Genomic DNA, 144,179 nt, shown 5'->3' with positions numbered 1-144,179 from the left:
CATTCCTCTTTACTTTTCCTCCATATGTTGTCTTTCTGTTCGCCTCTTTTTTTCCATTTCTGCTTACTTCTGGTTATGTAAAATGTAATATTTGAGGATTTTATTTTGTGTAATTTCACTACTTTGTATGATTTATGTAGTATATATTTTGTTTCGACATGAGGATTAATACAAAGAGAGTATGAATAATTAAGTTGTTAATTAAATGACGTATTATTACTTCATACCTTTTCCTACGCGCTTTTTCTTTCTTTCTGCCTGCGTATTATTCGTATCCTCTCTCTCTCTCTCTTTTTGCGCCTTGGCCAATTTTTATTGGGATAGGATGCGCACATTTTGATGTATAACAATTTTCAAATTCAAATAAAATTATTTCCTGACAAAGCCCTAAGTGCGAAAACTTGTAAGATATATTTTTTGTTTATGGAGTATCATTATTTATTGTGTTTTGCGTATTTACTGGAGCTCTGAGCAGAACTCATTACTTTATTATACGTTACACACATACATATATTTTTCTTTATTTAGGTTTTATCTCCACATTAACTGCATATGAAAAGAATTTACAAAGTAAGGCATTATACAAGGTAACAAAAATATACATATATTCGATCGATGCAACAGTAAAAAAAAAAATGATTTAATAGCAAGTCATTAAATACAAATGATGCCATCAATAATCTGCAGTAATGAGGAGGAAACCTTGGAAGCATTATGCTTGTGATTAAGGTTCCCTTTACATAATACGTTTGTTACATAATATTAAAAAAAAGAACAAAAACGGGTGTGTGGTGCAGCCAACCAACAAGTGTTGATAATACCGATGGTCTCCATGATGATGACCTTAAGCATATGACAAGGGATAACTCAAAAATGTTTCGATAAGTTGTGTAAAACGTGCCAATAAATGGCCACCACTGTAACAATGATATTTAATGGGAATTATTAAAAAAAGATTTAAGTTGAAAGATGACTTTTCATGCACACCTAGAAATTTGCTTTATAAGTTTTCTAAATTGTAATGGCTGTAGAAAACAATATATCTGAGAGAAAGAAGATATTTTAAGGACTAATATGACGACCCATCGTCAACACATAAGAAATAAACAATATCAAATACGGTCGCTTTTTACAAATACCATTACGAATTGCTACGAAATCAGTACGAACGATTTTCGGACGATTTCGTAAAGCTACGGTCACAAATGTTCGTACGAACGATGCGTTCGTACGAATCTCCCTGTTCCTACGAATGTAAGAGTTCGTACGTTTTTCGTAAGAACGCCTTGAGTTCTTCTTACGTCAGACTTACGTCAATCTTACGAGCTTTTGTTCTCGCAAGGTGGTCGTACGTGTAGCCCACGGCATTCACAAGTCATTCGTAAGAAGATCTTACGATTTTCCAAAATTATGACAAAAGTTAGGCACACGACCTTTTCCGATTTCCAATACGCTGGCCGTGCGTCGTAGAACGCGGTGCATGCGTGGACCATTCGTCCAGCGCGCTAGCAACACGCTGTGCATTCGTGGAAGTTGTTATCATGTGCGCTCTGTGTACGGTCTGTATGCGCTCAGCGCGCTAGCAACACGCTATGCATTTGGTGTCAGCTAGCTGTAGCTACGACAAAAGTTGGGCGCACGACAACGCACTGGCCAAAATTGCAAATTTCCAATGCGCTGGCCGTGCGTTCCCCATGCGTCCCCTCTGTGTGACCGGGCCTTCACAAATACCATTACGGGCTGCTACCAACACCGTACGAACGATTTTCAGACCATTTCGTAAGATCTTCTTAAGAAGGCCGTACGAAACCAGAGTTCGTAGACCATTCGTAAGATCGCAGATTGGTCGATGGTATTGTCCAAGATTTTTTTAAACATCGTACGAAACCCTCTCTCCATAAGGTGGCCGTACGAACGCCATAATTACATCGTAAGAACCACGCAAGCTCTTCGTACATTTTGTAGGGTCGAGGGACAATTCTAGAAGCTTCAAATTATTACGATGACTGTAAGAATGCCTCAAGTTGTCCGTAGAGGGCTCTTACGGCGTTCGTAAGAACGCCTTACGAGCGGAGATTCTTATGGTCTACGTACGAACGACTTATGGCGTTCGTAAGGCATTCGTAAGGTGCTCGTAGAGGTCAGTGGTGTACGTACACAATTAATGCAAATTTTGAGTTTTAGCGGTAATAAAGCTAAGCGGGCAAAGTTCAAATCCTCACACTGTTCATAGTGTTCGTCGAGGGTGGATCTCCTGTCGAAGAAATATGGGACCAAAAGAGAAATCTGTTTGAGGGAAGAGAGGGAAGGAAAACAAGCGTAAGGAAAGAGATGAGGAGGAAGGAGAAAGAGAAGGAGAGCAGCAAAAACAATTGTCAAGAAATGATGGCCATCGGAAGCGACCGGGAGGAGGCGGTGGAAGATGACGACGACGGGGTGGAGGATCCAGGTTTTCTGAGGGGGGGCCCAAATTTGAAATTATGCGAGCAAATTATTGTTACGTAACGGTGACCAGCAGTTTTTTCAAAGTGGGTGGGGGAGGCTAAGTATTTTACGATCAGGTAAAGCGTAGCTTACATTGGCGTATGGTCTAGGGGCGCAGGGGCGAAGCTCCGGCGGGGTCAAGGGGCAAAGCCCCCGGAAGCTCAGGGGGTATTGGCATTTAATAACGGTCAGATGAGCATATTTTGAAGCCTTATTTGTGACACTGGAAGGACACTAATTGGCGTGGGGTCCATGGGCGTAGCCCCAATAAGCTCAGGGATTTTAGGCATTAAAAAAACGTCAAATGAGCATCTAGGGGCCCACCTTAGAGCCCTAGGTGGGGTCTAGGGGACGGATCTCCCGGAAGCTCAGGGGTATGAGGCAATGCATTATGGTCAGATATGCATCTAGGGGTCGGCCTTAGGGCCATTGGTTCGGTTCAGGGGGCAGAGCCCCCGGAAGCACAGGGGCTTCAGGCGTTTGATTACCGTCAGATGAGCACATTTTGATACCATATTTGTGACACTGGCAGGGCACTAATTTGCTTGGGGTCCAGGGGGCAGAGCCCCCAGAAGCTCAGGGGTTTTAGGCATTTTATTTCGGTCAGATAAGCATTCAGGGGCCTTAGGGCCTTAGTTAGGGTCCAGGGAGCAGACACCGGTAGTTCAGGGGTTTTAGGAATATAATTACGGTCAGATGAGCATATTTTAATACCTTATTTGTGACACTGGCTGGTCACTATTTGGCGTGGGATCCAGGGGCGGAGCCCCCAGAGGCTCAGGGGTTTTATGCATTAAATTACCGTCAAATAAGCTTCCAGGATCCTGCCTTAGGGCGCTAGGTGGAATCCAGGGGTCTACGCCCCTGGAAGGCCAGGGTTTTTTGGCGTTTAATCACGGTCAAATGAGCATATTTTGATACCTCATTATTTTGTGATACTGACAGGTCACTATTCTTTCTTTCTTTCGATTTCCCTTTAATATACTTTTTCAAAAAAAGTGTGTGTGTGTGGGGGGGGGGGGCTCACGGCCCCCGATCCCGCTGTTCCGCGGGCCCTGACACGTAGGCCTCTTCATACGCATATTTCTTGCCTGACTGTAAATTTAGGAATGTAAATCACCGGTATCGAATTTTATTCCTCCCCCCCCCCCCCCCCCCAGATCTACACCTTAATTGTTGGCGGGAAAAATCGCAACGGATCTCCCCTACCTTTTTCTTTCTCTTTTTTGTTCTTTCCCTTTCTGCCCTCTTTCCATTTCCCTTCCCTTCCTTCTCTCTCTTTTAGGTTAGCTGGCGGGGAGGAGGTAAAGGTCTTTCGCCCCCCCCCCCCGATCCACACGTTGTTGGCGGGATTAATCGCTACTGATCTCCCCTTCTTTTCACCCCAGTTTTCTTTACTTTCTCTTTTTTGTTCCCTTTTAGCTCTCCTCTTTCCTTTCCCTTCCTTCTCTCTCTTTTTTTTGGCGTGGGTGGCGGGGCAAAAAGACAAGGCCTCCCCCGATTCACAACTTTTTGGCGGGAAAATTGCAATTTAAACCCCCTTCGTTTCTTTTATTGATCTTATTTCCTTCCCTTTATATCTTCTTTTCCTTTTTTCTTTCCCTTTCTTCCTTTTGTTTTTTTGATGGGGGGGGAGGCAAGGCCCTTTCGTCCCCTTGTTTTCTTCTTTTCTTCTTCCTTTTCTTTCTTTCCCTTTCCCTTCCTCTCTCTGTCTCGTTCGTAAGAACGCCATACGAACGGAGATTCGTACGGCCTTGGTACGAACGCCTCATGGAGTTCGTACGAAGTTCGTAAGGTGCTCGTAAGGTGTACGTACACAATTTATGCAGCCCTTTTTTCGCAACCCGACAAAATATACAAACAAATCCTAAGTAGTTATTACGAAAGACTTGAGAATGCCGTCAGATACACGTACGCCATCTTGCGAACATAACAACTCGTAAAGTGGCCCTTTAGTCTGAAGTAAAGCTACGGTCACAAATGTTCGTACGAACGATTCGTTTGTACGAATCTCCCTGTTCCTACGAATTTCAGAGTTCGTAGAGATTCGCAGATGGGGCATATATGTTTACGTCCTTCTTACGGAGCTCGTACGAACGCCGTATAATTTGCAAGAACAACTCAAGACCTTCTTGAGAAACGAAGTGATTTTCGGTTATACAATGGCCCCAGAGTTCGTACGTTTTCGTAAGAACGCCTTGTGTTCTTCTTACTTCAGACGTACGCCAATCTTACAAGTTTTTGTTCTCGTAAGGTGGTCGTACGTTTAACTCACGGCATTCAAAAGTCATTCGTAAGAAGAGCTTAAGAATTTTTTTTTCTATTTGGTCGGGTTGCAAAAAAAGCGCTGCCGTATACTGTCGAAAATTCTATGACTGTTCAAAGTTTGATATTACACGATGACAGTATTGCCAAGAAGACTACAGCTGCAACTGCAACTCCATAAAGTGTTTCTTGAACTTGCTGTTAGCATATCTGTTACTTCCTTTATAATAAAAGCAGTCATGTTAACCGAAGAAGTCAACAAGTTTTTGCTCTGTGGTGGCATCAAAGTCATAGGACTACTTATCCTTTCTCAGTTTCCCCGTTACCTCATCTTCATCGCCGTCAAACTGCCGTCTTGATGGTTCTCCCTCCTCCTCGTCGTCGTCATCTTCCACCGCCTTCTCCCGGTCGCTTCCGATATGGCCATCATTTCTTGATATCAGGCGCGCCGAAAGCAGTTTGGGATTGGGGTGGCACAAAATCCAGGGGGCTCACCTTCCAGGGGCAGTGGCGTAATGAGCAAAATCGTTTGGAGGAGGGGGGGGCAGAAGGAAAATTTGCATCACCACCACTCCTAGGCTTACATGTTACATGCAGGCCCCACGGAACATTTTTCAAAGTGGAGTATTAACGATCAGGTTAGAGTGTAGCGAGCGTAGCGTAAATTGGCGTCGGGTCCGGGGGCTTTGCACCGGCGGGGGTCAAGGGACTAAGCCCCCGGAAGGTCATGGTTTTTAGGCATTAAATTGCGGTCAGATAAGCAAATTTAGATACCTTATTTGTGTCACTGGCAGGTCACTAATTGTCGGGGATTCCACGGAGCAGAGCCCACGAAAGCTCAGGGGTTATAGGTATTCAATTACGGTCAGATGAGCATCCAGGGGGCCCACCTTAGGGCCCTTGGTGGGGTCCAGGGTGCAGAGCCCCTGGAAGCTCAAAGGATTTTGGTATTCAATTTCGGTCAGATGAGCATCCAGGGGGTTGTCTTAGGGCCCTTGGTGGGGTCCAAGGGGCAGAGCCCCTGGAAGCTCAAAGGTTTTCGGCATCTAATTACGGTCAGATGAGCATATTTTGATATCTCATTTGTGACATTGGTAGGTCACACATTTTGTTCTCTCTCTTTCTTTCCTTTCCTCTTTTTTTTTAAGTGAGGGGGGGGGCTCGAGCCCCGAGCCCCGCCGTTCTGCAGGCCCTAACATAAAGGCTTCTAAATAAGCACATTTTTATGCCCAGCTGTTAATTTCGGAATTAGTAATTTTCAAACAAACGCATAAAAAGATATGATTCACCAAAAAATTGAGAAAAAATACCGGAAAATCATGTCATTTCAGCAACGTTTGTAAATCACTGGTATCGAATTAGAAATACCCCCCCCCCCCCCCCCCGCCCATTAGTACGCCAGTGTTCAGGGGCTCATGTCTTCTCACCACTATAGTATTTACAAAAAAAAACTTTCCCATCCTCTTACAATATTTCCACAATATGCGCAAATCGCATATATTATAAAAACATCCATTGATCAAATGTAGGAGCAAGCGGAATGTATACGAAATTTAATCCCTATTAACTTTACTTTTCTTTGAATGGAATATAATTTAATTTAATTTAATTAAATTAAGTTTGGTTAAAAAATACAAACCATCTATACTCGTTTACTGCTTTTTTTTATAGGGGTGGGGGGCGAATGCCCTCCCCCTGCCCCTCTCCCCCCACCCCCCCCCCCCCCCCACACACACACTTCCGGCTTCTGCTTGATATTGCTGTTGCCGCTCTCCTCCTCTTTCTCCTTCCTCCTCATCTCTTTCCTCTAACAGATTTCCCCTTTGGTCCCAAATTTCTTCGACAGGAGATGCACCCTCGACGAACACTATGAACAGAGTGAGGCTTTATAACCGTTAAAACTCAAAATGTGCATAAATTGTGTACGTACACCTTACGAGCACCTTACGAACTTCTTACGAACGCCAGGAGTCATTCGTACGAAGACCACAAGAATCTCCGCTCGGAAGGCGTAAGAGCCCTCTATGAACAACTTGAGGCGTTCTTACGGTCATCGTAATAATTTGAAGCTTCTTAAATTGTCCCTCGACCCTACGAAATGTACGAAGATCTTGCGCGGTTCTTACGATGTAATTACGGCGTTCGTACTGCCGCCTTACGAAGAGAGGGTTTCGTACGATGTTAAAAAAAATCTTGGACAAGACCATCGACCAATCTGCGTTCTTACGAACGGTCTACGAACAGTCTACGAGCGCTTGTTTCGTACGGCCGCCTTAAGAAGATCTTACGAAATGGTCTGAAAATCGTTCGTACGGCGTTCGTAGCAGCCCGTAAGGGTATTTGTGACCAAGGCATAATACTCAAGGCATTCTTACTAAAGCCTCGGTCACAAATACCATTACAAACTGCTACGAACGCCGTACGAACGATTTTCAGACCATTTCGTAAGATCTTCTTAAGAAGGCACTACAAAAGTAGCGTTCGTACACCGTTTGTAGACCTCTCGTAAGTTCGCAGTTGGGTCGATGGTCCAAGATTTGTTCTCAACGTCGTACGAATCCATCTGCTTGTAAGGCGGCCGTACAAACGACGTTATAACATCGTAAGAACCACGCAAGATTTTTGTACATTTCGTAGGGTTGAGAGACAATTCTAGAAGCCTCAAATTCCTACGATGATCATAAGAACACCTTCAGTTGTTAATAGAGGGCTCTTACGGCGTTCGTAAGGTACTTGTAAGGTGTATGTACACAATATATGCAGCGCTTTTTTGCAACCCGACAAAATATACAAAAAAATCATAAGATCTTCTTACGAATGACTTGAGAATGCCCTTCAGTTACACATACGACCATGTTGCGAGAACAAAAGATTGTAAGATGGCCGTAAGTCTGACGTAAAAAGAACTCAACGCATTCTTACAGAAAATAACGAAATATTAAACCGGAACAAGGACGTGAAAAACTATGGCCATATACGAAAAGGCCTTGCCTCCCAGGCTGTGAGGAGAGGGTCATGGGCTGTCTCGACCTCCTTAATTCTTGTTAATGTTCGTTTGTTGTTTAGGTACCTTTTTCTATTTTCGGAATTACGAACCCTATTTAATTTTCAAAATTATGAACCCTTTTTGATATTCGGAGTTAATAAAACCCTTTTTAATATTCGGAAATACGAACCTTCGGAATTATGAACCCTTTTAAATGTTCAATTATCCCATTATCATTTTCCGAATTATGACCCCTTTTTCATTTTCGGAATTATGAACCTTTTTCATTTTCGGAAATACGAACCTTCAGAATCATGAACCTTTTTCATTTTCGGAATTATGAACCCTTTTTTCATTTTCTGAATTATGAACCCAATATCATTTTCAGTATCATGAACCCTTTTAATTTTCGGAATTATGAAACCTTTTTAATTTTCTGAATTATGACCTTTTTTTCATTTTCGGAAATATGAACCCTAATTCATTTTCGGAATCATGAATCCTTAGTGGGGGTGTCGCCCCCCGCCCCCCTCCCTCCTTTAGCGACGCACCTGTCTACACTCAAAAAGCCTGAACATGAACATTCTTTCAAGTCATTATTTATTATGATTCAGAATTAGTTACTTCCATATTACTTAAAGAAATGTTAATGCGTCGTACAAACGACGTTATAACATCGTAAGAACCACGCAAGATTTTTGTACATTTCGTAGGGTTGAGAGAAAAGAAGCCTCAAATTCCTATGATGATCATAAGAACACCTTCAGTTGTTAATAGAGGGCTCTTACGGCGTTCTTAAGGTACTTGTAAGGTGTATGTACACAATATATGCAGCGCTTTTTTGCAACCCGACAAAATATACAAAAAAATCATAAGATCTTCTTACGAATGACTTGAGAATGCCCTTCAGTTACACATACGACCATGTTGCGAGAACAAAAGATTGTAAGATGGCCGTAAGTCTGACGTAAAAAGAACTCAACGCATTCTTACAGAAAATAACGAAATATTAAACCGGAACAAGGACGTGAAAAACTATGGCCATATACGAAAAGGCCTTGCCTCCCAGGCTGTGAGGAGAGGGTCATGGGCTGTCTCGACCTCCTTAATTCTTGTTAATGTTCGTTTGTTGTTTAGGTACCTTTTTCTATTTTCGGAATTACGAACCCTATTTAATTTTCAAAATTATGAACCCTTTTTGATATTCGGAGTTAATAAAACCCTTTTTAATATTCGGAAATACGAACCTTCGGAATTATGAACCCTTTTAAATGTTCAATTATCCCATTATCATTTTCCGAATTATGACCCCTTTTTCATTTTCGGAATTATGAACCTTTTTCATTTTCGGAAATACGAACCTTCAGAATCATGAACCTTTTTAATTTTCGGAATTATGAACCCTTTTTTCATTTTCTGAATTATGAACCCAATATCATTTTCAGTATCATGAACCCTTTTAATTTTCGGAATTATGAAACCTTTTTAATTTTCTGAATTATGACCTTTTTTTCATTTTCGGAAATATGAACCCTAATTCATTTTCGGAATCATGAATCCTTAGTGGGGGGTGTCGCCCCCCGCCCCCCTCCCTCCTTTAGCGACGCACCTGTCTACACTCAAAAAGCCTGAACATGAACATTCTTTCAAGTCATTATTTATTATGATTCAGAATTAGTTACTTCCATATTACTTAAAGAAATGTTAATGCGTTGTAAAAATGCATTGTGTTTTCTTAATTTTGCATGGAATGTGAATAAAAACAACCAATTAATCCACGACATTTCTATTGAAGTATGTGTGTATTGGGTTTTTACAGACGTGTATCAATCAGATATGATTATTCACGTCTGGGGACCGACCTTTTAACGTCACCATCCGAATGACGTGACTAAGTTTCGAACCTGCGTCCTCGGCTGAATCAGTTTGTAACTTCCACTTTTAGCTGGATTACATACAGGCGCACGCCACAACGCCTAGTTGGAGAACAATCATTCTTATCCTTTTGACTGAAAATGTGATTGTGAATGAATTCGATATGTTGTTTTTTGTTTAATAAACCATCTAATTCAACTTCATTTGTACCAATCTGGCTCTTACAAACACTGTAGACTAGGGCCCACAAGGAGAAAAGTATTAATACTGATAAGGCTACCCTTCGTGACCGAGACATATTATTATCATCATCATTTTATTGTACATTTACTGTTTTTGAAAATCATACCATATAAAGAGGCCAAAGTTAATATTCAACATTATGTATGACAAAACGCGTTGTAAAAAAAGTCAAATCATTCAAAGGCGGGGAATTTCCATCATGTTTTTGTCACTCTATTCACAGGTGGGCGTTGGGAATTTTTTTTTATGCACAGAAAAAGTCACTCAGAATTGCAAGGTGACGTGTACTTTATGGCGCGCACGTTATTTTTTTTAAAGGGGCACGGGCTGATTACCCTCCCCCTAATCCATCTCTGCTTATTATTGATAATCGTATGGCGGGATAACGATCAGGTCTAGCCGAAAAACAAAGGGGTAGATTTTACTCGTGTGAATTATTGCGATTAAAATGTGTTCGCTTCTATTGCTATAGCCTCGCAAAACTACCTCAATTGTAATATTCAAGTGGCTGTGTAGATCTTGCAACCCGTCTCCTAGTAAAATATATGGGGATAATGGCGCCCGTGGCTATATAAGAGTAGGGTTCCCCACTCCCCCCCCCCCCCCCCACCACCACCACCACCACCGTCCCCACTGTCCAAGCTTGTCGACTGTAAAAGAGTAAAAAGCGACCTGCGGCAGATTTTTTAAATAAAAACTTTAACCCTTAGCCCCGTAGGAATTGATAAGTGTTTCTCAATTTACTGCTTCCTCGAATGGAGCTCAAATTGATGAAAGATTGCAAAACTATATTCGAGTAAATAAGCATGGTTGAAGATCCTTTCAAATGTGAACCCTTGCTAATACGTGTACCATTATTACCTTTTTCTTAGCAGTTGGGCGCAATAAAGGCTGATGAAGCTTCTGTAACAAGGAGCAAAGCAACGAGAATATCATTTTTTGGAGCGTTCAAAAACTCAATTTATAAGCTATATTTCCGATATTGCTGTCAACATCGCGAGATCCTGAAGAACAAATGCGAGCGAGCAAAGAGACTAAGCTTTGGATTTGTTTCCTCATTTTAAACTCTCAACTCTTTTTTTAATAATTCTGTACCATGCGTAGTGAAGGAGCAAATAATCCTAATATCTTCTATTTCTCTCCTGTATGTTCTCTCTTTTGCGTTGTTTTTGTATTGTTTTTTATTTCGCCCACTTCAAGTAAAGTCCGGGGCTCGTTCCCCCTACCATTCCCCGTGTATACATCGCCGCCCTCCCACCTGAGTAATGTACAATTGTGTGAAAAAGAGGGATGACTGCAATACTCCAGCTCAGCTTCTCATTCAGGAATTCCAATCTGTATGTTACATCTTTTGTTGTGTAACCCGCCCTTGGGAAACCCACATAATAGGCCCGTTCACACATAACAATTAGTGCCATTTGATCGCGATTCAAAGATTTTTTTTTTGAGACCGTGCACACATTTCAATTTAGTGCGAATTGGATCGCGATGCAAAGATTTTGGGGGAACATTCACACACAGGGAGAATTCTCGCACGACAGCAAAAACGTCGAATTGCACATCCGCGAATCTCGACGACGTATGCATGCTTGGAATCCTGGGATTAAATAAATCGATTTTTGATTCTCAATACCATTCGGACACACAGCGCCCGGAAACTATCGCGCTTATTCTGAAAAATAGCAGTAACTACTGCGAATTGGATCGCGATGCGAATCGCGAAGAATTGTTCGGTCCACACACGTAAAAAGAACCGATTTTTGGATCGCGATGCAAAAGTCGATTTTTTTTAAATATTTTTTTAAATATTTTTTAAAAATAAATCTCTCCTTTTCTGTAGGTGTGAACTACCCTGTTGTCTGTTTTTCGCGTGCGTATTGGCATGCGGGGTAAGCACGTTTGTTTGGAGATAAAAGACATTATTAACTCAAGATAAAATGTACACCCCATTGCCTATGTTAGTGAATCATGAAAGCTGCCTTATTCGGCCGAAAACATGACAACAATAGTCGTAATAAAGGATATGGAATTTGAAATGATTTTATAAGCTCACTTGGTGATAAGTGACATGAAAAGAAGTTTAAAAAAAGATTATATCGATAAACAGTTTTGTATACGAAATATGGCGTCGTCTGTACTTTGTGTGCGTTATTCTTTACATTTACACTGCGTACATGTTGTACAATTACATCTTTATGTTTCAACATTTCAATGAAATATGACAAATGAGATTTTCCGTTTTTAATGCGTTACCTTTGTATTCCTATTAAACAATGTTTCGTGAGAGATTAATATTTGATAAAATCTTCGAGATATCTGACATTTGTTTGAAAACTACCTCCCTCAATTTGTGAAAAGTAACGAGACGTGAGCTGGAGACTGAGAGTACGACAAAAGGAAATCATGCAATCGTCTTCAAATAAAAAAGGGTAATTGTAAGAATCACCCCCTTACAATATTTTACGGGCTACATACAAATTCTACGTGATATTGCGTAACAAATAGTTGGTGATAAGATCCACTAACCTTACCGGATTTGGCTCGACTTTTCTGCAGTCGCCATCTGAATTCAGGCAAGTAAATTTATGCATGGCTTAAAGTTGCCTTTTAACATCGGTCTTTTAGCTATTAAGTAGATGCATTATTTCTGCATTAAAGCAGCCAATTAAATATCACAATGAAATTATAATTGTTTCTCATTATATACGAAGAGGTTTATGGCATTTTCCTAACTTTCAAATAATCAACTCGTCATCACATTAAAATGATGAGTAATTCGTTTTCAGATTATAGATTTTTCATCCCAAGTTGTATTTTTTGTACATGTATAACCGATTTATGTTATATAGTGTTGAGCTATACGTTCACAACAAATGACAGCATGTGTGTGCGCAAGCATTATGTATTGTATGTCGTGTAACTGCAAACTTGTTTTTCTGTCTCGTGTGCCTTCGGTCAACGGGGCTGTTCCCCCCCCCCCCCCCATGGCTACGCCACCGCCCTCCCCACACCTAAATCCCCCAGTGTTTAGTATTTCAAAACTGTATGACAAAGAGGGATCACAGCAAGTCAAAACACGAAATCGGGGGATTTTCCTAAGACTATTATGAATGACGATTATTTTGAATAGCGCCACGTATTGCTATGACATCACTTAACAAATCCCCTCAGAATCTTGCGTAATATTGTGACGTGCCACTGGAAATCACCCTTCTCTCACGCACAAACACACCCACACACACGTATTTATTATCTGCCTCCAATCTCCAATCTCCATTCTCCGTTTCGTCGATCATAAGCTCCGCATCCTATCTCCATGCACGCTCTCCATCGTAAGCTCCACATCCGATCGCATCATCTCAATGCACGTTCTCCATCGTACATCTACCTGAAGTGAGAACTATTATTATCTGAAAAGGTATGTATTTTTAGAACAGAGAATATTTAAATATATTATATTCAAATTGTTTTCAAATATCTTCTCGTTTACCATTATTATTTATTATTACACCATTATTACTTAAAAATGTTGGCATCGCTTTTTGTCAAAATACTGGTGTTTTAAGTGGAGAAGTGACAGTGATCCGATATTAATTTTGCTCCGGGCCTTGTTTCGTCCAAAGTGTATTCGAATTAGCGGCGCATCTGTAGGCTTAGCCCATCTCATAGTCAATTTCGTCATTGGTCATTCATTTCTGTTAAACTTTGTCCACTCAATTTCATCAATTCGCATCCAATTTCGTCAAAGTCATTTCAAGTTCTTCGTCTTCGTCTGTCATGATCACATTTATGTCTTATTCATTATATCTCCAATGTTTTCTAAATGTTTTAAAATAATATATCTCTGTGGATCATAGTTTAATCTAGCTTTATGTCCCAAAAGCAGTCTTATCATGCCATTTTTCGTCGTAACTCTCTGTTAGCTCGTGTTTACCCCAATGGAGGAGAAGTATGTGGTTAAACATTTTCAACATATGAATTTATAATTATGTTATCATTCCAGAATTATAGATTAATCTGTTTTTTCCTTTTGCCTTTTTTCTTCAAAATTCATATGTATTTATTACATAAGTTTATAATCATCGTAATTTGAAGGATCCACATTCTACAAAACCTGCTCCTCAGTAGATTCGTCCATTCCACAATTTTTACTTCAAAAAAGAGGACTATGATCATCATCATAGTATACAAATATACACTGTCTTGAGAGGTGCTGGATAAAACTAAGCGCAAGAGGTGACTCCAATAGTACTATTTGCTGAGGGGCGCAGCCCTGAAGCAAATGGTACTTTTGGAGTTCCCGAGGCCCATAGTTTTAACCAGTACGTCGAATAGAAGGCATGGTATATTTGTTTCATATCCTGCATTAAAAATTTATTTTATAAAAAAGAAGAAAAAAAAACATTTTTGGGAAGAAAACAAAAAATTAGAACAATAAAAATGTCAATTTTTATCAAAAAGATTTAAAATATTTTGTTTTTTTGTAAATTAAGATTTTAAGAAAGAAAAAAAATTCAATTAAAAAAAAAAATCACACTTTTTTTCAACTCCCAAATAGTACTCTCATATAGTAATTTCTAAAAATATTTAAAAAAATTATACATTACATTTGTATTCAGCCAAATCATTTCTCTACGATAGCTATCAAAAGTACATGATGAGCTTTTTTAATTCAAATAATGATTCTCAAATTTTGATTAGATTAATTTACATTGATTTCTGTGATTGATTTCTTGTCGTAATTTTTTATATTGATTTTATGTTGGAATGAAAATAAAACTGAAACACTGTCTAAAATGCTGTTAAATTTAATCACCTGTAGGGCTGTAAATTGTTAGTAATTGGCATCTAATTCAAACTAACGTACAAGATATAAGGAATTGTTTTATTGAGATTGACGGCTTTCCTGTCATTGCAAAACAATCTTTAATTTTGTTGGGAGTCACTTTCGACTTCCATTTAAATTAATTAAAGTATTAATACTGGATTACTGTATAAGCTAATGAAATTTATTTCTGAAAGCTCTATGATTATATTTAATAATTCTTAAATTGTATCACATTTGTCATATTGTAATATTTTATGGGGGCATTGTGGTATAACAAGAATCTATTCCTTATTTTTGCTTTAAAAGAGAGCAATTCGCATGATTACTTACGTTTGCATGACGACATAAATCCCGGATCAGTTGTCGTCGGAGCCCCTCTAAAGTGTTGGGAGCCCAAAATTCGCAAAAACATTTGGTGACAAGATATCACTTAAATTGTATCATGATGTTAAAAAGGATGTCATTTAAGACACACTTCTGCAAAGTTCTTCAAAAAAAAAATATGTTTGAAGACAAATATTGAGAAAAGAATACTTAATTTGGGTTTTCTGTAGACACAAAACCTAAATGTTGTATTCTTTCATCGATATTCTACTTCAAACACATTTGTTTTGAAAATCCTTGCAGAGATGTGTCTTAAATGGCATCCTCTTTCACAGTATCATACAATTCAAGGGATATTTTGCCAATCCAATTTGGTACGTGGTACTTGGTTGTTGTTCTTCCAAAAGATGTGGCTCCCAACTCTTAAGAGGGGCTTTAAGGTGATAGTCCACTGCCTGGAGTGACTCCTTGTTTTTTTCTTTCTTGTTTTTTCAATAGTTTTTTTATCTATTTAAAATATGTTTTTTTAAATCATTTAAACGAGGCTACAATAGCCATAATAGCCCAGTGTTAAAAGTTTATGAAAAGTTCACGAAAAGTTCACTTGTTCCCACTTCACTTGTTGCGTGCGTGATCAGCTGATTAAATAGCACACCCTCAAAGCTGAAACGGAGACAGTACATGCCTTTCATTAGGGACTTTTAGATTTGCGTGGACTGATACGTGTGACGTCCATTCAAGGCAGTGCCATAAAAGGTCGACGACCGTAGCAATCAACATTGTCTCCGTGCGAATCTAAAAGTCCCCATTCTTACCATCGCAAATGACGAATGTATTTTAGGGGGTCGTACGATCTGTGTGGATTGTGTTTACGGGAGGAGGACAAAGATGATTGAAGGATAAAAATATACAACAACGAACAGTATGTAGACTATCAAGATGGATGATTCTGGAATTCCCCATACCTCAGCAGAGCTTCTCATTTGGGGAATTCCAAGCTGTATGTTACATATCATGACAAGATTTCTCCCGCTGTTGGGGAAAACCCACACAATGTTTTTTTTTATTCGCGTGTGTCTGCAGAGGTTTATTGCTTTTGTTTGGAGATGAACTAAAAGTATATATTTTAAAGCCCCACTGCACTACTTATAGCAACTTGCGCCCTCTATATAGCAAACAATGCCTAATCGGTGACCATGGTCCCTTTCTAATGTCAATTGAGAGCTGATTTGATGATAAAACCACCTGTCAGTGTCTATGCAGGGAGGTATAATTCCTCCTGGCCAAACTAGTGCTGAGGGGCTTAAGAATTTAAAAATTTGGGGAACATTTGCTATTTCAGTGAACCATAAATGCTGCCATATTTGGACGAAAATTCACAAAAATATTCGTGACAAAGGAATGTGGAATTCGCAATGTTTTCATCAGCTCTCGAATTGCCACGTGACGTAACTACAGGCTGCACGGGGGGGGGGGGAGAACCGCCCCCCCCCCCTCCCCCTCCATTACCCTCTCCTCGTACGGCGAAAAAAAAATCTAAGAGGGGGGATCGAGGGAAGGAGGGAAACCATGAAAGGATATGATTAAATGTCCTTTAACACCCTGGCCCATTGATGACCTTGTTATCGGACCAGCCACTATCGCCCCCCCCCCCCCCGCCCCGCCTCGCCACCACGATGTAATCGATAATTTGCGTAATGTAACAACATTAAATGCCTTCGTCTTTGTGAAGTACCCCAATACAATTATTTCGTTCAACTGTAATGAAATATTGTATTTCAAAAGGCAGAATGCAAATTGCATATAGGCTATTACATGTTGTTAGGTGGACCAAGCCATAATTTTTTTCCTGGTAACTACTAATGTATGCAGCTTGCATTCTCACTATTGAAATACAATTATTCGTAACATATTATTGAAATACTGCCTATCGAGGAACTTTGGATATGCATTAGATTTGGTTACATTGCGAAAATAGTCTATTCCTTGCTGCTGAATTTGCCATTTTGTTAATGTAGTCAATTTTAATGCACAAATCTTTTTCAAATGCTTTATTACAAATTATTTTATTCACATGTGTGTGGAATAGGGTTTTTACATGTACAGACGTGTATCAATCAGTTATTTACGTCTGGGGACCGACCTTTAATGTCACCATCCGAAAGACGTGACTCAGTTTCGAACCGGTGTCGCCTGAGCCAGTTTGTAGGCGAAGAAAAAGAGCGGACCAAGTACACGTGCCGCTAGACCAACTCACATCATCATTTCATTAACCTGTTACGAATAACTATATTTCAATAGTCATGAAGCGAATTACATACATAAATTGTTGCTAGGTAGGACAAACATTATGGCTTGTTTTACCTAACAACGTGTTATGTATTCAATTCGCAATCTGACTTCTGAAATCAGAAGCGGATCTAGAGGGAGGGTTGGGGGGGTTGCAACCCCCCCCCAAAAAAAAAAAAAAAAAAAATCCGGGGACCATTTTTTTAAATCTTATCTTTTTGTTTAAACTTGTAATTTTATTTTATTCTATTTCTATGTATTTATTTCATTTATTATTATTATTATTATTATTATTATTATTATTATTATTATTATTTCTTTTTGGGGGGAGGGTGGGGGGTTGGGCGAACAAATGTCACAGAGTCCCTTGCCCCCCCCCCCCCCCCTATCAGCTTTTTTGAGGACACGGGCCACCGCCGAAGTGACAAGCTAGGCCAGCGTTGCCGATTCTCATCCCCAAAATCCCCACATTAAAAAAAAAAAAAATGGGGGGATTGTTGAAGTCTTTGGGGATGAAAAATAAATATTTGGGAATGAAAATAATATTGAGTTTTATGAAAAACGAATTTGGGGATTTTCTGTCAAAATTTGGCAACTTTGGGGATATTTTAAGTGTCGTTTGGGTGGGGATTTTGTGAAGATTTAACATGGTAACGCACGCTGAGCTGGGCTGCTCATTTCCTGGATTACTTGTTCAAGTTGCTCACTTTTTTATCAGTCTGGTCTGAGTGTAGTGACAAGCAATATGGAAGCAAACAGGGCAAAGAAGTTGCGGCAATCCAGTCTCGCATCTTTTTTTACTGGAAGGTATGTTTGAATCATGCAAAAAAGTTGGCATACAGGGTAAATTACCATACATGGGGGTGTAATACGGACGTGTTCATGCACTGCTTTTTATGGTCTCCATTGTGTTAATAGATGCCAGGAAAACATCACTTACGGGGTTCAAATAAACACCCAAAAAAAAATCGGCTCGCCGCTTCACGGCTCGTGGACGATGCTCCGCATCGTCATTATTGGTCAACCCCCCCCCCCCCCCTTAGCAAAAAGCTAGATCCGCCCCTGGAAATACAATTGTTCGTGACAGGTGAATAAAATAAAATTCATAACTAGGCACTTAACAAAGATTTGTGCATTCAATTCGATTGCATTAAGAAAATGCTTTATTACTGGGCCAATGATTATCCCTATCAGTGAAATGGTGAAACATACATGATTTGTGTCCTCGCGTTTTTTAAAGGTAAAGATCAGTATTGGAAACGCCCCAATTTCAAAAAATGAAATGGAAGCTCTCATCACCAATCATGTGAAAGAATATGTTTTGACTAATACATGATGATAAAAAATTTGCCGGGAAACCGCCTACTAATTAATATATTTGGTAAATTTGTTTCTCTCATGGTCTGTGAGAGATATAGGGTAGTCCCATATACATCTTTCTGTGTATAGTGCTTGTAACTTTACGAAGAATGGGCCAAATTTCTTATCATTTTGATGATTCCAGAACCTTGCAGATGCTAGATGCTAGATGATCAACCTTTTCTGATCGATTCCACAACGTTTCTTTCACAATGCAATCGCATGACCATAACTGGTCTTTACCTTTAACTGTTTAGGCAAAATACATGTACTGGTTTCAAAAATCGCGGCCTAAATATATCAATTTTTGAATGGAATCAAGTGGCACAATCCTGGCCTGAAACGGAAAAGAATCTAACCGATTCAATTACTGCATTCCCTAAAACTATGGTTGGCATTTAATGCCACGAAGATCGATCAAAATGACTTTTTTTTAATTGTATTTAATTGTTAACGGTTTTGACCAATCAGCGAGTAAAAGACAGGTCAACTTCATTTTTCATTAAACCACGCGCCCGAAGCAGGTACTTTCGTAAAATGAAAGATGATTTTACACAAATCATCGATTGGTCCGGTTGCATAACTTGATTGCAAGCTAGAGGTCTTCTCAAAACTTTTTTTTAATTGAATATTTATATTTCTAACTTCCCAAATTTTCGTCGCGGTTAGATTGCTTCCCGATTGATGCTTTTTTTGACAAAATATTGATGATTCCACATCATTTTTATTTTCACAGGTTATCAAGAACGAACCAAAGAAGCCTGACACTCAACAAACATGAAGATCATCGTTGCCATAGTCTTTACTCTCTCAACCGTTAGTGCGACAGGCCGGTCAGGGCGCGTTTGGCCCGATCCAACCGAGTTTAGTCTAGTAGACGCCCTGCAATACACTTGCACCGACCTACTACCTGGATTGGAATATTTGAACTATTTCAGTGATCACTTTGGCGATTTCAAGATTGGACTGCAACCCATATGTACCGTCTTCCAAAAGCCTGGCGGTCCTTCCGAATTTGACGCTACGAAGTTCTGCAATTTCGTCGTCGACTTTTTCGGGCTCGATGACCTAGACCTGGTGAATTCTCCTGGTGTTGGTCCTCAAAGTAAGCTAGACATGCTAGCCTACTTTTTCGACAGAATCTTGGTCAATACCACCAGAAACCTATCTGGAAAGGACCTCAAAAACCTCACAACCATCTGTCCCTACGCCCATCGGTTCTTTCCATCTCCTTTCCAGGAACTTCTTGAAGAATTCTTGACCGAGTATTACACTGAGCTAATAGGCGCCCTTATCCCCGAGATCGAATCCATTTGCCAGGACTGGAAAGGTTACTTTGCTAGGTTGGGCGTGCCAGACGACTCTCCTTACCAGCAGTTGATTGGTGGTCTCGTAGATATCGTCCCGGAGCTTATGGGGTTTCGAAGTTATGAGAACATGTGTAACAAGTTGAATCCATGGTTCGGCCGAGGTAAATGAATCTCAATTAACTTTAAGTCAAAAATCTATGCAATTCTTTTCATATTTACATTTCATGTCCCAGTCTTTCTTTTTTGAATAAATAGAGCAATGTTTACATGGGAATGACTTGTTGACACCTGGCCACCCATTAAAAGATTAAGCAGTGGACTAAGTCAAGCCAGCCTTAACTTAAGCTGATTTTTAGAGTATAGGCTTTTTTGTTTTAACGTTATCTGTGTTTTTGTATCCTTATACTCCATAGATTATGCTGGTCGGAGATTGTACGCCAATACGTTCGTCACCTTGATGAAGGAAGTATTAAAGTGCACAGGCGATTCATGTGCTTAGGCCTCCGTCTATTATCCGTGAACTAAACTGGAAACCACCGCCAAAAAAAGACACTGTTTTTCTGCATGTAAATTAATGTCAATTACGCGCAACAAAGGTCGATCTCGAGCGTAGTCACTGGGCTATGTGGTTGTGAAATAAGAAACAGAAATCTGTCGCGCATTACATGTGAACTGAACATCATCTATAACAAAAAATATATATACAGTGCGTCCCAGAAAAAACGAAACCGAGATTTATCGATGTTTTATCATAACTTGATCACATTTATAATTAATAAATGACACATATTTGGAAAGCCGAGATCCTCCTCTTTCATCTGATGCAACTCACATAATGCATACTTGACGCATGAGTGATTCAAATGAATTTGAAGAGAGGAAACCAAAAAGTGATTTGGCGGACGGTATCTTAATTTTAAAGAGAAAATCACAATTCTATAAAGTTGAGTTTCTGCCCTTTTATATGACACCTTAATCACGAAAAATGAGCAAGGAAAAACAAAGTTCTGTATGTTTAAAATAGTGCTTGCATTTCCATAATTTTATCAAACGAATTCGTTTTCACTAGCTGCCTGCCTTAGCAACAAACGGAATTCACAACAGACTTAACTCCGCTTCGTTGACAATCGGCCGTAGACGAAAGACTTGATGCATGGCTGATTGTCAACGAAACGGAGTCAAGTCTTTTGTCAATTCTGCTTTTTGCTACGGCAGGCAGCCAGTGAAAACGAATTTGTTTGCTAAAATTATGAAAATGTAAGGGCTACTTTAAACAAACAGAACTTTGTCAATCCTTGCTCATTTGTCCTGATTGAGGTGTCATATGAAAGGGCAGAAACCCAACTTACTAGAAATGTGATTTTCTCTTTGCAATTCAGATACCGCCCGTCAAATGACTTTTCGGTTTCCTCTCTTCAAATTGATTTTAATCACTCATGCGTGAAATATGCATTATAGAGGAGGATCTAAGCTTTCCAAATATGTGTCATTTATTAATTATAAATGTAATTAAGTTATGATAAAACATCGATACATCTCGGTTTCGTTTTTTCTGGGACGCACTGTATATAAAAATTTAAGGCGGCTTTGCTGCGGCGTATCTGAACGAGGCCTTAGATTACCTCTACAAACGCTTTTATTAGAGAGAAGGCTAAGTCCTGGTGGAGGTTAAATAAATATTTGTGAGCTTTCTCTTTCCTTTTTATGCTAGTGTAGAAGAGTAACTTTTTTTAAAAGATGGCCCCTGAAAAGGATGGCTCGACAAACTATGCATGCTATTCAATATGGCAAGAAATGTCTAGAGTGTTTGGAGTGTTTAGACTAAAGTTGCATGCAACATGTTTGTGTACTTAATCCTAACATGTTTGTGTCTTATGTATACTACTCTCAATAGGACTAATTCAAATTTCTTTTTTCTTGATTCTGCCTAAACCACGTATAACGTACAGCAGAATAAATCAATATCATGTGCTACATGATCAACCTTTTCAAACAATTGCTTACAGACACTTTCTGTCACAATGCAATCACATGACCAGAATTGAACTTTATCATCTTAAAGTAAAATAAGCAGTTGAAGACAATACTGATATACTATATTTTCACCGAGATATGCCCACTGCATAAGAGGCGCCATTTTGGCCGACGCATGATGTGGGTGCTTTTTACACAGTTTTAAAAATTAAAAAAAGTATATTTAATTACTGACGTAAGGGCTATTTGTTTTCCTCGTCACAGTTTTGATTAACGCAGGTTCGGACACTTTCAAACGTCGCCTCTTGTGTAGCGGGCGTTGGATTATCCTACGAACATGTTATCAAAAGAGTTACGTCAGCGTTTTTCAACTTTTTCATAGTCGCGGCACCCTTTACATAAATAGTGAATAAACAGTTTCTCGTCACCCCATTCCCAAATTCATCACAGAAGATTCATTTAGCATCACGCTGGAAATCGTAAGTGCCATATACACGTATGGGCACACTCTTCTTTTCTAATTGCGAGTAAGCGAAGCGAGCCAACACAACATGCTCGGTCACCTCACGAATATGAGGATATTCGGTGAATTCGTTGCCCAGAATCAGCTTGTTTCTATATATTCCTAGCGAGTGAAGCAAACGAGTGTGTTGTTATATATTTTCGATATTTAATAATATATATAAGATATATTCAGACACCTCCCTGTCACATACCTATTCTGACATCTCGTTGCCAAAAATGTAAAGATATTCAGGCATTACTGCCTGAAATAATCAAGTTTCTAAATGTTGAGAGCGAGTGAAGCAAGCCAGGAGAAAGTAACACTTAATTATTTTTCAAATATTATTTTATAATGAAGATGGATAGCCATTCATATTATTTTGCTTTACGAGTTTGACGTCAATTTAGTAACTGATTTGGAAAAAAATGAATCTTTAATAAATTTCTCTCGCGGCAAGATTCAAGATTTATTTATTTCTTTCCACTTGCATAAAAAAAACATTTCATTCAGTAACAGTAGTAACAAGTTCATCGTAAACTAGCATAAATACATTAACAATGAAACAGTTATAAAGACTTTAACAAATGTGGAAAAAGAGGTGGTCTGTTAAAAAAGCACAGCTTGTTAAAACACAGATCACCTTTACAGAAACAATATTTTTTTTTTAAAGAAGTAGGTTATATTACAGGGGGAGGGGGACTAATACTAATCTAGTTACCTATACAGACTATAAATAAATATCAGATCTACCACTAATTTACAAAATATGGTAGACTAAAAAAGAAAACAGAATAAAGATAATGGAAAAGTAAAGAAATAGGGAAAGGAGGATAATGTACAACACGGGGGGGGGACAAAGCTATTCCAGTTACCTATATTGAATACTAATAAAAATCAGATCTATTCACTGTAGGTGTACAGTAGATGAAATTTCAGCTTACGTTTGAAGACAGAAGAGCTTACAGACTGCCTAATAGAACAGTCTAAAGAGTTCCAATACTTTGGTCCAGTATGTGCAAGTGTATTAATCCTAAGCTGAGTTCTAGCTGATGATACATGGTATAAGGCAGCCTGCCTAGTAGAGTATTTGTGTATTTGGTTATTCTTTACAAAAATAGTTGCTATTGACATGGGAGCTTCACCCTTCTCCAACTGATACATAAGATATCCCAGATATAGAAAATATATATCTTTTACCTTCAGCATTTTATTTTCGTAAAATAGCTTGTCAGTGTGAGCACGCCAATCAGCTGCCGAAATAATTCTCACTGCTCTCTTTTGAATGAGCAGAATTTTATTTAAGTAGGATTTGGCTGAGGTACCCCAGGCTAGCACACCATAATTTAAGTATGGCAAAATTAAGGAACAGTACAACATGCTAAGTACTTTTCTTGGGAATACAAACTTCAAGAGATGTCTGTCACGCCAGTTGAAAAACGCTGAGTATTCCTATTTCTATGGTTAGAGTAATGTATTAAAATGTAAGTAATTAAGTAGTTAAATCTTGTACTAGATATCCACGAACCTGCGCGATTGTGGATGTGTGTATGTGTGGGCGTATGTGCGTGCGTTATTTCTAAAGTGGGAGCAGCTCAGTGTTAATTAAGATTTTTTCCTCTCCATCGTGAGCTTGTTAGAGTGTAACTATATTTCGCAGCCTGTTTAACTTAGTTATTTAGTATATTTCTTGAGTTGAGAATATTTGCAGATATCCACTGAGTGATTAGTTTGTGTGTGTGTTGTGTGGGTGTGTTTGTGTGAGGGAGGGTGGCATGGAGAAGCAAGACTTTCTTCCTTGTACCAATAACATAACCTACAGATTTGTTTAAGTTGTTTTATATAGAGTAAATAACATGTACAATTGATTTGAAAATAATGTTTATGTACTTCAAGTTCACTTTGTTGCTCAGTTATAATATAGTGCAAAAGATGATTTATTAATATTGAAAAGGTTTATTTTGTGTTCAATTGTATGTTGTTCTTTTTGGTATTACATTTGGAGAAATAATACAAAATAACCCCCCCCCCCCCCAAAAAAAAAAAAAAAAAAAAAAAAAATATGAATGTATAAGTTCATGTTACCTTATGCCATGCTGTTAGTATGTGACTCGTAAAAGCTCGAAGTTAAAAATCAATACTGAATTAAAGAAACAATTAAAGTCTCTCTGTAAATATATAAACACGCTTGTAGTCTTGTCTGCAGACACAGAACCTTGTCATTATGACATTGGTAAAGCGTAGCAGAGGGTCTGAAGTTGTACATAATGTAGATCAACTCCATTGGTCATATATCTACTCCTGAAACCGACAATGTTAGTCAAGGCTCAAGACTTCACGGAATTGTGTTGTTTCATCAAATTAGTCCTAGTAAAATTGATGGATTCCTATTTTCTCGTCCAGATCTTGGGTTCCATATTATTTAATATTTAATAGCTTTCCTGTACCTGAAAATGCAGGGTATTGCAATATCGATACATATTATCTTAGATACTTTATTTTCATTTGATTTCGTTGTTTCATGCACTTTAGAGGCTCTAAACGAGGTGAAATTGTTTACTTGGTAATTTATGTATATCATTTTTTTAGAAAACATCAGATCCTTGACTTCAAATTTCAGCACAAAATTATCAAATTAATTCAAAATAAGACAAGCCATACAATAAAGGGAAGGGTGAGAATTTAGGAATTTAATTCTTTTTGGCTTTATATATGCATCCATGATTATCATTTATTTGTCAAATTGAATCATTTTTTATCGTCGAACATGAATCTTTAAAATGTTTATTGCTTAATTTTTTGTTCTGTTTCAATTAAAACGCTAATCCTAAAATAAACTCTTGGTTTAATTCTAATAGTTGTTTGCCGATTGTATTTGTTTCCTTCACATATTCTATTAAGCCACTAAAACTGAATTTGGTGAGAGTAAATAATTAACTATGCCCCCGAGACCAACAAGGGTCCAGACTGTTTCGTGAACCTTCTTTCAACTTATTCTGATGATCCACGAGACCGGTGGCTCACGGAATCTAAAACCAGTAAGGCTGACATAATATCTGACTGCTTTTCTTACGTGTTTCTAAGCCCCTTTTTATCATTTTGTTGTTGTTGTAATATCACCTCCTGGAGAAACTATAGAATAAGCCATAACTAATTAGAAATGTACAAGAACGATCATCTGGGCCCCGTCCTATAAACGGTTGCGATAACCGCATCTTATTTGCGATTGATATCAATCGCAACTATATACAGGAGAGATAAGAGACTGCAAACTTGCGATTGATCAGAAGACTTGCGATTGATTCTAATCAATCGCAACTCTTCATAAAGACGGGGCCCAGATGTCCGTTCTGTTCTTTATCATGTACATTTGTTTCTTTTCTATGTCTTTCCTTTTTTAATATCTAAGTTTTTCATTTTCTCATCTTCTTTTTGCTCTCTCTGTTTATTTTCCTCGCTTTTCTCTTGCCACTCTTTTCATGAATGTTTTTATGTCTTCAATATTTCATCTTTCAGTATGCATTTCTTTGCTCTTTCGGCCGATGGGCAATCTAGCCACTTTCAATTATGATTCACTAGACCGAATGCCAACGAGAAAGACATCCCCCCCCCCCCCCCCATTCAGTATTACTTCATTTTCTCGTGGGTTGTTGATATCCTAGGATGTCAGTCTCGCGGACCGATCGGTTTTGTAGACATTTCGGAACCTTTATTTTTTTCTATTTATGTCTTTCTTTAATTCTTCGGTCCTGTGGGCTGTCCATCCCATAATTGGCAGTTACGTGGAACGGTGAATATGAATACGTGGGCAACTACAAGATATTTATATCTATATAAACAGATGAATATCAAACAAGAGTCCTAAACTGAATTGTTGCCAAATACATACAATTCGTCCTTGTTTTCACGAAGTGACGGTAGTGAGGAAAATCGTAACGCAAAGTGAATGCAATTTTTTTTCACTACTGTCACTTCGTGAAAACAGCGACGAATTATTGTCTTTACTCTGATCCAATGTTTTGTTGAGTTTTAAACTGGATATAATCATTGGGTAAGCCATCACACAAAGAGAGGGAGGGAGAGAGAGGGGGTGAGAGAGAGAGAGAGAGATAAAGCGAATCTTGAATGGCACATTAAGTTGTTTTTCAGTCTCATTAGCGCCTTTGATCAGTGGCGGTCTACAAAATATAGGCCTTTATCGTGATGTACCTAATTTATGCATATTTGAAATGAATTGAATTGAATTTATGTTCTTCTCCAACAAATCAAATTGCATTTCAGAAACACAAAATAATAAATGATGGCATCAAAACAAAATGTAAACTGATAACACAGAACCTAAAATTATTCATAAAGAAATACGCAGAAGAGGACGGGCTATTAGGTGATTGCTTGATAGCGTGATAGCCCGGGGGTTGCCCACTATTCATAAGGACCGCTATTCATAAATTCAGAAAAGAGTCATTATTCATAAGGGTCATTATGAATAGCGCCCCTTCTTCGTGATTATGAATCGCAACCCCCATGTTGCATTATGAATAGCGGTCCTTAATTACCCTAAATGTGATTTTTGAATTTTCCAAATCGTTTTTCCATGAAAATAAGACATGAAAAATGTTTTTTTGATATAAATCTTTCAACACTTAAATGTCTGGAATGGTAAATAGAGCCAATTCTTTTCTTTAGGACAATTTACATTCACCGAAAATGTAATTAAATTGTAGTAATATAAATGGGAGAATTAAGGAAACGATCAGATCAGTTTTTCCCAATTTGTATCATCTATTTTCAACAACAAAATTCAAATTTATTTATTAATAATGGTCTGTCACTCAAACTTTCAGATTATCTTTAATTGTACATCTAGCATTGAATTCACTCATCTGAACAATGCTACCAAGTCCCTTTAAAGGGCGAGTCCATCCCACACATAACTTTCTTAAAATAGAAGCAGAAAAATCAGACAAACCAATCGAGAAAAAAAGTTTGAGCGAAATCGGATAACTAATAAGAAAGTTATGAATTTTTATTGACATGAAAATCTTTGAAAATCACAAAACAAATTGGCGATTCACTTATGAGTTTGTGACGTCATTGCCTTACTATCCACTATTCTGTCAGTTTATCTGTCTTCAAAGGTAAACTGAAGTTATACTTGTTGAATAATTACTTAGTTGATTCTTAATCTATGCTCCAAATTGTGATGCTGCTGTGATTTATATTTGAACTTAATCCATTCCTCAATTTACTACTGTATAGCAACTGCCGACTTACCTTTTCCTTATTCTTTCCTTTTCTCTCATGTATTAGCTTTCAGCTTACAGTGAAAGTATGTCCCCCCCCCCCCTCTCTCTAACTCTGTCCCTATCCCGCCCCCTCTCTCCATTTCTATATCCCATGTTATTATCATTGTATCGCCCCCTCTTGTACAGTCTCTTCTCCCCATCCTTTTTTTATTACTCAGTTAAACCATATTTATAATCATAGGGTTATAGTTATAGGTATTACAAAGTTTTGGAAAAATTTTGAAAATTGGATGGATAGTAATTTTTTAAAGTTCCCGGTAAATTTCAAATATTTCAAATAGCGCCTAAGGCCATTACATAGTAGCTGCGACCATGAAAATCTCAGAATATGCAATTCTGATATATAGTTTCCAAACGGTAGAAGCAAATCGGTCGATTGTAGTCAAGAAATATTGTTTCAAAGCTAAAGTAATATCAGTCTTGAGAGGGCGCTATACAACATAAAGAGTTTATTATTTACAATTTCATCACTTTAAACTAGATTTCAACCACAACAACGATCATTGAATATTGTAAGATCGCATATGCTTTCAATATTTTCATTTCAACCAAATTCATGAACATATGCTTGCCGTAGGTCCCAAATTAAGGGACATTTATTTGCTTTAAGCGCCTTCAAGTTGACGAACATTTCTTGTATTAATCTGTTATACACTATGTATAATCAGGCGGGGGGGGGTTGTCTATATGACAGGGGCGGCGATTTCTTTTCATGACCGGGGGGGCGAAACGCGAGGGACGAGGGAGTAGTGGCGTAATGAGCAAAACGTTTTTATTTGGGGGGGGCAGAACAAAAATTCCGCACCACCCCCACTCTTACATGTTACATGCAGGCCCCGCAGTGTGGGTGCTAAAGTAAGCAAGTGGAGCGTAAATTGGCGTGGGGTCCAGGGGCAAAGCCCCGGCGGTGTTAAGGAGCGTAGCCTAATGAAGATCAGGGGTTTTAGGCATTTAATAACGGTCAGATGAGCATCCAGGGGGCGGATTCCCCGGAAGCTCAGGGGTTTTAGGCATTTAATTACGGTCGGATGAGCATGTTTTGATACCTTATTTGTGACACTGGCATTGTGACTAATTGGAGTGGGGTAAAGAGGGCGTAGCCCGTAGAATCTAAGTGGTTTTAGGCAGTGAATTACGATCAGATGAGCATCTAGGGGGTGCCTTAGGGCCCAGGTGGGGTCCAGGGGGAGGCGCCCCGGAAGCTCGGGGTTTTCTTAGGCATTTAATAAAAGTCAGATGAGCAACCAGGGGCCTGCCTCAGGGCCTTTGGGGCCTGCCTCAGGTCCAGAGGGCAGAGCCCTCGGAAGCTCAGGGAAAAAACCATGCCATTTCAGCAACAGTTGTAAATCACTGGTATCGAATTAAAAACAATTCACGTTTGAATTTTAATAGGGGGCAACTGCCCTCCAAGCCCCCCCCCCCCCCCCACCCACCCCCTCCCACTATACGCTTGTGCGAGGGAGCATAGTGAACGAGAGGGTGCATGTGACGGAAGTGACTACCCCCTCACAGGTTTGTGAAGTTTTGTTGAATTAAAAAATGACGTTCCTTCGCAAAACTATAGTATAAAAACAACCAATATACTTTTTTCACACTTCACTTCTCTACAATATTTACGTGAACACTTTAAAGGATGTTATGCTCTCGAGCATTCGTGGCTTATCCTGTTCAAGCTGACTTATTGCTGATCTGTTATCATTGTATATTGTTGTATGTTGGAAGCTTGTCGAATAAAAATCAATCAATCAATGCGAGGGAGCATAGCTCCCGAGCGAGAAGATTTTTGCATTTTTATTTGTCTAAACGTTGCACTCTTAGGCCCTCCAGAGCCTAAGGGTTTGTTGCTGTCTTTAGTCAGTATTTGCTATACTGGGGGGGGGGGGCGATCTAAACAAAATTGAGGGGGGACGTGTCCCCCCCCCCCCCTGATCGCCACCCCTGCTATATGATATTGTTTAGAGGGACCTGACCTCTACGAGCTATGCTTTCTTAAGGTCTCCTCGTCTTTCTTTCTTTTTTATTCACTTCAATTCAATTTCAATTCATATTTATTTCATTTCCAACAGAAAGGTAAACAAAGATATTACATTTTTTTTTCATACATAATTCATTTTTTCTGGTAATCATACAAATACACCTTGCACATAATCAAATTATTACCAAAGAAATTCTTAATTTCTGAGGAAACTTGAATACATTAGCCTATATGAACTTGTTCCTTATAAGTTTTCCTTTTTATATACTCTACATGTTATAAAATTGTTAAATTGTATTACATTCATGTTGGAAAAAAGACAAATAAACTTTAACTTGAGCTAATTATTGTTTTCTTCATATTAATAATATAAATTTCCAATTTCACCCCTAATAATCTTATTTCCTCACACCAGCATCCAAGTTATATTGATAGTAATATATGTTTTTGTTTGGATACTTTTTTGTTCAGTTAAATCATGAAAAATGTAAAATTTGATTTTACTATATATACAAAAATCAGCGATTAAGAATATACAATATATTGAAAATAGTATCAATTCTTAAAAAGTTTATTAAAGATTTTATGAAATGTCATGCACGCAATATGATACAAATCATATAACCTGGGCAAAGGCATGGGGAAATCAAGTTTTGGGGGATAAAAAGGGAAATTAATGTGGGATAAAAATATATTAAGCAATTAACAAATAGTGAGGCAATGACACCATAAGCTGATATCCAAATTGGCAATTTGTGTAGTGATTTTCTAAGCTCAATATTTTTTCATACCTTAAAAGAAATTCATAACTTATAGTTATCCGATTTTACTCAAATATTTTGTTGTCTGTTTCTCTTGTTTTTCTGCATCTATTAAAATCATTTTTTGTTTTGGAATGGACTTAGCCTTTAATACAGTCAGGCTCACAACCTAATTCTCGTCATTGGTTTAGATAACGTTTAAGGATAGGCTAACTAGAGATATAGACAGGCTCCTGGCCTAGAGATATGATAAATTGATATGTATAAATTATTTATGATTCTATTTTAGTTCAGTTCTTTTTGCCTGGCGAATAGCTAGCTGGCCTGTTTACTGTAAATTAACAAGTGCTTTGTCCACACACCATTCCAACAATTCATGACACTCCTTGTAGTTAATCGCCTCACCTACCATCACAGTATAGCTACTGAGTGAGATGACAAAGGGATAACCCAACCAAGTACCAAGTACCAAGTACAAGTACATTGGGTTATAATCTGACGTCACTTCCGTTTAATGACCTAGGCCCGATATAGCGTGACCCAGCAGGGAGCCAGCTAGCCAAAGAATCAAGGTACCGTATTGTCATTTTTTTCAACCTTGAATATTATAATTTCGACCTTTACCTTTGATGATATATTTATTGTTACGTTAGGAAGATAACGACTCCTCAATTTAACGATAATTTATATTATAACTGATCTAATATTGAAATTCCTAAAAATGACCCATGGCCAGTTTGGAATGTTCGGTCCCACCTACACAATTTGACGTCATGTGAATGGCCGTCTCACATTAACGTAAGATTTTATATCCTACACCGACAATTTCTGTCTCTTTTGTTCGTTAGCCTCTTATTTAATTGGGTATGGTCGGCTCCTCTCCAACCCTACCCTACAAATAAGAGAATAACGAATGAAAGAGACAGAAATTTTTGGTCTAACATAGGTCTAGTATAGAGTAAAGGAGCCCGTAATCGGCCAGCTCCCGTTTTCGGCCGATTGGTTGGATACAAGGTAAAATCACTCTAAAATACATCGCATAATAGCATAACACATATCCCACACATACCATACCATGCCAGTGTCACTGAAGAACCACATTTGCAATGGAAAATATATCCTAAAATATCACATTTTAGCGATGTAATCGCCGGTCCCGCTACCCAAATCTGAAAAATCGAGTAGAGTAAAGTACCCGGTAATCGGTCAGCTCCGGTTTTCGGCCAATTGGTTTGATACATGGTAAAATCACTTTAAAATACATCGCATAATAGCATAACACATATCCCACACATACCATACCATGCCAGTGTCACTGAAGAACCACATTTGCAATGAAAAATATATCCTAAAATATCACATTTTAGCGATGTAATCGGCGGTCCCGCTACCCAAATCTGAAAAATCGAGTTTCTTACGCGTGTCTGTAAGAAATATGGGTACCATAAAATGAGCTTTATTTCAAGTATTTTTCAGATTTAAAGCCCGATTTTGTGCTAGTCGCAAGCTCAAAAGTATGTCATCGCATGTATTAAATCAATGCAGCCGCACACCGCGACGCACACACGATATCTCTATCTAATTCAGATTCCAACTTCCGATCACCGCTGTGCCCGTCTTCGGCCAGGCGAGCACCAGGGAGCTCCGGCGTGGGATACCTGCTCCGCCCGCTTGTGCTGTACATCAGCGCGGAAACGCACGGCGCGCGCGAGCGCTTCCTATTGACTTTGTACATGCGGCCGTAAACTGAAACGCTCGGCCGATAACGGGCTCCAAAACAGTGAAAATTGAAATGGATATTGTCATGGCAATTCGTGATTTTTTTCTGGGATTCTTTTTTTGTGTAAATAATAATAATATTTGCTTCATGATTTGAACAAGAAATGATAATAAATAGGAAGTAAAGAGTCCTAAAAATAGGATTTTGTCTTAAGTGGCCGAAAACGGGCTACTTTACTCTAGATCTAGATAGGGAGGCCAATGCCCAAATCTAACTTTTTAATTACTAATTTGTTTATACTAAAACTAAGATTAAAAGAAAGCATTTACTTTCACTAAGAAAATCCACCCATCTGCCGACTCCAGAAGTTCCATCAAATAGGAGATATCCAGCTAGTTCCTATGAGGTTCCTTCTACGCCTTTCCGTACGTAAGAGCCTTGAAACAATTATATTTCATGTCGCAAAGTTACGTTCATAATTAGACAGGCCCGAGGGACAAAGTTCATGATGAAGTTTAAAACTTCGCGCGAAAGTGCAATCACTCAACAGCGGCTAGCCTTGAATCGGTCGCACACGTACACACCTTCTTCTTCTTAGTTGATCCCACCACCGACACAGGCAAGCCCCGATGCAGGCTGAAGTCCAGCCATCAATGTGCGAACGATTACATCTTGTACTACTACGAGCCGAAGACGATGGTTCAAAAATGAAGAATAGAAATATATATAATTCATTGATATTTACCTTAGATGTGCATTCCAATAATTTGATTTCCTCATGAGTATTCCTTATTATCAACGATCGAGAAGTTACGAGGTCCAATTAACATCCATCTTGCAGCGAACACAATCATAGCGCACATCCATGCATGCAACGTACCGTACGTACGTGTACTAATATTTCTCTCACTCTCTCTCTCTCTCTCTCTCCCTTTCGCTATACGTAACATACACACTCACTAACCATGTATCATACAACACACACCTTCAAATCATGGCTTTCATTTCAATTCTCAATTGGAGTATAGACTGCTCACGTAGACTTTTTTTTTTACTGAAATATCTTTTTTAACACTTTTCATACATTACTGCACGACACTCGTATCTAGTGCTGTGAGAATAAGGTACTAGGGTCTATAAATAAGACTACGCTTTGCGCACGATCTGACCGGAGCTCAGATTATGTCGCAATACCCTTTATTTTTGGCGCGAACAATGACGTCACTGTTCACTGTTTTCCTTCTCATTTTGAGATGGATGTAGCTATAGGGCTCAAACCAACGCACGATTGACAGAAACATCGTACTCTATCTACTTTCGAATGTTCAGTTTGTAAAAATCTGTATTTAAAAAGATATAATCTTTTTTCTTTATATTTTCTAGTTGTTAGAAGTGGCAATTGTGAACATCTGAAATGTTGATCTCTATCAAAAGTTCTTTACTCAAAACGGATCCCATATTTTTAGGGTCTACCTTCTGCCAATGAGAAGGTTTTTAGTGAGCAAACCTCTACGCCCTCTAGGATTTTCTTAGTCGGTGGTGCGAGTGCGTCAAGGTCGTCTGCAACCACAATTATTGGATTAAAAAACGTCAAAATCTGCAAGATTGTCAACAAATGGTGAAAGACTGTTACAGATCCGTGAGTATAGGTATGTTGTGAAATGTATAATTGTATTTTCTTTTCTTATTTTCTTCAATTTGTATTTTTACATCATTTTTTTCCCTTTGCTAATTTTTTGAAGTGGGCGACGAGCGCACAAATCGTAAGTGTAGAAGCCTTACGCCCGGGCATTGGCCTCCCTAATCTAGATCTAGGTAACAGTGTTGTGTTTTGCTCGAATTGTTGTTTTCTTTTGTTTGGGGAATGGGGACGGGTTTCTTTGTTGTTGTTGTGTTTTTTTTGGGGGGGGGGGTGGAACAGAAGGTAAGCTCATTAATGTACATGTATATTAAGAATCAGGCAACGATTTTTTAAAACTAAAGTAGATTCTAAATAACAACAAAACCAAAAAAGGTAATCCAAAATGGGAAAAAAATGATGTTTTTAAGTCTTTAGAATAGATAGGGTGTTTGAAAGATTTTTCAATTTTCCCTTTTGGAGCATTTACCACTATGGTTAGATAATTGAAAAATTCATTTACTCAGAATAATACAATTCAAATTTCAAGAAAGACTCACTGATGTTTCTATGAAAAGATACAGCCGCGCCCCCCCCCCCCCCCCAAAAACAAAAAACAAACAAACAAAAACAAAAACAAAATCTAGGCAACATTCATACAATTTTTGTCAGAATTATAGAATAGACGAAAAAGACGTACACGCAGAGTTATTTTGTTTTGCTAAACAGCTGCATTGCGCGATGCAAGCGTAGGCGTGTTGCTAAGCTGCAGCGCTACTTGTGTGCAATCGGCAAGCTCTACCTCCATTGTCTTCAATGTCATGTTCATCCGCATGCGGTTCCATTCGCCGAATACACAAACACACACCCGACCTGAATTCATGCATACAAAGACATGTCCGAATGCACACACGCAGTACTATGTGTACGAATGCTTGCGACACAGGTAGCAGACACAAGAATCGCTTCGCACAGTTAACGTGAAATACATTTGCATGTGCAGATTTTACGCGCCGTCACTATGAATTTGGGCTTAGCAGAGTCACGCCTCCCTATTTAGCTGATTCAACAAATGAGGAGAAGGGTATTTTCAAACTTTAATGGCATGTGATCCCTTGGGGCTAGCGAAAAAATAAGTGCATGGATATATTCCTTACAGCTGGCCCAACATTTTGGAGCCACGATGGAAACAATGTTTAAATTGCGGTTTTGATCAAGATATTTTTAGAGTTCCGAGATAACGCCCTTTTTGGCATATGGAGGAGAACCTGCTCTTTCATATGACACCTCATTTGTTGTGTATAGCCTTCAAAATCACAAAGCAGGCAGCTAGATATATAGGTTCACTGTTCGTACACTCTGAGTTCATAAAAACATGAACTGGACACAAATTTGATTGTTTGTTTTTGTTTTTTTTTTTTTTTTTTTTGTTTTTTTTAATTTCTTTTTTTTCCTTTTTTTTAAACTCTGGTTGTTTAACTTTGTTAGGTCAGGAATATTCCCGAAATATAGAAGGGTAGAGATTTTTTGGACACTTACGGCAAAATCCAGCATTTTGGCTCCTTTCTTTTAGTATTATTTTCACTTCTTATTGAAATCATGAAAGTTAATGTTTCAACAACAACAAAATCCAGAAAATACACCCCAACTATTTGTATTTTATATAATGTATGTTCTCGCCTTATTTCTATATATGTAGTTGGCTGTCAAAACCTGGGCACACTGTACTATGCATCACCTTTCCAGGCAAGGCCGGTGTCACTGCTGTTACTGTTAGAGAAAGATGGCTTTGCAAGACCAAGAAATTGTTCTTGAAATTAAGCAGGAGCCTTCGTGGCAAAGTGGTAAGTACAGAGTAGACTACAATCATACAATGGATAAATTGCCATTTGGTCGAATACCAGTTTATTCAAAGTTCTTTTCAAACCCCAATTCATTCAATTCATTTCCCCTGTTGTATTTATACGAAATTCTAAGTGTAGATCTTTATCTTCGTACACTATCTAGCAAATTGATTTATGGTCATTTTATTGGTCAATATGCAAATTTTAATGGATGAATCATTTATCGGTCAGTATTCAATATTTACATGATTAACAATAATCTTCATGAAAGAATAATTGTATAATGTATTCTTTGAGTGTGTGCATGTATGTGTCTCTTAGAATTAATCAAGGGATAACAAGTTTACTTAATCCTGTTTAGAATCACAAAATGCACACATACAACTTCGGGGTAAATGGACTACACACTCATAAGGCATGAGAATTTGGTCCAAAGTTTTAATTCATTACTTTATGTAGAATATGTTGAGGCCTGAGGGCATTTCAAGAGCAGCTCGTTTTACATATACATGTATGTATATATTTTTAAAGTGCCCTGTAATACAGAAATGGCACTCATGGCACTATGATAGATGTTTGACCTATGGAAATAAGTATAAAAAAGGCTACATGTACATGTACATGTACAGTACATTGAAATTTTGATATAATAAATAAGTACATTTGCATATCTACAGTAACTGCTTTGTGTAAAAATTGAAGATGTTTTTATTGTTCTGGAAATGTTTCTCGACTTATTTCTGATGCTACATGGAAATGGTGCGAAACGTCTACAAGTTTAATCCTGTTCATGTGTCATGTGTCACAACTAATATCTCTTATAAATAATAATGATATTCCGCTTTTATATAGCGCTTAATATATGTACGATGTCTCTAAGCGTTAATATATAATATACTATAACCTCGATCATTGGATTCAATACTTGCCCGCACATACTGTGTTTACAATCTCCACTCCCTGGGGAGCATTCCAGCCAGGCGTTACTTGACGCTCAAAAACTGTTTGACCAACAATGACGGTCGCATCCTACCGGGTAGAGAGTAGCAAGTGCAGGTTAATATCTTGCCAAAGGATATTAGTGCCATGTCGGGATTTGAACCCTCGACCTTTGCGTCTCCAGTCAGACGCCTTAAACAACTCGGCCACAACACTCCTTCTAAAGTGCTTTACCGACCAAATACTTACTGTATAATAAATACCCTAGTCCATGGATTCATTTACTATTCTGCACATTAAATTTCACATCACCCACTTCCTGTCCAGCTTTCCAGTTAGTCACTTTTTTACGGGTACAACCACACGCACGCTAATGCAATCCAGTGAAAAAAAGACATGGGGGCTCGGGGCAAAATAGCCCCCAAAATCAGAAAAGAGCCCCCATAAATTTGCATAGAGTTCAATGCAAAACAAAATTTAGAATGTTAAATTCATGCAGGCAAGCTTGAAAAGTAGCCCCCGAAAAATAAATATTATTTTTTTCCCTGATGCAATCGCATTGACCTACTCGTCCTGCCAGGCACCCATTTAACACATGGGTGGAGAGGAGCAATGTAGATATTAAAAATACCTTGCTCAAGACCATGAATGCCGTGCCGGTGTTTGAACCCATGACCTTTGCATGCCCAGTCAAGTGATTGAACCACTCGACTATAACTCCTCTACTACAATGTTCTTCCACTTTATATATGGTCTAAAGAATTAGAGAGCTAACAATTTATTTTTACCTTTACAAGAACTCTTATTTCTCCTGGAGATAAATATATGAATGATAATTAATTTAAATCATTTACAACTCTCTCTCTCTCTCTTTCTTTCACTCTTCTTTCTTTCTTTCTTGCTCTCTCTCTCTCTCTCTCTGTCTCTCCCGCTCTCTTTCTTTCTCACTTTCTCTCTCTATCTCCCCCTCTCTCTCTCTCTCTCTCTCTCTCTCTCTCTTGATTCCATCAGAGTACGGTTCCAATCAAGAAGGGTATGAGATGGGTTTCAAGGAAGGAGAGGAAAGGTCCTCCAGGTCACCTGATTCCCAAGGTGAGTGATCAGTTCATCACCTGACATGTCACATGACAGTGATGTTTACTAACAGGAGCTCGAGGTTGGACAGGGGAGGGGGGTAGAAGTTCAGTTTGTCTGCAGATCCTTGTATTCCTAATATTCTTTTTTCCCAGATTTGAGATTCTCATCTGCATTTCTTGAGGGAATAAGCCAACTTCCAATTAAAGAAAATGTATCTGCGAGGCCAACAAACAGAGGACAAGAGTGATTCGTAGTCAGAGTAGAGTTGCAGTGTTAAGTGTTTAGAGACCTTTCTGATGATATGCACATAAACAGATTTGTAAATCATTGGCAATATTCTTTGGGTTTGTTTATTCTACTTCTCCTCCTCTTCCTTCTCCATCCCCTCCTTCTTCTCCTCCTTCTTCTCCTTCTCCTTTTCCTTCTTCTCCTTCTTCTACTTCTTATTTTTTTTCCTTCTTTTTGGCCTGCTTAGAACAACCCAATGTTTGGTACAAGAAAATTATGAATTCTTTCATTTTATTTCATTTCAGTACATCTTTATTTCACTAACATATAATTTTAAAAACTCATCAATATAACATAGATATTAATCTGATGATGTAAGAAGAACAAACTTGCATACAACAATAAATTAAAACATATGTAGATATTGATGGGTGGATAATATTGATAAAAAATATTTAAAAATTGTTTGTGAGGCATACCTAAAAGGGCCTAGAGGCCTATGGGCAAGGTAGCCCATGTAAGAATAGATACTATTTTTTTTTCTTCAAAGAACACAATTAAGGTTGGAGCGTTAACATAAAGAAAAAAGAGAGGAGAGTTGATAAAGTGAACTGAGAGGGGAAGTGCATTAAATAAGTACAGGAGAAAGGGGAGAGAAAGAATCTATCTCTAGATGAAACATTGACTTACAACAGTGACTTTCAGACCCTTTCACAATACTATTGCACAACTTTTACTCATCTTGACCCTTTACAGGCACAGAAAACATCGAGATGGAAGAGCTCGACAATGAATCAGCGACCGTGGAAGATCTCGGAGAAGAGTGGTGTGAGGACGAGACTGGTAACCTGTGTGATCCCCTGTGTCACATGAGCTCTGATGTCCTGGGGTCACCTGAGTCGTCGGACGGAGGAGATGCAGGGAGCTATAGCTCAAAGAGAAGTAAGCAAATACCTTCAATATCAGACACATTATTAGAGATTTATATACACGTATATATACAGTCAAACCTGCTTTAGTGACCACCTGTCTACAAAGACCACATTTTTGTGTTTCCCTTGGGCAGTTGCTATAGACAGGTTTGACTGTATTAGTACATAGTACACTTGAAACTGGAAGTTTGTATGAGTTGGTTTTAATATTGAAGAAAAAAAAACATGGGTAACTTTTAAATTGGAAGCATCTTATTAAAGCGCCAGTCCTGTTGTGATTTTTTTTTGTGAACCACAAAGATCTGGCAATCGCAGATAAAAATCTGTTTATATGCTGTTGTGTTTGTTTTGTTTTGTTTTCAAACTTTAAAACTGTCCATACACTGTCTTGATGCATTGAGGTGCCGTAACAGCTTTAAAATGTTTGAACTTATTATTACCGTAGAATGATTTATTCTCACATCCTATTGTAATTGTGTATTCAAGCTTAGTCCTTCCTCTTCGCGATTTTTTTTTTTTTTACCCTTTCTGCTTTATGGAAAGATTGCTTCTTATGATTGATTAATCAAGTCACATGTATTTACATAGTTCTGCTGTGTTCTAGTTTATGTCAATATCGGCTGCAGTCATTCTGTGTGAAGTGTATTCTACATCGGTTGTTAATCAATTCGATCGATGGACAATGTCCGGTTGATCCGTTACTCTATAAAATCAGGCAGTCCTGGTGGCTTTGAAACAAAATCATCCTTGACGTTATTAAAAGTTCTCCAAGTTTGCACTGCTTCTATTTGGTTCCCACGCTAACAAAAATTTGTCATTGGGGCTGGGGCACTTAAGCATCGACATCATTGGTTCTCATGGAGACTTTGACACCAATCAGGTGTTCACCGGATTATGGGCGATATCAATTACAGAGAGTGGACTTCACCTTCACGACCAACAGGTCTTACATCACACGCACGCCCTCCACAAACTTCAGAAGAACCGCGCCTTTAGGAAAAATTCCTCAGAAATATCTCATCCGAACAGCGTGAAAAAGCTTTGTTCGCTCATCAGTTGCTAATTCCATCAAGTTGTATGTAAACCAACTGTGACGCATTGCACTTGGGAACTCAAGGGAGTATGTCTTACGTTTCCTTGCCTGCTCTTCTTCTTCAGGGACCACGCCAAAAGGAGGAACCCAGGGAGGCCGAGCAGCTAGAGCTCTGAAGAGGACATCGAGGGGTGAGACGCTTCGTACCTCGACTCGTACTACACCTCCTAGAGGTAAACCTCCTAGAGGTAAACTTGGCAATCAAAGGAGTGAAGGTCATAATCACAATCAAGGTCACGGCCTGGACGATGAAGAGGTACTGGGGGATATGCCTCAATCTCCTGGGAAAAGAACAGAAACAGACTCCTTCGCTATGAGGAAGAAACGAAAAACCGCCCGTCTAGTTCTGACCGACGAGCAGGAAGAGGGCCTGGTGGAGTGGCTGCAGTCATCTCCGGAACTGTTCGACAAGAGCCACCGAAGGTACAAAGACATTGATTTGAAGAGTAACCTTTGGGAGCAGAAGGCAGACAAGCTTGGTGTGGAATCGGGAGAGGTGCTCCAAGTGTGGTACAAGTCGATGAGGACAAGGTTTGGCAAACTGAGGAGGATCACATCAGTGGGCAGGAAAAGGGAATTCACCTGGAGGGACCAATGGATTCTAAAGAAATTTGCCTTTATCTCTCCACACATCTATGCTTGCCCTAACAGAGGGACTCATCCGACGACTGGCTTTGTAAGTATTGACATATATTTTTCTCTACTTCTATACAAGATCTCTATAGTTGGTTTATAGAATATAATTCATCAAATTTTATCAAATTGCTATATGTATCATCAAGGTTGTAAAGAAAGGAAAAGGGATTAATCTGAACGTACATTTCTGTCACAATGATAATTGTACAGGTACTATATGGTTTGTAAGGAAGACAAATTGTTGAGTAGATATTTCCAGGTGGTATCTGTATACTTCACACACAGGATAAAGGCAAATATTATCTTTTTCTCTAGTTCTATCTCACACCATTGCTTATTGCATTTAGCTGTTACATTTCTCAAGTTATCCTATATTTGTCTTCATTTGCAGCCTATTAAGCATAAACTACAGTCAAAATCGGGTGGCCAGTGGTCCAATTCGCAACAACATTCTGGTTCAGAGGATGATGACAATGATGATGACCTTTACAAGATTCCAACCATTCCAATAAGCACTGCAGCGCCCTCACCTTCTGCAACCGCACCTACTGCAGCTTCGGCAACAAGCAAAGCTCCTGTGCAGATAGAGTCCATCCAGCCTTCCCCACTACCTGACCCCAATCCGGTGAAGCAGGTATCCCAGCCTGATGCACAGGCGGACCAGCTTCTCGCCGGCATCTCTGCAGCGATCCTGCCCGGCCAGAACGACAGCATGGCCAAGGGATATGGGACGTTCCTCTCCACCGTTGTGACGTCCCTGCACCCGTCACTCTTGACGCAGTTCTACCAGGAATCGTGGGCCATGGTGATGAGGTACCACACGCAGAGTGACGAGTTGAAGGAGAAGGAGAGACAGAGACCGCCTGTCCCTGTTACAGTCAGGCCTGCTCAACCCCTTCCACAGGTGTCCAAGTCCAACCCTCATCCAGCAGCCCAGCCTTCATCAAAGGTAAGGTTCATTGGGTCCTCCCATGAGTGTTTGTCATCTATCACACATATACAATTCAAATCAGTTCAATTTTTTTTTATTCATCCAATTCACAAGAATACATGGAGCCAAAAATTGGTAATATATACATGAGAAACTATATTGTTGTGTTTATAATCATAGAAGAACCATCAAAATAAAAGATAGACGAGATAGAAATATTCTTATATTCTAGAATTACACATTGAAAATGATGAAAAGGATAAAACATCATTTTCATAATTTTTAATGTATGTGACGAAATTCATGCAAATGCTTGTGTGCTATACCTTAACAGCTGAGCTATTTAAACCTGGGTAATAATATTGGAACTCCAAACTTTCTATAATGTTCATAAGTGTTATGGTCTCCTTCTATTCTGCTTCTTGTCAAAGCCTGTTCAGCATCTAGACAAGCCACTAACACAAGTATAGTTTTTTCCTTATCGTTAATAATTATGATATTTTTTCTCTCTTGAAATTAAATTACTTCATCGCTTGCATCGTATTCTTTATTTGCAGGTTCATTCAGGGCAGACCCGTCAGTCATCACAGGTCGTGATACACCTAGAAGAACGTTGCTAGAACCACTCAAACTTACAAAGTAAACGCTGTGGACCAGAAATGCCAATTCTAAGGATGCGTGTGTATGCTCATCCATACCGGTAGGAGACACCAGCATATCAAAGTGGGACAATTAGTTTGGAATCTACCAAGATTTGCATACTGAAACCTCTGGGTAGGGTACCAGTTCCTATACTGCTTCAAATATGTCATCCATATCGGTAGGAGACACTAGCATGTCAATTTGGGACAACTTTGGAATCTACCGAGATTTGCATACTGAAAACTTTGGAGAGGAATACCAGTTCCTATACTGCTTCAAATATGTTCATCCATATTGGTAGGAGACACTAACATGTCAATTTAGGACAATTTTGGAATCTACCAAGGTTTACAAACTAAAAACGCGGTAGGAATGCCAGTTCTAAGGATACGTGAATACGATCAGCCATTCCTGTAAGAGATTCTGGCATATGGAACTACAGCATTTCCGCGAACCAGTCAGCTGTACAAACAACATTTTGTACAGGAATGTCAGTTCCAATTATGCTTGAATATGTTCAGCCGTGTTAATATAGGAGGCGCAATGTCCCAGTGGTAGAGCGTTGGTCTCGTAACCGGGAGGTCCAAGGTTCAAAACCAAGTCAATTTGCCCGTGCCCTCTTGTAAGGCACTAATCCTCATTACCAATTTCCTCAGAGAGGACTTGAAGCTGTCGGTTCCCAGGTTGTTTACCCAGCATGTACATGATTTTTTAGCAGTCGGGTAAAACAATCATCGATCATCATTGATATTATATAAAAAATTGAACTTGTAAGTTTTGAACTTGAATAATGTACCGGTTTGTTTATCACATGCAAAGTGTTATTTGAGCTTTCCTTTAATTAATTTATGTTTGAAATCATTATCCCTTTTATTCAACTCATAGAGCTGCAATTATGTCATTTTTTGAAAATACAAATAACGAAGTATCGCAATGCTCTCATTTGCAAATCGATGTGAAATTGAATGTAAATCCTAATCAGGTAGGATTACGTCTTGCATTAGTTGGTGATACAGTCAAACCTGCTTTAGCAACCACCTGTATAGATAGACCATCTTTCTAAATAGACCACATTTTTATGTTTCCCTTGAATAGAATTTCTCTTGAAACTTAAACTAGAAGAACCTGGGAATATCATTAATGTGTTTACAAGTCTGCACACAGCGAACCTGTAGGCCTATCAAGAAATACCCCCTAGTCTCTAGGAGAGTCTTTGGGCCAGGCAAGAGTGAGATAATGACTTAACCATATTGATATTATGGAGGAATGCAAATCATTACATAAGGCCTATTGGTCATCAAACTAAAGGCTTATCCTGATATTGGGTCAACACCTGAATGGTGTCAAATTTCCCATAAGAGCCCACTCCTTTGTGTCTTTAAAGTGACTCATTAACATTGCCTCAGATTCTGAAACAAAATCCTGGATTTAGCTCATGCTGCAATCATACCGGTAATCATAAACCTTTAGGTCAGTCAGGAATCCCATGACTTTTACTAGCCGATCACCTCTCTGATTATCAAGATATTTATGATTGGAAATCGAAATTTCATTTTTCATTTTTTTAACAGTTGTTATAACACCAGTCTATTGGGGAAAATGAGTATGGATGATCATTTTGAAGTGCAATTTGATAACACTGATAACTCGTAGGGCCATGTATCTCAGATTTAACATTGTTAAACGATGCCCTTAAGGATTGTTGTGGATGACTTTTGTTATGGGCGTGTATTAAAGGTCACATAACCTTGTGCGATCTACTGAAGAGATGATCATATTAAACTTGAATATTGTTCCATAAATGTGTCCAAATATTTACATGTATGTACCATATTCTTTACATTCTGCCCACCCTTGATTTACCTTGAATCAGAAATCAAGTGAAACCTGCTCAAGTGACTGCCTGTGTAGAAAGACGACCTGTCTGTAAAGACCACATGTTCTGTTTCCCTGATGAAATGTGCTTGTTATTGTACATGTACTACAGGAACCTTTACATAAAGACCACCTGCCTATAAGGACCACTTACCTCGTCTCCCTTGGGGTGGACTTTATATACAGGTCCTACAGTATCTACAAATCCGCTCATGGTGCTTCTGGACTTGGAGAGCTCGATGATTGATGAGACAATCAGTTGGCTAAATAAGGACCTTCCTATTTTAATAGATGATGTACTCCTTGATATTCTTCATACGAACCAACGAACTGTACATATTAGCTTTTTTTTAATCCCATAGAAGGCCCACCATTCAGCTCTATGCACAAGCTCGACACTTAGGTTTCTCATGCGGTTCACACAGCCCTAATATTCACTTGTATTATTGTGTTGTTGATATTATAAGTAAACACCTGAATAGCAGTGTTGTCATGGATACCAGTTTTGTGTAAAATAAATGCTTAATTATATTTTTTCTAAAATACTCTTGTGTCTTGAACTTTGTTTATATTAAAGAGAAACAGTCGTTTTGTAACTTAGATTTGATGACAGAAACATGGGAAATTCTGTAAGGTATCAATATCCCTAAAGAATATACAGTGTGTACGATATACGTGTATGTCAAGAAGTTACAGGACAGGAACTTTCAAAAATCCTTGTAGAGTCCACTATGTTGTTGGCGCTTCAACTTTTACCGATATTGTGCATTATCCAATATGCACGCTAGGGTTCGTCTGAATAAGTTGGTTTTGGAAGAGCAATCACTGGATATGCATGTGACACCTGTTCTACACATTTTTACATAATAGCAGTGAAGGGATGTTCCTTTGTCTACCTGAGGAACTGTATATTTTGTCCTCTTTCTTTGTCCGTCATATTCATAGTGAATAGCCTGGCGAGTCGTTGAATCTGCATATATACAACTGTACACCAATGAGTATGCATGGATGGATCCAGAGGGCGTTAAAGATGTCCATGCGTGGGTATATAGTCGTTCACGAAGCAGGCAACTTGGTGATCCCTACATAACACTGAGCCAACGGGTATTACGCTCCTGTGTGTACATCCATGTGCTGCCCTATATACACCAACACATGAGCAACTTTAACATGAGATCTTTTAGAATTATTTACTTGTTGCTCGCTGCTTGACTTTTTTTAACTGTACAGTGTAGGAATAGACTGGCAGAGTGGCGTGATGCCTAGTGCACAGCCGACCGTACAGCGAGGTTGTATTGCAGATGTGTCATGGTATAGTGGTTCATTCACTGGACTCTCAATCCTTGGGTTGAGGGATCAAATCCCAGCCCCGCACTTACATTCTTTGGCAAGCAATAATTCACTTCTGCCACCCTCCACTCAAATGTAAATGGGTACCCAGTATGCCAGAGCGCTACGTACATGTAATTGACCGCCAGCTGTGACCGTGGTAATGATGTTGGAGAGCCAGGAGCGTGATTGTGTGACAGACATTTGCGTTAGATAAGAATCCGTCATTAATATTAATCTCCATGGAAATGAGAGTTGGTCTAGTGGTATGTTCACTTGGTCAGCTTTCTGTCTTTGCCTACAAACTGGCTCAGGCGACCCCGGTTTGAAACTGAGTCACGTCTTTCGGACGATGTCGTTAAAGGTCAGTCCCCAGACGTAACTTATCATATCTGAATGATACACGTCTGCAAAAAAACCAATTATACAAATACAATTATTAATTGCCTCTGTTGTCCATGCTTCATGGTACACAAGTCCGTTGAGGATCATTGTTGCAACTACTTTTTAATATGCAAAGTTTAATTGTTGTAAAGCTGTTCATCATTGGCTTCTATTATCAAAAACAAAAGTCATTCTTCCTTATTGTGCTGAAGATCATGGGGGCGTTTCACAAAACTTGTCATCAGTGACAAATTACTGTTTTTGGCACTGAAATCCTTGCTTCTGATTGGTTATCAGCAGATTTGTCACTGATTTTTGTCATTGAAAAAAGGCTTTGTGAAACGGATTCCAGGTCATCCTTGTGTTCATCTTGTTTTTTCACAGCAGTCTTCTCAGTTTGAATCGATGATCTTTAACAGATCGGTAGGAGTTTGTAAAATGTTGCAGTGAGCCAAAGTAACTCAAACTATGCAAGTGCGTACAGACTACAGAGACTTGTAACATGGCCCAATGGAAGTTAGCTATCTTACCAACTAAGCAGTATCAGTTTCTTGAAATGGAAGAGGAAGGACTTCTAAAGAATACACAATAATTTGTAATTAAGACAAAATCCTTGGAATGCGTCATAATTTGTTTGACATTTTAAAACTGTTGCAGCACCTCAGTGAATCAAGACAATTTGCAAATGTACAACAAGTGTTTAAGAGTACAATAATGAACTAGGACTATGGTAGTGATGATTATATGGAACTATTTACATTGAAACTGCATATTTTGTTACTGCAGAAGTTTTTAAAATTATATTTCTGTTCAAAGTATGCACTTTGAACTCTCATATTGTATGACACCTACCCACTTTTGCAATGAAAACACAATAAGAAGGTACATGTAAGACATTGACTTCCTTTGAAGCCATCCGTAGCACGTACTAATCTCGTGAGGAGCTCAAGGAGAGAGATGGTCCTTATTGGCATTCAGAAAAATATTCTTTGAATTTTAGTTTTTCGGCAACAGAAAGAGATGAGATGCTCACGATATTGGATCTGTGTACATATTAACTGTTAACCCCTTCGAGCTTCGTTTTTTCTTATGTGAGAGTTTTGTCCAGCCTAGAAAATTTAGCAATTGTTGTTGACGCATGTGTCATACAACAATCGCTTATCGTTACCTTCTTTAGAGAATACAAAGCGGATCGTTATTCTGAGATTACAACAGTTTGATACAAATTCAGTACACAACACACTTAATCATCACACGCTTAGCACGTGCTTTAACTCGGCTCAATCACGCGAGATTAGTCACGTGTTCCGGATGCGCAGACACGAATGCGAGTGTACATGTACATGGAGCTAACAGCGCATTTCCATCAACCACAACAGAGAGACCCGTGGCGCCCACGAGGAGCGGACGCGGAACGGCCCCGAGAGTGAGCCAGATCTCCCAGGTACTCCCCCAGAGGATCCTTAGGAAGAGGTCTCTAGGGAGAATGGATGATGGAGAGCAGGTTTACTATGACTTTGAGGAGCAGGAGGAGGAGGGAACTGATGATCTTCCTGACCCGTCCATCGCCGTCCCGCCCCCTCGCATCACGCATATCCCCAGGGTGATTGGCGGCCCTGTCGAGTTCCCTCAAACTTACCAATTGGAAACCTTCAGCCCCAACTTCAGCCCCAACTTCAGCCCCAAGGGCAGGAAAAAGCGCCGACCAAACACCGTCCCGTTCCTCTTCACACCAGAGGAGGAGAAAGAGCTCGCCGAATGGTACCGCGACAATCCTCGTTTTTACAACAAGCGGTGCAGAGACTTCCGACTCACCCACGTGAAGCGCCGTATGCTGGAGAACAAGGCCCATGAATACGTGGACTGCGAAGGGAATGAATGCTCTTGTAAGTTTCATTCTTTAATGTGTCAACACCATTTCTTTTTATACATGTAGTTCATTTGTTTTAGGTACACATGCCTTTCTCTATTTCCTAACAAATATTGATAAATTAGTGTGATTTTGTTATTAGATGATAAGTTCATCTTTATATTAATGGGTAAAGTTTGCTGAGAAATTTATCCTAGTATGTTCAAATTGTAAAGGTAATATTACAATGTAGATTTGAGCTGAGCAACAATTTCATCTGTAATGCAATGCCAGTTGAAAACATTCTTAGAATGTAGTGAATATTTTGTCAATATTTAAGGTTGTCTTTGATAAACGAAATTATAATATCTGAGAGAATTTTTTTTAAATATGAGGTGATAATATATGGCAAGTAAATAATATCATCCAAAGTAATTTGATAGACAAATATGGAAGCACTAATGTCCCTTTGCAAGGCATTTAATCTACATCTGCCTCTCTCCACTCTGGAGTAGAATGGGTACATGTATAGAAGGAATGAAATCTGTACAAGAAGCTAATGTTTCTCTGTCTTATATTTCATTGAATAATCCCTGCCGCTCAATACTTTTTCATTGTCACTGTGAGAAACTTCTGTGACAATGTACCTATAATTTATTTACAGTCCTTCAGCTTTCCACTTGGATGTCGAACATGCGCACATATTACGGGAAGCTAGGCAACCTTCCCAATACTGGGTACAGAGCGTCTGACCACAAGTTAACAGAGAGGGAGCTATGGATAAAGAGCACGTTCAGTTTCCTATCGGACCACATAGTTAGGATCAAGTGTCGTAAAGGCGTAACGGTAAGCAATTCAGTTTGATTAGTTTGTGTGATATTGAAGTTTTTAAAAAATATGCACAACTAACACTCGTCTAGTGCTTCACGTGTGTCTAGTATACATATCAAGTATTCAGACACTGATTTTGAGACAAATGGGTCTGAAATATTTTTCAGATACTTGTACCGATAAATCATGAAAATGAACAATATGGCTTGGTTTCTCCATAATGATACTGACTTCTATAGTTTCTACAGTGATGTACATGTACTAACTAAAAGACATGACAAAATGAAGGATATCTTCTCCTTTGGGGGTTTTACCCCGTCAACTTTAATCAGCTTTGTGCCTTCCTATTAGGACAGTCACTTTGAATGTGTTCTCTCTTTATGAGTGTAAATGCAATTTATTACAGTTGACAGGTATTTGATTGTTTGTTACTTAGTGCATATCCAAGATCAACAACAAATTGCAAAAAAGGTATTTGATGGCAGCATCATTTTCTTGGAATTTAATCAGATTTTAGCTCTAGTATCCTGTCAACTTGATAGGCTCATTGGGTATACCGTACTTTTAAGTTCTAGGGGGTGTTTCACAAAGACTAAGATCGACTTTAAGTTGTACTTAACTATGGCAGGCGGTTCATGCTACTGGTTGCTCTCACCCTTGGTCTCTCAATTATGATCTTTAGATAATATTTTTCCCTCAAATAATGAACCATCACCAAATGTAAATTCTGTAGATTTGTGACCACGATTTATACATCCCTTGAGAAACGAATGTCAGGAATGGTTAGAGGAACTAGTGGCATGAACGACCTGCCATAGTTAAGTCCAACTTAAAGTCGATCTTAGTCTTTGTAAAACACCCCCCTGATGATACTGGTTAAGAATTGGAGAAATACCTGTCTAATACAGGACCTGTCTAATAATTTAAACCATATTGTTTTTTTAGTTGGGAAAACATGGAAGGAGCAAAGCGGACGGCCGGACTGGTAGCCGAGCAGGCAGCCATACAAGCAGCCAAGCAGAAAGCATCACGTCAGATGCCGGCGAAGACGACTTACAGGTCATGCACCCTGAAGCGACCGTTGTTGATACCAAACCTGGCACCAGCACCGGTGGGGTCACTCCCCGGGGCAAGGTTGACAGGGCAGGGACGATGCCTGGCATCAAGACAGAGTCGTCCCCGGTGGAGAAGATGGACCCGGTAAAGAGGATGGACCTGGTAGAAAAGATGGACCCGGTAGAGAACCAGGTAGAGAAGATGGAACCGGAGGAAAAGATGGACATCAAAACAATAGAAAGGGTGAGTTTACCATAAGTCAACAGACTATGAAGCAGTTGTATGACACATACGTCAGTGACAACATACTTTTGAAATGCATTTAAAAAAAAGATGTTGTATTGCCCTTTGTGTCAGATCCAACAATCTTGATATCTATGGTCAGCTTATAATATAATTCTGACCAGACGACCCAAGTTTTGGCACCTAAAGGGCAAAACAACATTCTTTTTTGTCAGGCCTTATTGCAATTGACCGGGATCAAGGCTCTTTCCATGTGCAATGGATTACAGTATGGTTTTATTTACCCAGGATAGCTTAATCAGTAACAATACTGCTCTTCCAAGGGCCCTGCAATTATCATCAACTGGAACCCATTTAATACACCTTGGTCGAGATTCGAGACAAATGTTTTCACCTTGTTTGAGGATGTTAACTCAAAGCTAGGATCACACACTGGACCAATCGTATGAAGTAAGACCAGTGTCTCCGTACGTTTGGTGCTTATTTGGTGTGATGGCCATTTCCTCATGTAGAGGATCATTATTCTAAGTTTCATTTCTTCTTTGCATTTTTTTTAATGTTTTAGATATGCGCAAGGATCGTAGAGAAGGGCCCTGTCCAGCCCACAGCAGCTCCAGACTCTCCCCACTCCGCAGAGCTTAATGACTTCGCCCGCACCATCGTCAGCAGTATGAGGCGAATCCCAGAGGTCAGATGGAACGATGTAAAAACTGACATTATGCTGGTCGTGAGGAATTATTCCACGTCAGCTCATACTAATGCGACCCCGCCAATGCCAGCTCCCGCTACTCAGTACCCCATGGGGTATTGGCCACCTGCCCCGCCCGCTCATGCTCCCCCATACAACCCCAATGCAATTCCTGGATACAATTACCCCGCCGCTCCAGGTCATGGGTACTACAGACCACCTCCAGCCCCCTCTACCGGCCCACCGCTGTACCCTCCAGGTCCCCCTCACATGCACCCAGCAATGCAGCAAGGGCCACAGTTCATGCAGGCAGGAGTGGTAGCGGCACCCATCAGCACAGCCAGCACCACCACAACAGCCACCAGCACCGCCACAACAGCCACTAGTTCTGCCGCAAACACGTCTGGTAAGACTTTTTTTTGTTTCAAAGCTCAATTGTTAATCATGCCTTGGGTGATGGGAGAACGTACCAAAACCATTACTAGATCTCTGATCCTGACTGTTCGGAAGACAGTCCTTCCTCAAGCTTTAAATGTCATCCAATATGATAAACCCTCCTTCACCCATCTATACATGAGAGGTAATGGGATCTGAAGTGACGTCAGCCAATTTACCAATAGTCAACGTACTGGCCAAGTATACAAATCTATTATTGAAATGCAGCCTTAATTTTCAGTCATTGCTTTCATATTGTCTGATTTCTTTTCTTTTGATTTTCACCTGTTTATTTCTCTGATTTTTTTGCTATGATATCATTATTCAGTTTTTCAAACAACTTTTTTTTCTCAAGTCTATAGTTAAAGATTGGCCAAAAATTATGACTATTACATCTTTTTTTCATTCTCAATTCACAGGATCATAACGAAAATCTTTCCTGAACATCCACCAATTTTGAGGAGATATAAGGAAAACCTGAAGTGTGTATCATGAAGCCCCTAAATTGATGAGTCAGACATTTATGAACCTGAGGATAATGAGAGTATCACCATCTGCATAAAATGCCGTCAAAGATACAGTCTCAGCTCCTCATGCAAATTGTAGGTGTCAATTCTCTTGATAAAAGGGAGTATGTCGTCCGTTTCCATGTGCAGAAGACTATAATTCCATGACACCAGACTTAGTGGAAATACCATTAATGGTCGTACAAGTCTGCACACAGCGAACCTGTAAGCTAATCAAGAAATACCCCCTAGTCTCTAGGGGAGTCTTCAGGTGAGGGAAAAGTCAAAGCATTACATAAGGCCTGTAGATCATGAGACTGAAGGCTAATGATTGACAACACCTGTTATTGGGTAAGCACCCGAACGAATGGTGTCAACTCCCCTATGAGAGCCCACTCCTATGCATGTTTAAGGGAAGAAGATGTCCACATGACCAGAAAGCTGCAACTCAAATGGCAACTCAAAACGTTTATGACAACTACTGGCTGATGTAAGGTATCCTGTAAGATAAGCGTGCAATGACAAAATGTAAGTTGAACATTACTAATGTGACTTAGCATACATTGTGTGAGAAAAAAAAAATTCATGCAATATTCCAGAGGGAGAAAGAACCTTTTTTTTTAAAATCCCATATGAAATGATGGTGGTTACAATGTCCTCCACTCTTTCTCAAGGTTTACACTAATTGTACTTTGTTGAGTACCTATAGGAAGATGCTTCTGCATGTTCTGTGTTTTAGGAACAAGTGAACTGATTTAGTGTTTCTGGGGGGGTGTTTTACATAGACCCTAAGTCGAACTTAACTCTAAGTTGGACTTAATACTTATGGAAAGCCGTTAGCATCACTGAAAATATTTTGTAAAAATTATTTGAAAAGGCATAAAATGTTGATTCAAATCATTCATATTTTCTATTATCTTGGGAGATTTCATGTTCTTGATGTGGAATGTATGAAAAGTCTAAAATACTTGAATTTTGCTTTTGAATATGTTTCATTTTAAGGCTCCAATGGCTGTCCATAATTTTTAAGTCCAACTTTGTGTTAAGTTCTACTTAGGATCTTTGTGAAACACCCCCCAGTTTGTTTTGATAATATTGCCCTTAAAGGGATCTGGTAACTTTGTCTCAGATTCTGAAACAAAATCCTGGATTTAGCTCATGCTGCAATCATAATTATAAAGCTTTAGGTCAGTTAAAAACCAATGACTTTTACAAGCCGATCGCCTGTCTGATTATCAAGATATTGAAAAGGAACTTGAAGTTGTACAGTACACATGTTTTGTGTTTGTGGCATGTATATTTTGTATCAGCGACAGATGTGAAAGAAATTTTTTCTTTAAACTTTAGAAACAAACCGTGGTTAAGCAATGTATATTGTAATATGTGGACTTGAAATAGAATATGGATTTCCGATGTGGTTACCAGTTCAGAAAAAAATTGTATATTCGTCTTGAGGTAGTACAAATGTGATTCTCAAAATAATGTCCGTAGATTAGTTCTTGTTCACTTGCATGTGCATTTTTAACAAAGCATTCCAAAATAAGATGTGATACTGTAACTACAATAATTTGAATCATTGTTTTTGTTGTTTTTCTGAAGCACTTTTCTGGTATGGGTTGATTCCATTAAGTAGTGTTCCCTTTGTGATATTTTTAATTTTAACTAGGTCTTTTGGCAATTCAAGAAAACAAATTATACCAGGGTCATGAATGATCTCCTTGAATCTGATTATTGTTTTTGTAACATTAAGATATTTCTAAAATATTAGATTTCTGTTAATATTTTTGGTGAAACCGAAATTGCTTACATTTTCTTTCCACCTTAGATGAAAACTGAAAAGGCTTCTTAAAGGAGTATCTTGAATACTTTCAAACTCTTGCTTTTGTTCTGAATATTGGCAAGGAAACTTCCTCAATACAAATTTTGGACACAAATTTCAACGGATATATGATTTCCTGTTTTTAAGGCCAAGATATCGCTGTACACTTGACAGAAGGCTGCAAATGGATGCTCATGTAACAAATATTCAATTTGAGAAAAGAGCCCTCCAAATTTTGGGCTTCCTTTTCCTTTTACTTACCTTCTCAATACGTTTTAAGCCATACATCATCCAAATAGGACATTTTTGTAATGTAATCAAATTTGTATTTCAAAACGCATGCGTCTTTTTGAAGTGCCTCGTTACAAATTATTCCCTTCATATAATTGTATTTCCATGGTCAGAATGAAACTGCTTACATTACATGTTGTTAGATAGGGCAAGCCATAATGTTTGTCCTACCTTGCAACTCGCATTCCGACTATTGAAATACAATAATATATAACGGGTGAAAATTGTATATATTTGAATACATTCCAAAAATCGCTTATTGTTAACAGTAAAATCGTTCCTTGAGAAACCAAAACCTAAAGGTTTAGAAATTATACAAAACTTTGTATTCATGCCCTTTTGGAAGGCACATACTGATCTATGTCACAAATTGAACCCCAGATGAATGAATTCAAGTCATGCCTGCAATGTTAGTCCTAGTCAATTTTGGGTATGGCCCAGTATTCTACGTTTGTAATAGTTTCACTATACTACATTAATAGATAGAGAGATAGATAAGAGAGAGAGAGAGACAGACAGAGAGGGGAAAAAAAGAGAGAGAGAGAGAGAGAGAGAGAGGATGAACTTTTATAAACCACTATCATGTCCTGAATTCATGACTATTTTGTGTAGTAGAGATGCTAATAAATGCAAACTGAAGATAAAATGATATATAGTCTGTGTGTCTTGTCATATTTCACTGTGGTACATGTATTCTAAATCTCACACAAGACACTGCATAAAAAGAATGTCCCGTATACACACGGGTACGGAGTGTGCTGACACAAAGGACTGTGTTGCAACTCCCTGGATGGACAGTTAGTATTTGGGCTGTTATGAGAACCCAAATAGGGTCTGAAACTGCAACTTGCACCTGACAAAACAACAAATACATACTAAATATAATTTGAAATGAAATTTAAATTCTAAAAAGTCATTTCATTTCCAGGAAATCGACATGAATGATTTAAACTCAACATCAAGACTAAAAAAACAAATTCTTTCAAATGTTGCTGATCAACTTGTGGTCGACTCTCATAGATTTGTCAAAAACTTACAGAATTAAGGTTATCTATCATAACTACACCCAAGAAGAGCTAGTCGTATGTTGTGTTTGATATTGCAAAAGTGGGTACCTGACATAAGTAATATATACTGGTAATAAGGAGTTGACTTTTTAAGCCCCGCTGTACTACTTGTAGATACTTGCTCCCTCTGTATAGAAAACAATGTCTAAGCGGTGCCCATGTGTCCCCCATGATCCTCTTTTTCTTAAATTAATTGAGAGCTGAGTTGATGAGATAGCCACCTGTCGGTGACCTTGCTGGGTGGTGTAATCCCTCATGGCCAAACTAGTACAGACAGGCTTTAAAGGCAGGGTATTTTACCTCTGATGCACTGCATTTTTTATTGTGCCATATTTTGGTGAAGGCGTACACAGAGAGCGATTTCCGGTTCCTGTACCCAAGCATCATCACTCGCACGTCATCAGTTGCTGATGCATTGTGGGACATGGCTGTAGACGCATTGGGACATTGTTAACAGCAGATGGCAGTATACATGAATCTGAAGTGGTGTCAGTAGAATACCCTGCCTTTAATTTACAAACGGTAGAAATGAAGTGCCAAATGGGAAGTGTACTCGGCTTAAAGATTTAAAGTTCAAAACAAAGTCCAAGGCAAATGTCTCATTTAAGCCTCATTTTCATATGCCATGGTATGGTAAACTACCATTGTAAACTGCCATGGTTTTCCATGGGCTTTTTGAGCCTCTTGTGCTTCACACTTGTATGTCTTATAACACAGATGAGTACATGTATCCAGAGGACCATACTTAATTAAATGTCGCCCATATCGCCTATCGTCCCCAATTGTCCTTCATTTAGTGCGCAGAAACCAAATGGCACATGCGACCGAAATTTAAAACGTAAAGACCAGTTTTGGAAATGCCCCCCTCTCAAAAAATGAAATGGAAGGTCTGATTACCAATCGTGTGAAAGAATATGTTTTGACTAATATGTGATGATAAAAATCTTGCCGGGAAACCTCCTACTAATCGATATATTTGGAAAATTATTATATCTATCTGGACTGGATAGATATCGCGCACGTGTCGCGTAGTCCCATTTACATCTTTCTGTGTACGTACAGTACAGTGCTTGTAACTTAACCAAGACTAGGTCAAATTTCTTATTATTTTGATGATTCCAGAACCTTGCTGTACACACCAATACTTATATGCTAGATGATCAAACTTTTTTGATCCATTCCACAACGTTTCTTTTACAATGCAATCGCATGACCAGAACGGGTCTTTACCTTTAAGTAAAAGGGCAAAATATTTTTGCTATATCTATCTGTCAAAGTATATCACTGAGGTCCTAATAGTAGATCTGTAATCATCATCTTTTTGTTCTTCTTGTTATCGTAGCTTTAGGTGATGAGGGCGAGGTATCCACATCCCAGGGTGTTGAGAGGCAGAATCCAGGTGTTACCCCAGGAACCTCAGGCAAGGATGTTGATAGCAGTGGCACCGAAGAGAACTCTAGCAGAGAAGGCTCGAGCGGGCAGAGTGGGATGACTTCAGAACCGAAAGATCCTCCAATGAAACTCTATACGATGGAGTTATGTAAAGTATGCAAGAAGACGTTGTACATTGCCGATGAAGGGGATGAGGAAGGCAACCTGAGGACCCCGTTGTGCGATTCTTGCAGGATACAGGACAGTACAGGAGACGGTGATGAAGCGTTTAATTGCGACGTTTGCTCGCAACGTTTTGCCCACTTTCGGGAACTTGCAACACACATGCGGTCACACAGGACTGGTAAGTCGCACCAGTGTGATGAATGCTTGAAATGTTTCTCTGATCGCTCTGGTTTGCTTCGTCACCAGAAGATTCATTCAGGGCTGAAACCCCACCAATGCGAAATTTGCTCCAGGTGTTTCACCCTGGGTAATGCCCTCAAGGTTCACATGCGAACCCACAACAAGGACAAACCATTCAACTGTGAACACTGCGATAAAACCTTCGGACAGAGTGGACATTTGCTGTCGCACATGAAGGTCCATAGTTCTGTTACGCCTTTTGGCTGCAAGCATTGCTCTGCGTCATTCCCTAAGCTGCACCTCCTCAAAGCGCATCTCCGCAACCATGGCGACGAGAGGCCGTTCAAGTGCGATATCTGCACCAAGGCCTTCACAAGGAAATCCCACCTCAAGACGCATCTGAAGACGCACGGCACAGAGCGACCACACGAATGCGAGATCTGCTCGAAGACCTTTGCCGATCAGCGCTACCTCAATAAGCACCTGAAAGTCCACAGTGGGATCAAGCCGTATCAGTGCGAGTACTGCGACCACAGGTTCTCACAGCAGTGCTATCTGCAAACGCACCTCATGATCCACACAGGCACCAAGCCTTACGTCTGCCATCTCTGTCCCAAGAGCTTCCGGCTCCAGGAGCACCTCAAGACCCACCTCCGTGTCCACAGCGGGAGCAAGCCGTTCGAGTGCGGGGTATGCTCCAAGCGCTTCACCCGCAAGGACTCCCTTGGGATACACATGCGGATCCACACGGGGGACTACCGCTACAAATGCGAGGTCTGTTCCAAGGGATTCACCGATCCGAGCAGCTTCAGGGCTCACGTCCGGTCTCACTCCGGCATACGCCCCTACTCTTGTGAGATTTGCGGTAAGAGCTACACCCAGAACAGCTCCTTGAAGGTCCATATGCTGAGTCATACGCAGCTGCATGAGTTCATGAAAATGTCTACCGGAGCGACTTCTGCAAGGCAGCTTCCTGCCACCTTCCCCAATAGTTCAGAAGATACCCTGACAAACAGTGCAGAGGATGTTAATTGTGTTCCATTAGATTTGAGTATAAAGCGGACAAACCCACAAGAGACATTAGAGAATGAGCAAGCGGTGGGGGAAGAGCCATTAGTTGAAGAGCCAAGTATGGGGGAAGAGCCAAGGGAGGAAGAGCCATTAGTTGAAGAGCTGAGTATGGGGGAAGAGCCAAGGGGGGAAGAGTCAATGCAGGGAGGTCTATTGATGAGGGAAGAGCCATCAGAAGGAGAGCTAGAAGGGGAGGAAGAGCGATTTGGGGAACAGCCAGGGGAGTATGATTCATTAGATGAAGAGTTGTGGGTGGCGGGGAAGCCAATAAAGGAAGAGCCTTTAGAGGAGGAGCAAGAGAGGGAGGAAAATATAGGGCTGTGGGAAGAGGCATTAGTGGAAGGGCCAGAAGGGGAGGAAGAGCCATTAGTTGAAGAGCCATTAGTTGAAGAGCCATTAGAGGAAGAGCCATTAGAAGAAGAGCCAGAGGGGGAGGAAGAGCCATTAGTTGAAGAGCCAGAGGAGGAGGAATCGCCGGAGGACTCGGCAGCATGGATTCCTGTTTAGAACCAGCCTTAAACAGAAACTTAAGAGGGTGGTTGAAAATATACATGGAAAGAGCAACATTCAAGCTAGGTAATAACTTCCTTACAATTGTACAACTCACATATAAGGATATAAGGAGGATATTTAATCTGTCATTATCAAGCAAAAGTTTTACCTCGTAACATGAAACTTGCAAAGGATTTCCTGATATACAAATATGAAGATACATCATTATTAAAGGACTACCGACCAATTTGTTTACTCTTAAGTATATAAAAAGCTCTAGAACGCATTGTATATAATGGACTCTATAAATACTTTGGATAATATATACATTGTACTGGCTTTATATCAATATGATTTCAGCAAAAATCACTCCATGGAGAAGGCCCTTATTAAATTAAGATAATATTGTAACCTTTGTATCGAATGAGGACCAAGTTCTTGTTATGGACCTCAGTAAGGCCTTGGATATGCTCGATCATAAAATTCTTTGGGATGAAATAAAAATGAATGGCATCAGAGGAGTTGCTCTCAACCGGTTTCAAACTTATCTAACTTATCAACAACACTTTACTACTTTTCACAATATAAATTCTGATGTATTACCAATACAATGTGGTGTCCCTCAAGGGAGCATCCTAGGCCCCCTTTTATATTTGCTATACATCAATGAAATTTGTGAAGCCTCCTCTTTACTTAAAGAGGAAGTCCAGCATGATATTAAGTCAGGTTTTTTATAAATCTTTTATTTGCTGAAATCAGACAAGTATTATCATTCAAACTGCTTGCCCGAAACATAGTTTAACTTTCCCTTGCCACTTGAGAAGTTGTTTTGTCGAAATCTGAAAGATCACATGGAAGAATGCTCTTCACAGTATTTGTTGTTTTATTGAATTGAAAGATAATATTTTTAGTAATGATTTAGCAGAAAAATTATTGAAATTTGTGATATTACAAGTCAAAGTAGAGACATGCTTAATCATGCTTTGTAACTTATTGTGTCAGGTTTACATTCAAATTAAGTGGATTATCACAACTCTAATAGTAGGCCTAATCCGCAATGTCCTTGATAATGACAGTAATGTTGATTTGTAGTGTGAATTTGCCATTGACTATATATGTTGAGTAAACAGTTACTATCAATTGATTCATCTCAAACTCTTCTGAAGATATAATTTCTAAGAAATTATAAGTAATTCACTATACATCTCAATTTATTCAATTGCAATTACAATACTATCTTTCCTTAATTTTGATAGTTATCATAGGTTTAGAAACAAATTGTTATCAAGTAGTAACACTGAGGTGAATATGGACAAAATTTGAAGTTTCAGAATGATACAGGCTCTTTTTTTCAACTTTCATTCATGATAAACTGAAAGATGCAAAGGAAAAATCATGTAAATAAATCAAAACTTTTTTCCCAATTTGCTTTGTTTAATGTTACTACCTATGACAAATTTGGTAATTTGGTAATTGGTACATGTATATGGGTCTTGATATAAGTGGCATTGAGAAGCTCAAATTGGTTCTGTTTATGATCATGCAATTTCAAATATGTTACAGCTCATATGTTTTATATATTTGTATGGTATTTGTATTTCTTACTATTTTAACTATTTATTGATAGGTTTATATACAAACTCTTGATCACCGTTGTATTATATACATCGTGTATTGAACATTTTTTGCTTGCCATGCTCGTTTATGAGATGCAATCTTTACATGATTATTTAGGAATCTAAGATATTTTCTTATATTTCCAGTTTTAAGCTATAATCTTTATATTATTTCGTATTCGTATTTTTTTTCCTCTTTTACATATTCTTCTTTAACAACATTCTCTGTCTCTTTTTGTTTTGCATTTCCTCTGCTTTTTTTCCCTCCTTTTAACACAAACCTTGTCTATCCATTTATCTTTATTTCAGATATTGATTAGGAAATCAAGAATTTAACTTTTGTTGGTAGGAATCATGTCTCGTAAAGTATCATTTAAGTGGCCCAAATACATGTGGAGCTTAATACTTTATTGTGGGGCACGTTGTAACTATAAGTAAAAGGTGCTATAGGAAATACATTTTAAACGTATTTTTAAAAAATAATCATGTAGATTAAACAATAGTGAAGTAAAACGGATAATGTAGTTAAACCACATAAAAATGAGTAGATGCGATGGTTTAGTGGTAGAGCAGTGGTCTTATAATCGGGAGGTCCAGGGTTCAAAATGAAGTTGATGTGCTAGTGCTCTTTGGTAAGGCTTTAATCTTCATTACCAAGTCACTCAGAGAGGACTTAAAAGTGTTGGTCCCCTGGTTGCTTATTTACAAGATCACAAGACTTTTTTTTTAAATCCACGTGTCGCAATTTTAAAAGCAGTGTGTGTCACCTATTGAAGCATTTGGTCATTACAATGATACTATTTAGACTGCACATGGTTTCCATAGGCTACACAATAAGGTAATTAAATTCATTTTTGTCGATTTGTTGAAAGTCTGCGGTGGAATTTAATGTATTTTATTGCACCAATTACCAAGGTAATTAACTTCCATTTAGTTTATTTCTTAAAAGTCTGCGGTGGTGTTGAATGTATTATATTGCACCCATTACCAAAGTGTGCTGAATCCAACTTTTGAATGTTTGTATTGGCATTACAATTTTGTTTTAAAGTTGAACTTGTGGTAAATAAGAAAATGTATACAATTCAGACCAGTAAAACATTATTTTTTCTGTACTATGAAAAATTAGTAAAATAAAAGTAAAATTATGAACAGTAAAAACTCAATGAAAAGTATCAATCGAGATGTCTCGACTGATCCATTTATTTACTGTTATTTGCATATTACTGACGTTGCCAACTTGCGCTTGATCAAATACAACTGTAAAATTCACAACTTTGATAGCGAACTTCCCATTTGACAAAATCTAACACATTAGAGTTCATTTTCTCTTCCTCATTTCAATAATGTATGTACTATTTTTGTCATCATACATTAGGATGAAAGTTAGACAAAGTTAGTGATTTCTGTTAGATTAAAATGCACAACATATATGTATCTGTTGGAGATTGTGGTATGCAATAATCTTATGTCATGTAACATTAAAGATGAAATAGGATTTCACTTTACAAATTGATTATTTCTCTTGTTCTTTATTTCGTGTGATTTGTCTATGTTTTTGTCCATGTATGTACATTATCTCCACAATATATCTTACTAGGTTCTTTGTTTATTATTATCTATCTCTTTATTCCTTTATGTACTTCTATTTCTAATATGCATTTTTCGTAATGTAATCAAATGTAATGCATAGATCTGTTTAAAGTGCCATGTTACCCTATTATTTCTTTAACCCATCATGAATAATTGAATTTCAATAGTCAGAATGCGAATTGCATATATTAGCTGTTGCTAGGTAGGACAAACATCTTGGCTTGCTCTACCTAACAACACATAATATATAGTTTGCATTCTGACTATTGAAATATCATTATTCATAACGGGTGAATGAAATAATTTGTAACATGGCACTTAGCGTAACAAAGATCTGCGCATCAAATTTGATAACATCACAATAAATGCATATTGTATGAAATTGCTATCAAACAGAGCTTCATGTCAGAGTCAAGGGTATTACGTCTTACTTGTTCCAGCTCTCATCACACGATGTATATAACAAGAGGGCGAATTTTATGTTAACGTTACAGTTACAGAGGTGAAAACGAGAGAGAGAGAGAGAGAGAGAGAGAGGGGGAGGGAGAAGGAGAGTGGGGAGGGAGAAGGAGAGTGGTACGAGAGAGAGGGAGAGCCAGAAGGGCATTACCCCCATACTTTTGATAAGTTCAAAATACAGTTTGAGTATGTATTTCTAGCTCTCTTAACAGGAGGGCAAACCTTATGTTCAAGTAACGGTTGCAAAGGTGAAAGTGAGAGAGAGTGCGGTGACAAGAGAAGAGGGAACGTGAGGGAGGGAGGGACAGAAGAAGAATGAAGGTAGAGAGAAGGGTAATGCCTCTACCATAGTACAAACCAATATAATACAGGGAGAGAAGAGGGTAGAAGAATAAACATCAATAGGAAGAGCAAAAAAGCTTGGCATATTTAGCAAGTTAGGAAATAAGTCGACGGTAATTTGCTCTTTAGCTATAGTGGGGGTTAATGCATCAATTTCAAATGCTTTACACTTAATACAAAGATTTGTTTACATGAAAAAGGGGGGATATGCGGGTTTTTTTTTTTATTTATATAAATGTAAATCGTATACTGCGTTGATTAGTACAATCGCAGAAGTAGTCTAGCGCCATCTCTTGGCAGAAACTTAAACGACACAACAAAAGTAGAATAACTTCTTCTATTCTCATTTTATTACACTGTGCATAGATATTCATAAAAACCACAAGAAACAAACTTAGATATTATTAAACAACTTAATCATTCCTTCATAAGTTGGTATGCTAAATTTACATCTAAAATTATGTTGCAGGTGCATGTGGCAGATAAAGTAGAAATATCATTGTTATTTTGGTGTAAGTCCTTGCCTATGTGATGGACTGATTTACAGAGTGTTTTTTTTTTAAAGCTTTCTTGCCTTTATTCAGATTTGCATGATTATACAAAATGATCAATAGGAACATAATTGTTCTCAAAGTATAAGCAAAGTACATTGTCTCATACATAATAAACACAGACATATTTTTAAAATATTTTCCATAAGTATCCAAACTAATATAGTACACATTCAATCAAGTGTACAAATTGGGAGGGAAAAATAAATAAAAGGAAAAGGTGACGGTAATACTTCATTTTAATATTTTCGTATACAACATTATCAAAGGGGAACACTTTTTACAGCATAAGCATATATTCTGTGCAAATTAATTAGTTCAATAGAAATTAAGCAATCTGAATAAAGATTTTCTTATATAAACAAAAAAGTATAAGCGGAAGGTGCTGCTCCATAACCCATAATAAACCAATCGTTATATTTACAAAGAATGACACGGTGCATTTTTGTTAACTAGTAGATTTTTTTCATTGTATGAGGTCTTTTATCAGTGCAGGTCTGTAACTATACTTTTGTAATCAATTAAAACAAAACATTTAAAAGACTAGCAAACAACGATAAAAGATAAGTGTCAGAATCGATGTGAGCAGGAATTTTTATTTCAAAAAATATATATATAATCAGCCCCACTACCTCAAAAATACTATGTCCCTTTTGCACTGGCCAACATCAAATTCTGTAGAACTTTGAAGGAATTATGAATATATCTGTGAAATTTAAACATGAGCAGTGCCATTGTATTCAAATTATGCAAGGAAACCCGTTTACCTTCTAGACTGCACTGTCAGACACTATTGAGTGACTGACTGACATCTTTTTTCCTTTGGTAATAACATACCTAAAATGAGCTATAACAGCTACATGAGCATTTGTCTACATCAATAACCCACCACTTGTAATAGCCAAAGTTAAACTGATTGAATCTTTGTGCAGCACAAAACGTACGACCATTCGGAAAAACGTTCTAAAAATCACACTGATTGCAATCAGTTAAGTCGATTCGACATCTAATGGTCGTTTTTTCCCACTAAAAGCCATTTTCAAACCTTTTCGTTTTGAGGGAAGTTTTAAATCAGTATTGTCTTTCAAATGCCGTTGGATTTCCATTTTTTTGCAAATGGGACATAGTACATTTAACGAGTAAGACTTTCCAATCTTTGTATAATGTATTGGCAATTTGTCCTTTATTTTTGCTTTTTCATATAGTTCCGGCTTTACATATTCCTTTGCTAGTTGGAAACTTTCCATTTTTACAATTACTGGAAATCATGTATTTGATCAAAATCAAGACATGATTTAACAATTATCATCTTTCATATTTTCTCTGAAACTAAGTAACACATCAATCCGTTGCATGTTAAGAAACTGAAACATTTTTTTTTATTTGTTTTTCATCTCAATCCATATACTTGACACTTAAGCACATTTAAAGAAGATATGATAATATGTTTCTACATCTTTTCTGCAAAAGGAACATAAATGTGACTGTATTCATCCAAAATGATTCAGTTTATCATTACAAAATACGATGTTATGTAAAATTTTGAAAAAAATACTGAATTCCCTTAACTTCCAATCTAGAGTGGAAATCCTCGGGATTGAGAAACATGTTGTAATTGCCGACTTATTTAGATTTAAAGCTTTTACCCCTGGATGTTTAAAAGCAAAGGATTGTAGCAACACAAATGTTATAGTGTTGATCAACGTATAAGTGGAGTAGCGCCATCTGTAGACAGAAAGCAGTAATAACAATATTTCAATGTGTGGTTTGTTTCCCCTTTTCTAGTGAGTGACCTTTTTGGTCTTCTTCTTCCATTCTTCCTTTCCCCCTTTTTCTTATCACATCGGCGAAATAAGGGTCTGAAATAATGTAATCTTTATAATTTATAACGACACATCTTCAGTTTATGAATACCGTGATCCGTGCGATGACTGAATTGATAGTGATGATGACTGCTTTACTCTAATTGGCTAAAAGTTTCAGGTGTCGGTTCGTCTCCTCCACTTCGCTGGTTTATTATGATTTTGTTTTCGGGGATGTCGGTAGAAATCTAAACTCTGTACGAAAGACCACCGCTGACGGCTGAAACACTGAAGTGTCTGAATCACCTGAAGAAAAAATAATATTGTGCATTGGCAGAATGTATATACATTTTTTTTACCTGACATTATTATGTAAACGATTAAAGGGGTAGCCCGCCCTGATATTCCGTTGGTTTATTAGAAGAAAAACTTCTTTTTGTTTAAAGTATAGAGCAAATGGGAGGAGAGCTCGCAAGATACGTCACAGAGAAGCCAATTTGTGTTGGATTGATCAAAACTTCAAAAATTCATAACTTTCTTGTTTTTAATCGGATTTTACCCATACTTTCTATTAAAACCAACTACATATTCCCTTTAGAACATTTTTCAACCATACATGCATCCTAAATATAATTATACCTGTATGAGACAAAATAGTCTTCCGTCATCAATAACTAAGAAAATATAAGTTCATCAATGAATTCCTGTACAGAGCAAACTGGAGATGACCTCGCAAGATACGTCACAGTGTTGCCAATTTGTGTTTCACTGATCGCAACTTTACATCAAGAGCAAAACATGTTTTGGTGATTGATCCTCTTTAAGCGACACCCATGTGCTGGAACATTGACTCCAAATGGCATACAATTCAACCTGTTAGGGTATATGCTTGTTTAGAGGATAGATTGTAGAGAATGTAGAGGTGTTGTGGTCGAGTGGATACGTCGCCGGACTGTCGATCACAAGGTCCGCGGTTCGAGTCCCGCCGCCGCGCTAATGTTCTTTGGCAAGACATTGATCTACATTTGCCACACTCCACCCAGGTGAAGTAAATGGGTACCTGGTAGGAAATGATTCCTTGAAATGCTAGAGCGCCGTATGGCAGCCGCGCTAAAGCCAGGGTAATAATCGGGAGCGCCAGGAGGGTCAAATCTGACTGACATGAGCGCTATACAAGAACCCACTATTATTATTATTATTATTATTATTATGTTTAACAACAATAATAACATGTTTGTTTACCCAGGGTAGCCTTATCAGCATTATTACTGTTCTGCCTGAGGGCCCTGCAATCTATCACTACTCCGACTTTTAATTAGCCGATCTACAATGAAAATGCGCTCAAGCATTCAAGGATTTCTTCCTACCAGGTACCTATTTACTACGCCTGGGTGGAAAGTGGCAAACGTAGATTAATGTCTTGCCAAAGGATATTAGCGCCGCAGCGGGACTCGAACCGCGAACCTTGTGATTCACAGTCCAGCGACGTATCCATTAAACCACGACTTCTCTACTATGAAGTTGAAATCTCAATCAGTCGATTATAACATATTTCGTTTTCCAAACAAAAGATGGAAGCAACATTACACTTCATAATGACCATGTCATCATCATTCAAAACACATTTCGTCCCCCATTGGAATAAATTTAGGGAAATTAACACCCATTGACATACCTGCATGCCTCCCCATCATTAAAACGCAATCCATTTCACACGTAGTCAAACGACAAGTATAATCAATAATATTATATAGTGTCGGATTTAGGGGGCACCGGGGGTCACGTGCCTCCCCCCCCCCCCCCCAAAAAAAAAAAATCTCTGAATTAAGACGTGAGAACATAATTTGAGGGTCATTACTTTTTCGGTACTTAGATTACTTAATAAAAACATGATTGATAAGGTATGCCTTCAGTTCTTTCTCGTTTTAAAGGGCCACGAATCAGTTGTGCCCCCCCCCCCCCTCCCCTCCCTCTCTCTTCATAACTCCGCCTCTGTTTTGATTACAGTTGTCGTTATCATTCATTTTGCGGGACCGGGCATTTATTTCTAATTCGACCTTGTCTATTAAAAACCACAATGAGAAAGGAGGAAAAAGATCTTTATTTTCAAGCACCTTGCGCTTTGTGGAGAGATACGGCCTTTGCCCTCTGTTTTTTCCGATTTTATCGTCCATAGCATTTTTTACCATGGGAAAATATTTGTGAACAATGACATTAATACCATTTACACACACAGAAATGATGAGAAAGGATTCGAGTCCGGTCTGAAATAGATTTAGGAATTTCACGGCTGGTTAGTGATACTAAGTAAATATTTCGTACAAGTTCATTCCTCAATGGTTCAAAGCAAACACAAAATATGGAGAGAAAAATGAAAAAAGAAAGCAAAACAAATATATAAATATACATGTATACAAAATTATATCAACAACAAAGTATAAAATAACGTGAGAACAGGAAAAAGTAAGTTACAAAAAATAAGATAAACTAGTAGGAGAAATAGAGTATGGAAAACAGAAAAACTAAGAAAATAAAAAGGTAAGGCCAAGGTATGGCCAATACGTTTCTAATATTTTATTATTCTGAAATTGAAGTATAAAATTTAAAAAACTTAAGCTATTATTCGGATTTATATTTTGTCTGATTCTCACACTATAGTAGGGGTTATCAGTTTGATACATTCATTAGATATATTTAAAAAGTATTAGATGTGGTCGGTATGGGACAAAATAGCTTGAATTTGCCCAATAAAAGCGCCTCCCCAATTTTCTTTCTTAGAAATTGATGCAAGGTGTATGGAAATGATATATGTTCTGTCTGCTCCGTTCAGAATAAAGTCAGTAGCGGTTCTAAAGGGGTAGTCCCCCCCCTTCCTCCCCCCCCCCCCCCCCCCCCCCCCCCCCCCCTCCCCCCCCCCCCCCCCCCACTCCCGCCCCGCCCCTCTCGTGAAGCACATGTAGAACATTAATGCAAGAATCTCAAGGTAAATGGGTTGGAGCACTGGAATGTCCGCCCCCCCCCCTTCCGTTCAATGATGAAACCATGGACTTAACTTGCTTGGTCCTAAATCCAAGGATATAAGACCATGGGACAGAGGACTAGACAGATGAAAGACCAAGGGGGAATAGGACCTATGGGGTGTAGGATCAAAGATATAGGACCAAATGGATGAGCGACTGATGCTTTGTAGCAGTGTTAAAAAGAAATGTTAATGGAAATTGGAAAGTAGAATCAATTAATGCTATTTCAAGCCCCACTGCAATACTTATAGCTACTTGCGCCCTCTTTATAGCAAACAGTGCCTAATCGGTGACCATTGGTCCTACATTCACCTAAAATGTAATTTTTCCCGAATTTTTATCATTAATAACAGTCTGTTTTCACTCAGATTTTCAGAATATCTTTAATTGTACATCTAGCATTGAAGTCACTACCTAAGCACCATTTTCTCTCATCTGAACAATGTTACCAAGTCCCTTTAAGGCAATTTTCTGCAAGTTAGAGTGCCCTTGGTAAACAAGATTTTGTTCTAAAATAGTTTCGATTTTGATCCTATGCAAAATACGGCTAGCTTGAAAACAACCTGTAACAAAAATATATATTAAAGAAGACGAAACTATAATCATAAATTCCTCAAGCTCAATAACAAAAGATACTGGTGTGAAATCCACATGTGTTAAGGATGTAAAAAACAACAAAGAATAGAACTATCCTAAAAATAAGAACGAGAAATATTTGAATCGTCTATTGATTTTGGAATTTGGTTTTCACCTTTCCCCGATATTTGTGTTTTCCTTCGGTTTCATTTTTAATTTTCCTCTTAAAATATGTAAATCATGACCTATACTTTTCCAAGTAAACTACGTGCAGTAAACCATCTAACCAGCAAACCTAAAAGTGTATTGATTGATCGTTTGCTTGCGGTCCCCTGCCCTTTTTCCATAGATAGTTCGGATAATACTTTACATTTAGAACAATAATGTTTCATTATTATATGTGTATATGTAAATAACATTTTGACATGAAGTATTATTGTTTGTATATGTTAAATTATACCTTACGTTTAAATGTTTGTTGTTATTCAGTTACTGTATTTGGAATAATGCAGATATAAAATAAATCGATAAAATGATTTGTTGGTTGGTTGGTTGATTGATTGATTGATTGATTAATTTTGGTTTAAGTGGGTTGGTTGGCTGTTTGGTTGATGGGGTGGTTGGTTGGTTGATTGGTGAAACTTTCACCGTATCGCTTGTTCATTTTTTCTCTATTGGTTCAATTCAACTTGCGATGGGCCGGACTTGCCCTTTAATTCCTTTTGTTTATATTTAGGTTTTATTTTCACTTTAAATGCATATGAAAAGAATTTACAAAGTAAGGCATATACAAGGTATCAAAACAAAACAAGTACATAACATTCGATAGATACAACAGTACAAAAAAAAATTAATGGCAAGCCATTAAATACAAATGATGATAACAATAATCTGCAGTAATGAGGTGGAAACCATGGAAGCATTTTATGCTTGTAATTAAGGTTCTTGGACCCAATGGAAGAACAGTCTTGTATGCTTGACTGAACTGGGTGTCCTTCTTCTTTTCTTTCTTTTTTACATTGTATACTATGTTTGTTTTAATTGTCTATTTATGTTATGCTGTAAATGTTTTGTATATATATATATATATATGTAGATTTCATTGTGTTTCATTGTTTTGATTGTGAGTTCGGAGAATAAATAAATCAAATCAAATCAAATCAAATACTTAGTTGCTTGGTTTGTTGGTTGCTTGCTTGATAGGTTAGGTGATCGATAGGTTGAATTGTGGCTTAGCAGATTCTTATTTGATTGATTCGACTGGTTGCACAAAGTCGTCTTGATCTATTATTTAAAGGGAGGACTGGCTGACCTTGAACTATTGAGTATCTAATTTAATGTGCTGAATGTGCATTCTAAAGATTATGACACATCTTTTGTTCCGCGGAGTTGAATGTTAATACAATATTTAAAAAGTCATAGAAAAATTCCAGACACATCATCACAAGAATCATTCTAGTGTGAAATTAAAAAATTAAACATGAAACGGCTCATCCGAAAGCGAAAGGTATTTCGTAGGAATGCGAAGGATAATCGAAGAAAATTTTCTTCGAATGAAATAAAAAGAAAAGGAATCGTGGGATTTTTATTGGAATGCCACTAATGATAAGCAACAAAACTGTTGTTTCTTTTTAAATCTAACGAAGATTGTTCGACAAAATGTACCATGTACTGACAGCACACCTGTTGACTAATATTTCATGTTTATTTTAAAAAAAAAACTTTCCCTTGACAACTATAATAAGAAAATTTGCTAGGGGCTTGCCCGACATAGCAAAAACTAATACATACAAAGGGCATTTCCATCCATAAAAATGCTTTGCGTATGGAATTTCATTGACATACAAAACGAATCTTATGGCTTTATGCAAGATGGTTTTGTAACATGGTTGCTGATATTGGTAGCATTATGATTCAAGATGGAATCCAAGATTTTCGCCTTCACGACATTCGAGATGGCTTCCTTTTTTCCTTATCAGATGACTGGAAGAAGTAGTTTTAAGTCGTATTAGCTGCTGTTTGAGTCACTGTTCAATTTACCTGTCATGGAAACCATTGTCTGTTAAAAAACATCACCCTAATAATAATTGGCTGAATCGGAAATGTAACTGTGTTGTATAGTGCCGGACAGCTTACCCATTGAAATGAAATGAAATGACTACAATTGTTTTTCTTTTTTCTTCAAAATGTGTAACTCGGGAGAGTCTCTTCCCTTTAGAGGACCTACAGTAATAAAAATGTACTATTCATAATATATTTTGAGTAGTCCCCAAGGGACTGAGGCACTTAGGAGAAAGACAGAAATTAATTATATTTTTGTACACGACGAACGGGAAAGTTGTCCGCGACTACCAGTCTTCACAATCAACTGAATTGCCAATTTTAGATTTGTACAAACATTCACAACTCTCTTATTATTGGTGTGAATTACAGCGAAACCTGCTTTGGAGACCACCTGTATAGAAAGACCACATTTTCCGTTCCTTTGAATAGTGTTTCTCATTGAAAATATGTGTCCTAAAAAACGTGTCTTTTACATAAAGACCAACTGCCTATAAAGACTACTTTATTGTTTCAATTGAGTGGTCTTTTACAGATTTCACTGCATTTTAAACTTTCACCATTCTGTTTCTCTTCTTTTTGTTCTGCTTTTAATGAACTTAAGACAAGGGTTGGATTACTCTTTAACACTTTTTGATGGTATAAACCCTGCCGCGAAAGATGAACGATACACGTACCAGTCGGAAACCCGAGTTGCCCATACGGGCTATACGCCCACCTCTGCACTTAAACGTATTTGCCAGCCTGCACAAAGCAGACCGTGTCACGCACATCGGAAGCCGATTCCGTTTTAATGCATGTTCCGCTCGTGACTTCATCTCCCTGACGGAAGGCTGCGTCAGCGACTAGCACAGTATTTGATGCGTCATGTGAGTTATATAAATGGTGAGTGTAAAAGAAATGAACAATGCAGACATTGCCTTAAATTACCATGAGTTTTGACGTATGGTATCATGAGCTTGATAAGCGAAAATTTTAATGCAATCGTAATGACGCATGGCTGCGTCAGTGACTGGCGTTGTCGTTGACGCGCCGCGATTATGAGAGTTATATCGTACAAAAAGTGAGTGCGAATTATGAACAGTGCAAACGTTGCTTTGAATTCCTGGCATATTAACTTATTATCTTCACTAATTAAATAGCAAATTGATTAGCGCAATCGAAATAACGCCTCGTGTGCAACGGACAAAGAGGTATTCGTCCACTAATACGATGTTTCATTACGATGTTTCATTACGATGTGTCACGATCTCTGCATAGGCTGACCCGTCTACTACGCGTCATGAGTTACCAATGGAACTAAGTAATGTACATTGGATACTATGCGTCATTTCGATTGCGTCATTACTTGCGCTAATCATTTAAGTGAACGCAATTAGTTATTCTACACGTTTGATTGTACTATTCATTTCGCAAAACACTGTCGCGTTTACGTATTATCTTATTCTTGTTTTCTTTCGTTTTTAATTGAAATCTACCATTTTATAATGTTTAAGCCCCACTGCACTATACTTATAGCTAAGTGCGCCCTCTATTTAGCAAATAACGCCTAATCGGTGACCATTGGTCCCCCATGATCTTTTTCTTATGTTAATTGAGAGCTGATTGATGAGATAACCACCTGTCAGTGACATTGCATGGTGGTCTAATCCCTCCTGTAAACTAGTATGCCTACAGATGGGCTTTAAACAATAATAAGGAATGCGCTATTAATATTACCTGCTTTTAAGTGAACTAACATGTAGGTAACACTGGAAATTGTACAATGCACCGATATGAATCGGTACCTTGAAAGCTATGATCCCAATTCCAAATATAAACAAATATCTCATCTCAAATTCTCAATCATTGTTATTTCTTTAAACAAATAGAAAAGAAAGAAAGAACGAACAAAAAACGTATGACGTGATACATAAACTGAAAATGAAACCAAACTACGTGTGGAGAGATAAAAAATCTATACCAGCTTTCCTTAACTGTTCGTAAGCTCCCACCTACAACGAAAAGCTTTTGTTATTGATCTATATCTTTTTTTCTTTATCTGACTTGGAAATGTTGCCTAACCGTGCGAATTCGCTACCTAAAAAATGTGGTGACACGACATTTGCTCCTGCGACAATTGCTCCGGGCTTTATTTCGTCTAAGATGTAGGGTTAGGGTTAGGGTTTCAATAGGGTTTTATGTTAGGTTTAGGGTTAGGTTTAGGGTAGGGTATAGTGTTGAATCCAGGGTTGAAGTTAGCCATTCGATTAGTGTATGAAATTTACAGCGGAGCAATTGTCGCCGGAGCAAATGTCATGGAATCAAAAAATGTAGCAAATTTTCCTGATGTTTGATTATTTCATGATGACTTTGCTTTTTGTATTATTACATAATGATAAGAAGCTAATTTCTTTTAAGTTGTTTTTACACAAAAGTAACGGTTTGTGTTGAACATTATTTTTGTATGAGGCGCGATGGCTTGGTGGTACAGCAGTGGTCTCGTAACCGGGAGGTCCCGGGTTCAAAAACAATTCGATGCGCTAGTGCCCTTTGGTAAGGCATTCTTCCTCATTGCCAAGTCCCTCGTAGAGGACTTAAAGCAGTCGGTCCCCTGGTCGCTTACTTACAAGCATACACAGGAAGTATTAGCAGTCAGGTAAAGCAAACCAACCAATCACTGTTATACACTTCTTTCTACTCAAAAGAAATGTTCAGTTTTATTCTGAGCAAGTCCATCTTTACTTTGGAATTCCCTTGACCAATGGATGAAACAAAAACAGACAATTCCAAGAAGGAATTAACGAACGAATGAAAGAATGAACTATTGAGTGATTTTATGAATGAATGGACGAATGAATGAACAAAATATGATTGAGTGACGTTATGAATGAATGAATGAATGAAAGAGCGAATGATTGAGTGACATTTAGAATGAATGAAACAAAACCAGAAACCACCATAAATTATGATGAATGAGGGAAAGAATGAACAGATATTTGATCGACTTTAGGAACGAATGAATGAATGAAACGGGAACAGAGTAATGAGTGACTTTATGAATGAATAGATGGATGAAACGAAAACATACACTATCATTTGATGAAAGAAGGAATGAATGAATGAATAAATGAGTGGATTTTGACATTAATGAAAGCATGGATGAATGGAACGGAAACAGACTTTATCATGATTATGATGAAAGAAGGAATAAATGAATGAATAAGTGAGTTACTATTGAAATTGATGAATGAAGCGAAAACAGATACTACTATTATGATGAAAGAAGGAAAGAATAAATGAATTGAAGAGTGAGTGGCTTTTGAATGAATGAATGAATGAAGGGATGGATGAAACAAAAACAGATATTACCATTTATTAAAAGAAGGAATGAATGAATGTATAAATGAGTGAGTGAAATTTGAATCAATGAATGAAACAAAAACAGACACTGCCATTATGATAAAAGAAGGAATGAATATATGAATGGATGAGTAAGTGGCTTTTGAAAGAATGAATGAGTGGATGGATGAAACAAAAACAGACACTACCATTATGGTGAAAGAATGAATGAATGAATAAAGGTAATTTTACGAGGTATTGTGTGAATTTAGTTGGGCAGCTAGGCTACCTAAGACTAAACAAATTAGAAAACCCACAAAAGCTGTTCATATTGCGACCATTACGAAGATTTTTGTATCGGTAATTAAAATGATGTATCGACAAAGTTGATGTAAGTTACTGCTATGGTTACATTAAGTGCCCCTCCTTTTACAGACCACGCCCCTTAACTACGCCACGTCGATAACGTCAAAACATTGTATCTACAACTAAAAAGAATGTGAAGAATACGTGTATATGAATGCCGCCTTATGAATGGACGTCGTTAGAATATGCAAAAGTGTGCGTGTATGTATGTGTGTGTGTGTGGGGGTGGGGGTGTTGGACTGACTCACGTGATCAAGATTCCGAAGATTTCCGAAGAGCAAAATAATACTAAAACATTAAATTGCATGGTACAGTATTCCAATTTGGCGCTGTTCTTGTTGGGGAAAGGGGGCTCGGGTGGGCGTGGGAGGGGGGGGGGGGCTCTTCTTGTGAAGGAGAGAAACGACACATGGGTAGTATAGGCTAAAACAGTCTTAATATAGGCTTTCTAAAAGTATATACAATTTGGGTTCTCTTTCCAATATTCAATTAAACCCTCTGCCTATGTCATTTGGCTTACAATTTTCTAAATCTTAATATTTAGGGGGTTTAAAAGTAACACTTAAATTCCGTTCTTGAATAGCGCAATATCACACATGATATTAATCATCCCTACATGACAAATATGATCATAAGCGCTATAAATTACTACCCGGACCTAAGCTCCGGCAGCCATTATCATTGCATACTGCCTTTCCAGGAATAATGTATCAATGTAGAGGTGCGGTGGTCTAGTGGATAAGTCATCAGACTGTATATCACAAGGTACGGGGTTCAAATCCTAGCCCGGTACTAACGTCCTTCGGCAAGACATTAATCCGTATTTGCCACTCTCAACCAAGGTATTAAATGGGTAGGATGCGACCGTTGATGTAGTTTGCTCAGCATTGTGAGCGTCTGTAAAATGGTGCCTGGCCGGAATGCTCCACAGGGAGTGGAGAATGTGCATACATTGTGAGCGGGCAAGCCAGAATACCGGGGTGATAATATATTTGTAAAGCGCTTATATAGAGACATCGTCGATGTATTAAGCGCTATATAAACGTGTAATAAATATTAATATTTTTACTACTTTTATTATAATTATTACTACTACTATTATATCATTATTATCATTATTAATCATTACTACTATAATCCTACCTGTTACTTAGTATACGTCACCTGGGTAGAGTGTGGCAAATGTAGACTAATGTCTCACTCTTATCTAAGGAAGTTAGTGCTGTGAAAGCTTTGCATTTTTTTATACATCATCCGAGCGAGCGTAGCGAACGAGCATGACAAGCGAGTCAATTTCCATTTTGGAAGGGTGAAACTTTGTACTTCGGATCATAAAATGATGTAATGGTTGGATCGAAAGATTATCCCTTGATGTTAGGAATTTAGGCAGATGTGACGGTCTGTGATTTTGATTAATTTCCATCAGTCCAGGATATCAAAAATGAAGAGAATCAAAGGAGATTTCTTCTTGGGGGTAAGGAGCCCCGAGCTATTAGAAAAAAGGGCATTCTATCTCTCTTGGGGGACCCCTCTTTCCGAGAGTTTGCCGTCATTGATCGTCAGCTACCACCAAAATTAATATCAGGTAAAAATCTGACACAAAAAAGAACCAATAATTGACATGTTACGGGGTAATAACCATTATGCAGGGGGTCACGCGCACACGGCGTATGGGGTTATGTCTCCCAGACAGCCGGACAAAAAGATTCTTTTTTTTTTCTTTTCCAGCACGGTTTTGGCTTTCATTCGCTTCTTTTGTTTAGGGGCGCATCAAAGGGCAATATTGTTCTGGAGTTATGATAGGGGTGAGGCATTCTAGTTCATCATTGTATGAGGTCGAGGTATTGCAGGTGAATCAAAAAAAAAATCATGGGCTTCGTTCTGTTGCATGGACTAGCTAGTGAAACCCGGATTGTGTTATGAAATTAATATTTTCTAGATCATTCTTGACGTACTCATCCAAATTTATCCACAGTGTTGAGAAAAGATGTCACATACTTTTTTATTAGTGGAGGGGACATAGAAATGGACTGTCACGATAGTTACATTTTAACCCGATTGTCTTGTTTTTGTTGCATTTTTTGTTTACATTGCCCTTTACACCCCCCCCCCCCCCCCCGTGTTACCTTACTAAAAAAGAAGAAATATACCCATATTAATTGTTGTGTCATTTTGTCGCCTCTTAGATTTCTAGGCCCCAAGGGAACCTGAGGAATCTGACAATCCTATTTTTTGCCTGATTTATTTATTTATTTTCTTTTAGTAAAGCAACCCCTGAAAATTGTGATAACCCCTGACAGAAATTTTGCAGAATTGATACAGAATTATGGATCCGCCTATATTTTGTTGAATGATTTTATTTCTGCATTTTTTTTCTTCAACATAATAAAAAGTAATTTACGAACTAGGTACATATATTTCATAAACTAAAGTCAAAATACCTAAAAATACCTTTCAAATACACACTCACATATTTGAAAAATCATTTTAAGCTATAGAGCTTAAACATGATGGTGGCCTTACGGGAAAGGTGTCTAAATGGGCGACCAAACTTATAATAAAATATAATCAGAAATAAATGAATTATACCAGCCACAGAAGGAAGGAAATCATTTTTGTAAAGGTTAACTAGGACCAATGAGACAGGCACAGTTTTAACAAATTTTTTAATTCATTTATTAATTTTGTTGGAGGGAGGGGGAGGCTTTGGAGCTGGGTGGATCTTTGGGTCTTCGGGTATTCATTTTCTACATGTCTTCTTTCAGTCGCCGGCAACCCATTGCAACGCGTGTATTAAGTTTAACACGCGTTTCAATGAGATGTCTGTGAACTTCTACTTATGACGGTTTCGTGAAACAATGTCCAGGGGGGTGTTTCACAAAGCATTTTTTCAATGACAAATGATAAAAATCAGTGACAAATCTGCTGATGACCAATCAGAAGCGAGGATTTCAGTAGCTTATAACAAAAACTGTCATTTGTCACTGATGCCAAGTTTTGTGAAACGCCCTCCCCCCCCCCCCCCCCCCCCTCCCCAGGAGTATTGAAATCAGTTATGTGTGTGTGCATAGGCATACGAGGAGGGGTTTAGGGGCTGCAAATCCGTTGAAAATGTAGAAAATTCCAATATCCGGGCAACCGTCACCCACCCCCGTATACGAGGATGTACCGATCTAGCTGGTCCCCCCCCCCTCATCCCTAATAAATATTCCCTAAGCATGGTGTAAGATTTTTTTATTGGAAATTAATGTTGGCCTTGACCTTTAACATCAATTCAATTCAATGAATTTATTTTCCATTTTAAACAAATGTGAGCAAAATACAGCAATACAATCATAAGATAGGGATTCCCTTCAAAGCAAATTGATTGTGGGAAGGGTCCCGGTTTGAAATGATAGTTAACAATGAAATCGTTATTTCATTAAAAAATAATACCTCACCTATATTCTCACTAAAGTGCAAAGTCCACAATGCAAAAATGATTTATGTCATTTCAAATTTTTAACCAAAGTCTTAATATTGGGTACCCTTTCCTGCCCGAATGACCCAGAAAATAGGTATGGGTATAGGCTTCAGACGCACACCCGTCCAAACCTATACTCGGGCAGCAAAATAGACTCTATGGATCTGTTACATCTTTGTAACCTTTTAAGGCCACTTTCTATCATTAATGATCAAATAATATTTAAATGTCTGTCAATGGAATCTTGACGCACAATGCATTATCAGAGAATGTCTCGATGAAGAAGCGTTATAACTGTTGCTTAGTTCTCTCGCTTTGCTTTCTCGAAAGATTAGAGACTGGATAGGACGTACATTAGCCCCTTGTCGACATTGTGCCCTCACACCACCACGTGTGTACCTCCTATCGGCAATGAAAGATACCTGCATGAAAGCAAGAGATTGAAGAAATAATGATTCTTTTCAATATCACTCTAGTAATGGTGGAAAAAGAAGCCTTATGAAGCGAAGCTAGGTAATGAGCCGGATTATTCTGCCTCGAGAGGGAGAGAGAGGGAGAGAAAGGGGAGAGAGACGGGGGAAGAGAAAGATGGGAGAGACTGATAAAGAGAGCAAGAGAGAGAGAAGAGAGAGAGAGAGAGAGAGAGAGAGAGAGAGAAAGAGGGGGAAGAGAAAGAGAGGGAGAGAGAGAGAGAGAGAGAGAGAGAGGGGGGAAGAGAAAGAGGGGAGAGACTGATAAAGAGAGCAAGAGAGAGAGAAGAGAGAGAGAGAGAGAGAGAGAGAGGGGGGTAGGGGGTGGGAGAGCGCATGCGACAGATAGAGATAGAGAGAAATAATAAGAAATAATAAAGAGAGAGAGAGAGAGGGGGAAGAGAGAGAGAGAGAGAGAGGGAGAAGAGAAGAGAGAGTGAAGAGAGAGAGAGAGAGAGAGAGAGAGAGAGAGAGAGAGAGAGAGAGAGAACTTAAGTATATACTTAGGAGGCCAAAAGAGAAAAGGAAAAAGCAGAGGGGTGCAACAAAGCCCCTAATTATGCAGGAACCTCGCTCTAGCGGTTCTTTTGATGGGTGTACACGATACCTGTAGAGTTCTTTAGGGTGCATGCCCATGTGAATGACCTGGAAGTCTAAAGCCCTACCAAACACCCAATTTCTACTGTGTTACCATGACAAAGAATGTGTTCGAATAGGCCATTTACGTAATGTAATCAAGTTTAATGCACAAATCTTTGATTCACCTCTTATAAATAATTGTATTTTAATAGTCAGAATGTAAATTGCGTATATTACGTGCCTAGCAGTAACCAATGTATGTAATTCGCATTCTGACATTCTGACAACGTGGCACTTAACAAAGATTTGTGCATTAAATTTGATTACATTACGAAAACTGTCTATTTCTTCTGTTACTACGACAGTAATGTGTTCGAATTCGATGATAGCATTTTTTTTAAATCGAGCTGATTGCAGTCGAACCTATGAATATACTCAAGGGAGACAACGAAATGGTCTTTATAAGCAGATGACCGAGCTTTATGTACAGGTTACTTTAAAACGTTTCAATTTTATCAGGGAGCATTAAATATGGCCTTAATTAACAAATTACATCATAATCACTGATGTATTCAATTAGACCCTATCATTCTTTTAATGATCGTCTATCATTGTGATTATCAGCCTTCTCCTGCTCCTAATCCTCCTTTTCATCATCACTGATATCATGATCATGATCATCACCATCATTATCACTATCATCATCACTATCATCATCATAGGCCTCCTTATAATCATCACCATCATCATCATCATCATCACCACCACCAATATCATCACCATCATTATCATAGGCCTCCTTATAATCATCACTGCTATCATCATGATCATCACCATCAACATCATCATCATCACCATCATCATCATAGGCCTCCTTATAATCACCACTGCTATCATCATGATCATCACCATCAACATCATTATCGTCATCATCACCACCAATATCATCATCACTATCATCACCATCATCACTGCTATCATCGTCATGATCATCACCATCACCATCATTATCATAATCATCATCATTATCATGATGATCATCACCATCATTATCACTATCATCATCATCATCATGATCATCACCATCAGCATCATTATCATCATCACCATCAGCATCATTATCATCATCACCATCAACAATATCATCATTGCTATCATCATTATCATCATCATGATCATCACCATCACCATCATTATCATCACCATCATTACTATCATTATCATCATCATCAACACCAGCATGTGCATCATCCCCATAATCATTATCGCTATCACCACCATCTTCCTCGCCCTCGTCATCAACACCATCAATATCATCTTCATCTCATAATCACCATTACCAATCATCACCAACAATATCCACAGCCATACCTGCTAAACTAGAATGGAATAAAATCCAAATCACACAAAACATTTCAGGTTTACTTTTTGTTTTATTTTATTTTTCTCACTCTGAAGGTCTCACAAAATAATAATACCACCTATTAATATATCAACTCTTCACACATTAGCAACTTTGAATCCAAAACACACCTAAAATCTCAAAACGTCACAGGGGCACTGACGTATACACCTTTAAAATATGTAACAATTTTCACCTCAGTGCCCCTGTGAGATTAAACCATGTTTTGGATTGCAATACTTTTTAGATGCTAAAAAGGTATAATTTTTTTTCAATATCACCCATATGTAGTAGAATGCACTTCAAATTTACGCACTTAGCATGGGTAAGAGAAATGTTAAAACACATGGGCTAAACAAAAGAAGCATTGATTTATCAATAATCAATGGAAGAAGACAGAAAAGAAGAAGAAGAAGAAGACGCAAGTATATGCACAAAGTTTGAAAGGAAAGGAGAGTAGAAGCTTGAGAAAGTTTTAAATAAGTGATTATGGAAAATTTTGTGATTACAGTTATCTTTTCTCATCTGCGTACAAAATATTCAAGGTAATAATAATGTTAAAGCTCTATCAACTGATGTTAACATTGCAGGGAATTCTGCGTACATTTTTATAATATTCTTGATAATTTACTCCATAAACAGGGAGCTCCAAATTTAGAAAAATTGTTCAACAAATTTCAACACATTGACAAAAGTTTAAACATTAGTAATTAAACATTCTCAATTAACACTAGTTCATTGTTTTTTTTTAACGATTTAATTATTACATTATACTGGACAGGTGGTCAATTTGTTTTAACAAACGACATTTAAACATGGCTTAAATTCAACAACATTATACTAATAATAACGAGATTTGCATTTATAGTGCACAATATAATAATAATATATCATGTTTAAGTACTCAACTCCCTCCTTGATATAATCTGTTTCTTCAATATTTACTGTTTCGTTCAACAACCCCTCACAAAATTTCCAAAGTTCAGAATAAGTTGGAAAGTTTAAAAAAAATAGGGGGAGGTACAATATAAGAAAAATTTGACACACATAAGACACTGAGAAACATGAAGAGGAACAATCACAAACAAACGGATTACAAAACCAAACTCACATCATTAAAGGCGTAAATTTAACACTTTTTTTAAAGGAAAAAATGATATATTTTTTAATGATAAAGGACACGGCAAACTCGTTTACTATATTTTCAAACTCTCACTCACTTACACTCTGTCTTATAAACCTTACACTCAAATGCAATCCAACTCTTTCCATGAATTCCCACCTATTCTCAAATTCAATCACTAACTACAATTTTTTTCTTTTTTCTAGGTAAAAAAATCTGTAAAAATGGAAGAACAACCTTATGTTATACAAATCAATTAAAAATTTGAATTGAGTTACATAAATGTAAAAAAAAACCTACAAGGTTTAAACACACCAAAATGGATAATATTCTTGCAAAAAACACCACATAACTTTTTTCTTCAACTAGTACTAATATTTTTTTTTCCTTTTTATATATAAATGGTCCAGTTTTAAAAAATGGAAGGAAATTTGTGATTGTACATTTTAGTTCTGAACACTGGAAGTACTGTATGATTAAGGAGTGAGTTTCCAATAATTAGTTGTTTCTGGCACATGTGTCTGTAAAAATGACAGGAGATTCAATTAATATCTCTAGTTGAACATAATTTGGACACTCGAGCAGGTTTTTGCTACAATCACCCTCAACAACATTTATCAAACTCTCAAATCGATTTATCATGAACATAGAAGTTTTGAAGCAAACTATGCGGGCAAGCTCTTAACATTAATCAACATTTTCATAACATAATTGCAAATACAAATTGTCAATTCGGAAGCGAAGAACAAGAACATTTGAGAACATTATTTGAAATACTGTAGGAAAAAAACAAACAGTCCTACAAAATACAAATTGGTACTTTCCAATCACATGGTTACATTCTATGACATCTTATGCCTGTACACGATGAAATCCAACAAAATCCTCTGATTTTTTGTTTTTTCTGTGGAATGATCGTCAGGAATGATAAAATGGAAAAGAACTACTTTAAATGGAATCCTCACATCATCACGGAATGATTGAATTAAAAAAATAAGAGTACGCTGGAAATCACAACATTTTACAATTTCATTTTATGGTTCCTTTGGTTAGAAAATAAGTCAAGGCACTTCGTGAACGTGTCAGGAATATTCTTTGTCTCTTTAGAATTATGGCACATAAACTACATATTTTAACAACTTATTCAGTAATCTTCATCCAAAAAGCACAAATAATAGTGAAATGTATTCTTTTAGAAACAACTTTCAAATACACGCTTTCAGTAAATTGTTATATTAAAAAGGTATTCAAAAAGCGGCCCAACATCACAATCATTCATACACACACGGTCACTCGCACACGAATAAAAGAGGAAAATTGAATAAAGTCAATAAAAAACAGGTTATAATTTAAAGAGAATAAACACAATAATAAAAGAATTCAGCTTCTTTTTTTCATCAAGAAAAACAATTTAAATAACCTATCGTTGCCTTGCAAAAAATAATATATTTGTGGCATATGTTCACGTTCGCCAAAACATCATCAAGACATCTAACATGAACCAGTCATATATTGCTTTTTATCATTCGCTTCAATACTACCAAGATCTTTTAGAGCCAATATGAGGGCTATCAGAACAGTCGTGTTGCCAATTTGCAACTGAACACTGATGAGTGACAAATTTTAAAATTCAATACCCAACATGTCCGACAGTACTCGCATCCATGAGCCTGTTTATCTACCGAGTCACGAAATATCCACAGATTATTGTTATATCGAAAATTCAACTGAGTAAACAATTACGATCCAATCCATCGCGCAACAACATCACCTGTTCGATGTACTTAAAGACTACATACCATCTAATTCTACTTCAATTACAAAATAAGGCACAAATGGTGACAGCCAAATTTCAAAAATGAAATATTCACCTTCTTTCATGGATAATAATAATCCAATACATAATATTTTGGCCCGTTTGATGGAGTCTCTTGAAGGCACGAATGTTTATTGCAGATACTGTTAATACAAAAAAATGTGTATTTTTTTCTTTTCTTCAAATGTCGAAATTGTCTGAGAGTAGTTACAGAATATATTGTATTTCTCAGCTGCCTTTGTTTTATAACTACCCTCTTTCTATGAGAGGCTAACTGTGTCTTATCTCCTACAGATTTACCAAAGAAAACATGCAGTCCCGTTTAAGTTCAGCAGTACTTCCCTAAATGAAGATGCGATCCCTGTTTCCTTTGGTAGTATTTCCAGTAATGACCCGACGGAGCAATCACTGGACGCTGTTCTGCTTCGGCAGTTTAACTAAGCCTTGCAAATGAGATGCAAACTAGAGTCGGCATTAGTGGATCCCGGTCGTCTTCAACAGTTACGAAGAACTACGATGGCCAGTCTCATCTTCAGAGACACAGAGATAAGACACTGCACCCTCTACAACATTTCCTGGTACCCGTTTCCATTTTTAATCTTTTTTTTTGTTACGACTGATCGATTCTGCGACTCCTGTCCTTAGTGGAGTCGACATCCAGCATCACATCAACCATAAGCTTTGCACTTTTTGTTCTGTCCGAGTGTTGCGCATTTTCCACTCTCCGTAATTGGAAGGAACGGTCGCCTCCGACGCAACATCCACACCAACGTTTCATCGAGGATGTTACGGTATGATATATCGTTCATATTCAGCGATCTGTGTCTTGTCGACGCACCTTGGAATTCCTCTGTCAGCAGAGACCGCTTGGCATGGTGATAATTTCTACTTCGTCCACGCCGGTTGGTGTGCATGGTTTGTCACTCTCGTCCATGGATCGTGTCTTCTGGACCGTGGTGTGTCCTGCGGTCTTGGTTGGAGAGCCAGGTACAAGGTTCTTGCTCAACAAGTTTTCCATTCGATCTCTAACAAGAATGAGGTAGTCCTGTAAATGGCGAGAAGAAAAAAGGAAGAAATATCGGATTAATTATCATAAAAACCGAGAAAACTACTTGAAAACTATAGCACAACATAATGAATCAGAACATAAATGGAGAAAAAACATGACATCTACATCTTTAATCTATGATGAATTGATTATGCTGCATGCACATGTAGGTACATTAAATGTAAACCTGTTAGATGAGGGAACACTTGGCCTCCTTTTCTTCATGAATGCCATACAGGCACTTTAGACATAATGAGGTGAGTTTTCACATGAAGGTGAAAAACAAAGGAGTGCGCCTTTGAGCTTTTGAAGATCGTGCAGGTATGCCGGTGGATTCTAATAGGGGTGATGGAGGGGTCAAGTGCCCCTCGTCCACCAATCAGACTGCAGCGTTTCCACCCGGAGGCTAGACAGGGGAGAGAGATAACCCAATACTTTCGGCTATCGTCATGGAGACGGATGACAACAGACCAGGTTGGGGGAGACCTAAAGTGTGTCATATTTCCCTGGAATCCTCATAAAAAAAAAGAAAGTAAAACACCCGGTGGTAAGCTCGATTCTTTCAAATGATCCAGGGGAGGGCTGCCAAATTTTTTCTCCGTCATCCTTCCCTTTTCCCATGTTTGCGTGGGACTTGCACAATGGACCCCAAGTGCAGTTCTGAACATGATGTATGCGGTCTCAATAACATTGTGGCTTGCCGGATGATATCGTGGAAGAGACCTTGGCACATTTTCTCCGGGTGGGACCTTCGTGTTTGGCCACGCTCGACCGCAAAAATGCAGTCCATGTTCACACGAGGTTGGGATTAGGTACGAGCAGTCTGTCCTCATTATTTCAAAGTACAGATACTCGGTCATGTCCTCCACAGTTTAAGATTTTTTGTTGTTAAATTCTTACCGGTATTGAATGATGGAGTGGATTCTTACCGTGCCAAAGCATTTACTTCTCATCTTTTATCATACGATATGACCAAACTCTAGTCAAGTTGTATTCTATGTATCTTCTTTCTTTTTTAAGTTTAACTAAAAACAATGATAACTGCCCATTAATAAATGGAGGAAGCAAACTTCTTTTTTGGTTCCTTCCCTTTTCTCTGTCTCTGTCTATTTCTACAATTTAACCTGTTGATGCTGTTTTTACATGACAATGAAATAAATTGAAATTGGAATCGATAGGTATTATTGGGCACAGAATCTCTCCATGCCTACATTCTTTTGTAGGAGCTATTCCGGATGGCACAGTTCATTTGGAAGTGGAATTTTGAAACGCTAGAAATAACATCCTCTCTGTGGTGAAAACAAAGTTGGGAAGTCATAACAATCTCAAACTCTGCTACAGAATGCTGGAACCAGAGCAAAGAGCTTGAACTATTATCACTAAGTCACGTTTAACAAAAGACATTCTTTTCTATGTACCCCATCCCCTCTTTGTATTGTCCCACCCCTTTATAAAGTCCACGGCCACGATAATTGAAAAAGAATTTAAATTGGCAACTATCACATGGAAACCTCAAAGTTGGAAACATTTTAGAAATTCTAAAGACGACCCTCAAAAACTTTGGTTGAACTTCTTTGGAACTTTGGAAGGTTGAAAACTTGAATCAAATCTGAACTGTAACCACCAGAATCATGAGAATCAAATATCAGTAATGTTATGACGCTGCAAGGACCAAGGGGAAGACCAAACAAGAAGAACAAAAAAGGTCACATGGCTTTTCTTTTATCTAGTTCTAGTCCATTACTTGATTATGCAACATCTGTAGCTAGCAATGAACAGATCACAGTACACATCCTGATCAAAATATATCCAAATACTGGCCCAATTAAATGCCCTCAAAGTCTCGAACCAGACTCAGAGACTATCATTTAATCTCTCTATCTCTGTATCTGAATCATGTTGATTCTTATGGGCAGTGCAGCTATCCGAAATCTGGTCATGTTTGATTTAGGCCGGAGATAGACCTGGTACTACCCCCCTAGGCCCCTGTGATCCTTTTCTGGCAATGCAAAGATCAGACCTGCGTTAGTCAACACACAGCCTGAGTGTTTGTCTCATTTAAAATCTAGTTCAGTTCTACAAAGTTAACCTGCACATATTGTCCCAATCCATTCAAACTGCATGTCCCTATCTATGAACTATAAGATTCTATGTAGGCTATATATACATAAACATGTTCATACAAGGCCTACTTGTTGTCTTTGTGCACTGGTAGTTTCTGCAATGGTAGGGAGATCAAACTGATGAAAACAGACCCACTATTCTTCTCTAAATCGCAATTTATTACCAAAATTGGGAACCAATCAACAACAAAACTACTAGCCAAGTGCCAGTCATTAGAGGAACACTTTCATGCACTTTGTACCAATAAAACTATGTGATGTGAAGGGGAATTGTTGAATGTTTCCACTACCTGCTGGCCCCTTGGAATGTCATGGAAATAAATCTGTCTTGCACAGGTCACATGACCTCTCTGTGACCTTTTGACCTCCCCCTTGTTTGGACTGTAGACCCTGGGGGATGGGCCATGGGGGTGGCATGGGGTCAAGGGTTAAATCTCCCCTCCACCTGTGCTGTGCACCCACAGGCAAAGGTAGAGGAAGGAGGAGGAACAGGGAGGGGGCAGGAACCGGGAGGGGGGGGGGGGGGAGGAACCGGGAGGGGGAAGGAACAGGGAGGGGGTGGTAGGTGTTCTAGAAAATGTCCAACTACTTGGGAAGTTGAGACTTCAAGTTGCCAACATTTTTGCATCATCGTAAGCCGAGGATGACAGATGTTAAATATCGCTATACACATACCTATCCACTTTCAATTTTCATATACATTTATATTTATGTAATACATTTAGGTGGATCTGGTGGTGGAAAAAAAAAGATGAGAAATGTTATGGTCGTTCCGCACGTTCGCTTGTACGAGGTTAAGGGGTGGTTGTGGGGGCGTGCACGGTGGTGTATACTCCTCTCTTATGTCATGTCAGCTAGTTTAACAGTCATGGAATGTTACGCAGTCTCATGGTGAGACTCCCCCTACTACTAGCCTACAAGACCCCAGACATGGTAACATTCTTGGCAATCTGCGATGTAGTTCAGTCCCATGAACTCTTTTTCATGTTTGTGCCATGTTGTTGTTTTGATAAAGTAGGTGGATGAACAGCATGTAATACTGATTGTCTGATCGCGCTCAGCTCATTATAGCATCAAGACAAATGCTTACACAATCAGTTTAACTTTCAGAGAAGTATCTGAAATATACCTATGAACATGTAGCTATGTAGTCACCTAAGGCTAAAGGGCTTTTCCATGCAAACATGGCCAAGTTGAAAATCATTGCCCATGTTCAGAAATCCATAGGTTCTGCGGAGCGAGACTAGCAAGTTCAGGCCGAAGATGAGGAGGCCCTGGAGTCTCCCTCGCTTGGTGGCAACAGGAGAGCCTTTTGGCGGGGAGAAATACGATAGTTCCATAAAGTTCAAAATCATATCGGCCTTATTACATCATTAAACCAGGTTGCAGAGGCCACCTCTTGTAACCACAACACAAGTCCCAAGCACACTTGACGAGCTCAAGACATGTAGCCTAGCCTAGTCCTTTGGGTTCCCTACATTTATGTCAAGTTTCAGAGGTTACAAGTTACTTGTGTCTGTATCCTCACTCCAGGTTTGTAGGACCATGGACCTGGTACTAGTTAGTCCACAGTGCTAGGCCAACATGTCATGCACGCAATACCACTGCCTAAAAGAGGAGACAGCCAAACCTGTGGGTTAAATCAGTTCATGATAGATTGGACTGCAACTCTGCAAGTGTCCACCAACTTGATTTCAATATACACATACTTTCTCTGGCACATAATGGTCACCCCCTCCCCCTCGATCCCCTGACCCTTCCTAACTTTGGCCATCAGGTTTAAAAACATAACCTTGGAGAGCTAGCAGGAAATCCATCCCAAATGTTCATGGCTCTTTTGAGAACCCATTGCATTCCTGGGTAATTCAGGGCAGTAAAAAAAGACCTGGGCAAAGGCCGAGAAAACAGAAAGAGAAAGGAAAGAAAAAGGAGAAAGTCATCACATCCATGTGCACTGCAAACACTTGCCCTACAAGAAGAATTGTAACAGGTCAATGAAACTTACAATGGGGTCAATGTGTGTCTGCATTCTTGAGTTCAGTGTAATATAACTTGAAAGATTTGTGACTCTGGGAGTACTACAGGACCTTCTAGGACCTTCCTGAGACGAAGAGAATCACTGTTCTCCGGTCTCCAAGCAACTCACAACTCACGAGGAAAAAATTTGGGCTAGGCATCAACAAAAACAAGACATACACTAGCATTTGTCACGAATGTGAAAGTGACGGTGTCATGTTTACCTCTAGGTAAAAGGAAACTGGGCTGTTTATGGGAGACTAGCTGGGATAAAGCGAGGAATGTGGGCTCTTTTGAGTATGAGGAAAAAGAATCTTTAAAGAAACATTCTGCACAAAGAAAGACGAAATAAAAAAAAGGTGTTGGATTCAGTCAGGTTATTTGTTCCTCCCTATTTTACCTTAATTCTCCCCCTATAGATTTCAGAAACTGGATTCCACGGTGGAGAGAAGCGAGGAGAGAGAAACACGGGCTGGATTTCGTCTCTCGGTTACCGTCGGCAACCGCTGGAATCCAGCAGGCTGCAGGAAGCCAGACTCGATTTCAGATGCAGCGATACACCCAAATTATATCAAGCATTGTTTGGATTTGAAAGCGCTCTTCCTAAACAGATTTCTTACCAGGTCGGACCCTGCTGATGTTACATGCTCACATTAAAAAGCCACAATAGAAATCAGCTCAATGAAACTGCTTCTTTACACTGCTATATTCATTCTATAAGCAGGAACTTATACCCCCCCCCCCTTTTCAAATCAAAAAGTTCATCTAAAAAATCAAAACATTTTACAATTTGAAGGTTGAAATTAACCTCAACCATTATTTCAAACTGTTACATTAATCAAAAGACTGAGATTCATACCCCTTTTTTAAACCAAAAAGTTGCTCTAAACAATGAATATAAAAGGGTTGAAACGTAAAGGGCTCCTTTAAATGAAACATTGGAACCAATCTGCTGTTTCAACTTCCAAGAGACTTTAGACTTTGATTTGAAATCGTCTACTCCATAATTACTTTGAAGTTTGCATTTTGTAACATGTGAAAGACAAGACGAGATAAAACATTACATCAGACCTAAAAAGCAATAAATGTAACTTTGTACAGGCTGTTTGCAATTCAGCAAATACATTAAATTCTTTGGCTAATCTGCAGCTTCCTATGTTACAAAGACGCAAACAAACCAACAAACTTTTCAACTTTTACCTCACTAAATAGCAACAAAAAAGGTTACGGAGAGGCCGAGAGGAGAAGTCTTCGCACAAAGAAGATTTCTTCTCAACAATTTTTCCACCATGAGTAACAAATAATGGAATGGTTTTTCTTCTCTTATTCAACACAGACTGAATGGTGTGACAAAATTGCTCTCCACAAAACGTTTTTTTCTTTTCCCTTTTCTCATCGTGCAGGCTTTTCAATCGTTGTTTGGAATATCAGCATGAACACAGTTCAGTGTCTCTATCAAACAGTTTGCACAGTGTGGGGTATGGGCATGTCCACTCATAGGAGAAAATTTATGTTTGAAGTTACGTTTCATCAAATGAGAATGTACAACCACGTTGAATGGTCAGTTCATCATCAGGCCAAATGATGACATATTGATTGAATCAGAAATTATAGAAAGAAAATGAGAAAAGTATTTCAGAAATAGCATTTATAATACCACAGCTATATCATATGCAACGAAAAAAGGTGTTCTGAAGGAATGTGTGAACACTGAACACGAGCCTTATCATTAGTTGCATACACAGTGTGTGGTGGAGAGGGGAGGTGATAGCCCTCAAGCATTCTGGGTCAAAAGAACACCTTTTCGTCCCTCTTTGGCTCATTCCCCCCCCCCCCCTCCCCTCCCCCACCCCCTCCACATGCCTCTCCTCTATATATATATACAATGTACACACGACCCTCTCCAAACCAAAGGTTCTTATTCCTTTGTTTGGGGAAAAAAACTGTAAGAAACATTCTTTTCGGTGCAAAAATGTAGGCCTTTGGTGTTTTACTCTGCCCCTTTGCTCTCCCCTCTTCATCCAAAGTCACTGACCGGTAGAGCTTACATAAAGCATTCCACCGAAACTCAGCTCAATTCACACCGGCGGGCGGACACAGTCCGTGAGAGAAAATTGGCCCAGTGTAGCAAAAGGAAAGAAAGAAAGAAAGGCTAAAAATGCTATTCATGTTTATCCTTTGACTTATTTGCATGATATATTGTTTCCTCAGAGTTTAGTAAGAGGATGCTCGCACAAAAGGACTTAGAATTCCTCTTCTTTGGGTCCAAGATACCTCTCTTACAAGCTTTTGTACTATGTAATGAATTGAGAACAGAATGACGCCTTAGTCTATAGAATGGTTATAATTTATCTTTGGATGAAGTACGTAACAAAAGTTTCTAATCAAACACATAGAGAAGCTAGAAAACGTCTTTTCACCCTATAAATACTGTCGTAACTCTCCACATGAATCAAATCCACAGAGATTTGTATTTATAAGATATGTTGTATTCAGTACATAATTGCTTCAATCAAAGATTAACAGAGAAACAAGTAATTATTCATCGTAAATAAGTATCAACAAACAAACAATGTGCCAAAAAGGAGTTGGCTTGCAAGTCGCAACCACAATCACAACCTCCCATTTTCACGAGTGCTTCAACTTATTTGAATCAATAAAAAGACATCTTTTCACTGTTTATTTATTCTATGCATATTTATGTTCTCTGCTATTGTTCCATGTCAATTGATGTCATCTTCTAGCTGGCAAGACACCAAGTGATTCGATTTCTCTAAGTTTACTTGGTACACTTCCAGCTTCGTTTACATTTGTTGACTCCAGGAAAAACAAAGAATTCTTAGTTGACGCCCTTGTCTAGTACCCTTTGTTGATTTGAAGAATGTTGACTTGATTAGTCTCATGAAGGCAGACAAATAATAACAAAGCGCATGAGTAATCAAGGATTTGATGCTTTCGCTCTATAAACAAAATCAGCTGCGGGACAGAAATAGAAATCCAGGGTTGTAAATGTATTCAGCATAATTCAGCCATTTTATTTGGTTACTTTATTTGTTGTTGTTTTTTTACAATCTGTGTTCTGTTCTGTTCTTGTTTGTATTTATTACTCATCTTTTTTTATTGGGGGAGGGTTGAGGGAAAGTTCCAATTATGTATCTCTTTTTCATTGCACTGCTACGGATTTTTTTGTTCTTTCTGGCAAGAGGACCCTCTTTAGTCCCTGATACTCAATTCTTTGTGGTGTGACTTTGGAAGGTTAATCACACAGATTAGGGGAACTCAAAACCTCAAAGGGTGCATCCTCTTCACAGCTTGTTTGGTCAACCATTTGTTTCTTTTCTGCTAGCCACTTTTCAGGGCGGATGACTCACCCTTTTTCTTTTTGTCATCAATAGAGTGAGAAAATCTTGAGAAATCTTGGGAAATTGGGTCTCGAAGGGGATATTGGGGGTCAGGAATGGTATGCGAGCCTCAGGAATTTCGCAGATTTGGACAAAGTTTGTCTCTTTTTCTGCTGAGGGCCAGACATGACCCAACCCTTGTGACATTTGCCATCGTAGAAGAGTTCACAATGTGTTCACTTGTAGTCTGGTTACAAGACGTTTCCTACCAATCATACCCATCACATGAATACCGACCGAATCGTTGCAGATCTTTGGCAAAGTCGACTGTCAAATTCTCAGCTTTGGAACAACTAGAACATTTTTATGAGATTGAATTTAATCGTCTCACCCCAATGTTTTATAAGAATCATTAAATTCTCTGAAGAGCTTAGAACTATTCAGCTTAGCTTAGCTCAAGTGGAGAATAAAGGTAGGTTTATCTCAACTAATCCCTCCTTTAAAGTGCTAATAACATGCCCAGGCACAGACTAGGGGTTCCTCACCGCCCCCCCCCCCCCTTCCTGACGAAGAGGGGCGAGTGTGATGATGGAAGAACTAAAAGGCAGGAGGATACAATGTGTGTTAGACCACAAATGATAATCATAGCACTTTATTTCTTCGTACAATGTACATGTAGCTCAAGTTTGTTTATTAGTTCTGTGGCAGGCAGTTTCCAGAAATCTTTTACCACATTGGGGGCAAGTTCAAGATGTAAATGGCATTGACAATGGACACCTATCACAACTTCACAATGATTGGTCAGAAGTGGAGAGAAAGAGAGAGAGAGGTCACTGTTTCTATTTCCATGTGTTTATTCCTCATATTTCACCGAAATGGATTCATTCATATTTTGATGCATTTGACAGAGATCTCAATGCTATAAATATATGCATCTTTCATTTCCAATCATTAAAAAACGAAGGAAAGACGTCATCGTCATGCTTTGATTACGCATTTGGTGCCATAATTTGAAACTCCTCTACGTTCAGATTGCGTTTGATCACAATTGATCTAATGCCTTGCCATAAGGGCCCATGCATGTGCCTGGTCAATTTCCCATGTTAAATCCTATGGCCTTTCAAAGCACAGATCCTCCAATCACGTGAAACTTCCAGTAAAACTCGGACAGAAATCGAAAGTCTCACTGACAATCATCGCACACTCTTGGTGACCACTTGTTTTATCTTTTCTCTGTATCACGTTGCAAGGCGAAACGATGAATTGAAAGTCATTTTTGGCCGAGGATCACAACCGATTCACTTCAGGAAATGACACTCCAAAGCCAGCCATGATAGCCATCACAAGATTCTAAAATATATGGGGTTTCCCCTTAATCAACTTACTAATAGGGGAGGTTCACATTTGGATGGTGATCGGTCTTTCATAGCTCACTCTCTGAGAACAATTACTCTACCGCTTTGCAGGATAGAAACTCTTGATCTACGACGACTCAACGTCTAAAGATTCAGTGCTCAATGATTACCACTGAAACTGCTCCTTATGATTCCCCAGGTACTTCTTAATGAAACATAAAATCACCATATGTGAACAGCCTTCTGTTTCCATGCCCTCAACTTCAACTCTGTATCACTGTAAATGACCATATGTTAAAACCATTCCCGTTTAAAAGAAATAGTGTTGACAATCAATCAGACACATATTCTTAAAAAGCTCTTTTTTTATAAAAATTAAGAAAATAAATAGATGATCTATTTATATCTTTTGTCTTCTTTTAATTCAATTTGTGAAATGAAGTGTTTATATCTGTCATTGAAAAGAACCCTGGGAATTTAAAATGGTTGTATGGTAAAGTAATTGATTAACTATGATTCATTACTTTTAATTTGGATTTCATATGTCATAATACTTGACAGTAATGATCTCTTTTTATGACATAAGACGAGATCTGCAAGTACACTTAAAAATGAAATGCCATTAAAATTAAATCTTGTTTCCTACATTGGTGTAATTAACCTAGAAAACACATTATACTTATTTCTTTCTTTATTGCATCATCAAATTGGCAATATGTTCCAAAAATAGATGATTGTTATAAGCTAATTATCATTTTTTTTTAAAATGAATTCATGAAAAGCTTGGAGAGCAAAATTGGATTCAACGCTTTATGTTCTTTATGGTAATATAAATTTGTGATTTTCATGGTATTTGGGATCTAATGAGGGCGAAATAATCAATGGTGGAACTGTACTCTTGTCTCATTTACATCCAAGAAACGGTCGTCTTAAATTTGGCAGTGTAATTTTGGAGCAGAGCTTTAAACGAAGGGTGCAAACACCTCTTTTTTCCCATGTTTAGAAAACAAACAAACCGAGGAAGTCTTTGAACAAAGACTAAAACGAAGGCATGTGCATCGGACCCGAAGTCCCAACCCTCTCCCATTCTTTCCAGAAAGAATTGTTCCTTTTTTTTTGTAGTTCAATTAGACATACAGGTTTGGCATCAAAGGAAAATGATCAAATGAGAGGTATGCTAGCTAGACAAGTAGGAGACAATAAAACCGATCCATTATGTGCCTAAATTTGCAAACTAAAGAAAGGGGGAAGTGTGTACTTTGAGAGTTGGTACTAAAAAAAAAGGGAGGTGGAGACTGAGAGACAACTGACACAAAAATGGGGCCATGTTTGCGGATGGTTTTAAGGCCTATTCATTGAGTGTTTATGACAAGGTTTGCTTAAGAAGGCTGTGCCGAAAACGTAGTCTCGAACACACAGCCTGATTAAATCTGCTTTTCAGGTCCCAAATCCTCTCTGCCTGAGCCATCGAGGCAATCGGGACTAAAGTCACTAAACCAAACAGGAAATGAAATTTTTCTTTCTTTTCATATGACTCCAGAGAAATCTTGACTGAAAATAATCAGTTCTCTTCAAAGAAAATTTATAAATCATAGTATTAACCACTGGGAATTCTTGAAGAGCTATCTCAGGAGGGCTTCAACAAGAAGAAAAAAGAGATAAAAGGAGCCTGGTCTTACTTTTGTTGCGACTATCTAGGACATGTCAGGTTGCTAGGGGAGCTTCTGTTGGACTACAAGGTATGTTTGAGTTTGAAGGGGGTGGAAGCAAGTTTTTTTCTTAAGTACACACTTCCTTTTTTGAGACAGGCTTTTAACCCTAACAATCTGAAAACTCACAGAAACTATCAGGCTAATTAATCCCTTTATGTGTACCATACAGATAGATTCTTAGACTCTGCTAATGCTTTAGACAGTAGGCTGACTAGACTCAGTATATTTCGTCGAGGGTGAAGATTACAAATCCAATTACACAATTGAAATAACTTGAGAGATTCCTCTCATGGTCAATTTCGATTGCCTACATGAACATATTAGAAATCATGTGGATGTTATACCTCTTTGTAATGTTGCAAATGATAGACAGGGCTATTGCCTCGTGTTGATTTCTGGAAAGTCTATGCTATCCTGTTGAATGCAGAGTCCTGTACAGTCCAAATGCTACTTTTATTTTAAAAAGAACGATACAACTTACAAGCCAAATCAACCTCGACTGAGTTCTGACCCCTTGAAATATTGTGACCCGAAATGAATACCACACATAAGATTCAATTAAATATAATGAGACCATCGCAAGGCCACTCCAATTTGGTCTTTTCATATTTATTCAGTAATCCATCAATGTATAGTAATTGTCCCATCTTGTCTCTCCCCCTAGCTCGAGTGGGGGAGATTTTCACCATTTAGCGGGGCGTTACTGGAACGACCTGTCGTGGACTTAGATTGATCACTTAATCCAAAGAACTGAGCGACGTCTGCAAACAAGGTACAGACTGCAATGCCTTTGAAGCACAAGGTCGAAGGTGCAAAAAACTTTAATCAAGGTGAAAAACCTAGTACAAGGACAACCTCATAAATCCAGTCATGCTTGCATAAATTTACATAAAAGACAAATTCTAGTTGCTTTTGATGTTTTTAAATGTTTTTAACAAATAAAATGTACTTACGGTTTCGATTTTTGTTATCCTATGTAGTAGATCTATTACTTTAGGGATGTGCATTCTAAGTCCGTTTGCTGCTGCAGCTACACCGCTGGCGGCAATTAACGATGGGGGTTGCATTGCAAAATTATAATCTGTAGAGAGAAAGAGAGGGAAAAAAACGTAATGCTAGGTTAAAACAAAGTGAAATAATCATTACAAGTTTATCAATTAATCCTTTACGCACAAGAACAGGTGGTCACTGTATAAACCTTATATCAATTACATAATTCAGTAGTAATCTGTTTATGTAGTTAATTTGCATGATTCACACAAAGAAATAGGGAGAGGCTCTCAGACAAACTATGGAAAGGAATACCTTAAAATAGTATGCCCCAAACTTCCCAAGAGAGAGAGAAGAAAAGAGGAAAATGACTAGATTGAACAGATACGAACACCCGACGTCTAATGAGGTGTAACTTTTGACAAATGGTGGTAAAGTCTTTCTTTAAACGCATGCCCTGAATCCCACGCAAATCATCTATGCTTAGCCAGTGATTGCCTAGTCCTGCGAACATAATAAAATAAATAAGAATTCATTCCTTCATTTGATAGTCTAGTATCATGCCAACAAGGTGATTTTCTTTTTGTTCCTTGCAAATATGGTTAGACAAAGTCTGGAGAAAAGGTGTGTTTTGAACTTTGATTCATATATAGATATTGCCCCCAAAAAAGAAAAAACTCCTTGGCAACTTTTTTCTCATAATGGAATGCTAAACCAAACACAGAATGAGAAAGAGATAGACAGAGAGAGAGAGAGAGAGAGAGAGAGAGAGAGAGAAGGAAAGATATGCAAATTATTTTTTTCTATACTTGGATTCCTTGAGCAGATTTTGACAAAATGAAAGTTGACATGCCATGACTAAATGAAAAAACCAATAGGCCATGGAAAAAATTGGATGTATGTACAAATAAATTCAAGTTTGGGTGCACTTTGATATTGCCATGGACCGTGGGAAATCTGGATTTTTGTTAAAGTGAAAGACGGTGTTGGAATGTTTCATGCTTCTATTCATGTCTTGTATTTTAATTAGAAACAGCCAGTGTAAGGGAGAGTAAGAGATTGGATAGCAGAAAGAAACAGAGAGAGAGAGAGAGAGAGAGAGAGATTGGGGGGGGGGGAGAGACATGGATATAGTTTTCATTATTTTGGTCCCCCTTCCAGATCTCCTTTTCTACTCCTCTATTCCCATCTTTATCTGATGTTTTATATCTTTCATTTCTTCTTCCTCGCCTATTTTTTTTCTCTGGTCAATATAAATCTGATCCCGAAATAAAGGTGACATCAGACGCAATTTTCTTTCGTTTGTTACCATTCTGTAACATTGTTCGTCGGCTGTAAGTCCCTCTTTATTTGGGTCTTGTTCTGCCTTTGATGCCCTCTGAATGAGGAACAGGATCCAATCAATGGGACTGGAATGTAGAGGACACAGTGGGGATCTAGTCCTAATAAGAGGATGAGAGAGGCCTAAAAATGGGTCTGGGGAGTACATGTGGATCTCTACCTATCCTTTCGTTTTGCTCGGTCAGTTCTCTAAATGGGTTTCAAATGAAGAAGAAAAAAAAGAGTACAGGGGGGAAAGAGAGAGTGAGAGGGGGGAGAGGGAGAGAGACAGAGAGGGGGGGGGGGAGGGAGAGAGACAGAGAGGAGAGAGAAGATATAAATAAAAAGAAAGACAGATAATACAGGTGAAGATATAGAGAAGATACATGTAAGGGTGAAAATGGCATTTAACCATGTATGGAAAGTAGAGCCCTTCGTGCTCTTAACGATATCTGATTGGAAACACTTTGTGTGACTTGGAATCTGAATGTTGAAAATGGAATTTCTTGTGCTTGCCAGCAACTGGGCAACTTGCCCAAGAAGCTCCATTCGGTTGCCACTGATGAGAGGGGATTTGTTTAGTAACGCCCTACGGAACACGCAACTTAGCACGAAATGAAAGGGGGAAATGAAAGTAAGCGACTGACATTTAGCAACATTTTGAGAACACTTGACAGGAGGGTCCCCAGCTAACGCAAGAATGTGGAGAGTGTAAACAAACCGTCCCAACAAACTTGCTGTAACCAAGCAAGTAGGAATTAATCGTAACATTCAGAGAGCAAGGTATTCAGGCATACCACTTCATGTAATTTCACAATTAGGGTGTGGCCCTCGACTTTTTATTTTGATCCAGCCTTAGGCTCAGGAAAGCCGGTTTCAGATTTAAGGATTTCCTTTTGAACAGTTCTCCAATTTGGAGATTTGGGGGACCTGTTAGGGGTCCGAGCAAGGACCAACTAACAGCAGGGGCAACCCCCCTTCTGCTTCGGAGAGGGATTATCTCCAGAGAGAAGCACTGTGTCTTCTTCTCAGCATGAAAGGGCCCTTCATGTTGCAAAAGAAAGGAGCACTTCACAATAAAAAGGAAGAATGGAGACTTGGAGAAGAATGTGAAGGACTAGGCTTCAAATCATCCTGAAGAGCAGGAAAATAGAATTTCCGCCAGACTTTTATTTGATTGAATGCAAGGGAGAGTTACAGGAGAATGCCTGATAACCCTGGCTTCCGTCACACCAATTTGTAAGGAAAGGATAGCTAAAGAGTGGCAGTAAAATGTCCTACTCGAGATCTACACAATGTTACGATATTCTCCATTCAGACCAACAAAGATGTTTACTTGTGGGACTACACATTAATCTCTCCTTTTCAAGATTCTCCCATCATGCAGCAGTACTCACTGCAAACGGGAAATGAATCCCATCCACAATCCATTCCGAAGATTGATAATGATTAGTCAAGAGGTTTCTCTGTAAGTGGGAGGTTTCGTTCAATAGAAACTTAGCCCAACAATATGAAACATTATATATGAGCGAAAGCTGGAAACAAAATGGATGTGAATTTGCATTGAACTACATAACAGCTATTGCCATAGATACTATGGCCCGATAGTTTAGAATATGATTAATTTGATCCCACACTGCCCAGGAAAAGGAAGGCCCTCCTACATGTACGTCTCGATTCTTGGAAACTCGTAACATCCATGATGCTGGTACTTTCACAATTGCTGATTGAAAGGGTAGACTTAAAAGTAAACTTCAGCATGGAGATAAATTTATAAACTCGATCCTGGGCCGCTCACATCGTGTCCAACAAGTTCTGAAACTCTGACTTGGTTGATAAAACGAGAAGCGAGGTCTTGCGTACAGGAAAGGAGGGGATAGCGAAGCACCTTCATGTTGCTGTTTTCTCGTGAACTTTGCTGTGTCCTCCGCTTGTTGATTTGGTTACGCTCAAGTTACGCAGATCGACGTTACGCCTGGTGTGCATGCTAACATAACTGGCGGAATTTCCTGCGAAGCTCACAGCTTGAGAGAGAGAGAGAGAGAGAGAGCTGGAGTTTGGGTGGGGGAGGGAGGGGCAGATCGGCAGCACTTGTCTTGAAAGAGTTGGGTTTCCCATGTTCTTCCTCATCATTCTCTTTTTTCTCACTTGTCATTGTAAACCTTACATACTTAAGGTAGTCCAATGGCGTTTGTAAGATGAGCATTATTTCATGACTACGGTTTTGGCTTTACCGAGTTGAAACGTTCTATGAACGTTGTTCGGGAAGACCAAGAGCTGTGTGGGAACACGAGGACCACCTGCCTTCACAGTTTCCCAGGGCAAGATACATATCACAGGCAACCCTCAAACAACGTGGGTCCTCGTCTGATGAGCGGTATCAATTAAAGAAGGCAGAGTGGGGATTCCATGAGAATTCGGGACACACATGAAGGAAGTCATGAGCGAACATCCAGGGTGGGGTTTCGTAAATTAATTCAATGATCCTTTCTGGTCCAAATTCATTTGTAGGAAACATTATTACACCAGAACTTTTTTGATGAAATTGAAAAAGGCTGAGGCCAATTGTCGGCTCTTTTAGCTGATAAGCATCAACATGCAACTTTTTTTAGCATGGAAAATAATCAGTGTGACCCCAAGCTAGAAAGACACAGACGTGTCTTTGTTGTTAGCAGGTTTTGAACCTTCAACGATGAGCTTACAGGGGTGATAAAGGACAGGAGTAATGTCTGGAGGCTTTGGAAGATTCCCACCCCTCGTTTCCCCTCCTCCTCCTCCTCCTCTTCCATTGCTGACATCCTCATCCTGATTCTTGCTCAAGTAGGTGGAAATTCCAGAGGCGGACATTGTCCCCTGAGCTGACTGTCGCCTTGGCAATTACCTTCCCAGCATGCTTTGTGTCTGGTGAAGCCCGGGACGGTGGGATTGTTAAAGGACATACCACATAATATTAAAGGGTGCAGGTTGCCTGTGGTTGTTCTGTTGTCCCAGCATTCACACCCCTATTTACAGACTTATCTCCCAAAACAGAAATGGGAGTAATAATTTGATTGCTCAAGATCACAGACTCTTGCACAAATTTTAAAAAGAATGGTTAAAAACATAAAACGATTAACAAAGGCCAAGTTTTCGCCGTTTGGTCAAACATTACAAAACCACCTGTTTTCAAAAGCAAGACTTGAAGCTCTCACATAACCAGGCTCGGGCTCTAATCTTTCCTCGAGATCACAATCGTGAAACAGGCTATGTCTTTGATAATGACGACGCCTTCTTCCCCCAGATCCCGTCCAGTTCCCAGACTCTGCCAGCCTCCAATGGCAAAGCCAGAACAAGGAAGTTTTTAACTGAGACGCAAGGAGGTCCCTAGTAAAAAAAAAAAAAAAAAAACAGAGAGAAAGAGACCTTCTCTTTCCGAGTGCAGCAGGAAACGGCGGTTGATCTGATATTCCCATCAAGCTGTCAGGCATGGTTACCCAGCATGGGAGATAGGATATAAGAAAGGGTCCTAGCTCGCATACTTGACCTCTAAGACTAACTTACAGCACCTTGATGAACTACTGGTAGGGTCATTCCCATACAGGGAGAAGCATGGTATGGAAGAGAGGAGAAAGCGAGGAAAAGGGGGAGAGAGAGAGGAGAGAACAGAGAGAGAGAGGGGGCAGAGATAGAATGGAGAGAGAAAGAGGAGAAGGAGAGATGAAAAAAAACTTTTAAGCAGCAGAGAAAGAAAGACACGAGAAGAAATGCTTGGGGCAGGAGGGACAACACTAGTCCGGTTATCATTTCCAATATGTGCATGTTTCGCACCAATTTGTTGATTGATCTTCAGCAATTTAGAGTCTTGTAAAGTAAAGTGATGCCCAACTTAGTTAAATCAATTAATCATCATTTAAAACAGACATCAAGTATTATTTATAGACAATTCATAATACAGTTGCTTAATTATAGAGGACGGGTTTGGCTTACCTGTCGCGCACAGCACGATGAAGGTTTGGGCGTGTTTCCTTAGCAACGCTGCCTGCTCCTTATCGACGGGAAGCCGGTGGAAAATGTGCTCAAGAAATGCGTTGGGGGTGATTGCCATAAGGTCCCATTTTAACTTGGTTAGTACTAGCTGTTCAAATTTCTGTGAATTGGGAAGAAAAACAAAGGAAGACAAAAACAATAGCATTCAGGTTAATACCTTGTAAACAGCGCCATCTAGGGTATGCTTAAGAGAATGAAGAAACATGGAGTACATCAAATAATATTGTATTTCGCACATTTTGAACTTTATACAAAATTGGACCATGTTAGGGAGCTGAACTATTTTTATGGTAGATCTTACATGATGCAAATACAGAAAGTACGCTTGCAAGTTGCAACTCACAGACATGTTTTTGTTTATTGTAAGATTATGACAAATTACTTCTCCTTTACAATCTGGCTAGCCAAGTTATAGAATTACTAATGACATCTTAAAGTTGTTGATGAAAATCTAAAATTACTTTCTAAACACATTCCTGATAATTCTAAAAGGGTCTTTTCTAAGAAACTGTAACCTACAAGTACTGGTATGCTCCTTATTGGACGATATCCATCATACGATGATGTGCAGCGCCTGAGCACTGTTTCACTACCATCAATTTTTTTATTAAAATATTGTCTGCTCCGAAATCATTGAAAGGGTTAATCAATCATGTGCATAATACCCTTTACTAAAAAAAAAAGGGCATGGTGTATAATATAACCTTAGTACCTAACTGTACCCACAACCCCCCCCCCCCCCCCCCACACACACACACACACACACGCAAAGCCTCCCACCTTCCACCAAATATCAATGCATAATATTCAGATCTTGTGATAAGAGCACATTATACAGTTTGATCTAGGCTCTACACTGTACTTTGATGAAGGAAATGAAATAAATTAACTCTTTGATGCCAGAAAGGCATTACCGGTGAATCATATACTTTCAACACAGATCCAACGCCATTTTTGCTCTGAAGAGACATGATCCTCATGCATGGAAGTGTCCAATTTACATACTCTGTGGTCGAATGTGCGAAGAGGGAAACAAAAGAACAAGACCGCTTTTTTTTTATCAAGATAATTTGACCACACATTCGGTATCAAATCCTTTATCTCTACTTGCACATCAAGACTAAAGAAAAGGAAACACTTAACGTGAATAGTGTCACTTTTGTCAAAATTAAAACCTAGATCCTGTTTCATTTTTGCTAGCGAAGACCAAATGCCCTTTTCAGGATTTTCATCGGTCTTCTCAGACCGCATGAAACCCAAGTAGATCATGAGTGACCACATTCATCTCTATCACAAGTCAATGACACTCCTAAAATAACACGAGGGGGAAATAATCAGTTCGGAGCCAGATACGCCTGATGAACTACTCACAGAATGAATACCCTACTGATTCTTCACAGATCATATCATCTCTGGCAGTTTGGCAAAAGAACTCTGATTATTAAACTTTGTATTGAATTTATTAAAATTTACAACAAAATTGTGAAAATCTAAATTTGCAGTCACGATTGAACATAAATAACAGAAACCTTCGCTACAATGGGTGGTGTTTTTGTTCATTTCATATTGGATAAGATTTTTGTGTTATAGCTACAGTAAATGCATTTTCCCCACATATTTTCTTGGTCGAACAGGCCCTACATGTGCTTAAAAAAATAGGTGTGAATCCATCACATGATCTATGTAATGTTCACTTTGAGTGGTTTTAAATGAGGAAACACGCTTATGTAATCGTTGCCCTCGTGCAGGCTAAACTGTCCATAGAGTACCACCAGCAAACATTTCACAATCTCCAATTTCTGACAAATTCTCACCGAACGAGAATCCCCTCTCATATAGCTCATCCCTGTGACTTTTTTTAACACACACTAAGAGGAGGATTAAGAACAAGAAAGGGGAAATAATTAACATCAATTGAAACATAACAAGGATCCTATCACATCCGGAATCCCTCCTCGATCAACTCTCAATCAAGTCCTGTTTTTGTTTAAGTGAAAGAAAAGCTTTTGCACTTTGTATTTGGTGTCTGGGCCCGGCTGAGACTAAATTATGAATAAAACGAAACCAGTAAATTGCTAAACTAAAAATTGGTTCTGTTTATTTTCTACCGGTATATGTTTAAAGAGTTAAAACTATGAAAGCAGAGGCCATGCAGTTTGTATTTTCATAAAAAAATAATCAAATAAAGTATCTAATCTTGAGATCCCAGTGAAATTATTTCTCAAGTAAATGAACCGGCTCATTCATAAATCGTCTGTCTCGTTAAATGAAAGAAGGAATGACCGAAGTTCATATTTCACACTCGTAGGCTAATTATCAAATGCCACATCCTGTTTCGACGTTAAAGGTATCGATACGATAATCGCTTGAATTGAATACATGTGAGAAAAGATTAAAGACCAACTTCAAAAATGCACTTTAAATGAATGACGATTTTCATTAAATATATTCCATTCTAATAATAACTATGAAACAAATTTTCCTTTCTTTGAAGACATGTATACTGCAAATGCAAAGTGACATTTATAAATATAAATTCTATGTCATTTTTATTGAAGCTGATTAAATCTAAAAAGTCGCTTCTATTTCCTAGTGTGGCAAATTAAATTATTTATGGCAAAAAGATATAATAACTTAGTAAGAACTTATAACACCCACAACAAACTGATCTGCAGTATACTTTGCTTGACCTTGTTTTTGCAAGGACGATGGTGTCACTGATACGCTTTTTCCTATTTTAGAAAAAAAATCCTTGTTTTATAAGAGTTAACTATGACAACTCCGTCTGACCTGTAGATGAAACATAATGCTAAGTTGAGCTCTTTTTGAAATTTACTGGTAGGGGCGGAGGAAAGCAGCGCTGTCAGAAACATGTATAAGAGTCAAGAAAAGAGAAAAACCGCCCCATTCTCTCCAGAGTTTACAGCTTCTGCAGCTGTTCAGCCTGATACTGTAACTTGCATATATTATGCACTTCCTGGTCAGCTTTCTATTGTGATCTTCCTCTTCAATTCCAGTCCAAGTTAAATAAGAGTTTTAAAGAATAACTTAGGAATATTAATAGGAGCTACAATGTACATAATAAGTGGGAAACTATATAATTTAAGTTTAATATTGCTTGTGATACATCAAATAAATTGATTTCTACGCACTGCAGAACTTATTTATAGCTCAATTATTATTATGAACACGGCAATAAATGAAATAGTAAAATACTTCCTTACATAACTATTCAGGGTCATGTAATTTGTAAACCAAACCAAACAACGACATGTCAACAATGAAGAGTAATCCCATCTTTTGTTTTGGACCTCTGAAAATGAGCCAGGAGATTGGAACATTAATTTATTGGCAAGTCTGCTGTGGGAAGCTTGAACCAGGCAGGAAGCTCCCTAAGACTCTGAAAGCTTTGAATAAAACTAGTTTGTTCCACTTGTGAGGATGACACCTAGGCTATTGAGGGCTTAGAGCCATCAAGTTCACACATATCCAATAAAGACCCCCGAGTTGAGCCCTTAATCTTCTTTTCAAATCCATTGTTCAGGGATTAGAGACAAAACAGAGGACTCAGTTTCTCTCCTTTCAAAGATAAAACCCAACAGAAGTTCAGAACAATAGTCTTAATCAAAATTGGCCAACATACTGCCCCCCCCCCCTTATAGAAACTAGTTTGTCATGATGATTTTAAAGTTCAATCCCCAAGTTGCTTGATCAACAACTAAGCCTAAATTCGATGTAGGAAGATCCTGAAGCTATAGAAACTATGCAAATGAGACAAGATCACTAGAGCACTTCTTTCTTAGAAATGACAAACCAGTCTCTTTGTTCTCATAACTCTTCAGCAGAGCAGAGAAACTGGATATGGCGCTACAAGATGAGAAACAGGAGGGCGTTAACGCGAGGTAAAAGTATAAGAGTTAAAAACCCTTCTGGCTCTCAACAGTATAGCTGACTGTGGTGAAGTGAAAAGGTGGCTGGGCTTATGATAAATCCCATGCTACTAGACTACAAAAACTGAAAAATAAAATTTTGATAAAAAAAAATATAAATGGGGTGAATAGTTTAACTTGGATGTCAAATTAAGAACAGTTTAAAGCCGAGTGTTAACTTAAACTGTGGTTCTTACTAATCCAGAGTATTTTTGTATCACATATCAGGTCATGTTCCCCTTTGACGAAGGAATTTTGCTGTGGAAATGAAAATACCCCAGAGCTTAGAAAATGTACTTTTAATCCTTTGAACATTCTCCCCATGAAGCCTATTGATTTTTCTCTTCATTATATCCCATCTCCCCCGGTCTCATCTTCCCACACACAGGCACAGGACTCTTTGGGGGATGACAAAAGGCCCAGGACAATTTTCCCATGCTCTCTGTCTCTACCTAATCAATGCTTCAATCAATCGCTTCTCATTCTTCCCCAAACTTTACAAAGGGAAGCCATTCATTTGGATGCCCTGATGACCCATACCATTTCAAAAGGAGTTGTCCCTACAGAGGTTTTTTTTCTTCTTTCTCTCCATCTCTGTCCAGGTTTTATTTAGTCCCTCTATCATCGATGATAGGAAATCGCAGAACTGTTACGAGTTGCCAAGGATGGACAAAGTGCTAACTGAATCGAGACAGCTCCCCCCCCCCCCAAATAAAAATAGGTTTGCATGTAAATGAAGTCCATTAGCCAAACTAATTCTTTATCTACAAAACATGAACAGAAGAGTTAAATATTTTACACAGAGAGAAAAAAAGGGAGAAATAATCTACCTACAAAAAAAAGAAGAAAAGTAGAACTTCACCCCCCGCCCCTAAAAAAAAAAAAAAAAAAAAAAAAAAAAAAAATCTAGATTCTTGAACATCTTTTACAAATTATTAGTTAATTCTTACAAGTCTAAGCAGTACAAATTGTTATCACTTCACTGCATATAGGTGCGGGAGAGTGCAAAATAATGATTGGAAAAATATTCAACACAATAGCAACTACATTTTGTACAAAAGCCCCGACGAGATAATGTAAACAAAGCTGTACTTTTTTTGAGGTGAACTGCGCCCTGCATAAAATGTAATACAATGTGGAAATGAGTACTTCCAGCGCGCGCCGAAAGTTTTATATTTGGCGCGCCCCTGGGCAAAATGTTAATTTCAGCCAATCACCGCGTTACACAAAGCACAGACTAACCAGTCACGCACATCGTAAAGTATGCGCGCCGTCATTATTGAGTGTAATTGGTCAACGATGATACACACAGACAAAGTGTACACACACACACACACACACATAAACAATGGACACAGTCATGATAAGCGACGGAAACGCGGCGCGCTAAAAACCTATTTTTTCCTTTTCAACAGGGCATAGAAATTGTCCACTCAATAAAGAAAATTAAAACCTAAACGAATAAATAAACAAAAACTTACCTGATAGATTGATGATTAATAAAATATCCATGAAATATAATCCAACTTCAAAACACATCTTCATCAAAAATGCATGAGAATGTTTACAGCGGATTTTTCTTTCGACTCCATTGACAGAAAATATCGACTGTATTCATTCTCAAACACTTCCGATACCATCAAAACACCAAAGTGTAAAAATGCTTTTTTTTTTTCATTCACGGGAGCTTTCTTCCTGAAAACACCCCATTTCCGTAACTTTCTAACAACTCTGCCGCTCACTGAAATTAGAAAAGAAGGCCTGGCCTCACGATTCATGTCGTCTCGCGTGTTTTTACCTCAGAACTCAAACTCATATTCGGTTTAATATTTCCATTTAAAAATACTTAATGCCTGAAAATTGATCGCTCAAAAATCATCAGCATAAAAAGCACCCAAAAATGGAAATACTTACGAGTAGTTGCTCCAATGTGATACTATTGTCTGTATAGATGATTAGTTTTTCCGACGTGAGGGGGATCGTTTCTAGAAGTTTGGAGGCCAGAAACATACAAGTGGCGCCCAAGAGCTGGAATTTGTCTCTAGATATTCTCTCTATGGATAGGAATCTGTCCAGGTAATTGACTGAAAGTGGGAACACATCTTCTTCTCGTTGTTGCTCCTCGCAAACCTGCAGAAAACAAACAAAAAGAAAAACAAATATTTTAATGAACTGCAGATGATCATAAATATCATAATTTTCAATAATACCCAGCGGACATGACAGAGGAAGGAAGAAGAAGAAAAGACATATTAAGTGAAAGACAATATAAATGTGAAACAAACCCCAACAGAAGGGGCAACAAAACGTCTTTAAAAATGATGAGAATATTGCTAAATTGCTTTTGAAAAAAATCTGCAAATTTCATGGTAAGATAGAGCCTTACTTAGAGGTCTGTAATGTATCTAAATGAGTAAATCTGGCCTTAAACTTTGGCCTACATATTTATAAAACTAATTATTAAATAAATGCAATTTCCCCCTTCGGCTTTAGCTTTGGTCTATTATATTTTTCAAAGTGCGGAGGACGATAATATCTCCAGCTTTGCCATGTCCTGTTTATGAATGTTTTTATATGAGCCCACGACTGACTAAAATATCTGTTGTAAAAATTGTAGATGATTAAAATTACGAACAAGGATGCACTGACAATTTTATTTTAATATCATTCTACAAAAGAGAAGACATACGATCTGTTTACAAAATCCAAACCAAACAATGGACTTCCCCGATCTAAGTTTTTGAAGAAACAGTTGAGTCAATATGATTGAATGATGATGGATTTGTATCCGTGAGAAACATCTATCAAATGAAGAATGGTCGATTTACAAAAATACAAAATATAGAAAATGAGATTCTGACATAAATGATGACGATTCCAAACAAGATCGGACTTAATAATGATTATAATTTCTCAGATTTGATGAACATGAAATGCAAATAGATCTCGATCTACCGCCCGATATCCTGCGCAATCCAGGTTCCAACTATTTACCCCGAAAAAGTAAAAAGCGCGCGCCAGAAAAAGACCAATGCAATGTAGAATTCATACATCAGGCTCGGTCAAGTCTGCTGTACATTACGGTAATGTCATACTGCACACACGGGATAGCGCTCGCCTCGATGTGTCTGTCCGTGCATACAAGCTGCACAACGCATGTTCGCTCGCGCAAACTACATGACAAAACCAACACGAACTTTTCTTGAAACACGAGTAAATTAATTCGAAATAAATAAAACCCGGCACATGTTGTCATTTTTTATAGCATGGCTCGAAAGCCTAATGCCTATGCTTTGATTTCATATGAATACATTTTCAAAATAGGGAGAGGAAAATTGTTAAATTTATATTTTCTAGGGAGGTTGCAAAAACGGCTTGGCAGTTTTGCGTCTCGATCACACATGCCTGAATGGAGAGGAAGCGACTTGCGTTCTCAGAAGTCGACTTGTCATAAATTCGTGTTAAATTCGAAAAATTTAATTGACGGCGCGACATATGACAAATTTAATACCAAATGGAAGAAGAATATATTCTCTAACTTTTTATATGGACAGATTTTCAATTACTTTCTTTGAAAAGCGATAGATTCGATGTCTTTCGGCACCATACAAATCGGTTTGATGTTAAAATCTACAACAAAGAGAGTGCACATGACGACGACATATTTTTTGCATAGCAAATCATGTCAACAATTATAAAATGATAGAAACACGACATTCAAATGTTAATATTATTTTTAGAATGACATCAATTAATAGCACAAGAAGCCGAAGGCGAGATCAATGAAATTATGAATAATTCCGAGTCTCATGACGAGCAAAACCACGGCGCGTCACGCGCGGCCCCGCTTTATGAAATAAAGATAAAATGTTTACTTTAATCAGCAAAAAAAGAAAAATCATGGAAACAAGACAAAATATATATCAAAATAATTCCAAAGATCTATTCTAGTTAATGATATGCTTCACAAGCCTCTTCATTTCAAAATTTAAGAGAAAACTTGAGTCAAACTTAGACATGTTGCGGTCAAAACGTCAACAGGTTGTTCCTGGAAATTTGCGATTTCTTTCAAATTCAAACAAAAATTGAAAACAGAAGAAAATAGGAACAAATCACACGTCAAAATAAAGCTAAGGATATATTCTAGCGATTGAGATACAAATTATTTGATTTTGAAACCGAGAAAAGTGAAAAATACTTACTTCGAACATCCAATCCACGACTAGCTTTCTCATCGAAGGTCTCAATTCTCGCTGGAAGTGGTTGCCAAAATAGTCCGCCGACAACACATATTGCTCTTCCACTGCTAGTAAATTGTCCAGATTTTTATCTCGCAATAAAACTTGGTCCACGTATGACATTGGCGATTTGGCATGGTCGAAATACTCTTGCTCAAAGCACAACAAATTATCCATGATTGATAGAAGACGTTCCACCGAGAAGTTCCTTCGACTTCGAGCTCGTTTGCAGACAGGCGAAGAAGTTGAACTTTACTTTGGAATGGGTTATTTATTTCTGTTCTTTTTTAACTTCCAATGTGAAAAAGGGGTGGGAAAATGGGATAGTTTTGGTGACTTGACACAAGGGGAACAGCAGACGACCAGAACCTACAAACCCAGTGGAGATTGGAGATCAGAATATTGGCGAAAACGGGTAAAATCACCACTAATACCCAAACTCCAAAACTTTTCTCGTTCGTTCTGGGATTGTCTGTTAGGCCTGTACGTATTCGGTGCTGTCCCTTTGCCGAATGCTTTGATATTTCCTTCACAACGCATGCTTGTGATGCACACATTGCTTCAACGTGTAAAACGTGTACATTCGACCGGCAACTAGTGGTTGTTGAATATGCATAAGATCAGACCGTGCTACCATTTGATTGGTCAAAAGCTTGGCCTATATATTTTAGTACCGTACTATATCACTGAGCTACATGTAATATACCACACACTAAGCTCTCTCCTTCATTCTCTCTATCTCTCTCCCTCTCTCTCTGTCTTTTCTTTCAACCCAGGCTCCGCCTTCTAGGGTGGAGTCGGGGGGGGGGGGGGGAGAAGTTTGAGAAGATGAGGGGGTGGGGTAGTATTTGGGTCAAGCTAGTCTCTTGTCGGTCCCTTGTAATATGGTCTGGTGTATTCACGTGTGTAGTGGAAAACTGGCTAGGGCCGGTTATATCTTTCGATGGAATGTTTAGCTTTGAATGGTCAACTAGTTTAGGAATGGCCGAAGTGCTGGGGCGGCCATGGTCAAATGTAAGTGTCCAGCGCTTATGGTTGCCAATAATTTCGGAAACAAGAACTTCCCCAAAATCCCTAACAAATCATTCCAGCACCACTTTATCATTACTGGCTATAATTAATATATTAAAATATAATTCTAAATCATTACACGCTTCATGTTCAGTCCATATGACGAAAGACAGATCATGAAGGATAAAAGGTTGAAAACTTATAATATGTATCTCTAACCTTTTTGCATTATCATGAACGGCTTCCTTTTCAATGTATCACTTCTCAATAGTTATATCAATTATTCTAGTATTAGCCCAGAAATATTTAGTACACACTCAATATGACAATAGGCGTATAGGCCTATGCACGAAAAAAAAATAATCGTGAAATTTTTGAAAATAAATCAGTTCATTGGAAAGATCATATTTTTCTGAACATGATGAATGGTTGGATTATCACTTTTGGTTATGTATGAGCGATTTTATGATTTTTGAAATATTTTCCAGCAAACTAGCTAGCTGCATACAACTTGACTCCACGCACTACTCTATGTAATTTACTGTGTGCAGTACAGCTATAGTGAAGTATCTCACTCCAATGCATTCATATCTCACTGCACTACTGTACACATCGACCACGGCAGCCTAGCCCCATACACAACATACACACGTGTACAAAGTGAATGGCCATTAACTCTATAGACATTGCTCTCTCCCGTAGACGGTGTACATAAGCGAGACATAACTTCCTTGATCGTGCTAACATGTAGCGTAGCGTACAATGAAAAAAAACTCGGCCCACAGCGAGATCTGTAGTCTACAAAAGCAAGACCCTTTGGCTTCGCTTTTCAGCGCTGCCAAAGTTAATATACCATGGAAGGTCGAGAGCTCGTTATTAATTGAATAATTGGTAATTGATTTTGTCGTATATAGTAATGATATATATAAAGGTGATAAAGTTCCCCGGTATATGATTAAAACTCGCTGGTGAATACAAATATTGGGATTTTTTTTTTACTGCCTTTTCATTGCAAAATACACGGATACAGTGCTCATTTCACAACACACGGATACATTCGTTTCTATAAATGAATTCATTGTAAAAGGATCGAATATGAAATAATCATATATGAGCAATATTAATCGATAGGATATTGCCCATTTTTCTACACGTTTCATTTTCCTTACACAAAATTAATAATCATGGATTCATGCGTTTTACCTTTTCTCTAACAAAAATTTTGGTCAGAGAATAATCTTTTTCAACCTTTTCATTATCTTTCTCAATCGAATTATAAATAACAAATTCGGACCTTTGTTCATTTGTGTATTCAATATTGGGAGGACTGTGCGCATTTATTAACTTAATTTCAAAAGACATATCAACTTTATACATCATTTAATATAATTTTTAAAAGTGTATGAGTAGAATACACTGAAGAACTATATCATACTTTTTAATATTATTATTATATCTATTATCTCATACGTTTCAATTCTTTTAATCTTTGCATGTTTTATTGTACACAAACAAATTAGTGCAAAATTAGGTAGGAAAATTAAACCTCCCACAATTCTAATAGTTTTCCCGCGACGATTTTGTAGGCGGGCCTTCTGAAGAATTGTCATTCATATAATCATAGCCAGGAACCTGGGAAAAACTGAATGGCGTTGAAATGCATATCGCTGCTATTTCGCTATGCAGTTTTAATTTATCAAAACATGACTTGTATTCGTAGAAGATATGGTTAAAGGCTTCAAAATAAGATTAAATAGTTAGCATTTCGACTATCTTCAGATTAATTGACATGATATCATCAAACTACTATTAAATACACATATAAAAGAGGAAAGTTTATCAATTGATTTGGCCTAGGCAACAGTGGTGATCACGGCGCGCCAAGCCCGCGAACGTTAAACCAATGATCGGCGCTCCCCGGAATTCATGCATAAAACATGAGTTTGTGGACGGCGGCTGTGTCGTCACTCGTACAAAATGCATGCAAGCGCTACTCTATACAATCGTCTCTCCCTCGACTCTGGTTGGTGCTAGGCAGAAGTTACTATTTATAAAAACTCGAGGGGCGCACACTCCATCGCCACGTACATACACACACAACCAGGCCTATAGATCACGTCATTTTGTCCTTCATTAGCGAAAAAAATAATCATAAAAAATCAAGGAAAAAAATTGCTTGTGAATTGAAAAATTTTAACGAAAACTGTGCGATCGCAAATTTTGTTTGCTGTGGACAGGTTGAATTTTGGTGACTTAATTTGACGTGTGACGTGGAAAAAGGTCGGGATATGTCGTAGAAACTTTGATCAAATTTGTTGAAATTGCATATATTCTTTGCGGCCGGAGGGAAATGTAGGTCTATTTATTTGTCTCAATACTCAACAGAATGAGGAAGAAAAATATAGCACATCCGGCTTTAATTCATTTCTTGAGACTTTGTCGAGAGACAAACAATATGTGAAAGATAATACAATGGTCATTAATTGATCTATAAGCCCGTTTTGATTTGTTTTGTCAGATATTGATATTACAGGCGTCGAGAATAGCACTGCGATATGTTTATTTTTACTAATCAAAATAATGTGTTTTTAGATATGTTTCATAACCTCTATACAGAGGTTCATATGGCAACAATTAATCTGGGTGTGTGAAGGTTCAGGGTTCGATACACTGGTACACACATGGCCTGAATTTATAGCCCCCCCCCCCCCTTCCAGCAGAGGCACTTCAATATTTCGGCTAGAAAATCATATACATAATATATATATATATATATATATATATATTTTTTTTTTTTTCTTAATGGAGTAAAGTTTGTAATATATTTGCTATATACTACCAATAGCCTATATATTCCTACTGCACATGTATCATATTAATGATGAACAAAATTAAGTTACATTAAGTTGAGATACAGCCTGGTAATGCGAGGATAGAGAAGGGGAAGGGGGAACTTCCAGTCTGAAAGCATGTAGAAAACGGGCTGGGAGGAGGGGGGGGGGGGGGCGTAGACCTACAACTCAAAGATTGGACAATCCTGATTATTCCGTTTCCCAAACCATGGACCTACCATGCCCAAACCAAGTCCTGTTAATGGGCGTGTTTGTAGAAGCGCAGCGGAGGCGCCTAACCCTTTCACCATGGTAATTTGTGCTTCATTAAAAGTACATTTGAAACGGTTCGAGAGCAGTCTGGAAAAGGGGATATCAACTGCTTGACCATAATCAAATGTCCACCCTAATTGCACGTTTATGACACAGGAAATGTTTTGTCAGCCGATCGTTTCAATGGACACACGTTCCTGTACTTTCGATTTCGAAAAAAGTTCTTCCTACCTCGAACCTCAGCTCACCGCCCCCCCCCCCCCCTCCAACACCAATATCACTACGATGTGTGAACATTCCCTTTACTTTTGTGGCCCGGGTGTTCTATACTAGTAGTTGAAAGGAAAGCGAAAGAGCGATGATGCAAAAAATATGTAACAAGAAAAGAGTCACTTATCCATGTAAACCTGTTCTTTGGCAATGTATAGAAACAATTTATGTCATGACGTCACATGGTAACATTATTTAACAGGGTGGGTTCTATATAAAAGAAACGGTCGTCAACTTGTCAATGCGATTTTGAGAGCTGACAAGCAAACGTCGATCCGAGAGATCTTTTAAACTTTTAAGTGTCATTTGATTCCAAGCCCAGAAAGGTACACTTAACAACATGGAATTCACATTTATTTTAAAAAAGTTAGATAGAATTTGCAAACTTCTTAATTCACAGCCCATATCGTATGCCGTTAAACTTTGGGATCTGCAATCTTTGCTCACTTTAGAGAATACGGCTATGGTTCCACACCCAAAACCACAACATACAAAATGGCGCGCCGCGGTATTGAGCGTCCTTAGTAACGAGCCGAGCATAGTCTCACCAAATGCTGCAATGTTGTAAATAAGTGACTTCAATATAACGATTTGTGAGCACAGCGTTAATTTCTGATTGATGTTAGTGATATTCTATGTTTGTTCAATTACTGTGATATTTCAAGGGGTTTATATCAGTGAAATTAAATGCAAGGGCGGTTCGATTTCATCTCTATTATGTACGCGACTATGAACGCAAGACTACGCCGCAGACGAAAAGTGCACGAGTGAACGTGTTGGAATTTAAGTTTTATCGTGGTTTTATACATCGGCCGAATGTGTGTGTTCAGCTAGCTGGGGAAAAGGGGGTAAAAGTAGTGTAGTCGTTAAATCTGAACCGTTTTAAATATAAATGAAGTTTGAGGCATCTTCTCCGGACGTCGGGATTTGGGGATGATATTTCGATGTTGACTTTCCATTCCAATGATTACAATGTTACTCGATCAAGAGTTGGACAATGCCCGTTATCCCAATTGTGTGATTTAAAGATATATTGCAGAAGTATATTGTATTGATGATTATACACTACTATTATTATATACAAACATTGTGATTGACGCTCATCCTGTCAGTGTATTGCTGTTTGGTCTACAATCAGTTCGTCTACTACCCAATTGGTCTATTCCCATATGGTCTACATTATGTCCGTCTATACTATCCACAACCATGGTCTGATCAAGCTGATAATCATTTCGTCTACGTATCATTTGGTCTAATGACCATTCGGTCAAATCTCCAATAAGTCTACTACCCATTTGGTCTATTGCAAATTTAGTCTAATTTTATCAGTCTGTCTAATTCCCAGTTTGTCTAATGCCTTTTTGTCCACTATCCATATCGTCTAATAATCATTTATTAATAATCTTAAATAATAATACTCATAATGATTGTTCATAGATCAAATCAGACATAAAAAGGGATTATGATTGAACAGCCAAGCTCAGTAGATTGGCCTCTGTATTGTATATGTGTAGGCTTACCTATCAGTATACGATGTTGCTGGGTCTGACATGGGGCGTAATCTCGATCAATAGGCCCTACAATCTATAGTTGCAAACAAAATAGATTTTTTTTTTTGAGACTGTGAGGTTTTTCGCCACACATCCTGGTCATGAATCGTCCGTCTGTTGTGTTGAGTCCGCGAGTCAGAAAAGAATAGACTCTGTATACAAAATTTGAGTTAACTAAATATACCGGCTATAAAGATGTTATGTTGTTGTTGTTGTTGAGGGATGGGGATTTACTGCAATTACGCTGTTCTTCGTTAAATGCTTAGGCCTACCTAAGAAAAGGAATATTATGGTAAACGAAATATGCGAGATTAATGAGTTGAAAATGCAGCGTGTGTTAGAAAAACAGTTCAATAAAACTTTTTTCTCACATTCTATATTTATACTGCTGTTATTCGATCGTTGTCTTTTGATCAATGAAAACAGAAAAGTTCATTTTCCCGAGATTAATGAGTTGACCCGACAAAGGAAGGTCAAGGAGCGAACCGGAAGTAGGGTACAACCTACATCCGGTATTCCATTCACCTGTTTCACCGATGTCTCGCCGCACTAATCGAGGTAACAGCCCCTCTGACGTCACAGGCTACGTAAGTTATTACCCCCCCCCCCCCCTCCCCACCCCCACCCCTTCCCCGGTGACCCCACATTTCCTTCAGGCTTTGTTTCGTCCTAAATATAATGTTAGTGTGAGGGCTGGTGTTATAATTTGGATTTTACGTTAGCTTTATATGGTATATGGATGGCGATATGTTTTATATTGTCTTTATAATTTAGGGTGAGGCTGTAAGGGTTAAGGCTATAAAGTAAGGGCATATAGTCATTTATGACAGAAATGCCTTTAAGTCCAATGAAAGTAAATTTTAAAAAAGGCCGTCATGTTAGGATTAGGATTGGGGGTATAGGTAGGCCGATATCGTTTGGTCCTGTCGGAAATGTCAAATAGTAAAATCACCTCTGGTTGATGTTAAGAATTAGGTTAGAGTAGAAAACTGACCCCCCCCCCCCCCCCCCTTCATCCCCTGCCCTGCAATGAAAACCTAGTCAGAGTATTATGCAATGCGCAAACTGGTCGTGGATTTCTGTACAGAGCAAGTGGGAGAGGAGCTCGCATGATACGTCACTGTCCGATATCCCCCCCCCCCCCCTATCGTGGCCCCTCCCCTTCAATAGGTTGGACCATGCTACGCCCCTCATTCTATATCCAGATTTGCCCCGTCCATTATCAAATCATACCATGCTGGTCAATGCAAACATGTTGGATCTTGACCGACATTTTTTTTTTTCTTTCTTTCTTTCAAACGGAAAAGTGTTATTAGTACGTCCAGGGTCGTGTCATGGATTCCAGGAATTGTACATTTATACATATCCCGTCTTTTGGTGGCGATTTTATTATCTCATTACCTTTATCAAAGTGCTCATACAGCCCTTCCATCCGGTATTGGCACTGTGCATCCAGCTATTGGAATATTGAAAGGTGATTTTCAATTATTATCCAGGCCTTAAATTTCAATATTTAGGGCAAGGCCACTTTTCTGTAGGGCACATTCCTATATTACAGCACAAAAATGGGAAGAATTGGAGAGGGCACAAAAAATCTCCAAGGCCAATGAGAGGGGCATTGAGGCCAGTCAAAGGGGCATCCAAGGCAATGGCCTTGGTGGCCTTGGATTAATTTAAGCCCTGATTATCTATAAATAATTATTGGTTTGTTAATTTTTTTCCGACTGCATAGAAACAATGTGTATGTATTATAAGCAACGCGGGCCGACGGCTTTAACTTCTTCTCGGAGGGACTTGGCAATGAGGATCAATGCCTAACAAAATGACACTATATAGCGTATCGAATAGATTTCGAACCCGGGACCTTCCGGTTACGGGACCACTGCTCTACCACTGAGCCATGTTGATGAATGAAAGAACATTTCGTACACAATAATGTATAATAAAGAGTGATAGGGCATAAAATGACTATAGTTATAACGACACTGTAACCCATAAAATTGGAATAATATTTTTTTAATCTCTTTTCATGAATTTATTGTGGCAGTATAATGATTTAGCTCCCCATGATAAATAAAGTTTACCTCTTCTCAGGACTTTATCGATTGTTATTGGTCAGGAAAGTTCTGAGGGGATATGAACTTTACTTATCAAGTATAAACCCTATTTTCCAAATAATTTCATGAAAATAGGCAAGAAACAAATTATTCCAACTGTAAGGGCACCGGTGACTATAGGATATGAAAAAAACTAATAACTCGTATTGCTCATTATAGTAATGTGCTTTGCAGAGCATTATTATCATAATGCAGACAAACTATGTATACTTTCAGAGTATGCGATCTTTAGTTTAGCATTTGTTTTCTCGGAATTTCACTTTTTCATCGTAGTTGACAACTTCTACACTCATCTGAATTCAAGACAAATCACGCAATCCCATATCTATAGAATTAAGTATGTATATATCGCTGGCTTTCCTGTTTGTCCATGTATATTTGCCGATGCCACAATCGGAAATGCGCATTAAAATATTATACACTAAAAGGTTTTTCACATTGCGTGGGTTCTCTAATTTAATGTTACCCATAAAAAGCATTTATGAGAGGAAATAGCGTATCAGTTACAGCCCTTTCTCACGTTCCGACACATTGTGCCTTGGTGGATAGGTCGAGGGTTCATAATTAGAGACCTTCAATATTATGCCGTCAAGGATTACAATAAACAAAAACATATAAACAACAAAGCACAACAAGACAAAAGTAGCTCTAAACACAGAAAGGCCTACCGGTTCCTTTCATCGCAGTCATGGCTTTATAGGCCTCTAGATGGTTGTTCAAAGGTCATTGCATGTATATGTGTACGACTATATCAAATATATTGATTTGCTTTCTCTATAAGTATAGGCAATATATGGGGGGGGGGGTGGCGGGATCCAAGATCTTGAGCGATTAAAATATGAATATTTGACTGTTTTTTCTATTAAACAGAAATGTTGACACGATTCCCCTGGCTACCAGTATGTGAGGGCGACAGTGCCTTGTCCAATTTCTAATTGTTTTCTTCATATTTTGGTTTATTTTAATTTATTATTATCATTTGGGGGAGGGGCACCCAACTTCTCGAGCGAATAAAACAAGACTAATAGGTTAATATTATTTAACATGGTGACCAAAATGTGAGGGTATGTTCAGATGGAAGAATGACGTTGGCGTATCCAGGAAATTGATATACAGGGGGCAAAACATGCCCCAAAAAGTACTGAAATGTTTTTTTTTGTATGTTTCTTTTCTGCCTGTTTAGGAATTTTGTTTTTGTTTTCTTTCAAGATTGTTACCTTTCCAAAGGTTTTCTTGGCATGCAGGCGGGGGCGTACACCTGGTCCGCAATTTGCTGGATACGCCACCTTCTAATGCTAGTGGGGGAGGGCGGCGGGGTAGTGGCCCTTACCTTCTAAATGTGAACAAATATTTTGTTCACAACAACAAAAAGTAATGGTCCCATATTGTATTCTATATTATACACACAATTTAGCCGAATAAACGAACGTACCTCAATAAAAATCATTATATTGCTTACAAATTAGTAAAAACTAAAAGATTACATTAACAAATTATATTACAGACACTTTAGCCGAAGAAATGAACATTCAAATACATTGATAAGGAATATAATATACATGTTATATATGGCACTGGCCGAAAACGATTGTTGTTACTGGGACTAAGGAGATTTTTCCTCCCTAAAGATCAATGCTAATGAGTAGATTAAGTTTACTTTCATAATTCCTTATAATTTTTTCGCGGTCCTAGAAGCTGCAGGAACTTGACGCAATTGACAACTACCGCGTACAGTGGCGGGAAACCAGCCAAAAAGCGCGGGAAAACCTGCCATTCACAATTATCATTAGCTGTCGTCCGATCATGGTACAAGCATGATAGAAAAGACAATAGGAAGAGATTTGAAAACATATCGGGGAAAGGGAGTATACAAAAGAGAGAGGAAAATTATTTATCATGATAACTTCATCAACTCCTCGAGATCTTTGAAATCAAGATTTGCTGTTTAAAACAGAATGTCCCGAAAGTCGCAATTAAAAGAATAAGATCAGTTGATAACAAGTAAATTTTGTTTTGGCCTGACTGCATGTTTAAAATGATGTCGATAAAAAAAACAATGCGGAAGTTACTAGTTTTAAGTGTCATCTCATAACTATTATTGTTTTAGATACGGTGCCTACGTATTTCCTTTTGCGGTCATGTAATTATAATATAATCATTTTGTTTACCCAGGGTAGCCTCATCAGCATTCTTCCTGTGGACTCTGGAATCACAATTACCCCAGCAATTGCCAGGTACCCATCTGGGTGGAGAATGGCATGTCGAAGGTTATTAATGTCGGTCTGGGGTTCGAACCTGCAACCCTTAGTTGTATTGAACCACAGTTCCACGACACCTCACACGCTTCCAGTCAAGATGATTCTCAACTGCTTTTCGGATGTTTCGGTTTTTATATTAAGGATGTTCATTATGTTTACGATTATGCGACCAAAATGTCATGAGAAAAAAATAATCTAGGGCCTGTTTCATAAAGCTTGTTATCAAAAACATATTCTAAAGTTCTATGACAAATTTGCTCTCAGCCAATCAAATGCCACTATTTCAGTAGCTTATAACAGTTTATTAGTAACAATTAATTGTATGAAACAGGACCCTGTTGGTAAAATATGAGACAAAGGGAAAACGAGGAGGAAAGACAAATTTACAAATCAGTTGAAGAGTTATTGTCATGCGATTACATTGTAAAATAAACTGTCCAGGGCTCCATTTCACAAACCTTGTCATCAGTGATAAATGACAGTTGTTGTTACAAGCTAGTGAAATCCTTGCTTCAGATTGGTTAACAGCAAATTTGTCACTGATTGTTGTCAATTGTCATTGGAAAAAGGCTTTGTGAACCGGGTCCCTGACTGTAGCAGTGCATATTGTTAGATTTTATAATGATGAAAATATTATAATGAAGAAAGAAAAAAGATTAAGTCTTCTGAACAATGCCATGCAGGTCACATATATACTTATAGATGGAACTACATAGTGAGGTCTGAATGTTCGGTCCAAATTGTCAAGCTTTTTCTCGCCGTATTTCGAAAAAGAATTGAAGGTATTTGAAGAACAATTCCTTTCCTGGACATTTCTTCATCGTTATTCTTCAATAATGGCATACAAAGAATGAACAAAGAATGAGAAAACTCATTACTTCCAGAAGACATGTGGTACGATATGACAATCAGATGACACGCGACGAGGAAGTACAGACAGGTTGCTCACCCGGATGAAATTCCTGGAAAGCTCTGACCTCGATTTGACCCCATTGACCTTGCCAAGACAAAAAGAGAAAAAACTGTCCCGGCTGTTTGACAAATTTGCATGCATGAAATCGATTGAAACTCAAGTTCTGCACGGCTCAGTGAATGGGTATAGTGTTATGAAGCCAAGAAAAATTGATAATTGATTCCTATAGTTTATAAGACGCGGTGTGATCGGCATATGGCAATTTAACATAATAACTCGGGGTCTTGAGCGCAGGCTGTTCCCTGCATGCAAGGTCGATGGGTATTGAGTTCATGAAGGTAGGCGCCAGACAAGTGATGCTATCGACCGAGTATTACCTTCTTGACTCCGTAAATAAATGTTTTCCCTGATCTCAGCCCCGATTAGAAGAAGAAGGGGAAAAAAATCATGATGGACTGGTAGAACCACTAGTGGGTGGAGAGGGGTAAGGGGGGGGGGGCACAGTCACCGTGTGTTCCCTTTGTAAACCCTACTAGCATACCTGAAATACACAATCTTCCAAAATGTGCCCACTTTTTTTATACATTTCCGATCGAAAGGCATCTGGAAGTTATGGTGAAAGTCTCTCATTCTTGTCTGATAATTAATCAGATTTTATTTTTGCCTCCCCCCTTCTACGATCCTGGATCTGCCCCTATACTATAGGTAGACCACCGTGGATAGATAGTAATAGCTAGTCTCTGGTGCAACTAATTAGCAGGCTACTCTTCAATGCAGCATTATTCCCGGTACAGTTATCCAAAGACAATCAATGGGGGTAGATACCCCCCCCCCCCCCCGGAACCTAAATGGGCGTACCGTATATTCCAGAGCAGAAATTGACCCCCACCGTCTCCCATCATAACTTTCCTGGATCCGCCCCGGCTTGGTATTACCTCGATTCTAAAGGGGTCCTAAAACCATTCAGTTTATGATGTAATCAAGTTAAAATATGTTGATTGATATTCTATTACGTCTCCCTTTTTATGTAACAGGGTATAATGTTTTGTATGGTTTTGAATAACATGAACTGAACTCAACTGAACTGAACCTTGGTGTAATGTAACTCACCGGTCATTATAATTTATTTGGAATGTCGTAACACATGGCAAGAATGGTATGTTACCAGACAAAAAATTAATGTGATGTTTTATGGGGTACTTGCACATTATTTTATACCCATGAGAGCTCAATCGCTTTACAGCGGAGAATGTGTTGAATTGAATCTAGAGGTATGAAGGGGGTAGGATGGAGCTCATTAATCAGGGATACTCGATGGTCCATACTAAATCATACCAAAAGCTCTTAATCTAACCTGTCTCTCGACATTTTCTTTCTCTGATAGCGTCATGGAGTCGAGGAGTTGCATCTTGGTATGGTTATGCACTTTTCACCTCCGTCTTCTTCTGCGATGTTCTCTTTGTGTTCTTGACCAAACCATGATCAGACTAGAGCATATACTTATGACACCCCTACTACCAACGCCACGTTCGTCCATCACACCATCCCCCTTCTATTAGTACCCTTTCATTATGACATCCTTGCACCCATCCACACCCCTTCCCCATCATGCGATTACGTCACAGTGCGTCAACGTTACACCTGTCACCACCACCACTATACCACTACAATCCCTACCACATAACCCCACGGGCATCATCATCGTCCCCATGACAACCTTATCCCGTCATGAATCTCCGGGGATGAAGTCCACTACCAGTGGTCATGTAATCCTATATTGGTCTTGGACCCCTCCCCGGTGGTTCTACACCCACCCTCCCCGCTAGTCCGACACCCCTTCTAATTGACATTGGTCCTAACAACCCTCCTTGTTGGTCCTACACCCATGCACCCCTTCCCGCTGGTCCTACACCCCTTCTTATTGGTCCTACACCCCTCCCCGCTGGTCTTACACCCCTTCCAACCCCTAGATCCTTACCCCTATCAACATACCTAGGGTTGGTCTTATCAGTTAGGAACCAGACAGAAGAAGGGAGAGAGTTCCACGCCTGGCAAATCGGTTTGGCAGGTTGCAATGATCCCACTGGGAGGAGGGGCCATCGTGCAAGGCTCATCAAACACTTCCTCTCTGCGAGTGTGTGGCGGCATTAAAGGTGGAGTTGTCATCTGGTCCTGAAAATTCCACGGGCGCCGTAGGGCGTATGATGCTCTCTAAATATAGCTCTCTGTTTCTATGTCATGATGCACCACCACCACTACAACCACAACCATCACCACCAACATCTTTATCGCCACCACCAACATCACTTCACATCTTATCTGCGACATTAGAATTGAAGATGAGCAATAAAACCACCATCACCACTACCACCAATCCACCACCACTACCACCAATCCACCACCATTACCACCAATTCACCACCACCACCACCACCAACACTATCCCTGCCACCACCACACCATTGTCAACATGTTTACACCAACACCCCTTCCGTGACATGAGCGTGATGAAGCTCAGGCCTTTTTGGACATACATGTATTCTAATGAATGTTAATAATCTATTCAGATTTTTTTCTCCCCACTTTCCATCTATCCAACCGTCACTTCACTAGAAAAGTGGATATGACAAACAATATCAATTCCCAATCATTGCTTTTTGCAAGTATCTGTATCAATTTTTAAAAATGTAAAATTTGACGACGAAATTTCACCACTTTCCATATCTTGACCAAATAGCGTTTCATCCTTTAATCTAGCCCAAATTACATGAGACCTTGTGCGGAGCGTGGACCTACATGTCTAGGGGGCTAACAGCCTCGAGTGACATGGAACGGTTTCGTAGTTCGTTGACTCCAGACTTTTCCTCTAGTGGAATGTCATACTTCAACGTTGTTGTACCGCTGCTTCGACGCCGCGACGTCGTTGCGACGTTGCAGTTGACGTTGAACATGGGCCTATTTGCTACCACCGGTGGCGTTCTTGAAAGTGCAGTTCGCCGTTGTCCACATAAACACCATCCCATGTTCATGTTGCCAAAGGTTCGGGGACAGCGAAAAGACACAGGCTGGGATTCGTGCCAGCTTTGTTCTCAAGAAGTGGCGTAGCCGGAGAAAAGGGTCGAACAATGGACGGTGGAAATCCCCAGTTGAGTACTGAAGAGAGAGAGGGAGAGCAGGAGAGAGAGAGAAAGAGAGAGAAAGAGAGAGATAAGAGAGAGAGAGAGAGAGAGGGAGAGAGAGAGAAAGAGAGAGAAAGAGAGAGATAAGAGAGAGAGAGAGAGATGGTGGGAATCCCCAGTTGAGTACTGAAGAGAGAGAGAGGGAGAGCAGGAGAGAGAGAGAGAGAGAGAGAGAGAAAGAGAGAGAAAGAGGGAGATAAGAGAGAGAGGGGGGGGGGGGAGATGGTGGGAATCCCCAGTTGAATACTGGAGAGGGAGAGAGTGAAATAGGGGTAGAGGGGAGGGGAAAGAAAGACAGGGTGGGGGTATAAGGAGAGGGGTTGACATGATTTGGGAGATGGTGGAGATAAAGCGAAAAAAAAACACACGATTGTTTCAAAAAGATAGATGGATAAAAGAGAGACCAACTCACATATCCCTGGAGAGACGGAGAATCTGAGAAAGATACGGTGATTGAGGGAGAAGAGAGAGAGAGAGAGAGAGGGTGGGAGGGAGGGAGGTGAGGGGTAGGGAGGCAGGGTGAGAGGGGATGCAGATAGAGGGGGAAATAAAGGTTACGATAGGGGATGGAGAGAGAGAACGAGAGAGAAGAGGGCAGACAGGCAGAAAGAGTTGAAGTGGAAGGTGGAAAGTGGAAGGGAGATATAGATAGAGAGAGATAGAGAGAGAGAGAGAGACAGAGGAGAGACAGAAGAGGGGGGGGGGGCACAGAGGGTGGATATATCGAAAGATGTCTGTGTATAATCGTAATAAAAATACCAGATAAGAGGTCCAATCAAACCAATCAATGTTGTCTAAACTTTCCCAAGGATTCAACCATTGGCCCAGATGGTGATTGAAGTTCGGCATGTCAAGCGAGGTACATGTACGTACGGCATGTTACAAAAGTTTGTACTGTCATTCGTACAAAGTAGCCTCGATAATAACTACTCAACGCAGGTGGAAGCGATCCGATTGCCGAGTTTCAGGCGAAGTGAGTTTTGTCCCCACTTTTTTGTCCTACACTCTCTAAAAAAAAATCGAGTGATCACGGACGTCACTCCTCTGGAGAGTGAAAATGTAGTGAAAATAGAGTGAACATTCACTCTTTTCTTCTTAGAGAGCACTCTAAAATCAATCGATTTTCACTCCTAAACAAGTGATAACGGACGTCACTCCCAAGAAAGTGAAAATAGAGTGAAAATTCACTCTCTTTTTTTTAAAGGGATCGTTTAACTATGTTAAATCTGAGATACACGGCCCTACATGTTATCAGTGTCTGTGATGTGGTGTAATATTGAAGCCCTAAAAAAATTGCGCTTCAAAATGATCAAGAAGTGCCTCAAAAAAGTAAAAAATCTTTGAGTGACCGGTTTTACCATACTCGTTTTCCCCAATAGACTGTAGTGTTATGAAAACCGTCAGGCGAACGGTTTTCAAAATTTGTAATTCCAATCATAAATATCTTGATAATCAGACAGGCGATCGGCTTGTACAAGTCATGGGGTTCCTGACTGACCTAAAGGTTTATAATTATCATTGCATCATGAGCTAAATCCATAATTTTGTTTCAGAATCCGAGACAAAGTTACCGGATCCCTTTAAGAGAGTAAGTTGATTCGAACACCTCCAATATCAAGCTAATATATAACCCCACACGATCGTAAAGTCTTTCGGGAAATCGCCTTTCTGTTTCTTGTTCTCATTACGTAACATGTAAATTTGACTTTCCGCTAATCACTTTATCAGAAATTGAACGTGACGCACAAGGCCATGGACATTGCCTTAGGTCAATTTTTTGCGAAAGTCTTTGCGATCTGCTTACCCGAACTCTGCCCTAGATTGGAGAATGAAAAAAGGAGAGGATAGATAAAAAGCAGAAAAATGTAAAACGGCGGGAAAAGTCCTCAGAGAGGTCCTAAAATCCAAACGAAAACTCAAGACCTCGCCATAGATCATTAACACTAACCTGTGTACATACAGACTATAACACTGCAGACAGGATGTACGAAAACAAGCCCCTCAAATTTATTTGTCAACAACGTAGATTATCTGTCAACAAGGTAGATGAAGAGAGTGAGACGTCGTTTACTTTCAATTCGACCATAAAGTAGGTCTATGCTCCGACACTTCTTGGAATTATCTCTCTTCTCTTTTGATTCAGTTGAGCCATTCTGATTGGTTCGAACTTAAAAGCCCGAATCCTAGTTTGCAGATACAAACCCTTGACCTTCAATGAACGTAACGGTGTCTGCGCTTTGAGACTATGCTCTCAGCATACTGCGTAGGCTCCCGTAGGCTCTGTGCTTTAGCTGCTCCTCGGCGCTCCGGACACAGCCAGCGACTGACACAACCAAGCCTCTGCTCAAGGCTTCTGGAATTGTGGTAAAGTGTCACATTAGAGTCTGCGCCTGCAGACTAATCTAATCCTCCATTACATCGTTAAGTGTCAGTATATGGCCACCACTGGCCACCATCCAGTTGTATCATGCTTCCTTTATAAGTCAAAAAGTTACTTAGGAGTCTAATGCCTTTTAAAGTTCTAAAGACGTGTGACCCCATTATAATATTAATTGTATTATCAAGACTTGGGTCTTTGGGAATGGGAAGACGGAATGTGAGGGGTTTATGATAGGTCACCGTCTAAAGTTCTGTCCTGAAACTTTCCTGATTAGATAAAATATAGGACAAGTTTTAATGACGTAAATGATGATGTCAATAAAGAAGAATTAAACGAATTAAAATGTAAAAACACGTGATGTTGTTTTCTGCACTTTTGTTTTGTAACTCGCTTTTCTCTATGCTTTCTTAAATATTAGCCTAACCTTATGTCCTGGGCTAGTCATTGCCCCCCCCCCCCTACTCTGCTAGTTCAGCCGGGCAACTGCAGGACTAACCCCGCCAGCCCCCTTATAACAAGGGTTCGAATCCCAGACTGGGACTTGGTCTCATCTGTCGGACTTGTAATGAAATGGTTTAGGACGTGACGTAAATATTTATTCTAGGCTAAGCATGCCAAGACAGTGAATAAAAGAAAGCAAACGAACGAAAAAACATGAAAAACATAAAATGATAACTAACAATAAAAAGAGATAATTCATTAATCACGCATGTAGCAACTACATTTTCTATCAGGCCTTTCGGGCCAGGAAAGGTATAACGTGTATTTCACACCAGTGTCTGTATCCACACACCAATCTCCACTTCTCGCTCTCCCTTTCTCTCTTCTCTCTCTCTCTCTCTCTCTCTCTCTCTCTCTCTCTCTCTCTCTTCTTCTATCTTGATCAAAAGCGCAGACCTGTTTCACAGGCTGGCTCTCTTACAGGAAAGAAAAGATTAATTGTTGTGACGTGACAATGTCGGAGACTGAGAGGTATTTGGGAATGATCCTCGTCCAAAGAAGGGCACAATGGGAGGATTCCAAGGGGTAAATAGCCCCCATTATTCTCGAGTGGTAGTTTGAACTTTGATTGGATCGAAAAGGGTTCACGGGTTTTGTGTCTCTAGCCTTTGCGAAACGGCATTAAAAACACCGACGAGAAACGGAGTTTACTGGTGTCTGCAACTTGCTTTTCTTCCAGAACCCCATCACTGTCTGCTGGGCTTGGGTTTTGTACAAGCCGCTTAGGTGGCGCCCCCCCCCCCCCCCCCCCACTCCGGGAACGAAGGGACCGCCTCATGCGTGTTCCCAAAATCTCCGGCTCGTAACAAAAGAAAAAGGTCTACCCGTATTGACTTTACACACCGGACTTATGCTGAAAGGGGGGCGGGGGTGCTGGGAACACGCATACGCGTACCCTAAATAACACTGAGTGGGGGGGGGGGGGGGGGGTGGCGTATCCAAAAACAAAATACTTGGTCCCCATGAAAAAAAAACATCCGTGCTAACATGCACGGACTTAAATACGAGAGTGATGTCACAAAGACTGTAGAAAATCACACGCCCATATACCGTCCATTTCAGAGGTGATTTTGTTTAGGGGGTGAGGACACGGTCTGCACCCGCCCCTCCAAAAACCAAAGTGACATATTACCTTAATATGTTATCAAAAGAAATTTATGATTATTGAACCCTCTTCATTAGTTATTGAACCCTGTTCAAAATTTGACTTATTTTGCCCTTGAAAATGTGGCGACCTTTTCTTTTCCTCCTTTTTCTTCTTCTTATTAATAATACCATAATTTATCAACATTATTGTAATTATTATTGTTAACATCATTATCTTTAATATCATTACTGTCATCATCTTCATTATCATCAATATTTGTTTTATCAATATTATTATTATAAATTTGTTTATTTATTTATCACATTATATACATTTTGTCTTTCTTTACACAATCCTGGATACGGCTCTACATAGCCCAATTAGGATTAAGGAATTTGACACGTTACCACAATCCCTAAAGTCTTGAGCAGAGCCTAGAGCTATTAGTTTCTGACTCTGTCAAACAAGACCTATCGTAGTCTCAATGTGCAGACACTGTTGCACACATCGACTGCCTAGAGTCAGTGTCCTGCAAACTATATAGAACGATGAAAGCTTGGTACTGGAAACATAAACATAAAACACGTCAGCGACGGTAGACATGCCCTATACAGATGATATAATTTTATGTATCTCAATTTATTAACCATTAAATGAAGTCAATGATCTCAAGCTACCCGTCTTAATCATGTTAATTACCAGTGTTTAAAAGGGCAACACAAATGGGTACAAGTAATATACATGTACATCACATTTGCAATACAAGTGCTTACATGAAACACAATTTTCAAAAACAAAAACAAAAACGGAGGAAGCAAATTATTGTGTTAATATATATTTTTCGTTTGTTAATTTAAAATGTTGCTATACTTACCATAAATCATTTATTATGTTTACTGTGATGTAATACAGGCAATTTAGTTTCATAAAGTGTTCAGCAATCATCACGAGAAAATGCACTGATCAACTCATATTTTAACATAATATTCCTGGAAATAAAAATACACCATCAAATAACAATAATTACAAACAGTCAGTATTGTTTACAGGTCACAGTGAATCACATTAAATCATTTTTTTTTAAATAAAAAAGTATACAATGATTTAAAAATAAGCTTGGCTGACGTGGCAATATGTTTTGTTTTTTTTTACCATTCCATGCACGAGCATGCGATGGGAAAGGATCTGCAATAAAACTCTTTGAGCCATGACTGTGTCACTATTTAACATTCCCTCTTTTGTCGCAAAATCTAACCATTCCGTTATTACTGCAAATTCTGGGATTAATTTTTGAACAGAATTGTTAGCTTTTACTCAGCAGGTAGTCGACTGTTACGCACTCCAACAAAAGTTGCTATTGTTGAAAGGTATTCGTCGGAAATAAATGCAATAGAAAATAATGACAAGTGTTCTTAATGGTATTGTGGATAAATTTATGTTCCAATTTCCAAGGGACCAAATCTCATTTTTCATATTCATTTCTAATATATCATGTTTTTTGTAATTTTTTTTGTAGAGCGTTTGTCTTTATATCCGTCAATAAAGGGAAATGAATGTCAATATCGCTTACTTGTAATGGATGTTAATAAAAATAATTAGTTGGAATTACAGTGCTGAAACACCCCCCCCCCCCTCTTTTTCTTCCTCTCTCTCTCTCTCTCTCTCTCTCCCTGTTTTCTGCCTCTCTTCTGTCTCCCTGCCTCCCCTTTTCTCTCGCGCCCACTCCCTCTCTCTTACTCTCTCCTTCTTTCCATGCACTTCGTGATATTTAATGAAATATAATCGTGATTATGCATATTTTGGCTCCACTGATCCCCCCTCCCGTACCTCCAGTTTATTTCTTATAAAGGGAAGGTTCAATCCTGGAAAAGGTGATTAACTTGTGTGAGCCTTTTCTTTCTTTTTATGTTAGTGCATGTGGGAGATCTCCCTGAAAAGGACGGCTCTTCAAATACCCTCATAATATGACAATGTACAGCTAAAGGTCTTGGACCACAATAATGCCACATGTAAGTGTAGTCCCATATACCCATTTCGGCGTACAGAGCATGTGTTTAGACCAATTTGCATATCCTTTTGAAGATTCCCAAACCTCAGGGTATACAGCATTACGTATGTGCTACCTGATCAACCTTTTCCAATCACTCCCAAACAGTTTCTTCAGAACTCAACTTTATCTTTAAAGAAAAAAGACACAAGAGAGCAAGCTAAAGGAGTATATTTTTATTATACCCGCGTCAGTGGCGTAGCGTATAGGTTCAGTCCTTGAGGGGGGGGGGCTGGTCCTGCATTCATGGACTGGGGGGGGGGGCACCTGGCTTACTTAGTAGAAGGTATGCGATTGAACAAAGCGATCGAGTCAGGAGAAAATTTCGACAATATAACATCATAATCCCCTCTCCCTCTCTAGTAAGCGTCCTTTCTTCGCCATTGAATGGGAGGGGGAGGGGCGTCCCCCGTGCCCCTGTAGCTACGCTTCTACCCGGCGTTTTTTGATAGAAACCTGTGATGCTGTGCTCGTAGATGGTACACGTCGAGTTTATTAGCAGAAATATTAAGTGTAAGATGGAAGTATCCCGCTGCGAATCGAGGTAGGGTACGACACCGATTGGCGACAGCCAGGAATTCTTGTGGTCGCCTCGAGAAAAAAAACTTGAACCCTGCGTAACCAAGAGGTGTAAAAATACTCATCTTAAAAGGAAAAGGACAAGAAAAGAAAACAGAAGGGAAAAAAGAAGTATTAAATAATAATTCAGAAATATGCCAATGGAATAAAACAACTTCCCTTTTCAGCGAATTCTTTTCGGAGATAATACGTTTATATATCTCTAAAATTGATAAACTGTACTTTCTATACATCATTTTTTCAACTTATAATTTTTAAAGATATAACATTTTCATGTTTCGAACATTTTACGGACTATTTTCTATTAACCTGTCATATCCGTGGTCATTTCGATATTTCGTTCCAGCGAGATTTGCTCCGGGCATTATTGTGTCAAAGATACATAATGATTAGGGCATAGACCAGACCTGGCATAGATTATCTTGAAGTATATTGTATATTAGGTTCAGGTCAAGGGTTAGGACGAACTATTGTATTGGTTGTAAAGTTGAAGAGGTTTGATCTAGTGTAATTAATAATTGACCTAAGGGCAATGACTTTGGCTATAGTAGCGCATTGGAAAATCAGCTGTGACATTTGCGGAGGAAGGGGGCAAGGAAAACGGACAAAGAAATATGAAGATAGAGAAAGAAAGAGAGAGAAAGAAAGAGAGGGAGAATGAGAGAGAGAGAGAGGGAGAGAGAGAGAGGGGGGGGCGGAGTGATAAGGGGAAGAATATTGATGGAGACTCGATACTAATTTATAGAATGTGATGGTATTTAGATTTCGCTTCTTGGGTTAAAACGAGCATCAAGCGACCGGCTCTCCATGGGAACTTTGCCGGGTGCGACAAGCCCCCGTGACCGCCAAGCCCTCCGGGTCCTTGTAGAAAACAATCAAAATAACAACCCCAAGTTCAAAATTTTCATGGAAAACCAATCATTCTAACAGGGCTTGTTAGAAGAAATTTGTGATAATAAAGCCGGCTAAATTACGGGTTATTCTCATGCGGCGGCAAGTTACGTAGAATCACTCTCTGCGGCACTGCAAATTAAAGGAGATCGTAATATAAACCTTAGCACGATTGCTCGGCCTAAAAATTTGTATTTGCAGTGACGCGGCGTGTGACCGCGGCAGCCTACGTGCTTTGTTCGAAACGGAGTCCCTCAAATTGCGGTGTACATGCTACTGAATATAGACCTGCGCTATACCACACAAAGATAACATTATTTTAAAGGGTTCGTTTCCATTAACAAACACTAATGAAAACTGAATATAACTTTCAGATAAAGTTGAGTTCTGGTCATGTAATCTCCCTGTGAAAGAAACTGTTTGGAAGGGATTTGAAATTTTGATCATGTAATGATGTAGCACATAAATATTTTTGTATACTATGTGGTTTGGGAATCACCAAATTGATAATACACTGTACACAGAAATGTTTACACGGGACTACACAGACATGTGACATGAAAGTTGTGGTCCACAACATTTAGCTGTTTATACTTGTCATATTTCGAATATGAGGGCTTTTGAAAAGACATCCTTTTTAGGGGATATTTTTTTCTATGACACTCTTTCATACTAACTTAACATAAATGAAAAAGCTCACAAAAGATATTTCATCTTTCCAGGAACTCAACCTAAAGCGCACGACAAGCTTGTATACATGCCAAGCGCGCGTTATCTTTGATGCGATGGAAAGGGGCTAAGCTCAGCCTCACTTTTTGAAAACCAAGACATTTAAGCGACAGTGTGAACGAAGGCCGGAGGGGTCAGTGACTGACCAATTACCCTAAGGGGGTGAAATGAACTTGACAGAGAGAAGGTTTATAGGGGAAGTTACTACGACATAGGGTCAATTGATAACTCATTGGAGAAATTAGAAAGAACTTTTAGTTTCCAGAGAGAGAGAGAGAGAGAGTGTGTGTGTGTGTGTGTGACTGTGAAGAGGGGGTAACACAGAGGGGTTGGAGAGATGAAGAGGGAAAAGATAAAAAAAAAAAAAAAAGAAGAGAGGGAGAGAGAGAGAGATAGGGGAGAAAGAAGGGCGAAAGAGAAAGAAAAAAGTAGAGAAATACAGAGAAGTAAATGGAGAATGTATAGATAGAGAGAGAGAGAGAGGGGGGGGGGGGGGGGGAGGAGGAGGTAGGAATAGACTGGACGCGTACCCATATCAATTACGATTTAAACATTTAATTAGGTCTGCAAAAGAGTCTAAAATTATCAAATTCAGTATTTATTTGAGATGATAATAATTGTGCACTATGAATGCTTATCAAAACACACACCAAAATACATAATTTTCTGCTTTACACTCACACACAAACAATAACAACGTATCAACCACATATGACACAGGTTATAACAAGTAAGAACAATCGTTTTGGACACCGGATATTTATTTAGAGAAAGACTATAGTGGTATCATCCAATTACCCAGTGTAATTCTTCCGAAACACGGCCATTCAATATTTGAAGTACTATCCGCTTGTCCAAATACAGGAGGCAATGTGGTATTTGCGGTTTCTGCGGTTTTGAAACGCAGGACAGCGCGCTCGAATACGTCACCAAACTTTCGACCAATCAAAGCGCTTGCTGTCGGTCCGCTCTGTTGTGTGTACGTAGATACGGGAGCACACGCAGCCTAGCCGAGCGTGCGAGAGGTGGGGAAAGCATCCCGTAGTCTTTAATACCAAACACTGTGGCCCGAATTCACAAAGGAGGTTTGTCGACAAATCTCCTTTTGTTTTGCAAAACCTCCTTTTGTTCTTTACAAACCAGGTTTGTAAAAAACGCGTAAAACGCGTCATATGACGTACGAAAACCAAGGTTTGTCGACAAACCTTATTTGTGAATTCGGGCCAATATGTCTATAATGCCATCCCACTTTGAAACCATTCTTTTGTAAAGCAAATTGATGGTTGCTGAGTAATCAGAACTTCAATTTCAAGGCTTACTATAATAGGTGATATTAATTGACAGTAATGGACCCAGGATTATAAAAAGTAAGAGGAGGGAAGCTGCGGAAAAGGGGGGGAAATACGTCCCCATGTAACACTAATGGGAAATAAAACGTTGAAATGTTCCATGCGACTATCTGCCCATTATGATTCCCGTTGAACTTGTTGAGCTATTCCTATATATGGAGAGCACCCTAGACACACAATGGTGAATCGTGGGGGGGGGGGGGGGGGGGGGGCTGGAAGGGGGGGGGCAAAATTCCCTCACCCCTTTTGATAATTCAACTCACACACCCCAAGTGGGCCTACACCAAGAAAATGTGTAATTTTTCGGCAATGAATGTACCTTCCCCCATTTAAGACAATTCACCCCGACCTCGACACGTTAAAAACCTGGCTACGCCTGTTGGCGTTCTGAGCCAACAGAAGCCCTTCATGATTCCGATTTTAGCATACGTCACTGCCTCAGTAATGCTGGTAGCAGAATCATTAGGAGTAGGCGGCTAGGCGCTGATTACAATCGTAAAATGTTGTTCAGTAGAAAGAATTTTATGTCACATTTACATGGAAACAGTGATCATTATTAGAAAGTATTTTCTTGACTGGTACATAGCAACATCCAAACTTTCCTTTTCTTTTCCCTTTTAGAGAGTGAGAAGATATGGGTATTATTATAGTTCCAAGAAAAGGACTGTCTGAGATTGTTGTTTCGTAACCTTGATCAACATTCAGTGATACCTCAGTCTAACCACATTTCACCTTTATTTTGTTATTATCTTTTTGACAGTCATTTTTAATCGACACTCATGTGCAGCGAATAAGGATCCTCTTTCATTAGGCTATTTGGACCAGTAAAATGTGTAACTCTATGCACTAAGCAACCACGCAAATATGCACAGGTGGGACAACGTAATTCATGACTCGCCGTCATCGTTCAAATTCCACGTATATTTTGTTGATTATTCAGTAATTACGCATCTTCATCAATCTGTCATGTCTGCCGGGCTTCATGACAATTTCTTTAAAAATCAATTTTCATCGTCATCGCCACTTGCATTTGAGTTAAACCAATTATATAACTATATAACCTGTCTATTACGGCCACCCTAGGGAATTAAACCAAACAAATGCAGTTAAGTAGTGGTCACTTATGGACACGTTCTGTATCCCATATTTCTAGCTGTAAGTACATACAATATACGTGACCGCTATAGCCAGGTTGCTTGCATAGAGTGGTGGCCATGAAGACACATTTGATTGTAGCTATTCGAGCTTCCGTAGAACGTTACGCAATCAGTACACCGGGTGAAATGACGTCATAATGACAACGCCGATGACGTGCAGCGAACGACCAGGAAAATCAAACCATCAAAATATGAGGACGTCAACAAGAATGATAAACGAGCCAGAGCGAAACAACAGGCAATGAAATAAGATATCGGACACGGGCCTGCACGACGAAGGAATTTCTTCCAACAAGTTAACTCGGCCAAGAATAACCAAAAGAATACAAAACCGAGAAAATCAGGTGGTACAACAGTTTGTCATACACTCTTAAAACTTTATGGCAACGTCACATAAAATGTAAACTCGATATGAAAACACGCACGCCCGCCATGCCCAAATAAGGTCAGATATTCACAAGTCTCAAGACGGTCTTGTCTGTCTGTTCGAGTATTCATCCTCCCACCGAGTTCTTACCTTCTTCTACAGTTTATCTTTTTGATCTCTTCAAAGGAGTTGTTCTTACAGGTCGCACGCGAAAAGGTAAAGAGTAAAAATGAAACCACCCATGTTGCGGTGGGTTTTGGAGAACTGCGCTGCATGCGCCAAGAACTGAGGAGAGTTTACATTGTTTTGTGTCAAATTCCAACGACTGAGACAATGCATGTCATAAGATTCCTTTGTTTCTTGATAAAATTACGTAAGGAGAAAATAATATCAGATTCTCGGTAATGAATTGTAACTTGTTATGATATTCTAATTATGCGAGTACAGACGCGACTGGAAGATCAAGACTAACACGTGCAGGTGGTACTGAAAGGTGTATTTAAAAAACCTTAATCAAGTGTAGTCTATGTTCCAGCCACCACTGAACCTGACAAAAATGAGTATTCATGTATTGACGAGCGAAATAACATCTCAGCCCACTCATGCGACAAGGAAATGTATAGGCCTATATGTTTTTTTAATTTTGTTTTTGTGTTACCTGGGATGATTTTGAATGGAATTTCGTTGTAAGTAATGACTGTATTTCGTGATTTTCTCTAAGAAGATCCCCCACCCCCCTTTATGACCAGCTATGAGAATCATAATTGGCACTGGTATTTTGCGTGAAATCTACCTGGCATTTTCACCATAGTTAAATACCTTTTCTGATAATGAATAATATGGTTTTGTAAGTCTTTGCAGTGACATCGCGTAATGATGTCTTTCCGCTAATGATCAAGCCTCTAGAAAAATCTGTTCTTTAGGATTTCAAACAATAATGACGATGTTAAACCCCGGGAAAACCCTGGCCTCCAAGCTTTTAGGACAAGAAAGGGAGTGAGAGAAACGGAAAGTATTTCCCTTGAAGAGGGGCCCTGGTCGCGTGGCGTTGAGCGTGTAGACCCCGTCTTGGAATGGTAGTGAAATAATAAACTATCGACGGCGAAAACGATTGCTAAGGTTCAAAAGGGCCAAACAAGTTCAATCCACTACAAGTTCAAGGGAAGAAAAAAAAAATCATCCGTGCCCTCTTCCTCCATCTCTCTCGCTCTTTCGTCCTCTCTCTTCTTTATTAGCAGCAGGCTGAGAGGCTAAGGCAGGAGTAGAGAGGTCGTCTTTGTTCTGGAACCGTGAGTATAGCGAAATTTTGGGGTGAAAAATGACGGAAAAGGGAGCGAGAAATAGCGATGGTTGGAGTCGTCTGCTGACGGTCATGAGCACTCCGCGCGGGAAGCCTTTGTGTTAGTCGGCAAGGTGTAGGGTCGGAGCGGGTTTGGCGGGAAAGAGGGGGGCGGGAAGGGACCAAACAAAACACAAATCAAAGGATATTGCAGGAATGAATAGAAGATGACTTTTTAGCGGGAATTTCAGGCATTTGTTGAAGGCCTGTATCTGAATTTGGACAGGGGTCAAAATCAATGTCATTGTCATTTGTACATCAGTGTTAGTTTGATTACTAACAAACTGCGGATTTTATTTGTTAATCCTGCGGTCAGTAAAATTTTATGAATGTCAGTTATTGAATCAGTCTTTTACATTAGCTAAAAGAAACAATAAGCAAAGTATGATTCTCGCATTGACTAGTCTATGAAGTGTCTAGCAAGGATTGAATACTCCATAATCAAATTGAAGTCTTCATATTATGTTTAAAAGAAAGTCATTAACTGAACAGCGCTCGATTTATGCCGAGGGTATTTGAAAAGGAAAGGATGTGGACATGACATGCTTTACCAAGAGAAAATCCCCTTTTACGACCAGTTTTGCACGTAAAAACTATTGTGAGAAACTTAAGCAATCTTGTTCCAGTGAGTGGCCCTGAGGCTGAGGACCGATTGAAGCCCATGCACGAATATGTGCACCATCTCCAATCGCTATAATTATGAACAGTGGCGTACAAAGAAATGGCATTCTCCTTGCATACCCGCTCTATAATTATTTCCAGTGATGGCGCAGCGGTAGAGCCCTGCGGGTCTCTCTACCGAGAGTTCCAGGTTCGAAACCAAGCCGATGCGCTGCTGTTCCATAGAATACGTATTAATCCTGTATATTACCGTCCCTCGGATAGAACTTCATGAGTCGACTGGTTTCTTAGCTATAAATATCGTTACCATGTGACGACTTTCCTATAGCAGCGAGGTTGAATAGACCTGAACATGAAATGTGAGGAAACAAGGCGATCGAGCGAAGGGAGAATGTCGAAAGGGCTCTAATTTGTTCTCTTTTTTTTAAATGTCCACCTCCCCTCTCTCTCTCTCCCTCTTAATATTTTCATACAATTTCACAATTCCATGAGAATAGGCACATGCCGTCCAACCCCCCCCCCCCCCCCCAACCTCCCTGTTATGCTCATGTGGCTATACGCAACCTCACCAAAGACACCATAGCACCAAAAAGGATCACAAGTCATTCTCAAATGATCAGTGATGACATTGACACAGTTGACTGTGAACCCAAGTTGTACAGACAACCTTGAATGGCAATGACATTGTCTATTGCACCAGGGGGTTAGTAAAAGGAGAAATGTTTCGATTTTATAGATTTCCTGTACTTATAGAAATCACCGGTCCGATCGAGAAGAACAAAAAGGGAGAAAGGAGGAAGTTCAAATCTTCTTTTCTAAAGAACGTCCACTCTGCATTCAAAGTGGACCCGTGTCTCGTAGATCCATACTTGGTTCTGGTTATGCATGGTAACAATGAGAATGCATTTTTCAAAAATGACGAAAATTGATTCTGGCTATTTTTGGTCCGTTTCGTTCTCAGTGTCGGACTCGTGAGCCCTTAAAGGCCTTTTCAGGCCTACGAGACCGAGGTTGCGGGTCTGGAGGGCTATAGAGCGCCCTATAAGTTGTATAACATTAATGTCTCCGTTTTTTCGAGGGGGTGGCTGCATGGCGTCGAGTTTCACATGTATTCATCTACGGGCAATATCTAACATTATGGCTAGTCAGCTTAGCTTGCCAGAAGAAACCATTTTGGTCTGCTTTTCTACCCCTAAAGCTGTATGTCTGCAAAACCTCTATCGCAGGCATGACAGGGGTTTAGCCCACTGGAGCCAAAGCTGGCCATGTACTTCAGGGGCCCGTTTAAAAAAAAAAAATTTCAATGACAAATGACAAAAATCAGTGATAAATCTGCTGATAACCAAACAGAAGCAAGAATTTCACTAGCTTACAACAAAAACTGTCATTAATTTTGTCACTGATGACAAGTTTTGTGAAACGGCCCCCTGGTTTCTATACCTTAATGGCCTTAATTATTTCATGAAGCCCTTGAATGCAACTAACTCTTATATTCAAAAACACTGTTTGCATTTTCAAAGTTTTTGTACGCTATATGGTGCGTCAATATAATGCGTCAGTCACTGACGCAGTCCAGGTCAGGGATTAATGACGTATGCAACAAACGTTACCTTGCCGAAAGTATCTTTTGGGAAAGAAACAGAAGATATTTCTAAACCCCGTAGATCTACATGCCGTATGCCCCCTTGTACACGAGACGTCATTTTAATTGCGTCAAGACATGCGATATTCATCATGTGAGCTGAATCGGCGCTTACGTCAGTAACTCAAAGTCAATCCCTTGTTTGCACTGTCCGGCATTGTGCAATCTCGTTTTGTAGGATGCCACCCTATAAGTTGATGCGTCAATTAAAGACGGTGTCAGTCGCTGACGCAGTCCTAAGCCAGAGATTAATGACGTATGCAACGAGCAATACTACTGGAAGCTCAATCTGGAGACAGAAGCAGTTGGTGCTTGCAGAACATAACTATAGGCCTACATCCATTAGAAAGACATGCCTGGTTAATTAAAGCCTCGGTCACAAATGCCATTACGAACTGCTACGAACACCGTACGAACATTTTCAGCCAATGGAAATTCGGGAAGACAATGGAAAAACAGGGAGATTCGTACGAAATTATCGTTCGTACGAACATTTGTGACCGTAGCATTACATGTCTTAAGGCCCGGTCACACAGCCCTCCACGGGCGTATCGCGGCCGAATCACGGCCAAAAATTTCTGCCCGTGAAGCAGACGCTGTTGGACGCTTTGAGGTCGCGATAAAGACGCGATACAATACAATGAACATTTAGGGCGCCATTCCCATAAGGCTCAGAGCCGTACTTTACCCGTCGTTACACGCGGTAAGAAATTCACACGCGGTTGGCCGCGCGAAAAAGTTTTGGGCTGCCCAAAAATTTAGACCGCGGGTAATCGCGGGCGGTACACGTGGTACACACGCGGTAAAGACGCGGTACAGACGCGGAACGAACGTGCTAGGACGTGCTACGGCCGCGGTTAAGACGTGGTTACATGCGGAATTGGACGCGAAATTTTAGCGGGTAATCGCGGGTGGAGCACGGTCATAGCACGTTTGTTCCGCGTCTGTACGGCGTTGTTATCACGTGCATTAGCGTGTGTACCGCGTGTAAGCGTGGTAGGCCGCGGTACCGCCGCGCTTCACCCGCGATAAGGACGCGGAACAGCCGCCGTCGTCTGTTCCGCGGGCATACCACGGGTAAACCGCGGGTAAGCCAATTTTGCACATTTTCCACCACGGGCAGCCGCGGGCAAAAAAAAAATCGCGAAATTTTACCCGCGATACAGACGCGAAAGGCTGTGTGACCGGGCCTTTAGCCGACAAAGCATTGCTTTCAAACTGCACGTGTATTGATCTGAACATGCTTGGTGTCGGTTCACATTTTTTCTTCTTCAGGAATCATAACATGAGACGAAGATCTTCAGCCTGAGAAACCCACTCCAGAATGTCATCGATCGGTAGCGAGATCTTCAGCGCAATTGTTTTCTTGGATCTTGGATAATATATATTGTGTAGGATCACGCTCAGAATTGAGTGTAGAAGCTAGTGAAGCCATGCAGTACATATAGGTTGTTTGGAAAAGTAAGATGTTTTAGGGCGAGTCCAAGAGAAAATATCAAGCTGGTAGCCTTACTGGAGTCCCATGAAACCAAATAAGCAAGAGTGATTATACTTCCGACGTAAATTTATGTTAATTTTCCTCTATCCTCTGTAACACAAGGGACATGAAAGGGTATCAAGGACTTGCCCAAAAGTGTTCCTTTAAAATATTACTGTAATTGGGGAAGGGCGAGGACTGAAACAATTTACCGGGTGGTACACTGTCTTGATGCATAATATTCCATTTGTCATTTTCCCTTTACAAATAAAAGATCTGTCACTTAATTTTTCGGTGTAGATAAAACTGGCACAGAAAAGTGAATAAATATAATTTAGCCCTTTTATGCTTTCCCCCTTCCCCATCGCCCCAATCGGATGTCAAAGGTCAGGGAAAGATTGTGTCCACCATTCAATATATTACCTCAAAGATGTTTAGGTGATTATGGTATTAAGTCTTTAAGAATTAAGGCCTCAGGTTAATCGAATGCTACATGTAACAATCGTTCTAGGTGCTCGCTTCTATAGAATTAAAATGTCAGGTCTTACATCATACAAGTAATCGCTATCTTACTGCAAAACAACGCTTTGAGATCCAGGGCCCCCGTTTCATAAACAGTTGCGACTAGTCGCAACTTATTTGCGATTGATAGCAAAAGATATGTACAAAAGAGATAGGGGACTGCAAAGTTGCGATTGATTAGAGGACTTGCGATTGATTCGGATCAATCGAAGCTCTTTATAAAACGGGGCCCCGAGTGTATAGGCCCAAGCCTGAGAAAAAATAAAAAATCCTGGTCGATTCATCAGGTTCATCAGAAGTTCTAAGAGCGCGTCCATGCGATAATTTGTTCTTGTTCTAATGCGATGTATTTGTTTATGTTTGTTTGTTTACAGCTTAATTGTTTTCTTAAACACGATTGCCAAAAAAGGACATCCGTGACGTTGAATCGAGGGCAATTTCAATCCCCTTTTTTTATGTCATACAAAAATCGTGTTCAGATGTCATTGTAATGTCTGCGCATTTCAATATGTAACGTATACAGGTTATTAAAAGGGCCTTGAATTGAATTTTCGAAAGTAGTGTTCTCAACAGAATCTTTAAAATGGATGCGTTGAAAGCAAAATATTTGCAATGCCGATAGAGTTTCGAAAGGTTTAACATTTATAGACTAAGACAGTATATGGCTATTGATATCAGGCTAGATTAACAGCGCGTATGGACACACTCGTAGTGTAGGTCTTTGTGATCTATTGTAGAAAGGAAAGCGAGGTTATTGACAAAGCACGTATTGATTAGTTAATCGTCATCGCACGGCGTTTGCTATATGGCTCAGGCAGAACCCGATAGATTTCTTCCAAATTGTCTCTAACTTTTTAAAGGGAATGTTCTACAAAAAACAGGCCTCAATGTGTTACACAATACTACACGTTCATATTTATTTTCCCATAATGATAATGATAATCCGGATTCAGATAGCGCTTGATACGAAATACCTTCTCTAAGCGTTTACATAATTACCCCATGTGCAAGAACATCCATACTGTAAGAATATGTTTGGGGAAATTGCCCAACACGATGAAAATGATGTGTCCAACCCAATTTGTGGCATTTTCCTCGGCCTATCACCTTTACTGGGCCACATTGGTTTGCCACATAACTATGGACAATTTACGTGAGAAGAATTGGTCAAAGATGGCTCTTATTAAAATAAAGAAAACCTACAGCATTAGCTTATTCCTGTAATGTTTTTGTAGTCCCATTTTGTAGTGTATAAACAGATTATAAACATGTTAGTGGTGTTCATATTTTAGTAATTGTGTAATAATTGAATTGTGATGGTTTGAAAGCCTGACATGTACAAATGCTCCTATAACATTACAGTGTATAATCAACCGCTCATCAGAAACGCTATATCATTATGTATAAACACAATTTATAATCACCATTACCAAACGAAAGCTGTAATTATTTCGCAATCCCACTGACTGTTTGCCCACTCAAGCCGAACGAAATGGATTTAGTGTCTTCATAAAGGAGACCGAAAACTTCGTGATTACGAGGCCAAGTATCGATCTCTGGGCCCAACGCAGACGATTCCTAGTCTGCAAGCACAGGCTTTAAGTTGACAATTTATCACAATCTCCTAAAGCTTTGAGCCGGTAGTAGCTCTGTTATTCTCTGGTCTTGTCTGGAGCAGCCTAAGTACAGAGCCTATGCGGTATGATGTCATCCTAGTCTCAAAGTGCAGACACTGTGACGCAAAAACGAAAGACAATGGTGTGTGCCAGCAAACTACTGTATGGTCCCTGGTTCGAAACTAGCTTTGTTTCTTTGTTTCTATATTTTTGAAAAATACGGGGGTAGCAATTCACCGCGGGGAGAATACTAATATACCCATATCCTGTTAACTAGACACAGTAATGACTTAATCCCTTGTTTCTGTAGTTCATTACTGCGTATTGAAAACGAAAGCAAGAGCGAAACAGAGAAAAAGAAACATACAGTCGACGCCCACAGAGGTACGGATTAATTTAATTTGGTGTCCTCTCTGTCAATAAACTTGTTGGGTGTACGTTCTTCTGAATGCTTGTATGCATCGTTTATATTTTATAAGGTGTTTAGCTAACTATTGATACACATTTGCCACTCTTCACCCATGTGAAGTATATTGGCGTACAGTGTATTGAGGAATACTCTGAATAGTTAATGGTGTTAGCTCTAAAAGTTAAAAAAAATTGGCAACATTGTTTTGATAAATGTTATTTTCAAGTAGATCCTGTTATTCCCGTCCAACTTTGCCATATTCATATCAGCTCCGCCCCCCCCCCCACACACACACACATAACTCATATGCTAATGCTGTAGAGACTACTACTGCTATGAGCAGAGACTTTCAGTATATTTTATTGGGGGGGGGGGTTCTTTTAATAATTACAGTCAAAACAAAAATCGTTCCATCAAACAATCGCAGTCAGTCGTTCCAAATTCATTGTCGGATACTCTTTTTTGACAATTCGAGAAGTCAACAATTTGGAAAAGCAGTTCATGGAATTTCTTATGCCTATCATTCAATTTTGTTCGAAATCAAAGATAAGATTATACATGTACAATGGTTATACCAATTTTGAAATTCACAGAGTAGACGTTTTTTTTCTTCTCATATTTCTCATAAGAAAAATCCTGTAAACACGGTAGACGTTACTAGCGATCAACGATGCAATTCCATTTGCTAATTTAACTTACAGAACGTTATTTAAAAAAAAAAAAAAAACGCAATGTGTATATTTTAATTCAGTATACAGTGTAACCAAGCTCAAACACAATTTAGTTGGTGTGATAATTTTGGGTTGAAAACGAAAGTTGGTCGTTGGTATGTGAGCTTAAAAGATTTACGGGTTATTTGGGAGTTCCCAGGCCTTGTTTTCATTCCTTCTTTTCTTCAGAATGGCTTGATTTCTGTCGATGTTACGTAATAATAGGACATTGACGTCAGCACTTTGTTTGTAAGCACTAGAAATCGTGACTTAGGTAAACGATGAAAAGAGACGACGTAATGGAGCAAAGGGGGGGGGGGGGGATGTCATCTTTCGATATCTAGAATTTGAATGGCGTACCATGGATTCAGCATCAAGTGGGCACTGGCAAATTGAATGGCGTAGCATGGATCCAGCATCAAGTGGGCACTGGCAAAATTGGAGGGGGGCGGACATGGTCTTGCTATATGAAATTTGAAGAAAAAAAACATGACATCGATTGAAGTTGGGGAGGGGGGGGGGGGGGGGTCAGTCTAGTTTATTTTAACACATGACAGGGGATGAGGTTATAAGTATTGTCTCTTCTTTTTTCCTTCCCCCCTCTTATCCCTCTCGGGGCTACTCCACAGACTCATTTATTAAAAAAAAAAAAATTATTATTATTATTATTATTATTATTTTTTTTTTTTTTTTTTTTTTTTTTTTTTTTATTTATTTATTTATTTATTTATTTATTTATTTATTTTTATTTTTATTTTTATTTTATTTTTTATTTATTTTATTTATTTATTTATTTATTATTTTTTTTTTTTGGGGGGGGGGGCGTTCCCTTAGAGCTAGCAAAATTTTACCAGAAACATCTTTTCCAGGTAAACAGACCAGTGGCCTAGTTAGGGGGGGGGGGGGTATCAAAGCGAAAGGTGAACAATTAAAACTGTTAAAACTTTTCCCTCGAACATTGCCTCATTAGTTTGACCAGCAGCAACATTTCCTGACGTAAGAGCCTAGTGACATAGAAAGGGGAATGGTGTGGGAGCTCAGATTGAACAGTGAAAAGTAAGAGAAAATTTAAAAGAGAAAGAAATATAGAGGGGATGGCGCCTTGTTAATATCTCTAATTTTATTCACCGTCAATCCAAATGCCCCCCCCCCCCCATTATCCCAGTGCCCCTTCATTGAATGGCCCCTCGCTACGCCAAAGTCCAATACTTCACGAAGATACTTTACCGTCATTCAATGTTTAAATGTGTTTGGCCGTGTCGAAAACGGCTTAAAGATAAAGTTGAGTTCTGGTAATGCGATTGCATTGTGAAAGAAAAGGTGTGGAATCGATCAGAAAAAGTTGATCATGGAGCATATAAGTATTGATGTGTACTGCAAGGTTCTGGAGTCATCAAACTAATAAGAAATTTGGCCCAGTCTTGGTAAAAGTAACAAGCATTGTACTGAAAAAGATGTATATGAGACTACACAAACATGTGGCATAAAAATGAGGCCCGATTTTTAAGCTTTTACATGTCATTCCTAGAATATTAAGGCATTGAAGAGCCGTGTTTTTCAGGAAACATTTTTTCTCTGATGTTCTTCCACACTTGCATAGTAACAATGAAAACGCTCACAAATATATTTCACTTCTCCCTAGAACTCAACTTTCTCTTTAAAGATACACTCCAGTACTGGTAATGCGATTGCATTGTGAAAGAAAAGGTGTGGAATGGATCAGAAACAGTTGATCATGTAGCATGACAGTACTGGTGTGCAATGCAAGGTTCTGGAGTCATCAAAATCATAATAAATTTGGCCTAGTCTTGGTAAAGTAACAAGCACTGTACACAGAAAGCTATATATGGGACAACACACATGGTGTCGGGGCTAGTGCTACCCT

General features: G+C 38.9%; 3 protein-coding genes across 5 annotated transcripts; 2 read left to right on the top strand and 1 right to left on the bottom strand.

The window, feature by feature from the left end:
* Positions 1-13,095: 13,095 nt before the first annotated feature.
* On the top strand, positions 13,096-20,877 carry LOC764401. The gene is made up of 3 exons (XM_001200685.4): positions 13,096-13,271; positions 19,390-20,124; positions 20,377-20,877. The coding sequence occupies exons 2-3, from the start codon at positions 19,431-19,433 to the stop codon at positions 20,460-20,462; spliced, it is 780 nt and encodes a 259-aa protein (XP_001200685.2). The 5' UTR covers positions 13,096-13,271; positions 19,390-19,430; the 3' UTR covers positions 20,463-20,877.
* A 10,121-nt stretch (positions 20,878-30,998) lies between these two features.
* Positions 30,999-60,544, top strand: LOC115918718 (zinc finger protein 2-like). 3 transcript variants are annotated; one of them, XM_030987827.1, is made up of 9 exons: positions 30,999-31,053; positions 35,519-35,663; positions 37,614-37,694; positions 38,664-38,849; positions 47,109-47,615; positions 48,243-48,424; positions 49,355-49,708; positions 50,274-50,802; positions 51,251-52,169. In XM_030987827.1, exons 2-9 carry the CDS (start codon positions 35,603-35,605, stop codon positions 51,256-51,258), a joined length of 1,908 nt encoding a protein of 635 aa, XP_030843687.1. In that variant the 5' UTR covers positions 30,999-31,053; positions 35,519-35,602; the 3' UTR covers positions 51,259-52,169. The 3 variants fall into 3 exon arrangements, with proteins under 3 accessions (XP_030843687.1, XP_030843685.1, XP_030843686.1); XM_030987825.1 differs by lacking the exons at positions 47,109-47,615; positions 48,243-48,424; positions 49,355-49,708; positions 50,274-50,802; positions 51,251-52,169 and adding an exon at positions 55,857-60,544; XM_030987826.1 differs by lacking the exons at positions 30,999-31,053; positions 47,109-47,615; positions 48,243-48,424; ... (1 more) ...; positions 50,274-50,802; positions 51,251-52,169 and adding an exon at positions 55,857-60,544 and having other exon boundaries at positions 35,297-35,663.
* Positions 60,545-81,771: 21,227 nt separating this feature from the next.
* LOC373245 (cyclin D) lies at positions 81,772-108,727 on the bottom strand (the record flags this gene model as incomplete). The annotated part of the gene is given in 5 exon segments (NM_214499.1): positions 81,772-83,416; positions 94,920-95,047; positions 100,243-100,402; positions 106,146-106,361; positions 108,434-108,727. Coding segments are annotated over 5 exon segments (909 nt in total). The 5' UTR covers positions 108,647-108,727.
* Between the last annotated feature and the right edge of the window lie 35,452 nt (positions 108,728-144,179).

This window comes from Strongylocentrotus purpuratus, unplaced genomic scaffold (genome assembly GCF_000002235.5).
Source record: "Strongylocentrotus purpuratus isolate Spur 01 unplaced genomic scaffold, Spur_5.0 spur5_scaffold_17, whole genome shotgun sequence".
NCBI lineage: Eukaryota > Metazoa > Echinodermata > Echinoidea > Camarodonta > Strongylocentrotidae > Strongylocentrotus > Strongylocentrotus purpuratus.
The sequence above is the reverse complement of the archived record's forward strand: the minus strand, read 5'-3'. Positions and strand labels throughout refer to the sequence as shown.

What these genes read in the sequence shown, in the direction of transcription:
- LOC764401 (XM_001200685.4), top strand. Translation starts at nt 19,431, where the DNA reads ATGAAGATCATCGTTGCCATAGTCTTTACTCTCTCAACCGTTAGTGCG. An exon ending in GAATCCATGGTTCGGCCGAG is followed by an intron (nt 20,125 to 20,376) that starts GTAAATGAATCT and finishes TATACTCCATAG; the next exon opens with ATTATGCTGGTCGGAGATTG.
- LOC115918718 (XM_030987825.1), top strand. Translation starts at nt 35,603, where the DNA reads ATGGCTTTGCAAGACCAAGAAATTGTTCTTGAAATTAAGCAGGAGCCT. An exon ending in GGAGCCTTCGTGGCAAAGTG is followed by an intron (nt 35,664 to 37,613) that starts GTAAGTACAGAG and finishes TGATTCCATCAG; the next exon opens with AGTACGGTTCCAATCAAGAA. An exon ending in CAGGTCACCTGATTCCCAAG is followed by an intron (nt 37,695 to 38,663) that starts GTGAGTGATCAG and finishes GACCCTTTACAG; the next exon opens with GCACAGAAAACATCGAGATG.